The 121,896-nt window shown below is 44.2% G+C and overlaps 4 protein-coding genes and 1 long non-coding RNA gene across 9 annotated transcripts in view; 3 read left to right on the plus strand and 2 right to left on the minus strand.

Annotated features, from left to right (window-relative positions):
- Positions 1-2,790, minus strand: part of BARX1 (BARX homeobox 1) — an 11,294-nt gene extending 8,504 nt beyond the window's left edge. The window contains exon 1 of the mRNA XM_035108070.1: positions 2,583-2,790. Within this exon, the coding sequence (XP_034963961.1) occupies positions 2,583-2,790 (208 nt within the window). The remainder of the gene's footprint in view (positions 1-2,582) is intronic.
- A 43,662-nt stretch (positions 2,791-46,452) lies between these two features.
- Positions 46,453-90,565, plus strand: PTPDC1 (protein tyrosine phosphatase domain containing 1). 4 transcript variants are annotated; one of them, XM_035106297.2, is made up of 10 exons: positions 46,453-46,577; positions 69,823-69,915; positions 74,733-74,904; positions 75,638-75,718; positions 75,907-76,025; positions 76,747-76,884; positions 77,962-79,109; positions 80,901-81,086; positions 82,670-82,780; positions 86,185-90,565. In XM_035106297.2, exons 2-10 carry the CDS (start codon positions 69,831-69,833, stop codon positions 86,290-86,292), a joined length of 2,148 nt encoding a protein of 715 aa, XP_034962188.2. In that variant the 5' UTR covers positions 46,453-46,577; positions 69,823-69,830; the 3' UTR covers positions 86,293-90,565. The 4 variants fall into 4 exon arrangements, with proteins under 4 accessions (XP_034962188.2, XP_060127438.1, XP_060127439.1 ...); XM_060271455.1 differs by lacking the exon at positions 46,453-46,577 and having other exon boundaries at positions 59,866-69,915; XM_035106296.2 differs by lacking the exons at positions 46,453-46,577; positions 69,823-69,915 and adding an exon at positions 72,520-74,331.
- Positions 89,797-98,488, plus strand: LOC132591644 (tripartite motif-containing protein 54-like). Its single transcript, XM_060271029.1, has 4 exons — positions 89,797-89,970; positions 91,312-91,470; positions 93,363-93,494; positions 97,877-98,488. Exons 1-4 carry the CDS (start codon positions 89,797-89,799, stop codon positions 98,486-98,488), a joined length of 1,077 nt encoding a protein of 358 aa, XP_060127012.1.
- A 5,751-nt stretch (positions 98,489-104,239) lies between these two features.
- LOC118080689 (uncharacterized) lies at positions 104,240-115,474 on the plus strand. Its single transcript, XR_004692000.2, has 2 exons — positions 104,240-104,561; positions 106,060-115,474. It is a non-coding gene; the product is annotated as an uncharacterized LOC118080689 (long non-coding RNA).
- FBXW12 (F-box and WD repeat domain containing 12) lies at positions 111,506-121,568 on the minus strand. 2 transcript variants are annotated; one of them, XM_060271457.1, is made up of 10 exons: positions 121,398-121,568; positions 120,225-120,262; positions 119,166-119,285; positions 118,084-118,205; positions 116,583-116,792; positions 115,702-115,863; positions 114,646-114,853; positions 112,993-113,174; positions 112,760-112,887; positions 111,506-111,816 (listed from the first exon to the last, which is right to left on the minus strand). In XM_060271457.1, exons 2-10 carry the CDS (start codon positions 120,253-120,255, stop codon positions 111,723-111,725), a joined length of 1,257 nt encoding a protein of 418 aa, XP_060127440.1. In that variant the 5' UTR covers positions 120,256-120,262; positions 121,398-121,568; the 3' UTR covers positions 111,506-111,722. The 2 variants fall into 2 exon arrangements, with proteins under 2 accessions (XP_060127440.1, XP_034962186.1); XM_035106295.2 differs by having other exon boundaries at positions 119,166-119,326.
- Between the last annotated feature and the right edge of the window lie 328 nt (positions 121,569-121,896).

A 121,896-nucleotide genomic window follows, 5' to 3' on the forward strand; every position in this document is an offset into this window, starting at 1 on the left:
GATACTAAGGTATATTATACATTTTCCCACCGATCGCTCTTGCTATTCCATGTCAATTCAGGATTTCTTAAAAAGCAAAAGAGGCTCGGCCAAACGCAGTTCCATGAAAGGCCTTTGAAATCGATGGGCTTGTTCCCGCGTCAGCTCAGCGCTAGGGGAGGCATGCAAATTTGTTCAGCGCTGGAGTCCGAAAAGGGAACCGTTTTGCACTGAAGAGGGAAGGGAAAGTCTCTCTCGGAATCCTTCCGGCTTGAGAGCCTGGTCTGTGCAGGCCTCAGAGACCCACAAACCCGCCGCTCCTTCCTTCCTTCCTTCCTTCCCTCCTTCCTTCCTTCCTTCCTTCCTTCCTTCCTTCCTTCCTTCCTTCCTTCCTTCCTTCCTTCCTTCCTTCCTTCCTTCCTTCCTTCCTTCCTTCTCTCTCTCTCTCTCTCACACACACACACAGAGAGAGAGAGAGAAAGAGAGAGAGAGAGAGAGAGAGCCCCGCCAATAAACTGTAAGGTTAAAGCGTCTCGCCCCACCTGGTTTCCAAGCAAATTGCAAAAGGAGAGTAAGTTTGGTTCAACTTCTAGGAGGCCCGGGTGGGGAACCAGGGGCAAGAAAACCCGTCATCGGATGAGAAGGGATCCTCTCCTACACAGAAATATCACACACACACGTTTGTCATGTAGGCGCCATTTCAAGTTTGGGGGCACAGCGGAAGGCGAGAGCAAGATTGCAAGGTCCAAAGGCCCGCTCTACAAGACGGAATGGCACGGAAAGGAAACATTTTACGCATTTGGATGCAGTTACTTTAAAAGCAAAGCAAAGCAAAGCAAAACCACTCGTAGAAACATGGGCGATTGATCTAATACTGCTGAGGAGAGCGGGGTGGGTGGGCCTGAAACGGCTCTCCCTCGCAAGAAGGTCCGTTTCACTCCCCCCATGCTTTGTAGGGGGCTCAGGGTCGCTCTCTTCGGGAGCAGTGCGCTGCCACTCGAGGACCCTATTTTTGGAGGAATCCTTCCCAGTCTTTGGTGCTCTGGAGGATGACGACTGAGCCGCCCTTCTCCGAAAGCTTGGAGTTGGTCCGATCGGGCGTGAAGCGGAGCGAAGCAAGAGCTAGGAACCCAAGAGCTGGAAACCCACCCCTTGCCCAAATTGGCTCCCTCCGCCGGTTACCCGGGAGGAAGAGGTCCTAAACCACTAGGGAGTTAGTTCCGAACAACCGGAGACCAATTCCTTTCCCCTTTGCCCCTCGCGTCCAGGCCGCGGCTCTCGAGGTGCAAGCCTGGACTCTTTCGCTCCATGCCATTCCGCAGGATCTTGGGATCTTTTTATTGCAAGACCCACCCATAACACCGGCTCTGCTATCTCCGCCAGCGGTAGATTCATCTGGATACAAGGGCGGGGGGCGGGGGTGTCAAAGAGAGGCACGATCCGTCCCAGTTTACTCAGAAGTAAATGTCACCGAGCTCAACGGGCCTTCATAACCCAAAACGCATGTCCCCCCCCCCTGCACCCCACAGCCCCAAAAGCTCAGGGAACACAAGACTGCAGCCTTAAATGCATTCCCTTTCCATTGATGCCATGCCAGTGGAAACAACTGCTTATCTAAAGGCATCGAATTAAATGGGTTGTGGATCGGGTTGTTTCCTTCTCCTTGCTTGGACCCAGCACAGATGAGCACGCCAAAACTCTGAACTTACTTATTCAAACCGATCTACTGTACTGTACATGGATCGGAATAGGAATCCTCCGAATTGTGTTATGTACGGATATACTGTAGGTGGTGGGACACGCTGACCCTCCCAAAGACAACAAACTTGCTCTCAGTTTCTGGGGCAAAGTTATTTAAGTAAAACGAATCAGCACTACGAAGCTTATGGGAGATTACTCCCTAGTTAGTGTATCGAGGACGGCAGTCGTTATGCCTCTCTGCAGTCTTACTCAGGAGATATCCCCACCAATGAAAGACCTTGCTGTGCCACAGGCCCGTCCATCTCTTGAGCTACAGCTCTGGCGTGCTAGCCCTTTGGGGAGCGGGTCCCCTCGATTTCCACGGAACGAAAGGCGCGCGTGTTTTGGGGATCGCAGCCCAAGGCCCTGATCCGTGGCCCTGATCTGTGAAGCCTTAGCCATGTTCGGCGGAGATCTGCCCCCTTTGAAAGAGGTGGGACTGGCCTCGACTCCTCCATACTCGGGGAGTCGGAGTGCTGAACAGCGCCCTCGAGAACGGAGTTTCACTGTCGCTGGCGCGCCACCTCCCTGCCCTGCGCCCACGACTTTAGCTTGAGGAGGCTGAGCCCGGCCCCCAAGGCACCCGCCCCACCGCCTCGGCCAAAGATGGAAGGAGAAGCAGATCAGTGGAGCTTCCAGGCGGGGAGAGTTGACCTTGAGCAGGGAAATGGGGGAAAGCAGCGTCCAAGCCGCTCTTTGCGCGCGGACAAAAGAAGGTCCACGTCTATTTATTTCCGTTTCAGTCCCCACCTTCCCTCTCCAGGGGGGGCAGCCGAGCTCTCCCGCCCCCCGCCCGACGCCCCACAAACAGCTCGATCCGGGGAGGGACAGGATTCGGTTCACCCACCTGCCCACAGACCTACCTAGGGGGCTGTGGTAGGGCCGCGCCGAGAGCAGTGCTTTCACGCCGAACTTGAGCAGCTCTCCGGCCGGGGCAGAGCCCTTGGCGTCCGGGTGGTCCGTCAGAATCTCCTCGATCATAAAACTCCGGTAGCGGTGCGATCGGTGGTCGACGAAGGGGTCGGCGGGGAAATAGTGCGCGGCGGCACCCAGCTCCAGCGGGTGCTGCATCGCTCTGCGCGGCCCCCGGAAGCCTGGTCCCTCCTCGGCCCGGCTCCGCTGCGCAACCCTCAGCGCGACCTCTCCCCGGACGCCTCTCCTTCCCGGACGCGCGCAGGCCTGGCGGAGGCAGAGACCATCCTCGCGGCCTCGGGGCGCCAAGCCCCTTCTTCGAATCCCACTCGGAAGGAAGCAAGACGGGGCGCGGCCGGTCTTCCCCGAGGGCCGCCCGCGCGTCTGCCCGCAGTTGCCGCCGAGGACCTCCCTGCGGAGTGAGGCCAGGCAGCCGAGCGCGCCGCGTCCGCTTGCTCGAAGGCGCGGCCTCCTCCGAGGAGCCCCTTCTCCTTTCTCCGCCCCAGCGCCGCTGCAGACAACAGCCTATTATAGGGCTGACGCGGGCTGGAGCGCGGAGGGGAGGGGAGAGAGAGATGCCCGGGATGAGGAGGGGCGGGTACCTGGGAATGGGCGCTTGATCCTGAGCCAATGCAAGCAAATTAGTCTCCACGCTGGACGGCTGGAGAAATCCAAGCCGTCCTCCCGCCCCCCCTCCCTGTCCAGCCACGAAAAAAGGTGCATCTGCCCTACTTTGGGGGCCAACTCCGCCTGAAGTGGAAACGACTCTCTCTCTCTCTCTCTCTCTCTCTCTCTCTCTCTCTCTCTCTCTCTCTCTCTCTCTCTCTCTCTCTCTCTCTCTGTGTGTGTGTGTGTGTGTGTGTGTGTGTGTGTGTGTGTGTGTGTGTGTGACAAACACACCCCTATTTTGGGAGCACGCTAGACCCAAGGCTGGCTCGCAGTGGTATCTTCACAGTGACCGGGACTCCGGGAGCAAGATTTCTCGCAGGCATTTGATCCAGGACCGCAGCCAGCGCAGGGCAGCCAAGCCGGACAAGGCGGCGACGGTCCCTGTCCAACGCTCTTGCCTTTATGGAGCTAAGCCGGCATTGGTTCTCAAAGGGGATGGCAGGAGGCGATGGCAAATGTGGAGGGAAGATTTCAAAAAACAACAACAACTGCAGAATATGGATAGAGATATTTTCTAAATCAAGGACTGTTAGAAGGCGTTTCCTTTTGTTTTCCAAGGTATTTCTTCTCAATTAAAAATTCGGTGTGGCGCAAGCAAATTTTTATTCTGAAAGTGTGGCCCAGAGAGAAAAGTTTGAGAACCACTGAGCTAAAGCATTTTCCAGTCGTTCCCACCTGAGGGCCAAAGGGTACAGGAATAAAGGAAATAAAGCATATACAGTAACCCTGAAGCCAGCAAGCAGCCCTTCCTCATTTCCACTCATTATCAGACACAGCAAAAGGCGTTTGCTTTTGGCTCTTATTGCAATGGTTTCTTCTTGCTTCCGTATCTGGGACGATATTTGTAGGCTACTGCCGTCCTTATACCGCATTTGCCTGGGCATAAACGTCATTCAGCTCGGCGGGATTTGCCCTTCTGAAGACACCTGGCTAGGATTACACTGCAGGAGAATCGGCATCCCAATAAAAGAGATTTTAACAACCACAGCCTCAATCACAATAGCAACAAGAGCCCTTTGCCGAGTCTCTGATTCTGAAAGAAACACAATGCACGGCGTATATGTGGCTCTCGAAAATACTGGGCTCACACATAATGATTTAGGCCTTTTATCTTTCTGTAAATAGGAATTATAGGACCTCTATACGTGCTGCTGGAAGAGTGATCAACTTAATGCAGATCTCATGTACCGAATGTACCCGCAATGCAAGCAATCCATTTTCTGTATTCCTCAGTAATAGGCCGCTTGAGAGACTGCCAGTGCAATTTTATGCGTGCCTATCCTAGAAGCAAAAGCAGCATCTGATTAAGTGGACTGCTCGTGCCCTCGGAAATAGGTTAATGCTTAGGATGCTACGTGACTCTTTGCTCTTTCGCTGCTGCTGCAGCAACAAACAGACACAGCTAACCCTCTGGAAATCGTTACTCGGGTGAAGACAGTGTGAAGTAAGTTGCTGTCCTCAGAGCGACTTGCCTCGAAGCAGACGGGCTTTGGAAACTGCTGAACTGCAGTCCTAGGCTCACATGTCCGGGAGTAAGTTCCATTTCCCTCAGTGGGGGCTGACTTCTCAGTAGTAGGCGCTAGACGTTTGCACGGTCGAGTCTTGAAAAGCAAAACTGAGTATGCCCCCCCCCAATAATTAAATGCGTCAGTAGAAAAGCATCTCCAAGCACGGCAGGGAATAGTCGCTGCCTATAACCCTGGAGAGCCGCTGCCAGTCAGTACAGACGATACTGAATTCCATGGACCAATGATCTGACTCAGTAGAAGACATTTTCCTGAGTTTGCCGGGAGAATTCCGCAGATGAGGCCAACCAAGCCCCTCTCCCATTGTAGGCAATGGCGGAGTCATCCGCCCTTGGAATAAATCCCAAAGGAATTCGGCCTTACTTCGGAGTAATCGGAGCAGGGTTAACCAGTGCTTCATTTAGACTAGACGTGCCAAATGAGAATATCACGTTCATGTCTATAAAACACCTGACTGTATATCTTTACTGTTGCTTTATTGGAACAACCATTAGTCAACTGCGCAATTAAGAGAGTTTACCAAGAGTCTGCAGACGTTTTCTGCATACAGACGTGGAAAAACGAAGTGACCCCGTCTGTGGCTTGGGCTTCCAACATGATTTGGAGCCGGCACCGAAAACCGCCGAGAGCCCCTGGACCTTGTGAACGTATGGGGAATTGCAGCTGGCCTGATATACAGCATATCTGAACTCCAATGACTCCGGTTCGATGGCGTCCAGGTTAATAGGCGGCTATGTCCCGCCAAAATAAGCACGACGCCTAATAGCTTTGCAAAAGAAAATGGGATACTTAAGGCATTGCCAGCAACAACTGACTGATTTAAAGTCCTGGCCATTTTAACAGGGGGATTTCAGCAAGTGTTGAAGCCGCCATGCTTACTTGGAGTACCGCCCTGTTGACCTGTCAGTGGGACTTACTTCTAAATGTCACCAGCAACGCTTCAAAAAAGTGTTTAATATTGGTTGGACCATGTCCTTATTTCGCAAGTGGAGTAGAACTTTACTGGGGGGTTTTTTCGCCTTTCCTATTTTGGGGGAGGCGGGTAGTTTTGTTTGTGGCTGTTGTCCGTAGTGAAACTTATAAATTCAATAAATAATAATATTACTAGCGAAAATGGACCATAACGTAATGCCGATACGTCTCTGATTCCTTATCGGTGGTGAATGGCACCAAGCTGTCCAACCAGTGGCCTCTGTTTGATTGGCAAGGGCGCTCGTGGGCGCCTCTCCTTGAACTTGGGAAAGAAAGGATGTCCAGATTTGTATTCCTACCTCATTCAAGTTAGGGGAAACCAACCCTACGAGTGACCTAGGGCCGGTTCATACAGGTGTGCTCCTTACCTGGTGTCAAGGACACAAGGACCTGCCTTCTTACAGAGGTTTTGTTTTGTTTACACAACCAGGAGGTGTATGGATTTAGTCTGTCTAGCTCACTGTTGTCTACACTGTCTGGCCAGGGTCTCTGCTAACACGGAGATGCTGGGGGTCGAACCTATTACCTAAGCCAGGGTCGTTCCCCTCTGAAGGGGTCGTCGCAGATGCAACACCGCAGACAGACCTTCCACAGGGCAGTCAGATGCAGTTTCCTTCCTCGTCGCCATTAGTTCACACCCTGCCTTGGCCAAACCATTAGCCCATCTCACGCAGCACTACATCAAGGGTAACCAACGCGGTGCTCTCCAGATGTGGTCTCTTCTTCCCATCAACCCCTGGGTCAGCATCGCCAATGTTCAGGGATGGTGGGAGCTGGCAGAGGAAGGGCATAACTCTTCGGGGCCTTAAGCATGAAAGACAACGACGGTCAATAATTTGGGTGGGGGGGTGTGTGCTCACCAGAGTTAGGCCTGATGGAGAAGAGGGAATAGTGGTGGATATAGGAACACATTGTGGATAGATATAGATATAGATTACGATTTCCTCTCTCTGGCACTGCAGCTCCGTCCCAGGTTACTATACTCATGTGTAGATCGCATTGGAAGGGACTCCGCTTACCTCTGACTCTCCTCTAGGCTTGCAGACATTACACTGCAATCATATGCAAATTTACTGAGAGGTAAGCCCCACGGAGTTCAATGGGTCTTGACGTCCGGAAAGTGTGCATAAAACTGCAGTTTTGCACTCAAGGGAATGGCTTTTTGGAACCGCCACTCGTGAGCTACAACGCTCGCTCCAAATGCAGCGTTATCTGATCTGGCTTGGTCCAATAACTCGAACGCGACGACTTCGGAGTAAAGGGGTCATGGATGGCAGCCAGGTCTAGAAGTCCATAGCAGTACAATCAACATAGCGAAGATTTGGAGTGGATCCAGACGACCGTTTTACCTGGTGATGATATATGGTCGTCCGGATTCACCCTGAACTTCAGAAGGGTTGGGAGTCAGATGTGGGCTACGAATATGCTTGTTGTAGGAATGGATATAGCTAAATAATAGATCCTCTCCTAGTGTCTAAATTGTGGGAATGTTCAGGGATGCAGGAGAGGATATATTGTTTTATTATATCCTTTCCAAGTTGTGTTAACAAGTTCCACAATTTAGCAGAGTAACATTCCCACAATTTAGGCACTAGGAGAGGATCTATTATTTAGCTATATCAATTCCTATAACAGGCTAAAGCCTATAAAATACGTTTCGTTGGCAATTTCCCATTTAGTCCCTCATAAAAAGATAGGCACAACACCCATAAGGAGAAGAGCCAAGAGAGCATCTTAGGCTGAGCAGATGTTGCTTCTTCAACGAATGTAGTCAGAGAGAGAAAGATGGCTGACCATTTTCTGCTCTTTTGTTACCTGGGCAGGTGAGGTCATGCCCACCTCTAGTCACATGCAGAGGACGTCTGTCCCAGCCTAGGAGAAACAGGAAGTTCCAACTGGCTGGTCCAGACATCCCCTTTTATGTCCACTCTAGGGATGTTGTACTTGACTGCTACAGTATTGTGTTTCTTTCACATCCCACATAAATCCATTCCTACACCTGTAACATCTGCTTCTCGGGATTCCTGCACCTCCAAGGCGGCTGCGATTAGGACCTGCCCGACTCATCGGACGACAAAGGAGGCTCCTTGCTTCCGAACTGTCACGCGCAAACGCAATCGACCCCTCGAATCATACAATTAAGGAATCGACTACGGTACTATTTCTTAAATAGGAGGATGGCAACATTATGCACATCCCTCCACCCCCACGCAGTGAGAGGTGTACAAAGCAAACGCGGCGTGGATAGGAAGCACAGGAGAGAGAAAACCGAATTAAGGAAGGCTCAGAGGCTTCCCAGTGGAGTCGTAAGGTCTGGGGGCCGACGCAACTCCGCCTCAAACTGTTCCACACAAGCACAGGGTAACACACTCTTGACTTGGAAACTCCTTAGGATAGGGAACCCAACCCTTTTCCCAGCTCAAAGAAGCCGCTGTTCCCACAGGGCGGACCATGAGGGGAGGTAGTCCCCATTGGCACCAAGAGTTCACCGGCGAGGAGGACGAAATTCAGTTTCAACAGAGTCGATGCATGCTTAGTTCGACGGAATTTAAGCGAGTGCCATTCCCAAAACATCGGTTCTGTTGGCCTGGATACCTCGGCTCGCCCGGTGTTAACCAAGGTAACACGTATCTAGAAAGACAGAATATTGTTGGGCAGGTATTTGGAGCAAGGTGCACACAGACATGAATTGCGATTAGAATTACACTAGATTCCACTTTTGTGTGAACCAAACTGGGGGGGGAGGCATAACTGACGGTTGCCTATGGCAAGACTGAGACCCACATTCCCTTTGGAGAGAGAGAGAGAGAGAGAGAGAGAGAGAGAGAGAGAGAGAGAGAGAGAGAGAGAGAGAGAGAGAGAGAGAGAGATTCTTCATTTCCATCTATTTATCTGACTTCATGTTTATCTTGGGCATTAGCCACGTCCTCTAGGCGCTTCGCAGATTAAAATCAATAACATGTAAAGACAATGAACCATCAACTCAAACAATCCAGGCAGAAGCAGCATTTGGAACCAGATTTGTTTCATAATCAAAATAGGCCAGTGAGAAACTTCGCTTTGCTTTACGCACATCAAAACAAAAACAAAGAAAATCCACCGCGGGACTGGATATAAAGAATATCAGATTTATTACAAATGGAATTCCCGGGGATATTTCCTCCCTCCTGAGTCACAAACCACAGCCAGATAACTTTGGGGACTAGGTAGAAGCGACTGCAGATTCGCCACAGAGTTCCTCTGAAAGTCGTGGCCATGCCACCTCCCAGTACCTCCATCAACTTCTAGACCAGGATTTGAGCACGAAAAGTGTTTTGTGGGGCGCGCGGGCAGGGAGCGCAGAATTCTGCGTGTAGTGAGTGAAACCCTTAAATGATCCCGCTGTGCCAGTAAGCTGCTGGGTTGCATTTTTTTTTAAGCCTTGTAGTGACCCACTTTGTAAAGAGTCAAAGGAGGCTGGCAGCTCCCGCGCAATAAATTGCGAAACTGTCTTTCGTTTATCAAAAGCCAACTCGTTCCAGGACCAGGTCGCCAAAGAGACCGGGCTTGCTTAGTTAGTAGCGCCCGAGTAGTATGTGGTTAACCTCGAAACCAGTCAAGGGAGAAATCCACCGATTTCAGTTTCCTAACCGAGTCTACTTTCCATTAGCGGCGAGAGATTGCCATGCATATACAGTCTAGCAACCCGATCCTAAGCGCATTTCCCTTGGAAACAGGGTCCACGGAAATCCCTTCTTAGTAAACTGCACACTTTAGGAAATGCAACCGAGCTTCGCCTTGAGATCTGCTGATCTGGGCAGGTTCGTTGAAATTAACGTAACTCACTGGAGGATGTGAGTTGGGGATCGAGATTGTCAGAATGTCAAAGTTTAGTCTCGCCTTCAGTAGGAAGTAAGCCTCGCTAAACCTGAACTTACTCCTAACTCATCGCTCTTCATGGCCTCTGATCAAACATCCGAGAACCCCGACGATCAATGAATGGACTTAGTAGTTAAACGCCATTGGTTGCCATGAAATTTACTTTCGAGCGAGAGTGCTAAATATCACTTCAACAGGGGAATAGCAAACAACGCCGTCAACTCCCAGGAAATTCTAGTCTTCTTCCCTTCCCTTCCTTTTTTATTTTCTTCCTGTTTTTTTTGTTCATCTGAAATGAGAAGCAAACACACACAGATAAATGATATTACTGTAACCACAATCTGATAACACAAAAAGATTGTCCAAAGAACAATCGTGCGCTCATGGAGGACTATTGTTGTCTTGCACTTCGTCGCAGTTATGTATTTATCCTGCATGGCATTCAGCCGATCCCTCAGCTCTGTAGCTCAGCGGCAGAGGACCCGTTTGACATTCGGAAGGTCCCAGGTTCAATCCCAGGCTTCTCCTGCCTCCTTCTCCAGCTGTCAGTCAGTGTAGACAGTACTGAGCTAAATGGACCATTTGACTCGGCTTAAGGCAGCTTCCTATGTTCTCGCTGAAGATCAACCGGGGAAATGGCAGGTTTTCTTTGGGGAGAGGAATGGAGGGCCATAAATCAGGAATAAACCAACAAGTAAGGGCGCCAATGGGGCCGAAGAGCCTTACAAGCTGTCCGTGGCGTTTTGTTATGCGCAGGCTTTTCTGGGAGAGGGTAAAGCGGGGCTTACTTCTAAGCGAGCATCCATAGCCGTCTGTTTTGCGGCTTCGGGGGTCGAGAGTGGCCTCTTGCGTTGCGCAGAAGTCCAAGCCAGTCATCTCATAGAATCATAGAATTGGAATGGACCTTGCAGATCTCATCTAGTCCAACCAACTGTATTGTGGGTCTATGGGCCGCAATAAAGACATTTGATTTGATCTAATCCAACCCCCTGCAATGCAGGAATACAGTATATCCAGCTGTGCCATACAGGGACCTGCGACCTTGGCATTATCAGCACCACGCTCTACCCAACTGAGCTACCTCAAGGAGCTGCCAAGGAAAAGCACTGAAGGAAGCCAGGAAGAACTGTCACTGTCTTCCAGGCCAGGGGCAGCCCAGGTGTCAGCCTTGCCAGATCTACTTCTCTGTGTGTGTGTGTTTTCGAAACTAAAAACCAAAGATTTACCAACCAGAGCCAGGTGAGAAAAAATACATACATTATATAATTAAAGAAGGGGGTGTGTCCCTCTGAGCATATTCTAATCCAGGGGAATCTCAGGCTACAAGGCAAATGCGGCCCTCCAAGGCTCCCTATCCGGCTTTCAGGCCCTCTCCCCTACAACACACCTCCCACCGCAAAGGTAATGCCTCTCATTACCGCACAGGTAATGCCTCTCCTTCGCATCTCCCTTTAATGTTTTTGCGTGTTTGAAAATTGGGTTTGAACTCTGAGAATGCCTCTCCTTTGCCTGGCTGCCGGACAGAGGAGGCGGTGAGAGTGCTGGTGGAAACCAACCTCCACTAGGAAAATAGACATTTTATGTTCTTTGTTCTTCTTCCTGCTTTCGCCTTAGGCCCCGCCCACCACGGGGATGTGGCCCCCGGAAGGTGCACAGAAGGGAATGCGGCCCTGGGACTGAGAAAGGTCCTTCCGCTTTGCTCTCTTTCCAAGAATTCGCCTACAGGACCGGAACTGAACCGAGTTCACAACCCTTTCCCCACAACATTAACTTTATTCACTCCAGCAGCCTCATTTAAGCTGGGAAAGTTGTTTTATGGTGCTGAACTGGGAGTCAGTCAGAAGCCCGCCTCGATCGACTGTAATCACCCAGAGATCTACTAGTAGGCCCCGATCCACCTTCTGCCCACCACCCTCGTAGAGTGATCTTTGGGAGACACACAGACACCCTGGAGGTGAAAGGGAGGGGGAAGCGTGTAAGAAACGAAAGCCTTGAAGAAGGAGTAAGAGGAGTTCGGCGACGCTCCTTGCATTTGGAAAAAGGAGATGGGCGAATTGACCCATCACCGCGTGCTTAAAACGAGCCTAGGGCACCTTTTACTGGAAATCAGAGGGAATATAGAAATCCCTTGAGAGTTCCAATGCGTAGCAATGTTGACTGTGCTCAAGTAATCTGTGTTTTGCATTGTTATTAACTATTATATTATTATTATTATTATTATTTTATTATTTAATCTGCCTCTCTTCCACGTAAGCCGCTTTGATTTTTTTTAAAGGAGAAAGCGTCGTATAGCAAACCTGTACATGCCTACCCAGAAATAAGTCTCGCTGACTGCTGCAGGAATGGGTTAAGATGAGTTTAAAAACAACAACTTAGGTTAAAAATAAAATAAAGAGTGAAGACTAAGTCTCTTGGGACCATAGCTGCCAAGTTTTCCCTTTTCTTGCGAGGAAGCCTATTCAGCATAAGGGAATTTCCCTTAAAAAAAGGGAGAACTTGGCAGCTATGCTTGGGACACATTGAGACTTACTTCGGTATAAACGTGCGTAGGATCCCGCTGCATTTTTGCTTAGGATCTCAACTATTTCCTGCAGCCGGATCCTACCCATGTTTCCAGTCATTCCCCTGACCTACTCTCAAGTCAATTTTAGCAGCCTTTCAGCTGCGGAGCCTTTCAACACAGGGCGATTATTCCATCTCCTTCACAAACATCTAATTGCATTTTCTCCTTATCGTTCTTCTTCTTGCACTTGTATTGCTGTTGCTGCTGTTGCGTTAGAAAAAAAGGAAATAAGAACTATGCCTCTGAAAATAAAATAAAAGACAAATCATTTGGAGGTCTAAACTAACTCATACTCTGTTGAACTCAGAGGATCTTCCATCCCAGTAAACGTGCATAGGATCTGGGTGCGCATTTTTTCAGGCGCGCATAATCCAGTGTGCAGACAGGCATGGCTACTGAGTCAGAGTCAAGACCTACTGCTTTTATTGCTTTACAGTATTGATTTTCGAGGGGGCTTCATTTTGAGCACGCACATTTAGGATTGGGCCGCCTGGGAACTAAAGCAGTCAAGTTTTTCAGGGCATTCCTTTGGATGGAAACTCGTATCCAGCGAATATCTCTAGGAACAGGGAGGTGGAATCTGCTACTGGTTTGAAAGCCGGTGATCAATAATAGAAGGCTAATTGAAATGACACACCCGAAACTTCCCTCCGCCCACGCGTCACTTTCTATCCTGCGTAGCTCCGCTTCCTTCCACTCCAGGGGAGACACTTCTGTGCCCTCCGTGGCTGTAGGAGTTCAGGTCAGAAAAGGCAAAAAAGTTAATCGGGAGACGGTTAATCTTCTTAAGGGTGAAAACCAGACATCTTTAACAGATTTATTCCTTTCGATAAAACACTTCCTTCCCGCTTCTCCGCTGTTCTTCTTTGCTCCTCAAACACAAGGCTAGAATAAAATTCGACATGAGGTTTTGTTGTTTTTAAGAAAAACAGGGAGCCTATTTCCACTTTCCGCACCCATGAAGCGCGAGTTCTTCAGAGTAAATGCGCACGTTAGCGTTGCGCGGTGCCTGCAAAGTCCTCTCTTTTCCTACCGGGGCTGTGCGTATGTAAATGAATTCCTACCGGTAGCAGAAAATAGACACCGCTTCTCTCTATTATATGTCACTTTTCTAACCTTTTTACGAAGAACTCAGAAGTAACTATCTGAGCCTCGCCCCTTTTGCTGCCTCTGCTGAATTTTGGAACCGAAACGTGGACTCGTATTTTTCTCCTTCCCCATTATCTGGATCTGACCATTTCTTGCCAAGGAAGCGTGGATGGTTTTCTCATCAGAAACCGCTCCACATCCTGCGATTTATCTGAAAAAAGCACAAAGCGCACGGCGAGAACTGGAGAGCTGTCAATGGAGCCGACCTGGAGCGCGCAGCTTTTCACTCCAGCAAAGAAAGTCGAATTCCCGAGAGAGAGAGAGCGCTCAGGATCCGACCCTTCAGCCTTTGTAGAGAAGAGCGAGTTCAGCCCACTGGCAGTCCCTTTGACATCTTCGTCGATTTCACCCCAGCTGCTGTTGGAGAGGCGGGATCTGCTAATCCGGGCTCACTTCTGCCGCTCCTTAACAGCCACAAAATTCGCCCGGACAATTGCGTGATTACTTTTCACACACTCCCTCTTTTTCTCCTTCTTCTCCCAGAGGGCTTTTGTGCTGGGGACGCCTCCTCTGGATGACACACCCGTCTTTGGACTGGCCCCCAAACTGCTTCCCAACGGACGCCCCGTGCGCCTGATGAAAATGGCCCATTTGGAACAAAAGGGAAGCAATCTGCAGCCTTCCTGAAAACCCTTTGCAGATGCGAGGCAGGAGGAGCTGGAGAAGTCAGGCGGAGGAGGAGGTGGTGGTGATGATCATGGGGGCAGCCAGCAGCCCCACTTCCTGGCAAGGGAGTCCTGGCTCCCTGGAAACCAGGGGAAATTGCTTCCGAGTAATGCGTGCAGGATTGCGGGGCAGAGGCTCGACGGAGTCCAGACGGGGAGGAATTGCCCGACGAGATCTGGCCTCTAAGGAGAGGAATCTGGCCTCTAAGGAGAGGAGATCTGGCCTCTAAGGAGAGGATTACAGTCGGGGAAAGACGGAGCAAGTGAGAAATGCGGGGCGTGGGAAGATGTCCTCACCTTCCCCGCGAAGACACCTCGTCGCTGCTCCTGGTGCATTTGAGCGCGGCGGAACCGGCCAGAATTAAGCTATTTCTAAGTCCTGCTTACACGTGGTTAACAAGATAGTTGACCATACACAGTACTGTATTTAAATAGCTCAGGTCGAAAACTATGAGGGTTTTTTTTAAGTGCTGGACTTTGGCTGGATCGTTGTCATTTTGTTACAGAAAAAGTCAAGATGTAGCTCCTACATCCTTTCCCCGTTGCTTATTCCGAGCTGCGCTTCCACCATTTACCGACAGAGAACTATCACACCATGCATCTGCATTCTTTATATTTTTATCTCTCCGATTATATCTAGTGTGTCCCCTTTTTTAAAAAAAACCAAGCGGACACCGTGCTTCTTGCTGCTTTACATTTCACAGACCTTTATAGAACTGGTCGCGTGGGAGGTGAGGCAGGTCTAGGAACTTGGTGCAACGAGTTCACAAGATCTTAATGTCGCGACAATTGACATAAACATTACATTAGGCAGAGTTAATGGCCAAGGGGCACTACAGAAGAACGATCTGCCTGTCTTATCCCCAGCTACATCAGTGCTTAAAAAGACCGATGAACCATAGTGTAGAACAATAGCAACGCACAATAATTTATTTTTTATTTTATTTTATTTTAAAACCACATTTGAAGGGTTGAAGGTGCTCCATTCTTAGTTAGACGCATTGAGAAGGAGTCTCTGCAGATTTCAGTGGGGACCTCACCGCAAACTGCAGCGCGTGCTTAAGACCCAAAAAGCAAGATCCGTTTTTCCTTCTCAGACACGCGCGCGCGCTCCTTTACCTTTACTGCCCGCCTGTTCTGGCACTGCTTAAGAGGGCGGATCTGTGATCATATTCTTTCAGGGCAACCTTGTAAATGGATGGGTGGCTCTTCAAACTGCGTACGTCAGCGTGACTAAAACTCAGACGTGTGCCTTACTCCGTATTCACTAAATCCGAATTAAGAGGGTCCGAATTGAGTGATCACGTGAGCCAGCAGGCTAGAAGGCCACCAGGTCGCTAGCTGAACCCTTCCGCCACCTATCTCATACACACATAACCCCGCCCCCCGTCCCTTCCTGCAACCTAGAGATTTTCCAGAGAAGAAAGAAATCAAGTCAGGAATCGTCGACTACTCTGTAAGCTGGACGTCGCTCGATTAAAAGCTCAGCTTTGTCACTTGTACCCCTGACATCAGCTGGTTGCGGGAGAAGGGACCCCGAAGTGGGAAAGAGTTGAAAATCAAAGAATGTTTCCATCAACTTCTCACTTTCCCCTGCACAGAGCAAATGGCCAACTCCTGGGCCTCGGGAAGGAGGCGGCGAAAGTTGCAGCCTGGACCATTTTTGCTTTGTAACTGGCCCTTCCGGGAGGAAACGAAAGAGCTGTCGAGCAGGGGTAAAAGATGGATAAGCGGGCGGAATCTGCAACAGCAGCAGCAACGATAGAATTGTAGTTTTTCACCTCCTTTTTTAATTTAAAGGATAAGGGAGGAGGATTGGCATCCCTGATCTTAACAGAAGTGAGATAAGTGACGCTGAACTCTCATCTATGCAAACTTCTGCGAGTTTGACCGTCAAAGCGCCCATTGGACTTTTATCTATGGGCCTCAATTCACTGTTAGCTGATACAAACCTGAAAGAGCCTTTATTTATTTGCTTATTTGCTTATTTATTATTCTTACATCTCTACCCCACCTTTGTGCCTTGTCCTCCCCACTCTATTTCATCCTTACAACAACAACCTTGTGAGGTAGGACAGGCTGAGAAACTCTGATTGGCCCCAGGTCATCCAGTGAGCTTCATGGCCTAGTGGGGGCTAGAACCCTGAATCCAATGATATGTGGTGGTCTTGTAGTAAGGTTAAAGCTTACTGGGAAATGACATATAATGAATTAAAAAAGTTTAAAATACCATTTGTAAAAACAAACAAACCCACAACACCCCAGAAGCTTTCCTTTTGGGAATTATAGGGGCAGAACTACCCAAACTGTATTGAAATAATTCATGTATGCGACTACAGAGGCAAGAATGTTATTTGCCCCAAAGTTCTGATGAAAGAAGAATGGATACAAAAACTTATGGAATATGCAGAAATGGCAAAACCTACCGAAAAAATAAATCAATGAACTTTTTATAAAAGAATGGAAATGATTTGTTGAATATTTACAAACAAACTGCAAACAGATAAGAACCTTATTGTGATAGCCTGCAGTTTTATAAGGGTATACATTTAAAGTAGATGAGTAAATGATTAAGTTAACTTGGAATATGCAGAAAATATAAAATAAAATAAAAATAAGGAAGCGCAGAAAGAGGGGGAAGGAAGTCGAGTTCCGAAATGTTAAAATGATTGTAAAATTATTGAAATGTATAAAATTGAATATCATAAAAAAATTAAAGAGCCCTGGATCCAATGACGAACCATTGAATCTAGTGAGTCTGTGAGGGGCCCTTCGGGGAAGGGAACCTACCTAGCTCAGTAGGCAAAGTGTCTGCTCTGCATGTGGATGGTACCAGGTTCAATCTCTGGCATCTCCAGCTAGGGAGGGGAGAGATTCCTGCCTGAAATTCTGGAGAGCAGCTGCCTGTCAGATTAGGCAATAGTGAGCTAGGTGCAGCCATGGGCAGCTTCCGATGGTCCTAAACACACTTCCTAGGGAGTGGATCTCTGTGGAATTTGCCAGTCGGGAAGAGCAACATATAAAAATTAGGTCCCATCCCCCCCGCATTGAGACTTTTAAACATAGTATGAACTACAGCGAGGCTGGGATATTGCAGCTAAAAGAAGATCTGTATAATTGGGTGAACAGTGGAAGTAAATTGCAAACACTCGATTACATGCCTATCCTCTTCATCAGTCAAGAATAATCACCAGCCTGCTGGTTTCATACCAGCAACAATTTTAATCTTCCCTTTGCCCTGTCTAATCTCATGCCCACACCATCTCCTATGTTCTGCTGCTAATGGAGGGGGACTGCCAGCCAAGATTTCCAGATATTCCACCCAAACTGGCTCCAACCCCCAACCTCAGTCATTCAAAACTGTGGTTTTAACCACACTTTAGCTACTCTTGTCAGTGCGTGCGTTCATGAGCGCGCGCGCGCACACACACACACACACACACACCACATTCCAGGAAGCCTATGTAAGAGAGGGGGGTTCCCTTTTCCCCTCTCATTGTTGATTGGGCTGGGAGATTCCTCAGGCATATCATCTTAACTGTAGAATTCCAGATGTGTTCATCATTAGTCATCCTCAACCAGGAAGCTTGCCTGTCTTAATATTCTCACGAAACCCAGGGATTTCCCACCAAAATGATTCCACAGCCACATACCCTGTCTTCTTTTAAAGCCATTGGACTATATGAGCATGATACCAACTAGGTCAAGATAGGCCAGTGTGTGCATGCAGAGAGATAATGGCATCTCTCCCTGCTCCCCAGCCCCAAGCATAATTTATTTGATCACCCCGTTCAATAGGAAAGAGATGGGTTGTGAGCTGCAGTGCCACCTTCTCTCTCTCTTATTGGACAACCTGCCCCATATGCTGCCAACCTAGCAGTTTGAAAGCATGCCAGTGCAAGTAGATAAATAGGTACCATTGTGGTGGGAAGGTAAATGGCGTTTCTGTGCGCTCTGACTTCCATCACAGTGTTCTGTTGCGCCAGAAGCAGTTTATTCATGCTACATGACCCGGAAAGCTGTCTGCAGACAAACACTGGCTCCATCAGCCTGAAGGCGAGATGAGTGCTGCACCTCATAGTCACCTTTGACTGGACTTAACCGTCCGGGGTCCTTTACCTATATGCTGACAACAACCTGGGTGAAACTGTTTCTGCCCAAATTCCCTCGTTTTTGCCATGATAGTTCATTAGTCTTGTGGTATCCCCAGAAAGACTCAATAATAATATTTCTGGCAATCAGGACTTCCTCTGAGTTTGGGTTTAAATGTATAACCCAGGGGTTCCTTACGCAGTTCTTGTGGCCACCCTTAGGGTCCCCTTCCCTTGCTGAAATTAGGCTTGAAAGGAGCATTTGAGTGCCCTCGGTAGATCAGGTAGCCAACATAACTTCCCAGGACAGTTTGCAAATGCACCCATGGGCCCCACAGCTTGGTAACCTCTGGTGCCACTTGCTTGCATGGTTCCTGGACTGAGTCAGCTTTGCAGCATGTGAAATGAGTAAGAGGAGACTGAGCATGTGCAGAAAACCTTTTCTTCCCCAGGAGAAACCACAGCCACCCTTCCCATTGTGAGGATAGGGGAAAGGGCAAGACCCTCCAGGATCAGAGAGCCTGACTTCCAGGGGTGGCACCTCTCTTTTTGGAGAAGCAGAGCATAGCCCCGAACTCTCCTGTCATCCAGGAAGCTTCTGCAGAGCTGAATATGCCACATTTAATATTATGACCAGCTGCAGCACTACTAGGCAATGTTAGGAAGCCATCCAAGAAGATTCCTTAAGAGAAGATAGTTTTGCTGCAGCAGCTACAGCAGCTGAAAGGGATTTTTCCATCTCAGCACTGTGTGTGGCTTTTCTTCTTCTGCTTGTCAGGATCAGAAATAGGAAGTGTGAGAAAGAGAGGACCCCTGTCAGCAAAGTGGCAGGGGTGGGTGGAGGAACTTGGAGCCTAAAGCTCCTGGAGATCCAGACAGCCAGAGCTTCTAGCACGGAATGGCTAGAAGGTGCAGGCAGGAAGTAGAGGAGAAACAGAAACAGCAGGGCCAGCCTAGGATATTTTGCTGTCTGAGGGGGAAGGAGAAGATGGTTCCCTCTCCATTCCACATACAGATGCGGATTGGAACATAGGAAGCTGCCTTACACTGAGTTGGCCCATTGGCCCATGGAGCTCAGCCCTGTCCTTATCTTAGATTCATAGAATTGTAGAGTTTGTTGAACGTCTTTATAAATGACTTGGAAGAAGGAATTGAGGGGATGCTCATCAGATTTGCAGATGACACCAAACTGGGAAGGGTAGCTAATGCCACAGAAGACAGAATCAGAATTCAAAATGACCTCAACAGATTGGAGAACCGGGCGCAAGCTAACAGAATGAATTTCTATAGGGACAAATAGGCAGGAAGAATCAGGTGCACAAATATAGGATGGGGGACACCTGGCTTACTAGCAGTACATGTGAAAAGGATTTAGGGGTCTTGGTGGGCCACAAGCTTAACGTGAGTCAACAGTGTGATGCAGCAGTAAAAAAGAAGAAGCAGCAGCTAATGCTATTCTAGGCTGCCTCAACAGAAGTCTAGTGTCCCGATCAAGGGAAGTAATAGTACCACTCTATTCTGCCTTAGACCACACTTGGAATACTGTGTCCAATTCTGGGCACCACAATTTAAGAACGGTGCTGACAAGCTGGAACGTGTGCAGAGCAGGGCAACCAAGATGATCAAGGGTCTGGAAACTAAGCCTTATGAGGAGCGCTTGAAGGAGATGAGTATGTTTAGCCGGAAAAGAGGAAACTGAGAGGAGATATGATAGACATCTTCAAATATCTTAAGGGCTGTCACATGGAGGAGGGAGCATGCTTGCTTTCTCCTGCTCTGGAGGGTAGGACTCGAACCAGTGGCTTCAAGTTACAAGAAAGGAGATTCTGACTAAACATTTGGGAAAAACTTTCTGACAGTAAGAGCTGTTTGGCAGTGGAACAGACTCCCACAAGATGTGGTGGACTCTCCTTCCTTGATGGTTTTTAAGCAGAGGTTGGATGGCCACCTGTCATGGATGCTTTAGCTGAGATTCCTGCATTGCAGGGGGTTGGACTAGATGACCATTGAGGTCCCATCCAATTCTATGATTCTATGAAAAGAACCTGAGGATCATCTAGTCCAATTTCCTGCAATGGAGGAATGTGCAGCTGTCCCATATGAGGATCGAACCTGCAACCTTGGCACTATCAGTACCATGCTCTAACCAGCCAAGCTTTTGTAGCTACTACACTAAATATGAAAATATATGTAACTGGATTGTAGCCAATGTTAGTCTTACCCAGAGCAGACTCATAGAAAATGATGGAGGTGACTAACATAGACCCATTAATTTCAATGGGTCTACTCCAGGCACCCCCAAACTTCGGCCCTCCAGATGTTTTGGACTACAATTCCCATCTTCCCCGACCACCGGTCCTGTTAGCTACGGATCATGGGAGTTGTAGGCCAAAACATCTGGAGGGCCGCAGTTTGGGGTGCCTGGTTTACTCTGAGTATAACTGAGTGGGAGACAACTCACTGTAATTAATTATTAAATCAACCAAAAACACACACCCTGAAATGGTTTGATTGAGGTCTTTTTATCTGGATAACAGCTTCAAAAATATTACATGGGGGTTAACCCTACTACGTGCATTTTGCACCATACTAAAAATTATGCAATCTGATGGCTGAATGAACTTTTAATTCTTTACATGCTTGCTCAGAAGTTCAATGGTACGGACTAGGGCATTGTTGTACCTTAGCTTGTTGGGTACGAGGAATACAAAGGAAGCCTCATTGGGAATTGGCAGCAGAAGCCTATGTGGGATAGTTAGGAAGCGAAAACAAACACGGAAGCTTCAAGGTCAGGTGCAGGAGGGGGGACTGTTGTGATATGTCACTCAAAGCGTACCCTTTGCAGCAATCACATTAGCCCTCCACTTCCTCAGCATTTGTTGTGGTTTCATCATGCCAGTTTCAATATAGGGGAACATGGGGCTTTAGAGGTGATTGCAGGATCTGTGCATAGCGATTTGCTCTCGAAAAAGATTAAGTTACATACACACGTTGCATCCAAGTTGAATAATTAATTGAAACAGGTTATTTTTCTTGGTGCAGAATCTGGCAGACCTTGGGGTTTTGTGTTTTCAGGAGTATACCCAGCATTGTCTAGAACAGGGGTTCTCAAACTTGTTGCAGCGATGCAGCCCTTCACTTTAATATTTTGCAGCAAAATATTTTAAAATGATTTTTTAAAAAATGGTTACTGCTTATGGTACCAAATAACATAAAGCTGATCTTTTAAAAACTTGCCTTTACAGATCAGTTTTGTTCTGAATTTAACAATGTTACAACACACCATTTATTTAATGAGAATTATTAATGAAATGTTACGAGTGACAGGATGGGGGAGGGAGTCAATTACTGAGCAAGGGAGAACCAGTCAGAACAACTTTTAAAAGCAGCAACCTTGAGACATTGAAAAACCTAGCTGTCAAGCTCCTGATCTTCTCCTTTGTTTTGCTTTGTTTGCCATCCTTAAGGGGTTGGCCCTGATGGGAGAGAGTTCTTCTCTCTGTGTTGTTAAAGGAACAGCAGATTTCACCCTTCTGATCAATGGAAGGTGCAAAGAGGGGATGAGGGACCCCCATGACCAGTGCTTGAGCCGCACATTTAACCCAGTGGTGCAGACAGGACAGCATTGCTTTCCTAAATACAAGTCCCATAAGCCAGAACTGCCATGCTGACTGGCACTGATGGGAGCTGCTGTCAAATAACATGTCCTCAAGGTCAGGAAAGGTTCTCTAGACCATCAGACCCATCCGGTGATCTCTCCCCATATGCTCGAGTTGCAGCAACACATAGTACTTTTTGACTTAGGTTAAATTCCTGCCTTGACAGCAACCAGCTGGATCTGCCAGTGGTCTGATCCTGAACACATCATCTGCCATTATTTCTGTGGGATGTGTATTCAGAACTTGTAGTCCTGGGTTGCATGGGTTGAGTTCTGCTTGCCCCCTTTAAGGGTAAGGCCCAGTGTGTTGCTTCTTGTGTTATATAATGGATTCCCTGGGTGGGACAGGACCAGGACCAGCTTCTTCCTGTCAACCTTCAGATGTTTGTATTTGGTGGAGACCTTCATGCCTTGCAAAGGACACAGCCTCTTTGCCTCTCCCTCTTGTTTAGTCGTGTCCAACTCTTCGTGACCCCATGGACCAGAGCACGCCAGGCACTCCTGTCTTCCACTGCCTCCCGCAGTTTGGTCAAACTCATGTTGGTAGCTTCAAGAACACTGTCCAACCATCTCATCCTCTGTCGTCCCCTTCTCCTTGTGCCCTCCATCTTTCCCAACATCAGGGTCTTTCCCAAGGATTCTTCTCTTCTCATGAGGTGGCCAAAGTATTGGAGCCTCAGCTTCACGATCTGTCCTTCCAGGGAGCACTCAGGGCTGATTTCCTTAAGAATAGATAGGTTTGATCTTCTTGCAGTCCATGGGACTCTCAAGAGTCTCCTCCAGCACCATAATTCAAAAGCATCAATTCTTTGGCGATCAGCCTTCTTTATGGTCCAGCTCTCACTTCCATACATCACTACTGGGAAAACCATAGCTTTCACTATACGGACCTTTGTCGGCAAGGTGATGTTTCTGCTCTTTAAGATGCGGTCTAGGTTTGTCATTGCTTTTCTCCCAAGAAGCAGGCGTCTTTTAATTTCGTAACTGCTGTCACCAACTGCAGTGATCATGGAACCCAAGAAAATCTCTCACTGCCTCCATTTCTTCCCCTTCTATTTGCCAGAAGGTGACGGGACCAGTGGCCATGATCTTGGGTTTTTTTATGTTGAGCTTCAGACCATATTTTGTGCTCTCCTCTTTCACCTTCATTAAAAGGTTCTTTAATCCCTCCTCACTTTCTGCCATCAAGGTTGTGTCATCAGCATATCATGCGAAAGGCTGGAATGGATGAATCCCAAGCCGGAATTAAGATTGCCAGAAGAAATATCAACAACCTCAGATATGCCTCTCCCTCTGCAGCAGAGTAACTGCAAAGGGGAGATCAGCTGCTCTGATTTCTACCTTCCTTGCTGGTTACTGCGCTCAAACATCCAGGAGCATGTGAAATCATGCTCTCATTCATACAAAGCACCAGAGCTCTTGAAGGCATAATTTGGGCCTGAGTAATACACAGCATTTCATGGCTGAGTGAAATTTCGTCAGCTCCGAAACATGTGGCCCTCTTCCCCAAATGATTTTTCTGCAAGCACCTGGCCATCTCAGGCAGTTGCAACATGAGGCTATCTTTGAAAACGTGCAGTGAGATCACATAATTGGCATGCCATGTGAGCTACATCCTCCTGCACTCTGATCCTGTGATTTCCTCTCCAATTAAAATGGATCACCTTTTCACCACCATCTTCCTTTCCAGACACTCCAAATAAAGAGGGCTCAGTTCCTTCTACAGATTTCCATAGCTGTAAAAGGCCCAGAACCACCCACGTCTAAAAACTTTTGCAGCATCAACATTTGATTCTACTTTTGCTTTTCTGCCTCGTTCTCAGGGCACTTTAGAATTTCTTTTTAAAAAATTGTGTGTGTGTGTGTGTAGTTTAATTTTTCATTGCAAGGCATTCATGGGTAGTGTATATATCTTTCTTTCATGTAAACTGTTATCTAGCACTCTGCAGCCTCCCCAGCTGCTTGTGCTTTCTGGTCTGAACAAGCCCTATAAGGAGGAGCAACTCTGTGATACCTCCCCCTGGGCTTTGATGGAAGTGAGGTCACCCAGGAAGGCTGCAGCCTGCAGACCACCAGTAAAACAATTTGCAAAATGAAAGAAATCCACACACACCATTTCTGCCAGCTCAAAAATAGAACAAGTGCAACAAAGCTATACTAATGATGTAAACCCATTAACCAGGGCTTGTGGTGAAGGGACAATCATGCAAGGTAATAAGCTCTTGTCCTTGAACACTGCAGTCACTCACCTCATGTGTGTGGATATTTCCTGACATAATAATAATAATAATAATAATAATAATAATAATAATAATAATATTTCCCCAGCCACTCTGGGCGGCTTCCAACAGAAAAATAAAACACAATAATCTATTAAACATTAAAAGCCTCCCTGAACAGGGCTGCCTTCAGATGTCTTCTAAAAATCTGGAAGCTGTTTTTCTCTTTGACATCTGATGGGAGGGCGTTCCACAGGGCGGGCACCACTATCGAGAAGGCCCTCTGTCTAGTTCCCTGCAACTTGGCTTCTCGCAATGAGAGAACCGCCAGAAGGCCCTCGGTGCTGGACCTCAGTGTCTGGGCAGAATGATGGAGATGGAGACGCTCCTTCAGGTATACTGGACCGAGGCCATTTAGGGCTTTAAAGGTAAGCACCAACACTTTGAATTGTTCTCATGGAACCAAAGTCAATGCCCGTTGCTGAATTTATGCACAGGTCAGTGAAGGCACACAAAAGTTCCAAAGAACACACTAAAACACACAATAACCTAAGATTATTTCAGATTCAAGGAAAGCTATTGATCTCAAGGGAGAATATTGTTTGTGTCATAATATTTAGGAAATATAAACAGTAGCTTCACTAATTGTTGATTTTGCCTCATGCAAGAAATTATAACCATTATAAGCTAGCATGGTGGAGGTAGAATGCTCTCTGTCTACATAAATCACAATACAAATTTGATGTTAGTATAATGTGCTGCCTTTGTTCAGATAAAATATTTGGGAAAAACCATGAAATTTTGAATGAATTGTTGTTTGGCTATTACATTCTGAACCTCATTTGCAGGTAATTCAAAAAATTGGCTGGAACAAGTAGTCACAGCAGTGTTGCTATTAAATTGATCAGTACACTCATATTCATATCAGACTCCATGTTGCAGGAGCATTTAGCGATTACGCTCAATCTCTGATCAGAGACCAAGTTCACAATCTGAGGGTGGAGACATTCAGTGGAGACTAACATTAATCCACTCCCCGTGAGCTGCATTTTCTCATCAGCAATTACTTACTGCTTGCTCACATGCAGTTTGTATCCTTTTCCTGCTAAATAAATAAATAAATAAATAAGATTATTATTATTTTTGCACATCTACAGTGCTGGCCAGTGACAGGTTTCTTACAGAGCCACTTGGAGGTGGAAGTAAAATGATGGTGGGCCAATTCCTCATGCCCTGAAACAGCCCGTCAGCAAATTCTGTTGGGAAGAAACCACAACACAGTGGTAGGATATATATTTTACAGCTAAAAGCCCCCCCCTTTACCCCCCATAATCTCCAGTTTAAAAGATTAGGTCACTAGTGATGGGACAGATGTCTTTCAGAGACAGGCTGAGCTAGTCTAGACCAGTGCTATTCAACCTTGGATCCCTAGATGTTCTTGGACTGCAAGCCCCTTCATCTCCAGCCAGCTTAGCTAATGGTCAGGGACAATGGGGTGTGTAGTGTACTAACATCTGGGCACCCAAGGTTGAAGAACACTGGGACAAATAGTCTGATCTGGTATAATGCTTCCTGTATTGTGTTGCTGCAGATTTTTTACTTCTATAAAGACAATTGGGAAAGGGGTGTGTAAGGGAGAGGGATTATAGAGAACCCCCCCTCTCATCAGGAGCAGCCCATCTCCAAGCAGTCATGAAAGCGCGGGGTCTGAAGGGGTGAGTCCGGAGACGGAGAAGGAGTGCCAGGGCTCTGGCAGCATTGGAGAGCCCCTGCTCCACAGGCAGGAAGAGAGAGAGGCAGGAAGGGTGGACAGGGAGAAGGCAGACCGTAGACCCTTCCCCCCAACACCGGTATTGAGGAGGAGGAGAAAGGGGAGGAGATTCACTGTCCCGAGGCTTTTATGTTGGTCAAAGTCGCGAAAAGGGGCAGTGCCGGATTCTGATACAGAATGAGAAGACATGAAACCGACAGCTCACTACACTGTAAATAATGTGCACCAATTAAGGCTTTTGAAAGACAAGTATGTGGAAGGTCGTTACTCAGGAGTAGTCTGAACAACCCTGACAGGGTGGGAGAAAGTTCCTTTTTGGTCAGGAATCGGCCCAGGGGAAAATCAGTTCCTGACCTTTAGTCTCTAACTATCTCCCAGTCTGTCCCTCAAAGCTGCTTTCCAACCCACTGTACAAGGCATTACCTGCCTAAGAGGTTATAAAAACACTACTTAGAGCAGAATTCAAGAATGATCTAACCTAATTATAAAGTGACCGGAGTTGTAGTGGCCCAAGGGGCAGTTACATGGGGGTGAGCCCTGCTGAACACAGTGGAACTTTCTTCCCAGTAAGCATGCATAAGATTGTCTGTCCCAACAGTGAACAAGTCCAACTGCTTTCAGTCGCAACTAACTTCAGCTGAATAGGAATAAATGTCTTGCAATTCAGTGTACCCACTTGCCTGGGATTAAACTCTATTGAACTCAATGAGATGTACTTCTCCTGAATAGCATGCATATGATCCCACTGTCACTGTTAGATATAAATGAATGAAAGAAAGAACATCAAATCCTAGGTTGCTGGGAAGACACATATCTCTTACATGGCTCACCCCCTCTACTCAGATGTAGAGAGCCTTAAAGGTAAAGGACCCCTGACGGTTAAGTCCAGTCGCAGACAACTCTGGGGTTGTGGCGCTCATCTCGCTTTACAGGCCGAGGGAGCTGGTGTTTGTCCGCAGACAGTTTTTCTGGGTCATATGGCCAGCATGACTAAGCCACTTCTGGTGCAACAGAACATCGAAACCAGAGCATCTCACGGAAACGGCGTTTACCCTCCCACCAGAGCGGTACCTATTTATCTACTTGCACTTTTGGGTGTGCTTTTGAACTGCTGGATTGACAGGAGCTGGGACTGAGCAACGGGAGCTCACCCCATCGTGGGGATTTGGACTCCCGACCTTCTGATTGGCAAGCCCAAGAGGCTCAGTGGTTTAGACCACAGTGTCATCCGCATCCCTTAGAGAGCCTTAATGTGGTTAGGAAAGAAAGGAAGAAAGGAAGAATCAGATGCTTAGAAGCACATTTCTCCAGGCTACTTGCAGAAAGATCTTTATTTGGAATAACAGCCACCAAGATACAACTGGGAAGCTTATATGTGTGATGTAATGGAGATAAACTCACACCCCAAAAGTTTCGGACCAGGGTGTGTGGATGACCACTTGCCTCATCTTCTGGGTGCCACACATTCTGAGGTCAAGTGGGTGGTGACAAGAGGCAGGATTTCTTACTGGTAGTGTCCTCATTATAGACTGCTCCCCCAGAACACACCTGCCTGGTGCTGACCTTATTAAGTGCAAGGTAAGGAAGTGAGAGCTGGACCATAAAGAAGGCTGATCGTCGAAGAATTGATGCTTTTGGATTATGGTGCTGGAGGAGACTCTTGAGAGCCCCATGGACTGCAAGAAGATCAAATCTATCCATTCTGAAGGAAATCAGCCCTGAGTGCTCACTGGAAGGACAGATCGTGAAGCTGAGGCTCCAATACTTTGGCCACCTCATGAGAAGAGAAGACTCCCTGGAAAAGACCTTGATGTTGGGAAAGATTGAGGGCATAAGGAGAAGGGGACGACAGAGGATGAGAAGGTTGGACAGTGTTCTTGAAGCTATCAACGTGAGTTTGACCAAGCTGCAGGAGGCAGTGGAAGACAGGAGTGCCTGGCGTGCTCTGGTCTATGGGGTCATGAAGAGTCGGACACAACTAAACGGCTAAACAACAACAACACATAGTATTTTATTTTCTCAAGTTCTTAGAGGATGATCTTGTAATGCTGCTTTATTGTTTTCTTTGTCACTGATGGTTTCAACGTTGGCCTCCTCTTCCTGCCATTTTAGTTTATTGCTGTATTAATTGGGTGCTTGTTCTTTTTATTGTGAGCCACATCGGAAGTAGTTCTACTGAAGCACAGGCAATAAATATTTTAAATAAGCGCCATTGTTATTTGTCTATAAAATCTAGCACAGGCACCAGGCCTAACACACAAGCCCTATGGCCCAGAAGGTGGATTGTGAGCCACCCACCCCCCACATGCCACAAGAAGGGCCCCCCACTTCATGAGCAGCAACACAGCTTGTGGGGAGGGCCACCTATTTCCTTAGAGGTGGAAACCAGCTTTTATTTACTATTGCTGATTCCACCTTCTAACTGCTGTCACCAAGTATCTGAACCTGTTTACTAATTCATTTAGCCGTATCCCAATAGCTCCAGTTGGAGAACAGCCTTTATCAAAGGTGTCATGGGCTTTGAAAAAACTCGATCTCAAGCGATTGCCAAAGAAGAAGGAGCTATGGTAATTTAGGCATGGAGTAATTTAGGCATGGAGCAAAACCAGCCAGACACATTTTAAAAACTAAATATAATAATGAATTTTAAGCTTTAAAGGTTGATAACGTGAACACCAGGTTTCAACTTTTTACTTTTAAGACTTGCATTTGGTATAATTAGGTTACAGCATATCTTTAAATGAGTTACAGAGGTTTACATGAGTCTGGCTGATAAAATTTAGTTCATAGTCCCAATTAACTCTTCCAGAGTCGATCTCACCACTACCAACGATAGACTTCAGCGGGCTTCCTTTGAGACAGGTTTGCAGGCAGTTCTCACTCTGGTCTGCTCCTCAAGTTCCTTGCTGAATTCTGCTCCACTGCTTAATGCGCTTATATGGCCCCACTGCCAATCTTCATCTGAAAATGTATTTGGTAGGGACATATGAGAGTGGTGTGGCAAAATAACAAAACAGCTTTCTGTTTCTGTTATTAGTATGTGCACGCCTAGGACCAATGAGCCAAAGCACTCAGGGTTAGCGGAAATAGCACCAGACTTTTTTCATAGGCAATACTGTCCTCTGCTGGCTTTGATATGCTTTAGCACTCAAAGAATAACAAAGACTTTTGCTTAGTTATGGAAGTGCTTGCAAGTGATACAGATATTGCCTTCCACACATTTCTTTATTATAGTTTTCCAGTCTCTTTATGTCAGAAGTATTTAAAATTTATTGGTATACTTATTTATTTGTTTACATATTTATATACACAGTGGAACCTCGGTTTACGAACACCTCGGTTTACGAATTTTCGGTTTACGAACGCCGCAGACCCATCGGGAACGGATTAATTCACTTTCCATTACTTTCAATGGGAAAGTTCACTTCAGTTTATGAACGCTTCAGTTTATGAACAGACTTCCGGAACCAATTGTGTTCATAAACCGAGGTACCACTTTATAGAATTCTTGGGCTGTGCTCCTGAAATGCCTTAAACTGGGCCCAATTCAGCCAAACTTAACACTTGGATATCAGTAGTTTCCTTATTGTAAGGAATGGATGAAGGCAATGGGATTTTTGTATTTTTTTTACAGTGAGATTTTGGAACAAATAACTATTCTAAATTGTGTGAAACTGTGATTTGCCATGAGACTTTGGGATAGAACAATCCTATTCACATCTACTCAGAAGTACTGTAAGTACCATTGAGTTCAAAGGTCAGGAAAGATCATCTGACCTTTCTGTAGCTGCTCTCTCCAGCATCCAGTTTGAAGCAAGGAAATCTGCCGTGTGAATGTGTGCTAAGTGATTTAGATTGCAGAATCAGATATGAGATATTTATTTGATGGCAAAATAGCTATTACCAAATGCAAGCTCCTCAGTGTTTTACAGAACATCTGAATTATGTGAATAGAGCATGCCTGATTTATCCTCAATATAAATGCTAAGGAGATGGAGCTTTTTTTCAGCAAGTTAGGAGCTTTTGCTCTACACTGAGGTGAACTGATAATTCTTTCACAAAACTTCCAATTCATCTGCTGCTTTAGTTGAGGATACAGTTGTGTTGTTGGCACCTTGTTTGCCATGGGACACAATAGAAGAGTGTGTCTTTGGGGGGTCAAAGTCAAGCCGTTGGAGAGTTACAGTGCCTCCTGTGGCTGTAGAGACCAATACAGTACAGGTAAAACATGTTACACTGCAGCTGGAGCAGAGGAAGGCATTCTGATTTGCTGCTACAGGTTCACCACAGCAATTCTTCTCTCTGTGCTCCTCCTAGCAGCCATTCCTTCTCTAGTCACTGCTGCGGCTACACAGCCTGACTGTCCTGTTTCCAGGCACTGTGACCATAGGAGCCAACTCTAGAGGGCTGTGAGTGCTTGGGCACCAACCAGGGCCATCTTTAGCAAATGCACCACCGGGGTGCAAATATCCACCCAGGACCCCCAAGTTTAGCCGCCCCCAAATTAACTGTTATTAAGCTTTTTGGGGAGGGCGGAAGTCAAGGTTGTTGACCCTTTTTTAGGGGTGGCAAACTCAAAGTTGTCGAGCTTTTTCTGCTTTTGTTTCCTGACTCGTCAGGAATATTTGACGCAACCGAGTAACAGAGCGACAGAGGAGGGGGGTGGGGACTTTTGCTCCATTGCTTTTCACTGCTGCCGATTGAGATGGACTGGTATACAGTAGGTATACATTTGCCGCCCCCCAGAGGAAGAGGAGCCGCTGCACCGGCTGCCAGAATGCGGACATGCAACGTCACACGCACATGTCCGCATGTAGTGCGTGTGACAACACACACACTACATGCAGGCGTGTGCATGGAAAGTCACATGTCCATGTTGCAGCAGCGGGCACCCACAATCCTGAGGGCAAGTTGGCACCCCTGACTGCGATCATCTGCAAGGGATTCCCATACAGTGGGTTTAATGTTGCCTGTCTTTATGTTGCATTTGTAGACATCATTGTAATGCGGAGTTGGTCCACCTGAAGCCAGCTCCCCGTAGACCACATCCCTGGGAATCCTGCCATCTTCCATTCTGTGTACACGACCAAGCCAGCATAAATGTCACTGAGATAGAAGTGTGAACATGCTGGAAATGTGGGCTTGGGAGAGCATATCTTTGTTTGAGACTCTGTCTGGCCACCACTCGACACATCAGCATTGGCAACCATACACTTGAGGGACAATTATGTCTACCTGGGCCCCACCATAACCAGCAACCTCTCTGTCAATGCTGATCTGGACAGGCGTTTTGGCAAGGCAGCTAAGGCAATGGCTTGCCTCTCCAAAATGGGAGACTGTGATGCTTACTTCCAAAACCAACAGGCTTGCATGTTGAGTGTGCTACTACTTTATGGAAGTGGCGGGATTTCCTTTCTCAAAAGAACATACCCCAATTATCTTGCTTCTTCTATTTATTTTGTTCATGCATAGATGTAAGGAAGGCATATATGATATCTAACATTTTGTCTCCCTTAGCCGCCTGGGATAAATCAGGTGCAATCAGACATACGGTAGAAATTCCAAGGCGCATCTGTGAAGCCTTTCAGGTTGCACGAGACCGAGAAATAACAACTGTGGCCAGAAGAGGGCTACAGAACACAGTGGAATGGCAAAGGGAACACAAATAAAGTAGACTGTTCCCACACACCTCCTCCTGTTCCATTAAAAACATCCAGGATTCAACATTACTGTATTCACAAAGTGCCCCAGTATGGGCCAAACCTAACTTATCCACAGACTTAGACAGGCTGCTCATCTTTATTTCTTTATTTAGAACAAAAATATAAATGGATTCATTAAAAATAAAATCTCTACAAGAATAATATATAATAATTATCATGGATTAAATCAGTTAAAATATAAAAGTAAAAATCAATAACTAACTTATGAATAGGCTCGCTAGAAATATATTATTATTATTATTATTATTATTATTATTATTATTATTATTATTATTATTGTTACCCCACCCATGTGGCTGCGTTTCCCCAGCCACTCTGGGCAGCTCCCAACAGAATATTAAAACATGATAAAACATCAAACATTAAAAACTTCCCTAAACAGAGCTGCCTTCAGATGTCTCCTAAAAGTCAGCTAGTTGTTTATTTCCTTGACATTTGATGGGAGGGCGTTCCACAGGGCAGGTGCCACTACTGAGAATTCCCTCTGCCTGGTTCCCTGTAACTTTGCTTCTCTCAGTGAGGGAACTGCCAGAAGGCCTTCGGTGCTGGACTTCAGTGTCCGGACTGAACAATGGGGGCAGAGATGCTCCTTCAGGTATACAGGACAGAGACCGTTTAGGGCTTTAACCCTATTTTTTTTCAATGAATCCGGGAACACTTTTCAACTTCCATGGATTTTGTCAGGGGACTGATTTGTAAATCCGGGGACTGTCCCTGAGAAATGGGAACGTCTGGTAACCTTACTTTAAAGGTCAGCACCAACACTTTGAATTTCAGTAGACATCTAAAACAATATATTGGGGGTGCCTGCCTAAAATATCCAGAATAATGTTTTTTAAACAGCTTTTTGGTTGTTGCAACTGTGATGTATGTGAACGGTTTGTCCACCTTCTCCTCCATGCACTGCATTGCTCCATCAGACGAAAACGGTATTTATATTATTCCATTTCCCCCCTCTCCCAACACACATTCATACTTGAGCAAGAGAGAATGAATGACACTGGCTCCTGGGGAGCTTTGGTGCTGAGCAGGGGATTTGAACCTGGGTTTCCCCAGTCTAGATCAAGTAGTATGATCTAGCACCACAGTGGTATAAGTCCACACCCACACCATACATTGATACCACATTAATGGTTGCTTGTGGTATAATCCTGGGAACTGTCTTTTCTTATGGATGGTGGGAATTGTAGCTCTGTGAGGTCAATACCCTATACCTGATTACCTGAGAGTGAGCCCTATTGAACCCAGTAGGGCTTACTTCTGAGTTGGCATACAGAGGTTTGTGCTGTGAAGATCCCTCTGGATGAGAGCCAGAAATCCCAGTTGGGACAGCCAGGTGAATGAGCCGACCACGGTGCCTGCATATCTGTGGAGAAGAGGATATTTCTGCAGGTGTAACTTTTCACATGTGGCAGATAATGTATGTATTTCCATGTTTTGTGGTGTTTAATGTGCCTGTTTTGGTTTTAATATAGTCCATGAGACTAGTTGCCTTGGGGGGAAAACAGGGGTTAAGTGAAAATGTAACTACTTGGGAGTGAGACAGTTCTGGGCAGTCTTGCCAAGCATTGCCAAGGGAGTCAGAAGTTTGGGTTGTGGGGGAGAGAAAATGGAAAATGGTCTCATGAGGAGGAATAAAGGGCAGCTGCGAGTTTGTGAAGCAGCAAAACATGAAGGACAAGCAGGCCCCGAACTCCAAAACTGAACTCAAGCACTGAGTTGGGTGAGGGGGGAAAATGATACCAAGTATAAATGGTATGGGAGGGGGAAAAAACTTCAATCCATTTGTTGAGTACAAGGAATACAAAGGAAGCCTCATTGGGGACTGGCAGCGGAAGCCTATGTGGGATAAGGTAAAGGTAAAGGGACCCCTGACCATTAGGTCCAGTCATGACTGACTCTGGGGTTGCGCGCTCATCTCACATTATTGGCTGAGGGAGCGGGCGTATAGCTTCCAGGTCATGTGGCCAGCATGACAAAGCCGCTTCTGGCAAACCAGAGCAGCACATGGAAACGCTGTTTACCTTTCTGCTGTAGCGGTTCCTATTTATCTACTTGCATTTTGACGTGCTTTCAAACTGCTACCCGGTAGGTTGGCAGGAGCTGGGACCAAGCAATGGGAGCTCACCCCGTCACAGGGATTCGAACCGCTGACCTTCTGATCAGCAAGCCCTAAGTTCAGTGGTTTAACCACAGCGCCACCTGGTTAGGAGCAAAAACTAACACAAAAGCTTCAAGGCCAGGTGCAGGAGAAATGGTAGTCTTGCAATGGTATTATATGCTGGGGGAAAGTCATTCCTTCCCTCATTTATAGTAAAAGCTGTTTTAACAAAGGTCTTTGTGTAAGCTTTGAAATGCTCTTGCTAGAGTGCAAACGTGGAGTGTGACTCTTCTACCTTTCCCATATCATTTGGCACCATGTGCCGCATATGCAACCACCACTAGCTGACATGCCCACTTTCTACACAACTGTTAAGAGGTGCAGGGGGCTTGTCCTTCCTCTTTTTCACCTTGTCACCCTGCCTTAGGGAAACTGCACACTCCTGCAGAGCTCTATGGCACTCAGGTAAACACAGTTTAGTATTGACTTTGGTTAAAAATAATTTGGGATGACATTTAAGCAAATGTGCAAGTGACCTTTGTAGACACAATGGCTTCATGCAGCTACCCACCACCGGAAAGCATGCTGAGTGATAACATAATTAACTGTTGACAGTGTTGCCTTGCAACACGAAATCAAGTGCAGCAACTGAAGCTTCAAAGTGATAGACTGGTTTGCCATCCCCCTTTGGAAGTACAACATCGGTGGAACAAGCTGTTTTCAAAACACAGTGCCTGGCTCTTTGTCATTCTCTGTATCTGTAGTTCTGCATCTCTTCCAGCTGTTTTTCACAGGAAATGTCCTAGAACCTACCATAACCAGTTGGCAGTCTCATTCTGAATGTTGTCCCTGAGATGAGAACAAACTACACAGGACATTAAATGTGCTCCCCAGCACTTTCTCTACATTTGGGGAACTCAGATGAATTTTGTGTCTCAGTTTAATGGCAGATTCAAGCTCAATGATCACAGGGACTAAGTCCAAGTTCCATAGTGCAGCCATCAGAAATAGGCCATAAATATTTAAGAGAAGATGAATTGTGAGTTAAAATTGTCTGTAACTTTGACTATTGTTTTATTTTTTATAGATTTTGTACTACTCTCATTTACAGTATTCTCATGTGTGCATGTATGTACATCATGTTTCTTTTCTTGGTTGCTGTGGTTGTCTTGTTAGCCCTACACTGTTTTTGATGTTCATGGCCTCTAAACCAAAGAAAGTGAACTTGAATGAAACATGGTGCCACTCAAACATTTGATTCAATTTCCTCTCTGCCTCCAAAACATAGACAGTGGCGGAAGAAGGGGGCGGTGTGTGTGTGTCTGCCCCCGGGTGCTATCTCTGAGGGGTGTGTGACAAGAAGGCACCCCACGGGGGGCTTGCCCTGCTGACCCCGGGCGCGGCGGTGCTAGCCACCGCCATCCTTCCTCCGCTGCTGCAGCGGAGAGGATTCCTCCACCGTCTGTACTTTGCCTCCGGAGAGAGCAGCAGATGGTGCTCTCCCCAGTCCAGCTCAATCAAGGTGCATAGTAGTTTATGGCTAGCCAAGTTATTTTTGCTCCCGAGACAGAAAATTCCATCAGGGTCTCTGTTATGTACTGAGCTGAATCCTAGAACAATAGGATTCAGAATCAGCGGGAGCTACCCAATCCAACTCCAGGTGGAAGTGAATCCGCAACCTGATTGGCCTGCTGGAGCAGCCAATCAGGCGGCTGGCAGAAGTGAATCTGCTACCTGATTGGCCTGTAGGAGCAGCCAATCAGGCTGCAGGCAGAAGTCAATCCACAATATAATTGGCCCACAGGTGTAGCCCTGAAGTAGCCAATCACGCAAGGCCCATTGTGTAAATAATGTATATAAGCAGATGGTTTTGGGAAAAGAGCCATTCGTCTTCTCTTCTTCTCCTTGATGAATATGAGCTGAATAAAGAGCATGAAATTCACTCTCGACTCCGAGTATATTTCACTGGCGACGAAGGTGGGATCCTGCTGAGCTGACCGCCACCACGCACTGCACCGCAGCACCGCCACCTGCTGCACCGCTGCATCGCACCGTGCATCCAGGCTTCAGCTCCAGGACCCAAGGAACCCAGAATGGCAACCGACAGCAGCTTCTTGCCATTCAAACCAGCATCAGGAGACTGGGAAGGGTACGCCGCCCGTTTCAACTTCCTCCTGCAAGCGAAAGAAGTCACCAACGATGCCATGAAGAGGGCGACATTCTTCAGCGTCTGTGGAGAGGAGACGTTTGAAATCGCCCGGGCTCTCCTGGCACCTAGAGATGTCGCTACCGTCTCTTACAAAACAATAATGGAACGGCTGAAGGAGCACTTCTCACCACAGCCCTCGGTGGTAGCTTGCCGAAATGCCTTCTACGCAAAGCGGCAAGTCCCGGGGGAAACCATAACTGGGTTTGTGACCTCCCTCCGCCAAGCCGCCCGGTTATGCAACTTCTCAGAGTTGGAGAACATGCTTCGTGACCGCCTCGTCGGTGGCCTGAGGGACGAGATGTTGCAACGACGCCTCTACGCCAAAAAAGACCTCACGTTCCAGATTGCTCTGGAGGAAGCCCTGGCAACCGAAGCCGCCGAGAGGTCAACGCAAGAGGCACGACCGGCCCCGCCATCCCAACCGAGGGTCTACCACGAAGACCTCACTGACGAATCCGAATCTGACAGGGAGGAAGTACACCGAGTACAGCGGCGCACTCAAGCAGCACACACACCACAGCAGCCTCGACGAGAAGGAGGGAACTGTGCAAGCTGCGGGGAGAACCACGAGAGGAGGACCTGTCGTTTCCGCAACGCAGAGTGCAGGCAGTGCAGAAAATTGGGACACATCGCCCGGGTGTGTCGGGCTCGACTCACCCGTCGACAAGCATCAGATGACCGACCCAGGAGCCCCAGGTCACACGGCACCATGCACCAAGGCAACTCGACGGAGATCACGGACTACCAGGTATTCCAGTTGCCCCATCCCAGCACAGAGAAAATTTATATAGAGGTACAGATAGAGGGAGCCCCATGCCGCATGGAGCTGGACACGGGTTCAACTCTATCCATAATCTCGGCCCGAACATTAAGGGAACTGTGCCCTAATGGGGGTCCCAAACTAAGGCCGGCCCCATTCACCCTCCGGGACTTCCAGAAACGTAAGGTCCCTACAATGGGGGTGGGGACCTTCAGGGTGCAATATCGAGGGCGAAAGCAACAATTGGACTTGCTGGTAGTTAAGGGCCCCTACGTTAGCTTACTGGGACTGGCATGGTTTGGACCTCTGGGGCTAGCCGTTACCGGGGTGAACCGCACTAGCTTACAAGTGGACGTGGACGCCATATGCAAAGAGTTTCCAGGGGTTTTCGATGGGGCATTGGGACGATATACAGGACCCCCCATTGCCCTACAGCTAGACCCCGCTGTACGACCCATCAGGCACAAGGCCCGCCGGGTCCCGTTCGCCCTGAAACCCCGCATAGACGAGGAATTGGACCGGCTCGTGGAGCAAGGAGTGCTGGAGCCGGTGCCCAACGCCCCCTGGGAAACTCCAATTGTCACACCCGTCAAGCCTAACGGTTCGGTCCGCATCTGTGCAGACTACAAATGCACCATAAACAAGGCTCTCACGGCCCATGCATACCCAGTGCCAGTGGTCAGCCATGTCCTCGCCACCCTGGCTGGGTCAAAAATCTTTGGCAAACTGGACTTGGCCCAAGCGTATCAACAGTTGCCTGTGGACGAAGCCACAGCAGAGGCTCAGACGATTGTGACGCACAGAGGGGCATTCAGAGTAAAGCGGCTGCAATTTGGCGTTAGCGTGGCACCAGGCATATTCCAGAATCTAATGGACTCCCTCCTTAAAGGGATTCCTGGCGTCACCCCCTTCTTCGATGATGTACTGATCGCCGGGCCCACACCAGAGGAATTTGAGGACCGCCTCCGCTCCGTCCTGCACCGTTTCCAGACGGCGGGCCTCAAGGTGAAGCGGGAAAAGTGTTTACTGGGAGTGCCGCAGGTGGACTTTCTGGGATTTAAGGTGGACGCAGAAGGGGTCCATCCAACCGGTGACAAGGTACGGGCCATTTGTGAGGCCCCAGCGCCCAAGAGCAAGCCCGAACATCAGTCATTCTTGGGACTATTGAACTTTTACCATGCCTTCCTTCCCCATAAGGCAGCGGTAGCGGAGCCCCTACACAGACTCCTAGATAAAAGGGCCCCTTGGGTGTGGGGCCAGCGACAAAGGGCCGCATTCCAGGCAGTCAAGGACTTGCTCGTCTCGAACTCGGTCTTGGCACACTTCGACGAGAGGCTGCCAGTGGTGCTGGCATGCGACGCCTCTCCCTATGGCATCGGCGCTGTCCTGGGACACCAACTCCCGGATGGTAGAGAGGTGCCGGTGGCATACTTCTCCCAGACGCTTGCTGCAGCCGAACGAAACTACTCACAGATTGACAAGGAGGGTCTGGCAATCGTGAAGGGCGTAAAAAAATTCCATGATTTCTTGTACGGGCGGCCCTTTACCATAGTGACTGACCACAAGCCGTTGCTTGGCCTGTTTGCCCCCGAGAAGCAGACCCCCCAAGTGTTGTCTCCACGTGTCCTCAGGTGGTCAATTTTCCTTGCCGGCTACCAGTATGCACTAATCCACCGCCCTGGGAAGGCGATGGGCCACGCAGACGCACTCAGCAGGCTACCACTACCAGAAACAGGCCCCGACCCAGCGCCTGCGCAAGAGGTTATGACCCTGGAGCTGCTTCCCGACCGACCCATTCAGGCACAAGAAGTTGCGCACCATTCCACAAAAGATAGGGTCATCTCCCGGGTCCTGGACTGGGTGTGGCGAGGATGGCCCAGCAGCAGCCCCGGGCCAGAATTCGCTGGCTACACAAACCGCAAACATGAACTGTCGGCCCACAAGGGGTGCCTGTTATGGGGAAGCAGGGTTGTTGTTCCCCAGCCCCTCCGCAAAAGGGTCCTCACAGCCCTACACGAGACACACCCAGGGGTAGTGAGGATGAAGGCCCTTGCCAGGAGTTATGTGTGGTGGCCGGGGATTGACAGAGAGATAGAGGCCTGGGTCCAACACTGCCAGACCTGCCAAGAATCCCGCCCGGATCCCCCAAGGGCCCCAGTCCAGCCCTGGGAGTCCGCCCGACATCCATGGTCACGCTTGCACGTGGACTTCGCTGGCCCCTTCCAGGGAAAAACATTCTTCATAGTGGTGGATTCCTACACCAAATGGCTGGAGGTCGCACTGGTACCGTCCACTTCTACGGCGGCAGCCATCCGGGTACTACGTAAGCTGTTTGCAACCCACGGGCTCCCTGACACCCTCGTCTCGGACAATGGAACCGCATTCACGTCAGAGGAGTTCCAGACCTTCACAGCGCAGAACGCCATCCGCCACATCCGCTCAGCACCATTCCACCCTGCCACCAATGGCCAAGCGGAGCGCATGGTGCGGACCACCAAGGACAGCCTCCGCCGCATAACACAAGGGGACTGGGAATACCGCCTTGCCGCATTTCTTCTAGCACAGCACAGCACCCCAAGCACAACGACGGGCCGGAGCCCAGCTGAACTACTCATGGGCCGGCGCCTTGCAACTAGACTGGACCGACTTCACCCCGACAGAGCTCAGGATGAGGTAGTGGTGGGGAAAGGCAGGAACCCCCGGACATTTGTGGCCCAGGACCCAGTGTATGCAAAGAATTTTGGGGCAGGCCCAGCATGGGTACCCGCCACAGTCACCAAGGTGACCGGTCCCGTGTCGTACGAGGTACTAACGGAAGGGGGGCAATGTTGGCGCCGCCACTGCGACCAGCTACGGCGACGATTCCCAGGAGGAACCCGGGAGGAGAGCGGGACAGAGGGGTCCCAAGGGGACAGCAGGGCAGTGAGGCCTGTAGAGCGAGAGGGGTGGGCAGGGGAAGCAGAAGCAGTAGGCACAGAGGGGCGCCCCGAGGCTGGAAGGACACCGGAACCAGAGTCACAACCTAGTGGTTCAGTGGCGCCAGACCAGACAGCCCCGGCACAGCCAGCAGCCTCAGAACACGAGCCAGAACCAGAACCCCTGACCAAGGAACACCCCAGGCCACAACGCACACGGAGGCGGCCAGCAGACCTTGGGGACTACGAATGCAACTTCCCGGGCAGGACTGGAACTTAGAGGGGAGGGGTGTTATGTACTGAGCTGAATCCTAGAACAATAGGATTCAGAATCAGCGGGAGCTACCCAATCCAACTCCAGGTGGAAGTGAATCCGCAACCTGATTGGCCTGCTGGAGCAGCCAATCAGGCGGCTGGCAGAAGTGAATCTGCTACCTGATTGGCCTGTAGGAGCAGCCAATCAGGCTGCAGGCAGAAGTCAATCCACAATATAATTGGCCCACAGGTGTAGCCCTGAAGTAGCCAATCACGCAAGGCCCATTGTGTAAATAATGTATATAAGCAGATGGTTTTGGGAAAAGAGCCATTCGTCTTCTCTTCTTCTCCTTGATGAATATGAGCTGAATAAAGAGCATGAAATTCACTCTCGACTCCGAGTATATTTCAGTCTCCATGGGAGTTTAAATGCAACAACATTAAATTCATTCTCCTGCCCTTTTATGAGACTCAAATTCATCTGCTTCAGGTGGCTACCTCATCGTGCCTAATGGTAGGACCAGCCCTGTCAGGGCCGGCCCTACGGCCAGGCTGGGTAGCGCAGGGCACCACGGCACTGGCCCGCCAGGAGGGCGCCGCGAGCTGCGCCCGCCCGCTGGCCGGCCCACTGCGCAGCTGCGGCGGCGCCCACCGCGCTGGGAAACGGGGCAGGAGGGCGCGGGGGAGATCGCGCTGTGCCTGCCCGCCCGCCCGCCGCGCAGCAGTGCCTGTGGCAGCTGTGCTATGCCCACCCGCCCACCGCGCTGGGAAATGGGATGGGAGACCGCCCGAGAGAGCTCCGGTGCACCACGGCGCCAGGGGCGCTTAAGACGGCCCTGAGCCCTGTATGGTGGGAGAGAGGGATTACTGAACACATGCTGGTTTGGGTGGCAACCACACACCTAATATAACACCATTTTGACATGATTTGGGCTCTACATCCAGATTTTGTGCATATGAAGTTATTGCCTAGTCTAAGGAGATCCAAGGGGTTGCATCACAAGGCTGAGCTAGCTTCTGTTCTTTCTTATTTTCTTTTTTAAAAATACAGCTCAGATGTATGGAGAAAGGTGCCATTGCAGCCGTACAAATGGTGGCAGTGCCTATACCTTTGTGCAGCCCAGCTCATGCTGATACTTCTTTATGTGCTGCTGTACCCAAGAGAAAATAAATGCTCAGCTTGCCAATGTGAACCAACCTGATGTCTCCATAGCTGGACAGGAGGTGCAATAGCTGGCCTATATGAGAGGAAGGAAAGTTTCTGTTGTGAGAAGAAAATAGGAAACATCAAGAGTCATGGGACTGGGCAATGCAGGCAGGAGAAAATGCCTGGAATGGATCTACAGCTTTTGCCTGCATCTGTCTCTAGAAGTGGCAGCAGTGGGGTGATTGACAGGACTGGTGCTTCCAGAGACAGGTGCAGGCAGAAGCTCCATCCATTTTCTTCTGCTTGCATCTCTTTCTTCAGTTTTTCTCCTCTTGCCTTTCGCCTTTGTCTCTTCCCCATTGCTGATTCCTTGTGAGTCATGGCAGCTGAGAAAGTCAGGTTCTCTGTACTCTTTCCTGTCTCCACAATCCCTGTTTTTGATTTTTAAACATTAGGGTGTGCCTTGGCCCACACGAAATACCCTGTGTGCACTCTCAGTGATAAAGAAGATAGCATGATATTATTAAAACACTGTGACGCTACAGATGGTTTGGTTCTCATGAAAGCATTTTTTTTACTTGCAACAATGGTTGATTAGGCCTCAGAGGGTTAAAATATTAAGTGCTGTGAGTTTACATAATGTTCACTCATAAGCAGATTCATTGAAAACATGGTAGATTTGCGGATTGCCTCCCAAACCTTTGGATTGCAGTTCATAAATGGTAATATAGTACCAGTTTGTTTCTTTGCATTCAGCTTTAAAAATAAATAAATCAGCAACTGCTGAAAAGGTAAAAATGAATCTGATGTGACCAAACAAAGGAAGGAGGAGTGGTTGGGGATTATTCATTCACAGATAGAGTGTATGATTATTTTAAATAAGAAGAGTATGGTACTTTGTGGTAGAGTCCTACAATATTAGAGAAATATTTATTATACAGTTTCTGTGGGAATGGCAGATCATAATCAACCAGTGTTGCTGCCTATCATAGGCTGTGCCTTGCTGTAACGGCTGACTAGCCTTCTTTTGTTCCGTTCTCAGTTTTGTCACAAACAAGACAGTTATTGTATAATGTGTGATGCGTCTATGTAAACAGGGTAAGTGAGAGGCCTCTAGTGAGAAGCAATGTTGTCTCTGGAAAGGCTTTTATTCACTTAGGTAAAGAGCAGAGATACATAACTGTTGCTAGTGATAAACAGAATTAAAGGAGAAATAGCCAGAAAAGGATGTAAATAATGTTCATAACAGAGTCAGAATGAATTGTGTGTTGACATTTGGAATTAAACTGCTGACAGGAACTGAACTAAATACTGAATCCCTGCTGGAGGAGCACAATTTACCCTGGATATAGTCTCTGGTGCTTGCTTTGGGAAAATAAGAAAGCTACATTTATTGTAGGAAATACATGCTTGATAGGAAAGACCCATCTAGACTTCTGGTCTGCCACCATTGCTGACTGGTGAGGGAATCCCAAGCTCCGGGATTTCCTAGTGTTGTGAGGGAGGGGGGAGCCGTGAGAGCGACGTGGACCCCCAAACAAGCCCCAGAGCGTTCTGGGGGATGTGGGGACTCAGCTGCACTGTTTTCCGTCTCCTCCTCCGCCTGGTAGCCCTAATAAGGGCGCTGAGAATGAGTGGAGTGGAGACGGGGTGCCTTGAGTTAAACTGCTACCCTCGCAATGCGAAGCTCCGTGCCAGCAGCCTGGAGCAGTGGATTCTTCTAAATTAGTTATATTTGAGAACATTGGATACCGTAAGTAAAGAAAAAGACTTTGAAATAATTTTTAATTGGATACGGGAGGAGATTTAAAGAGGAAGTCGATCTCCCCCATTGAGTGAATTAAGACGCAGTTAATTTGCCCAAAGCCGGAAAGACTGACCGGAAGCATTCAATTATCAAAAATTGGAGCTAAAACCTTCCCCCTAAGGCAGGTTAAAGGAGAGGGGGATTGAACCTAGTAAACACCCTGTAAAGATCTTTATTCTGGACTGGGGAAAGTCCCCCTGAAAGCTGGAGTCGGGTCCCTGGAGGGATCAGCGAGCCGCCATTATGACATCATAATAGAAAGTAATTTCCTTGCCTATTTGAGGCGGGAAACTGTCAGCAGTGAAGAGAGCACAAAATATAAGGCTGTGTACATTAAGTTGGACAATGCTCTTTTCATAAATGGACACAAGATTTTTAAGATATGAAGAAGAATTAAAAACGAGAGTTTGCAACCAGATCAGACATAACTTTTGTTTCTGAACTTTGGAAATAAGAACTACGCCATTTCCTGTCTAGTAATCTCTGCTTTCCCAGGAAATTTGAGATGAGCAGGATGTCAGTAGACACATCATCATCTGACTTGGACTTTCAAAAACAACTTCTGGAACTTATTGAAGATTTAAGATGTGACGTGTATAAGAACACAATACAGATTGCAAAAATGAAAAAAATAATTCAGAACTGTGTGGAAAATGAAGAATTATTCCCAACTGAGAATTTAAACAAGAAAGACCTACAACCACCAGTCCTGGACAATGCAGAATTAAAAGAAGAAAAGGAAGGTGAAGGGAACATTGTTCCCCCAGTGAGAGAGAGGGAACAAGATTCATGTTTGATTCCAAGAGCTTTTAAAGAAGAACCAATATGGAATAAGGCCCTCCCAGTGAGTGAGAGAGGGTGGAATCCATACTGGGGCCAGAGTTTAAGGAAAGAAAAATTGTGAAAGGGCTAAAAAGTGGGAAAGCAGTTGGATGGTGTCTTGTAACATTTAAAGAATTGGGGAGGCAGCAGGGGATGACCAAGCAAGAAGGGTGAATAGGAAGGGACAGGGTGGGAGTGGGGTGAGGAGCAATAATAGATGTTACTTTTTGATTGCTTTAGATGGTCCGAAACTGGAATGAGCTATGGAACTCGCTACTGAAGGAGTAGCGTTATATGTCAGGGATGTGTATACCTGTGAAGAGTGCCTGGCATGCTATGGTCCATGGGGTCATGAAGAGTTGGACACGACTAAACAACAAGCCTTATCCTCCATAAATTCGTCTCTCTTTTAGAACCACTCAATTTAGTGCCCATTACTGCATCTGGTGATAGTGAATTCACACAGCCCACCATTAAATGAAGCAAAAGAACACTCTGATCCTGTCCACTGACCACATATGCCACCAACAGCTATTATCAGCAGGGGAAGATCAGGTGGGCCTGAACTGGGTATAAATAAACACACTTCTCTGTGCTTAGATCTGGCCTTCAACTGCTCTCCTTCTTTTACCTTTCCCCTTCCTTTCTGTGTCTTTGTAAGCCTGGTGACAGTGCTTTGTCTCTCTCTCTCTCTCCTTGTTAATTGATATGAGTCGCTTGGGACATGATAATAGTCTGAAAAGTGGCGTTCAGAATAAATAGTTGCAAAAACACAGTTGGAACCCGGCATGAAGTGGCAGCTTAGAGATCAATTTGAAGTGAAGTGTTAGGCAAGGATTGGAATGAATTTAATGGCTAGCTGATTCTCCACTCCTGAAGCGGTAAGGAAAAGAAAATACATTTGGGTTTGTTATACATATTTGCAGATACTGTTTAGGCCATAAATTGACCCAAGAGACAGAGTACCGGCTCGGAAACCCTAATTTTAACTGATGGAATAAAGAAAGCAGTGTTCTTTCTTCATCTCTTGTGTTGACTTGCACTGTAGAGGAACAATGGAGCAATTCAGTATCCCAGCAACATTTTGTATCCCTAGAAGACCTTAAAGCTTGGCATAGTACAATGGGACCCTATTCCCTTCCTTCCCTTTTGACCTGCTTGCTACTGGGCTGAGGACAACAATAAAGTCTCCCACAAGGAGAAAAACTTGTAATTATTTGGCATATTTGTTGGGGCTATTGGGTTTCTTTCTCTTTTCTTGACTCGGGGAATTTCAACATCATATTTATTATTAGAGTTGATAATAAATAAATAATAAATAAAAATTGTATACAACTTATTGTACTAACCTCCAAGGAAATAATTCCAATCACACCACACATTAAATATATCAATAATAGACAGTTAAAACAGATACTTAAAACATTAAAAAACAATTAAACTCAACCATAAGCAAAATAAGAATTTATAAAAATATTTGTATACTGCTATACATAAAAATATATCTAAGCAGTTTACAGCAGTTAAAAACATAAAATGAATAGTCTGCAAACATTGTTTAATGTTCTTCCAAATGGCAAATGAACTAGGATGAAAACTGATTTGCAAACACAAATTTTCAGGGCATCAGTTACTTATTGAGCTTTCTGATTTGCCACATAGATTCTATGACATTGCATCAAGCAAATTTGTACCCCACACTCCCCAGTCCATTTTCTCATGACTTTCATTATTGCAAAAAAGGGTCCGATTTTTGTGTGCGGTGAGGGAAGCATGTTTTCACGCAACAATGATAAATCAACTTTTAATAGCACAACCTGAGTTTATATACACACAAACACATATACTTTTTATTATTTTTTTAAAAGGTTATACAAGATGCTGCAACCTTTTAAAAAAGGTTATACAAGATGCTGCAAAACATGTTATGAAACAGGATCTGGTGACAATTATTTATATGTAGTTTGTATGCAAATACTGATAGAAAAGACAACTAAATGAACCATGGCTATGTTAATATGTGGAAGGTAGCGACTAGAACTGCATTTTGCACAGGAAAGCCCTCTCTAGCTGTGCAGCCTCGATGCTGTGGGATATCTATCCTATAATGATGGTGATGATGTTGATAATGGTAAGAGCTGTTTGACCAGGGGTAGGCAACCTAAGGCCCGGGGGCCGGATCCAGCCCAGCTGCCTTCTAAATCTGGCCTGCGGACGGTCTGGGAATCAGCATGTTTTTACATGAGTAGAATATGTCCTTTTATTTAAAATGCATCACTGGGTTATTTGTGGGGCATAGGAATTCATTCATCCCCCCCCCAATAATATAGTCCGCCCCCCCACATGGTCTGAGGGATGGCGGACTGGCCCACAGCTGAAAAAGGTTGCTGACCCCTGTGTTTGACGGTGGAATGGACTCCATCGGAAAGCGGTGGACTCTCCATCCTTGGAGGTTTATAAGCAGAGGTTGGATGGCCACCTGTCATAATGCTTAAGTTGAGAGTCCTACATTGCAGGAGTTGGACTAGCTGACCCTCGGAGGTCCCTTCCAAATCTACAGTTCTTTGATTCTAAGGGCAATGAGGCCCACTTTAAACTTACAAGCGCTCTTACTTTTTGCCGTGAAGCTACAAAGCCCCGCTGGACGAAGCGGGAGACAGTCAACCAAACCCCAACCCCGCCCCCCCCACGTGCCGTTTCCCCTCCAACAGAGCACGGGCGGCCAGCATCTGGCGCTGAAGGAAAGGCCTCCCTCCACCCCTCCCTCCCCGGTTTCGTTTTTCCCGCCGGGCTGTCACCATGGCAACAAGCCCAAGCAAGGCCTGGCCTGGAGGGCCGCGCAGGCGCACCCGCGACGCTTTTTTTTGTTTTTTTTTTGTTCGGAGGCCGCTCCTCTTGGCTTTGCCTCGCCTTTTCAAGAAGCCGCCGCCTGGAAGGCGGGACGGGCCCTCCCATCCCTCGGGCCTTCCCCAATGCCGGCCGGGCCCGGCGCGGAGAGGAGGTCCGGGAGCGCCGGATGGGGGGTTTCTCCGCCCCGCTGCCGCCTCAGAAGCCGACCGTGACGAGGTGGGTTCGTTTCCGCTGCTTCGCAGGATATGCTCCCGCGGCGTCCGCCCTCCTTCTCTCTCTCCCCCAAACCGGAGGGGGCGGCTCTCCGGGGAGAGGCTCTCCCCGGCCAGCTTCGCAGCTCCCCCGGTGCCGCTTCCTCAGTTTTCGGGGCCCTCAATGCACTCCCTCCTATAAGCTTTTCTCCCACCCCACAGACGGCTTCCTCCGCTGCCCCGGTGTGCTTCTCAGGTGGCCTTCAGGGATACTGCTGTGTGGGTCACTCACACGCTGCCTGGCCACCTGCCATGGATGCTCGAGTTGAGATTCCTGCATTGCCGGGGGTTGGACTAGATGACCCTGTGCTTCCCCTTCAAACTCTACGATGCTGTGATTCCATGACCCACCCACTCATCTTTCAGGCTGCTTCCCCACATTAGGCAGGGTTTGCCCTTAGTTCCTAGGCAGCGTCTCACTCCAAATAGGGGGGCCCTCGCCCCTTCAGTGATATGCTCAAAAAAGCTTGGGGGAAAACCAAACCCAAACTAAATCGGGAAATGTGGAGACAAGAGGATGAGGGTTCCTCTCCTCTCCTTCTAAAGAGGCACGGTGGCTGCTTGGACTCATGCACTTTGGCAATCAGGTGCTTCAGGCTTTTTGTGTTGTTTCAGAGAAGTGGTCACCAGATGACAGTGGAAAGTAAAAACCTTTTCAGACAACTTAACACTCCCAAAATACTGTCTCCTGTCTGATCAGAAGGTACTTCTTGTCAAGATGCAAGGGATGTAACTTGCATTAAACCTGGGCATTTAGTGTGGATAACCTAGGCATTTATGGGAAGTCTTCTACAGACAAAAATGCTGTGTAATCTTTTATGTGATGAAATGATAGGAGGGGGTACCTTTTTGTATTACTGTACTTGCAAAAATATCCAAGCACTGAATATGCAGTGCACTCCAAGGCAGGGATGGGGAACCTTTTTGAGCATGAGGGTTCCCTACCCTCATGGGTGAGGCTTTTGTGCTGGTAATGGGCAGAGTAACTAATATAAATTTACCTTTCTGCAGTAGAGTAGTTTATTCACATAAAAACATATGCAGTTCTAAGAATTTTGTTGGAGTGTTATTGTTTAGTCGTTTAGTCATATCCGACTCTTTGTGACCCCATGGACCAGAGCACGCCAGGCACTCCTGTCTTCCACTGCCTCCCGCAGTTTGGTCAGACTCATGTTGGAGTAGAAAACTTATAACTGCCTTGAAAAAAATAACTCTGATAATTACTGTTTCTTTAAACTTTAATACCTATGCATTTCTAGAGAAGCCAAGATAAATGTTATGGGTGATATCCAACTAAGTCATACTCAGAATGGACCTATTGAAATGAATGGACTTGATTAATTTCAGTGGATCTACTCTGAGGCCGTGTACAATGTAGCCTTTGCAAATTACAGAGTTCAAATGTGATACAACACAGGCAGAACACGAAGGCACAGAAATAACCAAAGTCTAAATGTATTGACAGGAAATAAGGTGAACGCAAAGTACATGCGATACAGGGTGGGTCAGCAACGACGCGACAGACAGGTTGCCGGCGTTTAGGACCTGTTTCGCCCAGTAATAGGCTTCTTCAGTGGTATCTTCTTCTTTAATGAAAGTACAGTTTCTTATTTAGACTTAGGCCACAGTGTTTTCTTGTTAATTTTTCAAATTCAACATCTTGTGTTCTTTATATTCTTAGTTAGAGTAGAATATGGTGGCCTATATATAAAGATGTTTTGGCAGCATTGGCTCATTGTTTTGGCTTTGCAAATTACAGGGCTCATTTTCTCACAGTGTTCCTTTGTTGTTGTTTAGTCGTTTAGTCATGTCCGACTCTTCGTGACCCCATGGACCAGAGCACGCCAGGCACTCCTGTCTTCCACTGCCTCCCACAGCTTGGTCAGACTCATGTCAGTAGCTTCGAGAACACTGTCAAACCATCTCGTCCTCTTCTCCTTGCGCCCTCAATCTTTCCCAACATCAGGGTCTTTTCCAGGGAGTCTTCTCTTCTCATGAGGTGGCCAAAGTACATAGTGGTTTGCAATTGTACACACCTTCCTGTGATAGCATCATCTTAAATGACAGCTCCTATCTGTGTTGTTTGTACATGTTTTCAAACTAGTGTGCAAACTATTCCCTTCCCCTCATTTGGTATTTTAATTTAGATGAAACTGGTATATTGATGTACAGATGATATATATTGGTATACAGAGGCAGCTAATGGGAGGTGTCCTGAGCAGATTAAAAAACCAGATAGTGGCATAGCTGCCAAGTTCTCCCTTTTTTAAAGGGAAATTCCATTATGCTGAATAGGCTTCCTCGCGAGAAAAGGGAAAACTTGGCAGCTATGGATAGTGGCCACTAATGAAAAACAATGAGTTGTATTCAATGAAGTAGCCCTGCTCAGAATAGCCCTACTGAAATTAATGGACCTAATTTAGTCAATGTTCTTTAATTTCAGTGGTTCTCATCTGCACTTACCGGTAAGTTATTTGTCAGCAGGACAGAGAGAAGGGCCTCTCTAGAAGATCTCAATGCCTAGACAGGCTTGCAAGGAACAAGATGGTCCTCCAGGTAGCTGTTGAGAAGCCTTTGGACATACTTGGGAGTTATTTCTTACATGCTAGCAATTTAAAGTCATCTAAAAGCTATAGATAACTCTTGGTGGTTTTTCATCAGTTATGATAATATAACTTTTTTCCAGTTTATGAAGGAAACGGGCTTAGGTAAGGGAATTGATTCAAACAAGATCAGTTTTTACTTCTGCGTATTTGACAGCTCACAGCTTTCCTGGCAGTGTCAAAAGCCTGAGTTTATTTGTATCTCACTAATGGCTATGGGAAGTGTGTTCTACTTAAGTTAAAGCTTTTCCTTTACATGTCCACTGATTACACTTGTGCTTTTAAAAACAACTTGCATCTGCCCAATTCTGCCAGTAATGTTTCCTCTAGCAGAAGCTTTGTAACTTCAGAACCAATCGTGCTGACATTAGACATGTTAAAAGTCCCATGATTTCAGTAGGAGATAAGCATATGTTTTGTTCTCATGTTGAGATAAATTAGATTTAAAGGTAAAGGTAAAGGGGCCCCTGACCATCAGGTCCAGTCGTGTCCAACACTGGGGTTGCAGTGCTCATCTCGCTCTATAGGCCGAGGGAGCCGGCGTTTGTCCGCAGACAGCTTCCAGGTCATGTGGCCAGCATGACAAAGCTGCTTCTGGCGAAACCAGAGCAGCACACGGAAACGCCATTTACCTTCCTGCCAGAGCGGTCCCTATTTACCTACTTGCACTTTGATGTGCTTTTGAACTGCTAGGTGGGCAGGAGCTGGGACCGAGCAACGGGAGCTCATCCCATTGCAGGGATTTGAACCGCCGACCATCTGATCAGCGAGCCCTAGACTCTGTGGTTTAACCCACAGCGCCAATCTGGATTGAATAGTACCGCTGTTTGGCAATTTTAACGATGAGTTACCATGGCCTCCCAATAGGGTTAGTGCCTGCACTGGTGGGATTTAGCAGCGCTGAAGTATTGTGCTTACTCAAATAAGTAGCTGTGACCTAAGACACAGGGAGTACACATCTTGGATAAGCATATGTGGTGTTATTACATAATAGCTTTTCTTCTTGAATCCTTACTTTGTTCTGGAATAAACCATGTTTTTCATTCATTGATATTTGTGTTTGTGGTATTTGAGCTCTTGAGGCTAAATGTTGTGCTTACTTAACCTAGTTTTGTTTGACAGAGCTTCTTAAAAATGTGGTTCAAATTAGAAAATAAATAAAAAGTGAGTGTTTTCACATATACTTTTTTTTTACTAATTAATAACAAAAATTAGTTACAGTATCTGGTTTTGGTTTCTGCCTTGATTTTTTTGCTGTTGTGCACATAATAACAGCAATAAAACTGATTAGCTTCCTAGCTGATTATGTGAAGCTAATTATTTTTTTCCTTGACTCCTGGTGCTTAGAAAGAACTTATTGTTTCTAGCAAGCTTTCATCTGTTAGTAAAAATTGGGCCCCAGGCCTGAGGGATAATTAATCCCAGGGTGATATATACAAGCAGTATATATAAGGTGATATATACAATGGCTTTTGAAGCAATTTTCTTTCCCTTCTCTCTCTTATCAACAATTTCTGTAAAGTCCTTTATGGTAGCAAGGGAATATATAAACAAGTGACGCAATGCTTCAAATTTCAGAATTGGCTGGATGCAACCAAAGTTCTGAAGTGCATTGTTAGCTCTCTTTTTTTAATCCATTTTTTAAAAAGTTGAAGGTTATTTCTGTATGCAGTTGACTGTTTTCATTTTAATATGTTTGAACTGCATAATTATTTCAAAGAGAATTGGCATGTTCAATCTTGAAACTACTGTGTTCTCTATGTGTGCCATATGCTTTGAAACAAACCACTTTGTCAGATTATTCAGCAGTGACAGTGACTTGCCTTGTCTTATTCAGGTAGCATTCTGTAAGGTTCTTTGCTCCACATAAAAAAGCAACCTTTTTTTTTTACACAGTCATCAGCGTGCCTGATTTAGGACCAGCTGTTATTGTATAACATCTTAAGTTGTGTACATATACTACCTAACCACAGTCCCTATGTTATACCTTCACTGTTGGAGGCAGTATGCTTCTAAGTACTAGTAGCTGGGAATACTTTGAGACAAGTTTATATAGTTTTTGATATTGTAGTATAAGCAAGGGCTTCAGCTGGCCTCCATGGCATGATTTTGCTATAGCCCCAGATAGTGGCTTTAGACACTTTCCCCAAGAGCAATGGTCCTGAGACATCTTTTTAAAAAATAAATCATTTGTATATATTACAACAATTATTCAATCATAATTTTAACATTTCAAATTCTGACACCCCCCTATTTCTGTGGTTCTTTACATTTCTTTTCATCTTCCGGCATACTCCAAATCATCTCAACTTATTCTTTTATATATCTATTCCCGTGTTGTTGTTGTTTAGTCGTTTAGTCGTGTCCGACTCTTCGTGACCCCATGGACCATAGCACGCCAGGCACTCCTGTCTTGCACTGCCTCCCGCAGTTTGGTCAAACTCATGTTCGTAGCTTCGAGAACACTATCCAACCATCTTGTCCTCTGTCGTCCCCTTCTCCTAGTGCCCTCAATCTTTCCCAACATCAGGGTCTTTTCCAAGGATTCTTCTCTTCTCATGAGGTGGCCAAAGTATTGGAGCCTCAGCTTCACGATCCGTCCTTCCAGGGAGCACTCAGGGCTGATTTCCTTAAGAATGGATAGGTTTGATCTTCTTGCAGTCCATGGGACTCTCAAGAGTCTCCTCCAGCACCATAATTCAAAAGCATCAATTCTTCGGCGATCAGCCTTCTTTATGGTCCAACTCTCACTTCCATACATCACTACTGGGAAAACCATAGCTTTAACTATACGGACCTTTGTCGGCAAGGTGATGTCTCTGCTTTTTAAGATGCTGTCTAGGTTTGTCATTGCTTTTCTCCCAAGAAGCAGGCGTCTTTTAATTTCGTGACTGCTGTCACCATCTGCAGTGATCAAGGAGCCCAAGAAAGTAAAATCTCTCACTGCCTCCATTTCTTCCCCTTCTATTTGCCAGGAGGTGATGGGACCAGTGGCCATGATCTTGGTTTTTTTGATGTTGAGCTTCAGACCATATTTTGCGCTCTCCTCTTTCACCCTCATTAAAAGGTTCTTTAATTCCTCCTCGCTTTCTGCCATCAAGGTTGTGTCATCTGCATATCTGAGGTTGTTGATATTTCTTCCAGCAATCTTAATTCCGGCTTGGGATTCATCTAGTCCAGCCTTTCGCATGATGAATTCTGCATATAAGTTAAATAAGCAGGGAGACAATATACAACCTTGTCGTACTCCTTTCCCAATTTTGAACCAATCAGTTGTTCCATATCCAGTTCTAACTGTAGCTTCTTGTCCCACATAGAGATTTCTCAGGAGACAGATGAGGTGATCAGGCACTCCCATTTCTTTAAGAACTTGCCATAGTTTGCTGTGGTCGACACAGTCAAAGGCTTTTGCATAGTCAATGAAGCAGAAGTAGACGTTTTTCTGGAACTCTCTAGCTTTCTCCATAATCCAGCGCATGTTTGCTATTTGGTCTCTGGTTCCTCTGCCCTTTCGAAATCCAGCTTGCACTTCTGGGAGTTCTCGGTCCACATACTGCCTAAGCCTGCCTTGTAGAATTTTAAGCATAACCTTGCTAGCGTGTGAAATGAGCGCAATTGTGCGGTAGTTGGAGCATTCTTTGGCACTGCCCTTCTTTGGAATTGGGATGTAGACTGATCTTCTCCAATCCTCTGGCCATTGCTGAGTTTTCCAAACTTGCTGGCATATTGGGTGTAGCACCTTAACAGCATCATCTTTTAAAATTTTAAACAGTTCAGCTGGAATATCATCACTTCCACTGGCCTTGTTATTAGCAATGCTTTCTAAGGCCCATTTGACTTCACTCTCCAAGATGTCTGGCTCAAGGTCAGCAACCACACTACCTGAGGTGTACGAGACCTCCATATCTTTCTGGTATAATTCCTCTGTGTATTCTTGCCACCTCTTCTTGATGTCTTCTGCTTCTGTTAGGTCCTTACCACTTTTGTCCTTGATTATGGTAATCTTTGTACGAAATGTTCCTTTCATATCTCCAATTTTCTTGAACAGATCTCTGGTTTTCCCCATTCTATTGTTTTCCTCTATTTCTTTGCATTGCTCATTTAAGAAGACCCTCTTGTCTCTCCTTGCTGTTTTTTGGAAATCTGCATTCAGTTTCCTGTATCTTTCCCTATCTCCCTTGCATTTTGCTTGCCTCCTCTCCTCCGCTATTTGTAAGGCCTCGTTGGACAGCCATTTTGCTTTCTTGCATTTCCTTTTCCTTGGGATGGTTTTCATTGCTGCCTCCTGTATAATGTTACGAGCCTCCATCCATAGTTCTTCAGGCACTCTGTCCACCAAATCTAAATCCTTAAACCTGTTCCTCACTTCCACTGTGTATTCATAAGGGATTTGATTCAGATTGTATCTTACTGGCCCAGTGGTTTTTCCTACTTTCTTCAGTTTAAGCTGGAATTTTGCTATAAGAAGCTGATGATCTGAGTTACAGTCAGCTCCAGGTCTTGTTTTTGCTGACTGTATGGAGCTTCTCCATCTTTGGCTGCAGAGAATATAATCAATCTGATTTCGATGCTGTCCATTTGGTGATATCCATGTGTAGAGTCGTCTCTTGTGTTGTTGGAATAGAGTGTTTGTGATGACCAGCTTGTTCTCTTGACAGAACTCTATTAGCCTTTGCCCTGCTTCATTTTGAACTCCAAGGCCAAACTTGCCAGTTGTTCCTTTTATCTCTTGATTCCCTACTTTAGCATTCCAGTCCCCAGTAATGAGAAGAACATCCTTCTTTGGTGTCATTTCTAGAAGGTGTTGTAGGTCTTCATAGAATTGGTCAATTTCACTTTCTTCAGCACCGGTAGTTGGTGCATAAACTTGGATTACTGTGATGTTAAAAGGTCTGCCTTGGATTCGTATCGAGATCATTCTGTCATTTTTGAGATTGCATCCCATTACAGCTTTTGCCACTCTTTTGTTGACTATGAGGGCCACTCCATTTCTGCTACAGGATTCTTGCCCACAGTAGTAGATATGATAGTCATCCGAACTGAATTCGCCCATTCCCTTCCATTTTAGTTCACTGATGCCCAGGATGTCGATATTTATTCTTGTCATCTCATTTTTGACCACATGCAGCTTACCTCCACTCATAGTTCTTACATTCCAGGTTCCTATGCAATATTTTTCTTTACAGCATCGGACTTTCCTTTCGCTTCCAGGCATATCCGCAACTGAGCGTCCTTTCGGCTTTGGCCCAGCCGCTTCATCAGCTCTGAATCTACTTGTACTTGTCCTCCGCTCTTCCTCAGTAGCATGTTGGACGCCTTCCGACCTGAGGGGCTCATCTTCCAGCGTCATAACTTTTATATGCCTGTTGTCTTTGTCCATGGAGTTTTCTTGGCAGGGATACTGGAGTGGCTTGCCAGTTCCTTCTCCAGGTGGATCACGTTTAGTCAAAACTCTCCACTATGACCTGTCCATCTTGGGTGGCCCTGCATGGCATAGCTCATAGCTTCTCTGAGTTATTCAAGCCCCTTCGCCACGACAAGGCATTGATCCATGAAGGGGATCTATTCCCGTATATATCCCATATACTGTATATATTGAAACTGCAGGTTTTTTACATTAATTCTGCCAAGGCCCTGAGACTTCATTGCTCATAAGTAGTTAAATGTACTTGGATTGATTTTGTTTATTGATTAAGGAAAATATAAAGCAAGAAAGATCCCTGAATTGTTTTTCTTCTAATATTTCACTTTCCAACATTATGCATTGCAAATGTATCTGAATACAACTACCTGCATAGTCATAGATTAATGGCCCAATACAGTGGTACCTTGGTTTAAGAACAGCTTAGTTTATGAACAACTTGGATTAAGAATGCTGCAAACCCGGAAGTAGGTGTTTTGGTTTGTGAACTTTGCCTTGGAAGCAGAACATGTTGAGTGTGTTCCATTTGTAAATTGAGTCCCCCGCTGCTATGTGAAAGCACACCTTGCTTTAGAAACGCTTTGGTTTGAGAACGGACTTCCAGAACAGATTAAGTTCGTAAACCAAGGTACCACTGTAATTTCTTTTTTAACATTTTATTTATAAAGTACAAAATACAGAACTGAAGAATAAAAGAAAAAAGTGAAAGAAAAAGAAGGGGGGGGAGGACCGATATTTGATCACTATCCTGTTTAGGTATAAGTGCAATATAAGCAATGACCCAATAATTTCAGTTGCTTATAATCCCAGTGTTTTTTCTGGCCGGTCAAATATGTACAGTTAAGCATTTAGCTGACACACTATTTTCCAGGCTTATTTGCTGTTCAGGCTTAGGTCTTGGGCAGGAGTTGCCTCTAGAGCTTTCTTGCTTGCATAAATTGAATAGATATCTCCTCCTAAAATTCTGTGAATATATGTTACTTTATTCCAAAGAGAGTAGGCTATGGTGCATACAGTCGCAACTATGTCCTGTATCAGCTGTAGAAAAGGAGCAGACGGAAGGTCAAATAAAACAGTGCAGTAAAGTTCAGCCAGTGTGTTGTAGGAGTTCAGACTAGGACTGGGGAGACCCCAGTTAAAATCCCCACTGTGCCATTAAGCTCTTTTTGAGTTGCCTTGAGCCAACCACTAGCTTATTTACAACAAAATAAAAACATGCATCATCTTGGACCATCTTGATCTAAAACTTGGCCATTTTGGCTGTGAGTCCTGGCAGACCTGCTCCATGCCTTGCAGACCTTTTCCCATCTGGCCTGGGAGAGCAGGGCCCTGACTGATTCCAGCTACAAAACCTGAGGCTATTGAACAGACTCTTGGGCTGGGGTCTTGTTTAGGGAGTTTTGATGGTTTTTTCAGCTATTGCTGTTAATTATTTGTATCTTTGTTTTAGATCTTATGATTTATGTGGAAATTGTTTGATTTGGTTGTGTATTTTTATATTTTATTTAGGGTTTATGACTACTTTGTTACGTTGTAATTATGTATTTTTTTCACATTGTAAGCCATCTTGAGCATGGGTTGAACTATGGAAAGGCGGCATGCAAATAAAATTATGTATGTATGTATGCAGACAATTCTGTTTTCTGAGGCTAATTTGGCTAATACCTGCTCTGTGTTTTATCTGCTGCCTCATATTGCTGGTGACGTTTTGGTTTTATTGTATATTTTACTGCTTTATTTCTTATACCACCCTGGAATGTAGTGAATGAAGGATGGTATACAAATGTTTTTAAAATAGAACAGAATGAATTAATTAATTTACCAAAGGGATGCCTTACAAACTTGCCTTAACAGATGCTGGCAGCTGCAGTTAAAAAAAACAAAACAAAACAAAACACTAGCCTGTTATTTAAGCAGCTGCTAGTAGCCATGAGGTGAGTGAGTGGGTTAGTGGAAAAGGGAGGACCCTTTTTATGCTCAACAGACTAGTGAGCTAGGCTCAGCTTTCTGCAGTCACTATTTTAAGGGTTAAACTTTTAGCATTGTTATATAATTAATAATTTTCTTTTAAATCTTGTTCAAAGCGACTTTTATACGTTATGCTCCCGGAAACTGTTTTTTCAAAGGGATCCGTTTTATTTTTATTTTTATTTTATTTTACTTCTAAGAGCTGGTCCTCGACCGTAATAATAAATAAATGCTCAACAGACTGCTGGAAGAGGGTCTGAGCTCTCCATTGCTCCTGTGCCAGCCTTCAACAGGCAAGTAACATTACAGTATAGGGATATATACGAAGTTGCTTTTACCATGCTCAACCTAGTTAACTTAGCTTTATCTTCCAAACTCTGTGTTTAAAAAGTCACAGGAGGAAGCAAAACACTCTAGAGAGGTAGTACGAAAACATAATCTGTTTTAATATAAATATTATATTATAAATATTAGAGTGTGAAACTATAATCACTGTTCCAAAGTGGTAAACTTCATTTACTTCTTAAGAATAAAGGGGTGCTTTCTAGATAAGAAAGGCATTCTTATTTCAAAATGGTTAACTTCATTTTCCTTTTCATTATTAACTTTTAATATAAGTGTTCATCAAGAAATGCTTGTCGGATACCTAAAATTGCTGAATTAAGGTGTGTATCTTAACTGGCAGTTTTGAATTAATTAACTTCAAAAATAACAAGGAAGAATACTGCATTGCAATGGCTTACTATGACCTGTTTGTTGAAAACCTATTTATAATATAGGCCAGACCCAAGAAAGCAGTATTTGGGATAATTATCTGCATAGCCCATTTAGTGGTCCGCATGTAGGTTGAAGAGAAAAAAGTAGGCTGCTACTGGCTCCTCCCAGATTACCATTTACAAATCCAATTAACAGCAGCAAAAACTGCAGCACCCAGCAGAACTCTTCTGTATTTCTACACTGCTGTTCTTGTGATTGGTCAAAACTGGTAGTAATGAAAGGATCAACTAGTATTACCAATTCTTTTTACTGGGTTACAGGTAAGGCTAGCAAGCTGCAATTACTGTGAATGATCTGCTTGTAAAATAGGAGGTTAACTTTAATTCTGGGCATTTGAAATGTTCAAATACAAGAGAACTGTAAGCATAGAGGACAGCTCTAAAACAACTGTAATGATAAAGCTATTTAATACATTTAATCATAGAACATAATGATTCTAATTCCCATTTAAAACTGGAAAAGGTGGAAAATGTCAGCTTTTTTTGTTTGTTTTTGAAGCAGTTAATGTATTCAGTTTTCCACACTCCTTTGTTATAGTTTTCTGTGTTAATTACTGGCTGGAAGCCTGTTCAAGATACTGTAAAATATCTGAAAATTGTTACCTTGCGTCCTGCCATAATGATACTGACAGTGGATTACTTACTGCTAATTAATTTCTGTCATTTAGCATTCAAGTTTTTGCCGTTAATGCATGGCAGTTTGAAACACTGAACTACCATAGAACACCATGTATCACCAATTAAATTGCATGTCTTTATTCCTTTTGTTTGCATTTATAAGCAGCCCTGGCTCTACCTAAACATGGTGCTTACTGATTAAGTGAAAATCAGTTGTGACTAAAAGAGATGATGAATGGTTTTTCAGCATATCAAAGACAATTTTCAACTTTTCTTCTGGTCCTTGTCTTACACATAGTGATTATTTTTCTGCCACCATCTCACATGATTAACCTAGATATTTAGTCTTGCACCTTGTCTTTCATCTTCGGACAGGGATTGTATTGTGGCTGGAATGTTCCTTTTTTTTAAAAAAAAAAGTTGGGTACATAAGCTTCAAGAATTGTAGTTTATGTCCTTCCAGTTTTGTAACTGTGAGACTGAGGGGCTATAGCTGTGTATATAGAGCTTGGGTACACTGGTTCTTTTGCTGACCCTCACCTCAATACACCAAGATTTCTGCTCTAGAAATGGATTTCTCTGACAGATGTGGCACAACAACTATTAGCAAGCCAAGAAAAGGACCCAGGCAGTTCACGTTCCATTTACGTGTGTCCTAGTGACCTTTTGGCCAGTATTGAGCCAGCTATGATTCTTAAGCTCACTTTAACAGCTGGCAGGCAGCGTTGCAAGCGTGCACCTTTGGCACTTGCCTTATTTAAACTGCTGTTGCTATAGATGTATCACCATCTGCTCTTTCCATCGGTTGCAGCTGTATTAGCTCATATCTTTTCAGCGAATCTCTCTGGCAGCAGAATACTGTGTCCCCCTAAAACTCTGGAAGGCCTTCCAGAGCAACTTGAGAGACTTCTGCCAGAAGGAAAAAAATAAGTTGCTGGGATGAGAAAAGGCACCCATGGATTCTGGCACTGGCTTCCCATTGCCTGCAGCAATGGTTTGAGGCAGCCCTGGTGGAGATGCCTTATGGTGGCTTCCTCCTTCTGCTGCCATGGCTTTGCTTCTCCTCATTTGCCATTGTTTCAGTGTAACTGCCCTTTCTTGCTCTGCTTGTCTACCCAACTGCTTGCTTGGTGAATGGAGCAGCTGGCCACACTGTTCTCTAGGAAAGTGGTAGTAGCCGTCTGGGTGCTCCACAACCAAATAGAAAATGGCGCTGGCAGGAGTCAGAGAACAGCTCTGTGATGTGATCACAGAATGCATAAGTTCCTTTCCCACTTCCTGTCAGTACCATTTGCGAAACAGATGACAAGTAGTCGGTTGCTCAGTCTGCAATATCAGTAAAACCACTATCTGAAGCTGTGCAGCTGGATTTTAAATTGCATTCCTTGGAACTTCATCACTTCTAAGCCGTGGTTTTCCTGAGATATTTAAGAAAAGAACATAACAAGACCAAAGGCCCATCTGGTCTAGCATCCTGTTGTTACAGTGATGAACCAGATGCCTATAGAAACCTGCAAGCAGGATAAGAGCCCCAAAGCACTCTTCCCATTTGTGTCTTCCTTTATTTTACTCAAATTAATACAGTATACACACAAAAAAACAAACATAGCATTACTCTGTGAACTGTCCTTAGACCTCTGGGTATAGTGAGGTACAGTGGTACCTCTACTTACGAATTTAATGCGTTCCGAACACACATTTGTAAGTCGAAAAAAATTGTAAGTAGAATCCCATAGGAATGCATTGGGAGAAAAAATTCGTAAGTCAAAGCAACCCTATCTAAAAATTCATAAGTAGAAAAAATCCTATCTAAACCGCATCCAAGATGGCAGACGGAGCTCCATTCGTAAGTATAAACATTCGTAAGTAGAGGTACCACTGTATAGTATATAAATAATAAATAATAAATAACATCATTTTACATAACCTTAGAGCATTAATAGTCAGTATAGGCTCTCTACAGACATGTTTGTGAAATTAGTGGAAGAGATTTGCTATCAACTTCCCTTATGTAAGAAAAGAAGGGGACCAGGTTTCATCATTATAACACCTTTTGCTACCCTTCTAAGCCCAGTTAATCGCTCTGAAACAGCCACGTTCCAGATATTTTTGAATCAAACTTCAAGGGGTAGCTCAGCCTGGGATTTTCAAAAATACACTATCACCAAATGTGCAGCCATCAGTAAAAAGAAAATTAGATCTTTATGTTGAATAGTAAGATCAGAATCTAGATTTAATGTGAGCAGGGCTAAAGCTAGATTTGGTGAGAGAGGTTGTGTAGCAATTTTAGAAATGATACTGAAGACCTTTGTCCAAAATGTGTGGACAAATTTACATTCCCATCAAGCATGAAAATATGTTCCCCTATTCCCACATCCCCTCCCACAAAGAGAGTATAAGGATTTGTTGATTTTTGCTAAGCAAACCGGAGTCCAATGCCACCAGAGGACGACCTTCAAAGAAGCTTCTTGAAGGCGAGATGAAATGGTTCTTAAAGGTGGGGTCCTCCATATGCCTTCCCACTCATTATCATTGATTTCTTTGCCTATTTCAGTCTCTCATACTATGTGCAAACCTTTTGCATTCCCGATATAATATTCCATGAGCACACCATAAATCAATGAAACCACATCTTTCATATCATAGTGGGATTCAATACACCTTGTCTCAAATGTCATAAGAGAACGAACAACTGCAAATGAATAACATTGGAGACTCTGGAGCCAATTGTGGTGCAGATCATTTCGATTTTCCTTTAACCTTTCTTTACCTATTGCTTTGCCTTTATAGAGTAAGTATAAACCTCTGTTTTTCCATTCTTTATATGCCAGTATTTATCTTCTTGTTTAAAGGCAGGCAGGTCTAGAAATGGTCTACGCATGGCGGGGGCAAGTTTGATATGGACCCAGGGATCTTATGTTTGGTCCCAATCAGTGGGATTAATGATTTCATTTGAAATGCCACTTTATCTACAACATGCTGTTACATGTGTAGAGTTTGTGTGTTCTTCACACATGACCCTAAAACATTCTTATGGGAGACAGGGACTTCTGCAGGAGTCACAACTGAGTGCTGTTCAAAAGATCTGTTTGAACAGTTCATTCATACCACACAAAAGGTTTTTTTGGATGCTCAAGAGAAGCTTCCATTTATTATATAAACAACAAAAGAAATAACGGTGCAGCATAAATATAAAATCACAGGTGTTTTTGAACCAATGTCTTAACACATTCATACTCTAAAGCAGGCATCCCCAAACTTCGGCCCTCCAGATATTTTGGACTACAATTCCCATCTTCCCCGACCACTGGTCCTGTTAGCTAGGGATCATGGGAGTTGTAGGCCAAAACATCTGGAGGGCCGCAGTTTGGGGATGCCTGCTCTAAAGATATAAGCGGCCCTAATCTACAATAGAAATAAAGCAGTGAACCAATTGCCCAACTCAGTAAAAGGCAGCTCCCTATGTTACTTGTTCTTCTATATGCTTGGGTTATTATCTGTTTGTTCACTATTTTACTAGGAACAGCCTGTCATTTCCTGGATCGTCCCTGGATCCCTTTTTTAAAAAATTGGTTCTATATTGGCCACTTTCCAGTCCTCAGGTATGGAAGCTGATCTTAGGGATGTGTTACTTTAAGAACTCTGAGGATTTGTTCATTTTTAATTTCTCAGAAAGGTGAGAACTGCTTACTACTGTTTGCCTCAGTTCAATTCTGGCCTACGTTTTCTGCAGTGAAAACAGATGCAAAGAATTCAACCAGTTTCTGATTTTAGAAGTAAAAATTTAGAAGTAAAATAAATAGCTATGGTTATGGACTGGCCAGTATAGTTAAGCACACTTAAGCCCATTGAAATCAGTCAGTTTAAGCAGGCTTAACTCTGTGTTGGACTGTAGCCAGTGAGACTTGCACCCAAGTCTTAGCAGCATCCCATGATATGACTTGTATGATAAGGCTGCACTGTTTTATTGCCTAGCTATATTAACAGCAAGGATACTCCTGCATAGTGCTAACAAATTAAAGCTACTTTAAACTTGATATTTGGAGATTTAATTTAAATTATATGGTTATTAATGGTGAGATAACAAGAATGGATTTTGTAAGTTCTTGCAGTAATAAAGAAGAGCCTTGGAGGATACATACCCAGCATTTATTACGCAGTGGTGGGAAGACCTTAATACCCTTGCTACCTATTTGGATGGCTTATATTGAGTTATATGTGTAAATTAAGATGGGTGTATTGAAAGTTATTGTATTGTTTTCCTTTTGTTTCCTTTTAGTAAATTTTCAATAAAAAAGCAAAACAAATTACTTTCTTGTGTTTTAAATAGTATCCCATATGACCTATTTTGATTTCTAAGATTGTGTGCAAGCATTTTTTATACTGTCTATGTGCCAAGTTTAATCACAGAGAGTAAGTGGAGGTATGTAGACTTGACCCAACCATGGAGTAAAAAAAAAAGGTAATTAGATTTATTTATTGTTTTATTTTCTTACATTTATTTCCCACCTTTCTTCCATCATGCAACCCAAGATAAAGTGTGCGTGGTTTTGAGGTAGTTTCCCAATCAGGCACTGATCAACCTCAGTCCTGTGTGGCTTCACCAAGGTGCCTTCAGACCATACCCTGAGAACATCATCATTCTTGTCTGTTATATATAACATCTCCATTATTATTACCCAGAATGTTAGAGATTGATAAATTGTGGATTTATAATTTGTTGAGATAATCAGTAGATAACTGAAAATAAATTCAGTAATTTTTCACCAGTTCCATTTTTGTAGGGTAAATTCTGACTCAGATGCCTTTCGCCTGCTAACTAGCACTCTCCTTGTGCGCCAATCCAGCCAGGTGCTCCATGCTTGTAGAAGCAGACTTCTGTGTTGTGCATCACTTGTAAGAGAGTTGTCAGCAGATGGACTGAGGAGGAATGGTGGGGATTGCATCCCCCGGACCTTCCTGAGAACAGGAGGACAGTATAGATTTACAACAGTGGTTTGCAGAAGGTCATAGTTCAGAGACTGCAGAGGGGAGAAGCTGGGAAATAATGGGAGAGGAACAGCAGGAAGAGTATGCACCAGGGGAGAGACAGCTGACAGACAGTGTCTTTAGAAAGCATTCCTGACCCCCCCCCTCCCAGGACCAGGCAGGCATTGAGAGTAGTAGAACAGAAAGCTCAGAGACAGAAAATTCAGATCAGCTGGCGCAGGGATGATGTAGAATAGAAGAGATTGAGGGGGTGGGACTTTACTCGGAGCAACACCATTATCTGAGAGAAACTTTTTTCTAAGAACTCTTCTTGTTTATCTGCTTCTTGGCTGCTACCGTGGGAGGGATTTGATTCCCTGAAACCTGACAAGAATTGTACTTGTGGCAGAGGAATTCAAACCCCAGCCAGGCAGGGGTGGGAGATGATGCAGTGGCATAACCACCACAGCATCGACAGCTGCACTGCTCATGTTGACTAGGGTGGAAGGCAGGGTAGGCAAAAGCCTGCTCTGGGCAACACCAGTCTGGAGTTGGCATAGTCATTGGGCCTGGTGCTGTTGGGTGAGGGCAGTGGGGCTGGCTGGGGATCAAGGAAAGCCCATACCAGTTCAGCCCCATCCCCGGGGCTTTCCCATAGGCTACTGCCAGTGGGAAGCCTGCCAGACAGTAGAGCAGCAGCTGGAATGGGGAGCAGGGAGCAGTGCAGTAATCCTGGGCTAGGTGGAGGGAGACCTCCACTCCACCCACATGCATTCTAACCCAGATGATCATGGTTTTGGATTGTAGCCTAACTAGATATTGCATCTGCAATCCGCCCAGTCTAACAGCAGAGCAATGTATACAGCCCTTTCAAAAAACCACAATTCTACTGATCAGGTCAATGGGTTGTTGAAAGTTCCCCCTTTCTGTGCCTAACAGCAGATCAGTGGAACTTCGCCTATAAAGGCACAATTCGGCTGCTCCTTGCAGATTCTGTTGCATCAGAGAACTGGGACACATGTGGACCTGCTCTGATTGAAATAAATAAAGCAAGGCAAAATAAATAGAGCCTTGGTAAAATCTGTCAATTTACAAAGACTGAACCGGAGTTTCCATTAAGCAATTGAGTCTTGAATCTTGTTTTTTGACTCATTGCTCTTTCAAAAAAATACTCTCAAAATTGTTCGCTAAATGGATGAGGGATAAAGAAGGAAGTGCTATCAGTAAAGAATTAGGATTAGAACAGTTGACCACTTGTGCCCCTGCTCAGAGACTCTTGCCTTAATATATAGGAACCTCTCAGCATCATTTGCCACAGAAGCAGGGGTAATCTAGGATTTAACATATAACCTCTTTAACTATTGGAGTGAATCATTAGTTTAGCCCAGCAGCCTATGCAAAACCAGGAAATTATCTGGCTAGGCAATGACGTTTAAGACCAATTGTTAAGAACAAAACAAACAAGGAGTAGTGAGTTCATTATGTTGTGATGAAGTAATAAGAGCAATGCCAGTGCTGTAATCTTTATATTGTTTGGATATTCATCATCAAGAATGATGAAAATAATCTGAAGATTGTAGATTGTCCAAGAGGGAGAACAGCCACCTGATACAAACTCTGTCCATTAATATGTCCCATTAAGTAGTTCCTAGGAAGAGAGCAACATGTTAGTGAAATGTTTGCTGAATGGTAGCCAGACACAAGCAGTGCAATAATGTTCTATTACAGGTGACACTTGGAAAATTAGAATATCGTTGAAAAGTGCATTTATTTCAGTAATGCAACTTATTACTATTTATTTTTCTTTAAATTTTTACAAATGCTTTCTTTTGGAAATTCCACAGTAATAAAAGAAATAGTTACCATAATACAAAAATAAACACAAATAAACATTGCTATTACATTTCATTAATTACATTCCATTTATAATTGACCCGCCTAACGACAAATAATTACAATTACAACAAATAAAGGCTTGACATATCTTGCTTTGCATGTCATGCATCTATCTTATATATTGGTTTCACCTTTTAAGATGCATTACTGAAATAAATGCACTTTTCAACGATACTATAATTTTCCAAGTTTCACCTGTACAAACCATTTGATAGTATGCTGTTTCTTCCTTAAGAATAGCACAATAGGTGCCTTGACCATATATGATGTGTTTGTTCATGAGGTAAATACGTAAATGCATATACGTATTTGTATGCTTTATTTCCATTACATGTGTTAAATCAACAATGCGGGGAGGGTGTGGTTCAAAGTGAGGTGACACGTTTCTATTTAACCATGCTCCCGAGATTAATGTTTCTTAACTGTCATGGCAATGGAGGTGCATGTTGCATGGATAAATGTAGTTGATCTGATTAGTCCAATAACCTGCCTATCTAGAGCCATGTGGCTTTATTAGCTCTGCAGGAGAATTAGGAACATGGCCTGAAATAACATGGAACATTGTTGTCTAATTATTCAATACCTTCCAAAATTATTTACATAAATATGTAATGAAACATTTGTTGATGCAAGCCTTTTGTTGGTAAATATAAATAATAGCTGTTTATACTCTTTCTGTTCAAGAAAAGACTCTTTGTAATGTTAAAAAAAGATACTTCATTTTATAATAATAAATAAATGCAACTTGCATTGATATCTTCCTGGCCGCCCCAAGAAACCCATCATCCCTCCATTTCTGAGATTGGGCTGGCACAGTCCATTTTCCAGCCACTGTATGATGTTCATAGAATTGTAGTGTTGGAAGGGACCCCAAGGGCCACCTAGTCCAACCCCATCTAATTCCCAAATCTCAACTAAAGCATCTATGACAGATGGCCATCCAACCTCTGCTTAAAAACCTCCACTGAAGGAGAGTCCACCACCTCTTGTGGGAATCTGTTCTACTGTCAAACAGCTCTTACTGTCAGAAAGTTCTTCCTGATGTTTAGTCAGAATCTCCTTTCTTGTAACTTAAATCCATTTGTTCAAGTGGGAGAAATCAAGCCTGCTCCATCTTCCATGTGAGCAGCCCCTTACACATCTCCTCTCAGTCTCCTCTTTTCCAGGCTAAATATACCCAGCTCCTTCAATGGTTCCTCATAAGTCTTGGTTTACGTTGTCTTATGCAGAGTCAGACTATTGGTTTTTCTAGCTGTATTCTGACAAGCAGTGGCTTCCCAGGGTCTACTGCACAAGCCTTTCCCATCATCGTGTACCTGGCCATTTACGTATTCAAAACGAGAGCTACCTGGACACCAAGCTGTATGTCCCCTACTTCAGTCTTCCCTTGTCTTGCCCTGTAGTAGAGGTTGTTAAGTTAGTGTTATTGTGTTAGCCCAGGATATTTTGCTGCATGAAGCTGAGTCCAAATGATGCCTCTCCTCTTAGGGCTAACACTTCACAAAGTCTTGCTGCAATATTCAGGCACTGGTTCTTGCCTGGATCTTTGTCTTGCCACCACTGCCACAGTGCTATCTGAGATAGGTTACTTCACCTTTCTGCATAACACGGCCCCCCCTGAGCCTTCATGTTCTCCATCTGAAGAAATAAAAAATACCCCTCCCAGACTTTACTACCCATCAGGATTTTTCGATAATACTTGTATCATATTTCAGCTATGCGTGTTTGAAGAAATGTAGCAATTTTGACAACTGTTAGTGAGGATGAAACACCTTTATATATAGATAATAACTGAGCAATGCTACAAGAGGGGGGAATTGTGTTTCCTGACAATTTTTGATGTGGATATGTAAGTGAAGTTCTAAAGAGCTCTTGTTTTCCATTGTGATTAGTCATCGCACTTTCCTTTCTCATATAAATGCAGAGGCTGAGCATTACTCATAGTACAGAAATTGGAACTGACTTGACAGTAAATTCATCTCTCTCTCTCTCTCTCTCTATATATATATATATATATATATGTATGTATTTTAACCAAAACTTCGTAGGTTTGTGGAAGCCATTAAATAGCATTGTCTGCATAAAAGAAAATGTATGTTCAGGAGTGAGAATAGAAGAAAATAAATCCAAATTTATGTAAATCTTATTTATTTATCCCCTGCATTTCCAAAAGTGGCAAACGATACATAGGCCTAGTTTGCATGACCCAGTATGTCTCCTTTTACATAATGGGACGACACAGAAATGCAGGCTTCTGGAAGGGAGTTCATAGAAACTTTGCTCCCCCCCCACCCTTTTTCCACCTAGCCATGCTGCGTCTGTAACGAGTTGTCCGAACCAGGGTTTTTGGTTAATCTCTCTCCTGACTAATCATGACCTGCCCTCAAGAAGAAACCATAGTTTGGCTTACTGTGTTGTGCAAATCAGGCCAAAGTAACATGTGTAATTTTCATTCCAGTGTGGTGTAGTGGTTAAGAGTGGTAGACTCGTAATCTGGGGAGCCGGGTTCGTGTCTCCGCTCCTCCACATGCAGCTGTTAGGTGACCTTGGGCTAGTCACACTTCTCTGAAGTCTCTCAGCCCCACTCACCTCACAGACTCCTCCTCCTCCTCCTCCTCTTCTTCTTCTTCTTCTTCTTCTTCTTCTTCTTCTTCTTCTTCTTCTTCTTCTTCTTCTTCTTCTTCTTCCAACCCATTAGAGAACAAACATGCAAAACGCTTTAATCAAATGTGTATTTTTCCATGGAACTAGTTGTCAGCACTGAGAAATGCACATTAAATATGATTTTGGGTATGTAAACTATTCTGGGTACTTCTACTGATTTTATGGTTTATTCACACCCATGCTTTTTTAATCACATGTGCACCCTTCCTTTCCTCCAGAGGAGCTTTCAAGTGCCTCTTCTTTGTTCTCACATGTATGTAAACGTGACAGAGCGGCTCTTAAAGAGAGCCTGCAAACTTGTTGCAATATAACGTGACTCTCTCAGTAGAGAGCAATTGACTGTGTTCTCCGCTGTGGGAAAAGCTTCCATGTGCAAGTCCTCTGGAGATGTGATGTTTCAGTTGACAGGACCTTTTTTTAGATGCATCTAGATCAGATCTAAAATTGGCATTAAATTTGCCTTCTTAAGAGACTTTATTATGCCTTACCATATTTAATTTGGAATCGCAGCTCAAACCTCACACTTTCTGAACTAGCGCAGAAGTGCTTCTTAACAGTTTAAGAACAGAGTGGTCATCTACTGCATTAAATTCATTGGCAGTAGATTCATGACTGAGAAAGTACTTCTTCCTTTAACACAAGTCATTTACAGTGGTACCTTGCAAGACGAATGCCCTGCAAGACGAATTTTTCGCAAGACGAATGCGTCTTGCGATCTGATGGTGACTCGCAAGACGAATTTGTTTTGCGAAAAATCCGTCTTGCAAATCACAGTTCCCCATAGGAATGCATTGAAATTTAATTAATGCATTCCTATGGGCAAAAAAAAAGAAATTTCAATGCATTCCTATGGGAAACCGCGATTCGCAAGACGAATATTTCGCAAACTGAATTGACTTGCGGAACGAATTAAATTTGTCTTGCGAGGCACCACTGTACGTGGTTTCACTCAGCAGTTTCTACACATTGCACCATCTGGTGCTTATAGTATTGATATGAGTTTGTAGGTGCCATACACCCATAATCATAAAAAGGTAAAGGGACCCCTGACCATTAGGTCCAGTCGCAGACGACTCTGGGGTTGCGGTGCTCATCTCGCTTTATTGGCCGAGGGAGCTGGCGTACAGCTTCTGAGTCATGTGGCCAGCATGACTAAGCCGCTTCTGGCGAAATCAGAGCAGCACACGGAAACGGCGTTTATCTTCCTGCCGGAGCGGTACCTATTTATCTACTTATACCTTGACATGCTTTTGAACTGCTAGGTTGGCAGGAGCTGAGACTGAGCAACGGGAGCTCACCCTGTCACGGGGATTTGAACCGCCAACCTTCTGATCAGCAAGCCCTAGGCTCTGTGGTTTAACCCACAGCGCCACCATAATCATAGCAAGTGTTAACAGCTAATCAAGCCAGGCTAGCTTCCTGACGAGGTAACCGCCTGGGTGATGGGTCATTAAGAGAACAAAGAAAAGAGTCCTCTGTGAAAGAGAACAAAGTAAAGAGTCCTCTGTGCCAGATGACGAATGGGTGGGGCCCCTCACCCAGTGCTTAGACCAGGGGTCAGGAACCTTTTTCAGCTGTGGGCTGGTCCACCGTCCCTGAGACCGTGTGGGGGGGCAGACTATATTGGGGTGGTGAACACTTTCCTATGCCCCACAAATAACCCAGAGATGCATTTTAAATAAAAGCACACATTCTACTCATGTAGAATCACCAGGCAGGCCCTACAAATAACCCAGAGGTGCATTCTAAATAAAAGGACACATTCTACTCATGTAAAAAAACACTGATTCCCGGACTGTCTACAGGCCAGATTGAGAAGGTGATTGGGCCGCATGCGACCCCCGGGCCTTAGGTTGCCTACCCCTGGCTTAGACAGTTGGAAAAACAAAGCCTGAGTCTTTGAAAGAAGAGTTGGCTGCGATGTGACCTAGAGGAAAATGAAGCAGGCTGGAAAGTCAAAAGAGAAAGTCATGGCTGATTTCTGCTGGAATCCAAGGCTGTGGGACCAAGACCCTTTTGGGGTGTTGATGCTGTGAATCTCTCCTTCGTAGGTTCAGGTTATATATGTGTGTTTAAATACCTTGTATCATAAAACCACCAGTCTCTGCTGTGCCTCATTCCAAAGGAGACACAGATCCTGGGTAAGCGCCTGGACCCCCTGGATCTTGCACTGCTCAGAGATTTGGGGGGGGGGTTGCAACAGTATGTTCCACCTTGGCTTTCCTCCTCTGGCTATTTTTGAAGATATGCAACAATCCAGAACTAAGGCTACTGTGGCAAATGTTGTTTCAACAGGTACTGCGATGGCTGCAGGAGTTATGTTGCAAAATGAATTACCCTACTGTTCTCTGGTATCAAGCAGTGCATATCTTGCAACCATGAGTTCAGGTAAGTGGGCTTGGGGGGAGCTATTCTTAGTAAATTAAAATGTGGGATAAAACAATGGGAAAACCCCAAGCTATTCTTGCAAAACCTAGATTTGAAGAAACTAAGGGCATGTCCAAATTTGAGCATTATTTAGCTTTCAGTTCATTTTCTCCTCTTCTTTATATTAAATTGGAGCAGGGGCTAAATTGCCATATCATTGAGTACCGGTATTGAAATAACATTATGATAAGTGTTTCAACAAGGTAATATACCGGTGAACAAAAGGTGGAGACTTAACAGCTTCGGGTGGGGGGGGGGTAGCTCCTAGCCATAAGAAATGGCAATAAGCCGTCACATAAACCAGAAAACTCTTTCAGCTTCACCCATATCTTTCCACTTAGAGCTCAGCTACCTACTTATGCAGAGCCTGCTAATAATACAGGAGGACCCCCCCCCCCATGGCTAGACAATCACAGATTCTGTGGCAAAGTAAACAAAAAACTGGAAAGCACTTATTTCTTCCTTTACACTCACCCCCACCAGTGAAAAAAAGAAGAGGAAGAGTTTTTATTTTCTTTTGCTGGTTGTGATGTTGTTTGTTCCCCCTAAATAGCTTTCCTCTATATTAAAAAGGAATGTTTGTTGTTTGTTTATTGGGTACTATATTTTTGCTTGCTTGTCCTCCCTCCTTCCCTTTGATAAAAAGGGAGAGATCGGTGGGATGAGGGCTTTGGGGGGGGGGCTTCTGTGGGGCGGGAATGTTGGGGAGAAGATTTAGCTGACTGCCTTCTGCTAAAATGGGAGGTTGTATACTATGTGAGAATGATGGGGAGGGTGCTTTTCAATAAGCAGTGCAGGCGAATGCGTATCTACTCACAAGCAAGCCCAATTCAATGAGCCTTACTCCCAAGGAAAGTAGAAATAAGTTTAGTTGAATTCAGTGGGGCTTATGCAGACATAGATTCCACTGAGACCTCTTGAGTGGGAAAGCAGATGCAGCTTGACTAGTGAATCACTTAAACTACTCATAAATTAGTTGAAAATATATTAAATCTATTATATGGAAGTTTATTTAATTTTTTTATTAAATCTACTACTTCCTTACATTTTAAGGCCTTCCACCGCTGCAGGGAGCCTTGTCAAGGCCCTCTGCTGATGCAGGGAAGTGTGGCCCACCCTCTGTCACCATGAGGAGGTACGGTGGAACCTTCTGTCCCCGCGGAAAGGCCCAGCAAGGCACTCCACTGCCCCAGATCTATATTGTGATATATCAAGATTTTGTGATGTTTAACTGGTGATATATCGTGATGTTGAAAACCAGATATCGCCCAGCCCTAGTCCCACACCCACACATAACTTGGATTTGTATATGAGAAGCAACATTGGTCTTTCCCATAGATGTTCCTATTTGTGTTTCCCTTGCTTTTAAATTTGTTGATTCTAATCTGCTGAACCTGGTTTAAAATAAAATAAAAACAAATCCCCGCCCCAGAGGTGTGCAAAAGTACACAAGTCAAGCAATTGTAAATTTGCTTCTGCAGTTTTCTGGTTTTGTACAAGTTTAGAGATATAGCTATAGATATTACCCAGTGGAGGAGGTTCCCCCTGTTTCTCCTCCGATACACTTCATAGGAGGGACTAGGGTGGAAAATTGGCAGTTGCACCAGAAGCAGTGCTAGAACAGAATGTAACAGTGGGATGATATTGACAATGCAGGATAACAAATGACCATTGTCATGACTTGTAATTCTGATTCATCATTTTGGCAGAGTGCTTTTAAGGTCAGTGAATTAAGAAAACAAAAGTTGCTGAATGTGATTAGGCCTTTTTTCTCATGTCCAAATCTCATGTTCCTAATTGTCAATAAATAAATAAAAAATGATCGGAGACCTGGGATGAGAACTCTCTCCACCTCGTTACCACAAGGAGCTACTTTGGATAGCACTGTGATCACTATTTGCTGTTTCAGCAACATCATGCCAGGTTCTGGGCACCTCTAAATATTACAAATAAATGTTTCTTTTAATGTGAAAGAGAGAGATGGTTTTGATTCTGTGGAGGAGTCTGTACCTTTTGGATTTCTTTATCTATTCTTTCACCTGATTTCTGTTCCTTCAAAAAGGTTGGGCAGGGGGAGAAATTACATAAGTAGGAGCTGAGGATTGGGAACCAGTATGGCTGCTCCAGGTTATGCATGACTTCCTACACATGGCTGTGCTGAGAGGGCCATTTGGGTTGGGAAATGTATAAACTGGGGTGTAGACAAAAAGGAAGTTGAAAGCTATGTGAACCAGTTGGCACAGCTACAAGATTTCCAGTAACTCCATTTGTGATCAAAATAATAATAAAAAATCCTTCCAGTAGCACCTTAAAGGTAAAGGGTAAAGGGGCCCCTGACCATCAGGTCCAGTCGTGTCCGACTCTGGGGTTGCGGCGCTCATCTCGCTCTATAGGTCGAGGGAGCCGGCGTTTGTCCGCAGACAGCTTCCTGGTCATGTGGCCGGCATGACTAAGCTGCTTCTGGCGAACCAGAGCAGCACACGGAAATGCTGTTTACCTTCCTGCCGGAGTGGTCCCTATTTATCTACTTGCACTTTGATGTGCTTTCGAACTGCTAGGTGGGCAGGAGCTGGGACCGAGCAACGGGAGCTCACCCCGTTGCAGGGATTCGAACCGCCGACCTTCTGATCAGCAAGCCCTAGACTCTGTGGTTTAACCCACAGCGCCACCTGGGTCCCAACTAAGTTTGTCATAGGTATAGAGTATAGGTAAGTTTGTCATAGGTATAGAGTATAGGTATAGGTATAGAGTATAGGTAAGTTTGTCATAGGTATGAGCTTTCGTGTGCATGCACACTTCTTCAGATACACTGAAACAGAAGTCACCAGACCCTTATGTATAGTCAGAGGGTGGGGGGCGGTGATGGGAATGGGAATGGGGCTGATAGGAATGGTAAACCTGTGGTTGACTGTTAACGACTGTTAATGACTGCAATTGGTCTTGCAGGAAAAAGCAAGGGCTGAGGTGCTAAAGAAAGCTTGATCATGTATAATGAGATAAGAATCCTATGTCTCTGTTCATTTGTGATGTAGTCCAACACCTTTTAAAACGACTTGTCCTGTTTTGCCGTTAAATTATAGTTAAGAACCTCAGTTGGACTAAAAGAATATGAGTGACTTCTAGTGGTTTCTGGTGGAAATATAAGGTATATTCACAGAAATACTCTGGTGGTGCAATGTGCTGTGACAGGCATGTACTTAAGAGTGCAGTCTGTTGTGTATCTCTTATGCATTGGGAACTCACAGTGTAGAAATTCCTGCTGGAGACTAAGTAAGTAAATGAATAAATCCATTTTTGGATTGCTGACATATTCTTTGATGATAAGTGCTCCCAGATACTGGCAGGACCTCTTTGGATTGCTTTGTTGTTGTTCATACAACGAGGAATAATTTTATCCCTCATCTGTTTCTTTCACCCTTCAAGTAGTATCTATACATTCTTTTACAGATCTCATAAATTAGCAGGATAACTTTTTTTGATAGAGTAGTGTTGCTTTTTATTCCTGCTGATAAAATACTTTACAGATCTTAGTGTTTCTTTAGAAAGCTTTATTTCTACACTAGCATTAAAATTAAAATGCATGATAGTTATTTTGCTGGGGAAATGAGTGTGTTATATAATTTCTCTCCAAGAAAAGGTTGATTCCCCTTTTCATCCTTTTACATAAGGCTCTCCACGCACTTCTGATTTTCATCTTCCAATCCGGCATGGTATGTTCGTTGACACCTTAGTCATGATTTCTTGAATTGTGTTAATTTCTGAGGTTTTTTTGTTTTTGTTTTATTAAAAAGAAGCCTCTTCTTGTCCTGGCTGTTGAGGTCTTTACTTCAAATTCCAGAAACCTGTCCTGTTCATGGTAAACTATTTGGGAGTCCTGCTCCAGTTTGGAATTATCTGCTTCAAGTGATTCTAATCCTCATCGGCAGTGGAACAGTTTGTCCCACACAGAATCAATGTATATGGAATTCAGTTGCCAAAAGGGTAGCTGCCACTAGTGAGTTCATTGTTGGTTTCTATGGAGACAGAGCAGCCTATCCTGAACAGCTATTAGATCATACAGAAAGATGCATGTCTCTGTGCAAGTTCAGTACTGAGCAAGTCAGACTTCTCATTCAGTTTGACTTCCTACAGCATTTCTAAACTGCTTCAAGTAGTGGGTGACCATGCAAGGCTCACCCAAAAGACGCTTGACAGTGAATATTTTTAGCAACTTTTTTCAGGGCCGGAGACATTCCTCCTCTGATCCTCTTCTCCGCATACTCCAAAGGCGACGGAGCTCTGTTGTAGAGGTCCTCTCGACTTCTACGCATAGAGTTATGGTGGCCATTTCCTCTGTAAGCCCCGAGGAGCTAAGTGCTGCTTTCCATGAGAAAAAAAGTAAAGTATTGGCAATTTCCTTTATATAAACCGGACGGGTTTTATAGCAATGTGTTGAATCTTGTTCTCATAACTAATCATAGATGAAGTTCTTGACTCTTAACTTACCAGTTTATATCCTCATAAAAGCTTAATGTTATTTTTCAGGCATTTTAGTTGAGAAAAAAGCATTTGCTGCTTCTAGATAATGACTGACAATTACTTTATTCAGGGGCTGCTACCGTACATACAAAGACCCTTGAGAGGGAAACGTTATGACAGAAGCCAGTTTCCAGCAAATGTTTTCATGATCCTGATTGCTTTGCCTGTTTTGAAATATATACTGCATACATTCATTTTTATATGATTAACAAAAGTTGTATAATGAAATATTTTACTTGGTCTTGCCTTTTGTGTTGCAGGAAGGTCTAGGCGTCCGACTGCGAAATACACAAAAGTTGGAGAACGCCTTCGCCATGTCATTCCTGGTCATATGCAGTGTTCTATGGCATGCGGTGGTCGTGCTTGCAAATATGAAAATCCAACTCGGTGGAGTGACCAAGAACAGGCTGTGAAAGGGCTTTACTCTTCCTGGTAATGTGAAGCAATTAGCTTCTACTAGAGTTCTAAAACTGTTGCTTTTAAATGTCAGAGGTTACCCAGAGTTACTTGTGAGCAAGTCCCATTGAATTCCACTGAACCTCTGAGTTAACAAGTTTAGAATCAGGCTCAACAGTCAGCGAAAGAGAACTAGTTTTATATAGATTTAGATACTTTATGTTTTAGATGTGCAGACCAGCTTAAATACAGTGCCAGTAATCATATTTTACATGAACTACATATGTGGAACAGGTAAGGTTCCTTTTGAATTCTGTGTCTTTGACTTATATTCAAAATGTGCATGTTAAAATGCTATTGGTAGCATTGACTTTTGCTTTTTGTAACAAACCATATTTTAATTTAATTGAAATTTTATAATTGAATAGTAAGATTTACATGTAATGATAGCATTCCCAAGCACTAGAGTGCTATTTTATAAAGCTGTTAAAAGAACATTTTAAAGAAATGTGTAGTTATTTTGTGCATGGATATAGAAATAGAAATCTGCATATTCTGTGCTACCTACATTATTATCACAGTATCTTGCATCATAATGTAATTTTGTTACATAACGTTTTTCAACTAGAGATAATAGACATTAAATGGTTTAAAAGCACATAGTTATGTAAGGTGGCATGGTTTGTTATTAGAAAATTACAGCTGAACACCAGCTAGGAAGTATTTTAACCCATAACTGCTCACTTCTTCTCTCCCTGCTCCTTTGCAGGATAACAGATAACATTTTAGCCATGTCTCGACCATCAACAGAACTTATTGAAAAATATAATATTATCGAGCAGTTTCAAAGGTAAAAGAAATAGACTGGTAATGAATTATTGCAGTTCTTACAGCTGTAAAGCTGACCTATTATTTCTTTTCTGCGTTGGTTTGGAACTGTTCATAACAACTCTGAAGTAAGAAGGAACGTTGGTGGGGATATTGATTGTGAAAAAGCATGCAGAGCTCAATAATGTGCCTTCTTTTTCTTTGCCTAAGATGTGGCATAAAAACAGTAATTAACCTTCAGCGTCCTGGAGAACATGCTAGCTGCGGGAATCCACTGGAACAAGAGAGTGGTTTCACCTACCTTCCTGAAGCTTTCATGGAGGCGGGAAGTAAGTTTGCTCCTGCTGTTGTTCCTTGTTAATTATAAAGTGTTGTGCTTACAGGCTGTTTCTGCCACCTACTTCTTGGTGGCAGCTAGCTGAGAAATGTTTGCCAAAGAAAATAACTTGCACCTAATGAGAAAGTTGAAGAAATACACCGCTCCACTATAGAGCATTATTGATACTAAATCTCATAAACAGCCATAAAATAAGCAGCTGAGAATGGATAGCTGTCTTTAGTATCCGCAGCTGTGCATTTCGCACATTGGCAAAGCAATTAATTTTGCATGTGGATTTTATTGCCTCCGCTGCAATCAAAAGACTTTCCCTTCCAACGAAAAGACACTGTTGCTCATTTCGGTAAGATTGACAACTGCTATGAAAGATGTCATTGAAAGTGGGATGCTGTTACTTCCCAAAACATTACGTTACATTGTTCGTGTGTGCGTGCGCGCGTGTATGTGTGTGTGTGCGCACGCACACACACACACACACACCAAAATCCTTACTTGTTACAGGTTTGATATGCCATGTTTGTGTGAAATATCTTGACTAATTTGCAATGTGGCATTTGCAGTTCTCATAATACGACATACTAAAATGGAGGAAGACAAATACAGGCTAAAAATTCTGAAGAGCTTTCTTAAAACAGATCCTAATATTTTTGTTGCAATATGAATACTGTGTATGGTCTTTTGATAATAATGATGTTCTAAACTGTTTTTTCTAGTTTATTTTTATAACTTTGGATGGAAGGATTATGGTGTGGCTTCTCTCACTACTATCCTCGATATGGTAAAAGTGATGACTTTTGCCTTACAGGAAGGGAGAGTAGCTATTCATTGTCATGCAGGACTTGGCAGAACAGGTAAAAATGCTCAACTACAAATTCACTGAGAATGTATTGTTATAAAATGCAAAATAATGATAATTTAGATTCCTTGATAGATTCCTTGATACATTCATATAATGAAGTCTATTCTGATAGAAATGCTAGCACAACAGCCTCATTGTTTCAAAGGCTGCATGCATGCATTTTCCACAATTTTCTTCTCAGATGGGCCACACAACTCCCAAACTGGTCTTTGTGTTCAAAGGATTTGGCATGAGAGCTTTTGTGAAGGTGGGGATAGCATTTCTAGAGGCACTTGCTATTTAAGAAGCTTTTGTGCCAAATCCACGAAGTGCCTTTCCAACACCATCCCACTTTCCATGCTCATACTTTAAAAAACCCTACTTAATTATTTCCCAAAGTATCCCTCAGGCCTAAGTGTATTCATCTAGCCCTTTTTGTAAAAAACCCAAAATGTGGTAACAAGAACAAGGCCACTCCCTCCTTCCCCTCATAGGCATCAATGCCTTGCAATTTTTGCAGATCTTTTGCTTTGTTGTTGTTGTTGTTGTTGTTGTTGTTGTTGTTGTTGTTGTTGTTGTTGTTAAGAACTGCTTTCTCCTTCCTCTAAAGCAGGGAAAGCACAACTAGAAAAGCTCAGTATGTGCCTTCCCTGAATTCCATTCATCCGCTAGTAAAGACCTATTTGTTTCCAGAACAATTTCCCAATTTTTTTCATCTCCCGTTTTGGGTGATGATGTAATCCTTAAGTCAATTTGTTGCCACCTGTTTAAGTGTAGATGTTTCAAGGTTGTTGGTTTCTAATAATTTTTTGTTTCGGAAACTGTTCTATGTTTCTATAGCAAATAAATGTGCAGTTCTTTAAATAAATAAACAAGTATGGTGCAGTTGGGGGGGGGGGGAAATAATCTGGAAGAGCTCCTACAAGGCTGAATTGATTTTCATAACTTGTGTCAGCTTCGGCTAGCCTGCTTTATTGGAAGGAACATGAATCTGCATCTGTACGCTCTGTGCTATTTTGATAGTTACATTTTTATTTTCACCTCACAAATTTAACATTTCCTTCTTTTTTGTCCTTTACTTACCTTCCAGGTGTTTTAATAGCTTGTTACTTGGTTTTTGCCACACGAATGACAGCAGACCAAGCAATCCTTTTTGTAAGGGCGAAAAGGCCTAACTCTATCCAAACCAGAGGACAGCTGTTGTGTGTACGGGAGTTTTCGCAGTTCTTGATTCCTCTCAGGAATGTGTTTGCATCTTGTGAACCCAAAGCGCACGCCGTGACTCTTTCCCAGTACCTGATCCGGCAGCGGCATTTGCTCCACGGTTATGAAAGCAGGAACCTCAAGTATGTGCCAAAGCTTATTCATCTGGTTTGCAAATTGCTGTTGGACTTGGCTGAAAACCGGCATGTGATAGAGGAGAAACTTTTGGACCTTCCAGACCTGTCCGCTGAGATTGAAGAGACCGTTTCTCAGCTAGCTTCCACGCAGCTTGATAAAGAGCTGACAAGGCAAGACAGTAGTGCTTCAGAGCCGTTTTCTCTCTCGGGAGCCAACCCTCTTCATCCCAATGAACATGAGTGTGATCCTCTTTGGAAGAGGAGGAACATTGATTGCCTTCAGCCTCTGGGTCGTGCAAAAAGGCGCCTGAGCTACAGCGACTCAGATTTGAGAAGAGCGGTGTTTGTCTGTGACCAAGGAGAGACCCCCTGGTCGGTGCCTGTGCAAATGCCACTCTGCAACAAAACAAACCCACCGAACAATTGCCAGACTCTCAAGGTTGATTTAACCCAAGAACTCTTAGTCCGTAGTACATTTACTTTCTTGTGTCAGGACAAGACGCCTTTAGATGGAAAAGAAGCTAATTCTCCATTTTTCCATAAAAGCAGGTATCCCGGAGAAGTACAGCGTAGCCAAACTTTTTCTTCGGGCCTTTCGTGTGATCGGAAGGAAGAGGAGGCGGAGGAAGACGAAGAAGAGCTAAAAGCACTAAACTATAATTGTGGCAGGAAAGCTAATAGCTATGGCAAAAAAATGTGGTGCTCTGAGGACTCGGACTCTTCGAAAGCAGAGCCTGAGATCCGCAATATTCGGGATCTCTGTGAATCGATCCCCCATATTGTTGTGCAGTCAGAACTAAGCCTGGAGGCACGAAGAACGTTGGCAGCCAAGGCCCTGGCAAATGTGAATGAGTTTATAGGAGCAGAAGAAATAGAGCAAAAAGTGGAGATGTGGCAGGTATTTTTGTTTTGTAACTATTGCCCACGTGTCTAGTTCAGGAAAGCACCTCCATTAAGGGGGGGAGGGGGAAATCCTATAACATCTTTGCTTTCAGAGAGCATAAAGTCATACCAGTAAAGGCCATTCTTCCTACTGAAGCTTATGCTATCAAAAATATAAAGCTATAAAGAGAACATACTCGGGGATGCTTACTATGCCCTACTTCATGCCCTTCAACGATAAGACGCTATAGCCACTAGCTTTGTTATATTTGCTTAATCTAGGGTCAAGCAGGTGTTCTTGTTGTACACATGCAATTAATGTGCAAAGCTGGGCTAGAGAACCCGACTTATGGCATCTGTAAAAAGATTGCTGCTCTTTCAGTTGCGGCAAAGTGAGTACTTCATCAAACTGGTGCACACTCCCCTTCAGTGGTCCTTCATAATACTTGAGCAGATATTTTGAGGAACATGGGAGTCAGCTCTTTACCAAAACACAGCCTGAAACCAAAATGGGCATGCAAGTGCAAAAGGTTTTAAGCAGTGACAAACCCTTCGATTTTTGTATGAATGTAATGCAGTCTAAGGGCAAACCTCCTGCTTATGAGTCAACACAGGGTCCTAAACTCTCTGCTTACATTAAGTCCTAAAACAAGAGCAAGGCATTTGTAAGAAAGACTCCGTTTGAAGCAGCAGGTACTTTAACACATACCTCCTGGCCATTCCCCCCTTGCAATTGTTCTGGGCAGTGAGGTAGGGACTTGAAGGCCAGTCGTGGGCCTGTTGCCCACCAGCATTACCACTTTGCATGGGGTACCCAAGAAGGTAGGGACGCAGGTGGCTCTGTGGTTTAGACTAGGGCTTGCCAATTGGAAGGCCGGTGGTTCGAATCCCCACAACAGGGTGAGCTCCCATTGCCCAGTCCCAGCTCCTGCCAACCTAGCATTTCGAAAGCACGTCAAAACGCAAGTAGATAAATAGGTACTGCTCCAGTGGGAAGGTAAACGGCATTTCCGTGTGCTGCTCTGATTTCGCCAGAAGCAGCTTAGTCATGCTGGCCACATGACCCGGAAAAACTGTCTGCGGACAAACTTGGCTCCCTCGGCCAGTAAAGCGAGATGAGCGCCGCAATCCCAGAGTCATTCGCGACTGGACTTAACTGTCAGGGGTCCGTTTCCTTTACCTTTTACCCAAGAAGGTCAAGGGCACTGTGCCCTTGGTCTTACATGACTTGTCTCATCCAGGTCAAGGAAGCCTACTAAGAATGCATTGGCTGAAGGGAGCCCAGATCCTGGAACTGACACCACAAATGCATCCAGGGGTGTTGAATCTGTTTGCTTCTAAAGTGGACCCAGAAAGTGGAAGGCTTTGGGGAAACTAGTTTGACAATCCCCAACAAACGCTCTCTGCCCCATATCCCCATTACCCCCCCCCCCTCTCTCTCACACACACACACAGAGAGAGAGAGAATTTGGGACTACTGTACATAAGCTGCCTGAACACATTATTTTCCATACAATTGTAATCGCGTGGAGAAAGAGAGCAGGTCTGCTTCTGCTGCTCCTGTCACATTCCCAACAACCCCCCTCCCTGAAGACCACGGTTACATAGAGTTCTAAATCACAAATGGAACACAAATGCTCTTCAGACATTTCCTCCCCCATGCATGCGGGGCAGGCAGGCATTTGGGAATGGGACAAAATTGGGGGGTGGCACAGCCTTGCTGTTCGCAGAATTCTACCCTAACGTTACTAAAGCAAAGGCAATTTATAGAAAGCTGACAAGGATTTCTTTCTTTTTTTATCTTTAGAAAGAACTGAATTCTCAGAATGGAGCCTGGGATAGGATATGCGGCGAGACAGATCCTTTTATCCTCAGTAGTTTGATGTGGTCCTGGATAGAGCAACTTAAAGAACCTCTTCTAACCAAAAATGATGTAGATGTGTTAGCAAAAAACAACGTAGACCCTCAAGAAGCACTTAAATTATTAGACAAGGTAAGCATTTAATGTATGAAGGCAGTTATATACCACTTTTCAAGAAGACCTCACAAAGCATTTTGCATAAGATGACACAAATGCGGCATACACATCTCCTTGCCTTTGGTTGCTTCCAGACGTCATGATTTATTTGCACGTAGTTTGCAGGGAGTTTGTGATGTCAGCTATTTATTGAGCATTCATTCTAATTTGTTTGTTCAGAGGTTATACAATGTTGCATAAATAGCTACGCCAGTGCATTTTCCTGTCACTTTCCTTATCACAAAAAGTACAGCTTAACAAATGTACATTCACTAAGGCCTCTTCTTTCATGGTACTTGTATCTGTCCATACATTTCTGCTATCCTCTTTCATATTATCCCAATGTGGGTTCCTTTTTTATCTTTTGCATGACCCTTAAGAGTAATGTTTGCATTTCTCCTTCTCCTGTGTATGTCTACACCACTATGAAAATATGTCCACCCTTCATTTTGCCTCCTATACTATGTCACTCTCTGCCTTTAAACATGTTCATGTTCTCCTTTTACTAAGAGCTTTTACTTTCTTTTCTTGGTAACTTATAATGGCTAGGTAGGAGAGCCCTATAAGTACATGCTGTATTTCATATTCCTTACCTTACCCATTTCATATCCCTTACCCTACCCATTTTTTGCTACCGATCTAGAGGTCTTATAAAAACTATTTTTTGTCCAGTCTACTGGGTGGCAAATGTTAGTGGGGCAGTATTTAAGAGAAATGTTCTTTTCCATGTATGCTAGTCCCCTGTGCTCAGGATTTGTAAATTTTTGATGGGAAACCTTTTTGTTTGTTGCGTTTGAATACATAATTCAAGTGGACATAATTTACTGAAGTAGCCTATATTCAGGGCTGGATTAAGACCCTTAGAGGCCCTAAGCATTTAAGAGATTTTGGTGCCCCCATATATATCAAATTCAAAATATAAACCGCAGCAAACCATAAAATAAAATTTTATTTTTCAAAATGAAATGGAACCTACAGTAAGATGGAAAATAATGTTTATAGTTTTTTATATTTGTATAAATAATGTTTATCTTTGTTCAGATGGTAAATCTGGCAATGGGAATTCTCTGTGGTGCCCCCCTTCCCTTGATGCCCTAAGCATGTGCTTATTTTGCTTTATGGTTAATCCAGCCCTGCCTACATTTGCTATGTGTGAATGCTGTTGATAAATGGCACTGACATTAACAGGTTTAAAGAGGAGGAGCACCTGCGGCTCTGCAGATGTTCCTGGACTACAGTTCCCATCATCTCTGACCATTGGCCATGCTGGTTAGGGCTAATAGGAACTGGAATCCAGCATCCTCCAAAGGGCCACAGATTATCCACCCTTTTATAGAGGACATTTTGTGCTTATGCAGAAGAGGGCATTTCAGCAGGTGTAGTTTGCTCTTGCACTAGTGTCAATCACAAAGATGATTGTGAAGGAAAGAGTTTGCACTCTTTATAGAATTGTATAGCTTAAAGCGTGCCAAATGTTGTTGGATTATGGTTGATATATCTTCCATGTTGGTGTCTCAAAAATATTTCCTACCTAACAATGTTTTTCTGCTCCCCATCAGGGAAAATATCACACTATACTGTGCATTTTAAACTGTGTGGTGCAATTGGAGACCATACCAACGTACGTGGAGGACCTTCTCCTTGATCGTGCCATTAAAGCATTTACAAAGGCAAGTGGAATGTGAAATTGTGATCTTTTGTAACTCACAGACCAGCCTAGAACGCTGACAATAATTAACCTGATGATAAACTATTTCAAACATGGCATTTCATGCAAAGAATCTGAACCAAATGTACTGTACGCTGGAACCAATTAATGTGTGGGTGCACACCTACAGAGGGCTATAGAATTCTGGTGTCAATCAGTGTCCACCCGGAGCTTGCTTGCTTGCTAGGGTTGGACACCACAAAATGAGATTTATTTTGGACCTTGATCTGGTGATTTGGAAAGCAAAGAGATTCATCTCCGACTGCTTCAGAAGCCACCCACTTGGCCTCTGCTCCAAATTACAACCTTGCTTTTGGGGGAAATGAAGCTCTGTGTCTCCCTATTCACTATTATGGGAACAATTGGGGAAAACAACCACAGCTGCAACAATTTACTTTTTGACAAAATTGAAGGAAGTTGCACCCATAGCAGCCCATTCTGAGTGGATAAAGTCTGCCAAATCTCAGACAATTAGGTCCAGGGTCTGTTGTTTTTTGAGGGAGGAATTCAATGTTGCACTCTCCTGACCATTCCGGTAGGGCACACATTTCTGCTTGCCAGATGGAATGATCCCGCCTCTCCTCCCAACCCTCTAGAGCAGACTTGTGGGAAGAGTGAGGGAAGTTTCGTTGCACTAGTGGAAGGCCTTGCACTGGCTTCTGCTAGTAAGCCAGGTTTAGCTGAACCCAGCCCTTAGCTGCTGTAGTTGTTTTAAAAGGAACCTTCTATAAGGGATTTTTAGTATTAGTTTGGGCAGAATTGGATGGAATGTATATGAAAACAGCAAATACAACCCCCCACAAAATTTCACGCAGAAGTGTAGGTAGTTTTGTGCTACCTTTAAGGCCGAGTAGAGCAGAGTGAACTAAAAGGAATCCTCCCCTGCCAAGATGTTGTGGGCAATTGGTATGAAAATAGTGACCCCAGGTGAGTAAAATTTCAGAAGGATAAGTGCAGGAACTAAGGAGTTAGGATGAATAAAAAACACATTGAGCCTTGTTTGTTTTCTGCACAGAAAATGCTTGAATAGATGACAAAATACATGCAAGTTTACATTATGTAAGGCTTGTATACACTATATAATATAATGTAAAGGGAACCTGTTTTTAAAAAGATTTCCTTCTTTCCGCTGGTTTGTGTGTGCAGTGCATGACTATTTATATACAGAGAGAGTGAGAGAGTTAGAGAAATGCAAACTATGCTTGTAAAACATAGTTTGTAAAACACCCCAGATTCTCAGACTGCAGTGGTATGTGCACTTACCTGACTTTAAACCACACTGAATGCAGTGGGGCTTTCTTCTGAGTAAGCCTTCAGTGATCATGCTGCTAGATTCTCAGATAAAACCTCATTCCCCACCCCCACCCCCACCCACTCAAGCCAACTAGGGTACCATGCAGGCACAAGATTGCCCTCATCACTTTCCCCCCTCTGTGCTGACAATCACTAATGAGGATTAGAAGACCGCAACTTCCTCAATAAACAGCATAGGGAAAAACAAAAGAGGCAAATCCACTTTTTACCGACCCCCCCCCCATGGAACACAGATTAGCTAGCTGTTCAATTGAGAAAGTAATCCACATTAATTAGTCAAGCGGCCCACATTATGTCCCCCCCCCCACTCAACAACTAATTTCCATCCAGGGTTAGCCAGAGAACAGAAATTCTCTTTTCAGCCAAGCAAGAAATCAGCTACCCCTCTCCATGTCCTTTGGCTGAGATCTTCACAGCACAATCCTAAGCATTTGTGTTTGGAAGGAAAGACCACTGAGTTAATGAGACTGACTTCTAGGTGAATGTGCATAGGAAGACTGCAGCCTTAGGAAAGGGCCATAGCTTCTGCTTTGCATGCAAAAGGTCCCAGGCTTAATCCCTAGCATCTGGGAGAGCAGCGGCCTGTCAGTGTAGACAATACTGAGCTAGATGGACCATTGGTCAGACTTGGTAGAAGGCAGTTACCTCTCTTCCAGTTACCAATGAAGGGTCGGCAGGTCCAACAAGGCAAAGGATGCAAGAGTCCATTCAGAGATGCTCCAAATGGTGCAGGTGGATATCTGCAAAAACTTATTGTACCCAGCTGTGTATTTGAGATTGAGAGGCTTGTGCTCCTTTCCAAACTTACGTTCGCCTGCTGCAAAACCATCCTATATCCCCAACAACACAGCTAATACCAGCGGCAGAGGCTTTCTTCATACACACACACCTGGCCCCCAGTAGCCCCCCACAGGCTTGGAAAAAAATAATAGGGTGACGCCCTATCGGGGATGGCTTAGTAGTGGCAGGGATTGGAATAAATTACTTCCGAGGTACCTTCTTCTCTACATGATCTTTGCTTGCTCACTTCCTTCCATCTTCCATGTTTCCTGCACTGCTGGTTTGAGGCAAATCAGGAGTGGTGCTTATAGCATCAGAGGCTGAGCTGGGCTTCACCTGACTGCTGTCTTCTTTCTCCTTCCTCGGTCCCTCCTGTGGGAGTGGAGAACTCAACTTGGGCCGCTGCTGCCAGGCATTCCTCTGAACAGTTTACAATAGATTTGAGCAGCTAATTTTGCAAGCGCTGTTCTCTATTTAGCTCCTGCTGCTCCATTTTATAAAAGGGACGCGGGTGGCGCTGTTGTCTAAACCACAGAGCCTAGGGCTTGCAGATCAGAAGGTCGGTGGTTCAAATCCCCGCGACGGGGTGAGCTCCCGTTGCTCGGTCCTTGATCTTGCCTACCTAGCAGTTTGAAAGCACGTCAAAGTGCAAGTAGATAAATAGGTACTGCTCCGGTGGGAAGGTAAATGGCATTTTCATGTGCTGCTCTGGTTTGCCAGAAGCGGCTTAGTCATGCTGGCCACATGACCCGGAAGCTGTATATCAGCTCCCTCGGCCAAAAAAGCGAGATGAGCGCTGCACCCCAGAGTCGTCCTCGTCTGGACCTAATGGTCAGGGGTCCCTTTACCTTTTTACTCCATTTTATACCTGGAGAAGGAACTGGCAAACCACTCCAGTATTTTGCCAAGAAAACTCCATGGACATAAAAAAGGAGACACTTTGAGAAGAAAGTGAGTTTCCAAGGCATGCTCTGGTTCATGGGGTCATGGAGAGTCGAACACGACTAAGATGACTAAACAACAAACTCCATTTTATAAACTACATCTAATAGCCATTGTAATTCAAGTGGTAAACTTTAGATATTATTCTAGTACTAGGTAAAATGAGACAATCTGAATTTCTATATGCAGGATTCTATATGTAGGATTTCTATTTCATTTTCTGTAGACACCATTGTGTTTTGAATTAGACAATATGTACAGTACTGTATTTTGATAAAGCCTGATATGTATGTGTTATAATTTTATTAACTTTAAGTTTGCTTCCGGCAGGCGAGTTCTGATTCGGAAGGTGGGTTGGACATTCTGAAGAATATTTTTAAACAGATATTGGAACACCAAAGACAATACTCCAAAGACCAAACAGAAACCCTCTTTTGATGTTTACGTGCTAAGCTAGTTTTCTGCAGCTTTCCAAGACTATCTTTCCTTTACCATCCATTGTTATATTTTGTATTCCTTGGTTCATGTTAACTAACAACGTTGGTTATTAAATAACCACAACTAATTCTATCTAGCTGTGTACATAAGTTGCCATTTTGTGTCTGTACTGTGGCATTTTGTATTTAATTTATTGATTTTAGAAACTTTATCATTAATAAGCTGTTTTTTTCACACTGAGCTATTGCCATAAATTCAGTGCCATGATACGCAATGGTTTATTCCGTTAAATGTTTGCATATTAACACTAAGTATACAAGATGAAGTTTACGACAATGGTATTACATTTTATTTTGTGGTGAGTAAACATTGGCTTCTATTAATGACTGTTGTACAACTGTACAGCTTTCCCTCTGTAATGCCAAAATAAACATGTAGGGGGAAATAGAAACTTGACATGCAGCACCAAGATAGGCAATCAATTGCTCATAGATCCTTTTTAGAAAATTGGGAATTTTGACTTTATAACACCATATAAATTTATAATTCTCACATTTGTTGGGAAAACTGAAATGTGAGACCTGTATTATAGTGTCATGGAGCCCAGAAGATAAATAAAAAAGAAACAGTTTTTGTTTTAAAGTCTCTTCATTTCCTACATAGATTATTGACTGGGGAGGTGGTAAGTGTTGCTGGTGACTCTTAAGAAAAAATTGTATGTTGTGAACATACAAATCAAATCAATCAATTAATCAATCAATAATAAATCCAGACCCTTAAAACTGGAGTATTCCAGGATATCTCATTCAGACTTTATTGAGGCAGAATAAGATACAGACAATTTTTAGCTATCCTCCTGTGGTTAGATTGCTGCTTGAGATTTTGAGAGGTTCTGACGCCTTGACTTAAAAGAAATATTGTTTAACAGAAGATGGATATTAACATGGACTGAAAGTTTTAAATATTTTTTTTTTAATGAAACCAGCAGGTGGAAAATCAGAAGTTTTCTTTTTGCATCTTTATCTAATGTCTGTCTGTCTCTCTCCCCCCCCTTTTTTTATTGTCCCTTTCCGTTTTCTGTTTTCCTTCTTTGTTTCTCTTCTTTTTCTTTCTTTGGAGTCCAATGTTTGGGGGTGGTAGATTGTTGATGGAGGACCCTGGGGAAAAGACAGGAAAATGTTGGTCTCCCAGTATGAGAAGCTGGGATGAGAAAGGAAAGATCCCAGGTAAGAGCTGGGAGAAGCTACTGTCCTCTGAGGGTAAAAGGTAAAGGTCAAGGGACCCCTGACCATTAGGTCCAGTTGTGACCGACTCTGGGGTTGCGCGCTCATCTCGCATTATTGGCCGAGGGAGCCGGCGTATAGCTTCCAGGTCATGTGGCCAGCATGACAAAGCCACTTCTGGCGAACCAGAGCGGCACACGGAAACGCCGTTTACCTTCCCGCTGTAGCGGTTCCTATTTATCTACTTGCATTTTGACGTGCTTTCGAACCTCTGAGGGTAGTAAGGACTAATAATTACTTTTAAGAGAAGACTCTATTCTACTTATTCAATTCCCACTGCCCCCACCCCTGGTTTTTTTGTAGTTCTAATTTGACTATATTGTGGGGAGAAATGAATAGTTTTTTGTGTTTTTTAAGGAGATCATTTTGAGAAGCTTTTAAAACTGCCACTTGTGTTTCCATGCTATTTTACTTGGCAGTGGGGGTAGGGGTGTTGCTGCTGCAGTGGAATCTGCTTATCATGAAAAATCATTGTGAGAAGGGTCAGCAGGCAGAGATTAAAATGGAGAGAAGATTATCGGGCATGGTGTGTTCTTATGTTTCTAAATCCACCAATCAGGGACTCAAGAACTTGAGCAGAATTGCCTTACCTGGCTGATGAAATAGCAAACAGACCCTGTGGCTATGATATCCATTGCTATGCTATCCATCCAGAGCAATCATTAGTGGTGAGGTGGGATTCAGTAGTCTCTGATTGCTGTGGGTCAGGGAATAAGTCAATTAAACTGAAGCAGTCAATTACCTCATAAGCAAATTGTATTTTTTTCAACTCTTGGCTATGGTGTGTGATTCTATGCCTTGCTAGATGGGTGGTGAGGGCAGGAGAGAGAGTGAGTTATATCTTCCCTTTGCTGGGAGGAAATGCAGATCTTCAATTCACCACCCCCACATCATCATCATCAGGACTTCAAAGCAAACATCAATTGTAAGTTTCTCTGCTGGAAATAAATCTAGAACAGGAACTCTTGTCAGAGGCAATGTGGTAGCTCTTTTACCAGACAAAAACAGCACCGAAACTAGCCCTTCATCTGTCCGCAGGCCCACTGCTACTTTGGAAAGAGAATGTACCACTAAGATGTTAACATGAAATTCATCTGACTTTACTGAGATACCGAGGTGAATTTAAAACTGCAAATTGATCAGTGCATCCTTCCCTTGTAAAAACTTTGGCCAAATAAAAACAAACCATTGGATTGTTTGATTGGATCTGTAGTCCTTTCTTTCTTACTGAAATCATGCTAAACGTCCCAGGAATATATTAAACTGGTAATATCACTACTGTACCAGAAAAATATGAATATTGAGACAGATTTAAATGGGAGGCATTTGCAAGTAATGTGAAATAATTGTTTTCAGCACTTTTGTTGAAGCATATGAATCTGCTGAACATGAAGCACCATCAGAATGACTTTGTTAATTCCCACAGAGGTTTTCTGACAGTATTGTTAACAGTGATGCTATTAATTTTGAAGGAGTGAAAATGAACCTTCGTGAGAAGGCCTTATAACGGTATTGTTGGCCGTTGCACTCACAAATTTGAAAACAGATTCAGGGAGAAACAATTCTGTTATAATAGCATCTTGCAAGCATTTGCTCCAGTATGGGAAATATTGAAATGTTAGGCAGACAACTGCAAAAAGCTAGGAAACTTAAATCCCGAGCTTGAGTTGGCCAAACTCCTTATTAAAGGAACATTTGCTGTGGATGAGCTGTGGATGAGCTCGCAAAACTTGTCTTTTGGTCAAGACTCTGTTGGCACTTTCAAACAATACTGCAACCATCAAAAGCTGCTTTTCAAAGTCAGTTTCAGGCCCACAGTGATGGTCAATGCTACATGATGAATATAAACCAATCTTGTTCTTTTAAGTTAATAAATTAAATTTGAAAACTAAGGGTTATGGTCAGTGAAGTCCTACTCAGAATAGACCCATTGAAACGAATGAACCTAAGTCCTGTCCATTAATTTCAATAGCTTTACTTTGGGAACAGCATTGGATGCGACCATAAATACTGATAGTTTTGTGTTTCCATGGTTTGGCAATGACGGACCACAATTCTCAAAGATGATCTGCAAAAGTGTGAAACTCTTGAGTTTATGTTGCTATGGAGCTGCTGTGACATGCCTCTGGAAAGGCATTCAGTGCCATTCTAGAACTTAAATGAGAATGTTGCTAGAAGAGAAGGCAAGTTGAGGCTCTGTTCTTTTGAGTGCAGCCATGTCATGGAGGCATTAGCACAGGTGCTTTCATGTTCGGTGTGCTTAGAGTTGTTCACTCCCCCTGTGCTGGTCCTATCCTGCGCTCACAATTTCTGCAAGAAGTGCCTGGAGAAGATCCTCATCAGCCAGAACTGTAGCCATGTCAATGGACAGTTCTCCTGCCCAATGTGCAGAAAAGTAAGTTAGAGAGAGAGCTTTGTTTTGCCCTCTGCAATCTGCTTACAGATTGCCCTGTCCGATGGTACGTGTGGGTTTCCCACTGCCCAAATTCACGCTACAAGATGAACGGCGAAATATTAAAGCAAAAGCCGGAAGTTAGAGGTATAGCAACTGGGCAGACATATATAGCAATAACACTCTTGCAGGAAACATACTGCCTCTGCAGATGGCGACATTCCTCATGTAGCAGTTCTAGAGCTTGGTGCAAGATCACAGGGATCTGTATGACTTTTTCATTCCTGATGGGTTGTGTCCCCTGCAGTGCTCAGGCAAGGGGGATTCCATGCGCCTCTCCACCTCACTTCAGACCCCTGGCATGCCCTGTGGGAGCAGGGATCAGAGAGTATTGGGCATGAGAGAAGTTTTTGGGGATAACAGCAAGAGCCATGGTAGGGAGCAGGGGACAGGGGACACCCCCTTGGGCATATGCTGCAGTGGATACAACCCAATATTTACAAATTGCATGTACAAAATATATAACCAAAGGCAAAAAAGGACCAAAAATAGAATCACATTGATCTCCCCACTTTGCATGCCCAACAAGCTTGTTTTAACTACAGTGGTACCTCTGGTTAAGAACTTAATTCGTTCCGGAGCTCCGTTCTTAACCTGAATCCATTCTTAACCTGAGATACCACTTTAGCTAATGAGGCCTCCCGCTGCCACTGCGCGATTTCTGTTCTCATCCTGAGGTAAAGTTCTTAACCTGAGGTACAACTTCCGGGTTAGCGGAGTCTGTAACCCGAAGTGTTTGTAGCCCGAGGTACCAGTGTAATACATATGCCAATGGCTACATTTTAACATATTATACAAATCTATCGTTCAAATAAGTCTATTTGAAAAAGACCACATTTCATGTCAAACTGGGATTGCCTTTAATTGGGCTAGTTGAGAGAGTGTCATTACTCCCTACCTTGTTCCCGATCATGGCATAAAATATTTTGTGTAGCCACTCCTGTAAAGATGGAACTTTACTTGGTTTTCCTGTGTTTTGCAATTTATATTATTGCTCCTGCTATCATGTAGATCAGGAGTTTATCTCTATTACCTTTAAACTGACCTCTCCAATCATTTATAAGCAACATTTAAGCTCACAAGAATTGGCAACCCAGAAGGATACACATACAGTAGTACTAAAAAGAAACTGATGTGCACACCGCATAGTTGCAGCATTTAATTTACTTTCACATTATGCCGATCGATAGAAAATCGGAACAGAACAATTATGTCATTTCCCCACATTAAACCTTCGAAGCAAAATGCTACAGGATGTATTTGATGATTTCATCTCACTTTCAGATCATACCCTTGAGAGGGAGAGGAATCGTTGGCTTGCCAAGAAATATTCTGGTGGAGAGTATCTTGGAAAAATATAAGTATGAGCTTGAAAATGTGCATGCCAAAGAACAAGACCAATTGTCCCAAATATGTGAAGAACATGGAGAGCGTATGAATTTGGTACTGTATAACTCCACCACTCCTTCCCCCCCTATTCCTTATTCCTTAACTGCAGTGCTTTGCTTTACTGTATTTTCAGTTGTTAATTTGGAATATGTATAAACTGCTAAACATTGCAAAATACCGCATCAGTGTATAACAATAAAACACATCAGATAATAAAAAGAAATGCAATTCTCTAAAGAGAAATCTGATGCTGGCTGATTAAAAGGCACATTTACTTCAAGGCAAACTCAAGATATTCTGCTGCCTGAGGCAAAAGACATTATGGCGCTTTACAATTTTACAGAAGAGAAGCTGACTGTTGGGGCACAGCTGGGCCTGTCAGCATTGTCCCCCAGTTTCTGCTGCCTGAGATAGTCACCACACTCTAAAAGTGGGGCCCAGCCCTGGTTAACTCTAAAAGTGAGGGCTTTCCCCCTGCTCCTTCCAATATGATGGAAATTTACATGATCATAGAATCATAGAGTTGGAAGAGACCACAAGGGCCATCCAGTCCAATCCCCTGCCAAGCAGGAAACACCATCAAAGCATTCCTGACATATGGCCATCAAGCCTCTGCTTAAAGACCTCCAAAGAAGGAGACTCCACCACACTCCTTGGTAGCAAATTCCACTGCCAAACAGCTCTTACTGTCAGGAAGTTCTTCCTAATGTTTAGGTGGAATCTTCTTTCTTGTAGTTTTAATCCATTGCTCCGTGTCCGCTTCTCTGGAGCATAGCTGCCAAGTTATCCCTTTTTAAAAGGGATTTTCCCTTATGCTGAATAGGCTTCCTCGCGAGAAAAGGGAAAACTTGGCAGCTATGCTCTGGAGCAGCAGAAAACGTTTCTCCCTCCTCTATATGACATCCTTTTATATATTTGAACATGGCTATCATATCACCCCTTAACCTTCTCTTCTCCAGGCTAAACATACCCAGCTCCCTAAGCGGTTCCTCATAAGGCATCGTTTCCAGGCCTTTGACCATTTTGGTTGCCCTCCTGTGGACACATTCCAGCTTTTTTTGATCCTCTAGGTTGGGTGAGAAACTACGCAAAACGCATCAAGCTGGGGAAAGTGTTCTCTGCCAAACATCATCCAGGCACCAAGGAATTGCTTCGGTTGTGGTCTATTGCATTTCTGCAGCTAACATAGCCACTGCTTTTTCAAGTGATGTCTCGACGATATGCAGGCATTGTGCCATACTGCACCTATTGGGTACTCCTTGTGACATCACAGCTCCTGACTGTGCCCATACAATTTGGTGACCTTTTAAAAAGGTGTCCTTGTTCCTTTAGAAGTCAAATGCCCCTGTAGCAGCCAACTACAAGGCATTTAATGGAAAAAGGGGGGGAGCATTAAACACCAGCATTAGCTGCATCCCCTCCCCTCGCAGCGAGTCACGTCATTTAGCGATCAATTTGCTTAGAAAAAGAAGAGAAGACTGTATTGAGCTAAGCCATAATCAGAGGAGACCCACTGAAATCAATGGACCTGGCTAACTTAAATCCCTTTATTTCAATGGGTCTTTTCTCAATATGACTTGGTTGGAGTCAACTCTTTATTTGAACTATATGTGCTTCCATGTTCAAACATGGAGGGTCATTTGTGCTTTAAAAATGATAATAAGTATCTTTCTGCAGCAATATTACAGGATATAATTCAGTGAGTAGTAGACTGATGCAAGAGTAAATGAAAATTAAATATGAGCCTTTTTAATTTTAACAACAGAAACAGAAGAAAGCTCCATTAAGTTCAGTAGGACTTATTCCCAGGTTAGTATGTAAGGATTGCAGCCTAAGATACAGTTAGTTAGCTCTGAGGCAATGTTCTATTTAGATGCTTTAAAAGTAGTGTCACTTTTTTGCTGTGCTGGACGCTGACATGACATTTGTTGCCCATTCTCATCCAGGTATGCCTGACTGATGATAAGCCGATATGCGCCATCTGCAAACTCTTTGGAGAGCATGAGTCCCACAATGTAGCAAAACTATCTGAAGTTTACTCAGAGAGGAAAAAGAGATTGATCAAAGATTTAGATTGGGTAAACCAACAATCTGAACATGCTGAACAAGCCAAGAAGGTGCAGTAAAATAAGTTTGATTTTTTTTAAAAAAAAAACACACACTCACCTGCATTAACAAAAACAAATTTTCATTTTCATGCTGAGTGATTTTTCCCCTTTACATTTCCAACAAGGCAATAATAATTTGATAGTCTTTTTTGGTTTGGCCCTGAGTTGTAGGACTTTCAGTGTTAGCTAGAGCTAGTATGCTATTTGTTCTTTTCCAAAAGGTCACACTTTTAATGCCTCTGAATGGATACTCGTCACAGATACCAGGTTAACAAGTTAATTTTAGTGTGCTGGGTAAAATTGTCCTGACTATTTATAAGAACAGATTTTAATATGTTCATAAGAGAGAAGTTACCTTCAAAGAGTATAGGTAAATGTGGCCAAGATTTCTCTAAGGCCACAAGTAGGTTATTGGCCTAAGTTGATGGAAAGCCATGGCTGCCACCTGGCCATTTAGAGCAATAACCAGAACTAACACCACACATGTGAATTTTATCCTAATTGGGGTTGGGTGTGTTATCATATCCACATAGTGCTCCTTTTGTGTCTGGACTGAGATTCACTTGCAGCCCTCACCCAGTCCAGTGCTGACCTATTTTCAGAACTCCCAGTGCTTCATCCATGTCCAATAAAAAGTAAAAAAAATAGAAATGGGTGACGTCAACGTATTTATGACACTTTGCCTAATTCCTCATACAGTCATACCTCGGTTTAAGTACACTTCAGTTTGAGTATTTTCAGTTTAAGTACTCCGCGGACCCGTCTGGAACGGATTAATCCACTTTCCATTGCTTTCAATGGGAAAGTTTGCTTCAGGTTAAGTATGCTTCAGGTTAAGTACGGACTTCCAGAACCAATTACACTCATACTTCGGGTTGAGTACGCTTCAGGTTGAGTACTCCGTGGACCCGTCTGGAACGGATTAATCCACTTTCCATTACTTTCAATGGGAAAGTTCACTTCAGGTTAAGTAGGCTTCAGGTTAAGTACAAACTTCCAGAACCAATTGTGTACTTAAACCGAAGTACCACTGTATCTGTATATTGCTTGTATGTCAGTTTAATTACCCTCACACACCAAGCTCCCTGCAAACCTGGAAACTGTAGTTTGGTGAGCCTGCAGAGAATTCGCTTTGAGAGATCTCTTCACAATTCCTGACAATCAATGGAGAAATGGAATGGTTATTTCTGGCCACTCCCAGACTTGCTATTTTGTGGGTGGAATTCAATCGCATACTGGCAAATTCGTGTTTCCACAATTAAAGTGGATTTGGCACTTCCCCCTAAACGTGAACTTCTCATGTGGAGGAAAGGGTTGGGAAATTGTACTGTAATGTGTGGGATAACAGTTGCTTGACATGATGCAAGCAAATCAAAAAGAACGCTCGATAAACAAACCATCTGGAAGCAACTGAAGTCTGTAGTGCAGGTGCAGCCCAGTAGCTCAACTCCCTCTAAGCCTCTTTGGGTATTACGCTCCTTGTATGATGAGAGGGAGAGAAGAACTACACATGCTAGTTTTGCCCGCTCTGTTGTGTCACTGTGTCCATCCCTATCAGGATGATGGTACCCCCCTGGCAACTGAAATCTGTGCAAATCCAGGTTTCTGTTGTTTTTGAAGAGTAATGTCCAAAATTCAGCTGTGCTCCAAAACAACTGCAGTAGAGTTCTGGTGCACTGAGAGCATACCTGCCAAGTTCTGGACGGAAAGATCCGGGATCGGCAGCCCGCAACACCGGAAGTTACGTAGACGCAACTTCCGGTGGCGCTTTGCCCTTCTATGGGCACCAGAAAATGGCGGCGCCAGCACCGGAAGTCGCTTCCACGCATGACCGGAAACACGTAAAAGCGACTTCCGGCGCCGCCATTTTCTGATGCCCATAGAAGGGCAAAGCTCCACCGGAAGTCGCTTTTACGCGTTTCCGGTCATGCGTGGAAGCGACTTCCGGCGCCGGCGCCGCCATTTTCTGGTGCCCATAGAAGGGCAAAGCGGCACCAGAAAAATGGCCGCCGGCAGAAGCAGTTTTAAGGGACAATATCGGGATAAAAAGCCTAACGGGACACCGCCGGGAAACGGTAGGAAAAAAGGGGTTTTCCCAGCGGAAACGGGATACTTGGCAGCTATGACTGAGAGATGTATCCAGGCTGGTGCCCTTAATCTGTCACTCCACTGCTTTCATGGCTCTAGCACCCACTTTGGGAATCTTCGCTTTAAGGTGATGCGCTAAGCTGGCTACAGGGATATGTAGACCCTGGAGAGGAGAGTGGCCATGCGATAGACCTCAAGGTAGCTGGCGTTGCTGAAGCCACACTGATTGACCCTAGAATCGTACAGGACTGAACTGACTCCATTCGCAGCTTCAGAACATTAAAGCTGAAAACTGGCCATTGAAAGAACTTGTCAACACCGCTTGGTGCCCGAGCTTGCTAGTTTTTGTCTCCCCTCTCCAACCCTTGTTCTCTCTGTGTCATGTCTTTTTAGTCTGTAGGCCTGGGGGGGCAGAGACTGTGCTATTCTGTTTTTCAAAATTGATTTGCAATCTGCTCTGGAAACTTTTCCAGCTGAAGTGTGGGGGGAAACATCTTTTGAATGAAAGAATGAATGAAATTGACTACAACTCTTAAGGTTAGTTAGGAGAGGAGGAACTGGTGAAACTGGATGTGGAAGAAACTGGGTGTCTGTGTGTGAAACTACAAACAATATGATTACATGATCATATTGTTCTAGTGATAGGGGGAGTGTACATTACCACATTTGTGGTTTGCGTTGGGCCAGAAAAGTGATGTTTCCCCCCTTTTCATATATAGTGTCATAGCGCCTTCATTAAAAGCCATTTGGAGTTTTGTTATGGCAAAATATCAACCCATGAGAAAGGTAATTGCTTTGCTGCTGCCCCCTTACCTCAGACCACCCCATGTGAGAGAGAAGCAAAACAGCAGTATCTGCAAAGCTAGGAGGAGGCTCAAAGCAAAAACGAAACCAAACTGGCAATAATAATAATAATAATAATAATAATAATAATAATAATAATATTCCCCAGCCACTCTGGGCGGCTTCCAACAGAAAAATAAAATACATTAATCTATTAAACATTAAAAGCCTCCCTAAACAGGGTTGCCTTCAGATGTCTTCTAAAAGTAGCTGCTTTCCTCTTTGACATCTGATGGGAGGACGTTCCACAGGGCGGGCGCCACTACCGAGAAGGCCCTCTGCCTGGTTTCCTGCGACTTGGCTTCTCACGAGGGAACCGCCAGAAGGCCCTCTGTGCTGGACCTCAGTGTCCAGGCAGAATGATGGGGGTGGAGACACTCCTTCAGGTATACTGGGCCAAGGCAATTTAGGGCTTTAAAAGTCAGCACCAACACTTTGAACTGTGCTCGGAAATGTACCGGGAGCCAATGTAGATCTTTCAAAACCGGTGTTATGTGGTCTTGGTGGCCGCTCCCAGTCACCAGTCTAGCTGCCGCATTCTGGATTAGTTGTAGTTTCCGGGTCACCTTCAAAGGTAGCCCCACGTAGAGAGCATTGCAGTAGTCCAAGTGAGCGATAACTAGAGCATGCACCAGTCTGGCGAGACAGTCTGCAGGCAGGCAGGGTCTCAGCCTGCGTACCAGATGGAGCTGATAGACAGCAATGCCATTGTTAGGCAACACCTTGGGAACATAGAAGTCAGCTTATTAAGGGAAGGGGATAAATAAAAGCTCTTGGACACTTGGACAGCTGTCAGGAAACATAATCCAAGTCCCTTTCTGGATTTTCTTGGGACTGGATATGAATAGGGATTGGTGGGTGAGGCATACCCACCTGCATCCATCTCACTGACCCAGTCCCGTGAGTCCAGGGATTCTTCCTAGAAGGCAGCAAAACACACTTCTTCTCTGACTATTCTGGTCTTTGAGTTAGAGGACAATAACAGCGGCATAAAGTTAAGATTTCTCAAATATTGGCAACTTTTCCTTCTCCTTTTGTGAAGATTTCATACATTTTCTGCCACCGTAAGCCATTCCCATATATGGGCAACCACATAGGGAGACTGCACAAAGTCACAGTTGACTGTAGGTGGCTATAGAGTACAACTTCTAAGCTTACTCATGATTGTTTTGTTAAAGAACAGCATGCTGCCTTTTCAGTAGCAGAATTTGAGTGTGCAGTCTTTTAGAGACTCATAGATGCCTCCAGAAAAGATTATGTTATTATATCCTCGATAGAAGCCAAAGGGCTTTCTTTGCAATGTATCTGGGGATTACCATTTACCAATAATTGCTTTGAATAATGAAGCCGCAGTAGTTTTAAAAATGTTTAAATTGTACTTTCTGAGCATTACTAAGAAATTTTATATCATACTTCAACAGGAAATTGAAATGCTGATCAATGAACTTACAGATACTGCTGCAGAAGTCAAGGTTGTTATAGATTCCACTGGAGCAGGCTTACTGAAAGGGATCCGACGGAGAATGACTGAACTCAAAGCAATATTAGGCAAAGAATATTCTATGAAAGTAGAAAATCTTCAGCAGCTGGCAAATGAGCTTGAAGTCCCAAGAAACCTTTATCACCAAATGAAAACTCTCCTGGAACAGCATTCAAATTCAGTGCATTTTCTCCAAGAGGATAAAATACTCAGAAGCAAGATAGAGAAACTTGCAAAAGGAAATTCCTTATACCCTAACAAAAAAGATTATCAGATTTCCGTTGGGCAATATTTTAAAGATTTGATCAAAGCCACCCATATCAACAACTATGTCTCCTCTAATTCCAGTGAAACACCTGCAAGGTCAGATGAGCTCCCTGACGTGTTCAGGCCAGAATGTCCCACATTTTCTTTTTCTGATGAAATGTCTAACGAGTCCTTCTATGAAAAATTGATGGATTTTTTCCAAAAAGCAAACGAAACGAAGCAAGATCCTAATCAAAATGTCTCCCATAGGGATAACAATAGTACACCAAATAAGAAGGACATCTAATTGGAAACAGAATCAATATCAAGGCAAGTCATGGAAGAGGTAAAGCTTTAGAAACAAGACCTCCAAGAGCAAAGTAATTTATTAAAAAAGAAACAGAAACAAATGTTCTTCTAATCGATTTTCACTACTCATTAGTAAATAAAATATTTATAGATGCAACCACATGGCATGGCATTTGACACATATTGTGTTGGGCCCTGCTAATTAATCATCATCACCCTTACATAATTATTTGAAAGTTTGAAAGAAAAGGTCACTGGTAAAATTCAAAAGGAGAATGCAACAATGCTTAAATAATGGGGACAAGATTGTACTTTTAATATTACTGTCGTCTGGCCTCACTAGTTAATTTGTAGACTAATTGTTAGAAACCCAAACACTCTACAACTCCAGTTTACTTTGCCTAGAAGAACCTTCCATAGCCAGGACTATGACCTTGAAGCTTCTACGTAGAAAACTTATTTTGACAGATAAATTTGAGTAAAGAGAATTCATTTCACATATGCTTTAGGACATTTCCACACAAGACTCAGTGTGATCTTAACGTGGAATGCAAAGTGGAAGAGATGTTCAAAATTAAAAGATAGGCTTGGGTCAGGATACACTTTTTATTCTCACCACACAGTGATTAAAGACTCATCATTAGCGGCAACCGTAGAATGCCAGATAAAATCAACTCTAAAGGAAATAGACAAGTCAGTCATATGCTGCAACATCATAGCCACACAACATTTTCAGCATTTCAACATTTGCTGCCAATCTCCCTTTGGGTGATCTGAGGCAACAAAATGGTTTTCTGTTAGTCTGTTTAGGTCTTCAGTGAGACAGATGTAGTGATTTACTGGTGAAGGGAACATTGAAATTGTAGTGAGCCAACTCATTATTGTCTCAAACATGTGGTGCCAAGGTTTTCAGGTGCAAATGACATTTTGAGGCATAGCTGCAGTCACAAAAATGCCACTGATGGTTATTCATACAGATGTCCTGTATTTCACAAAATGAAACCACAATTTAAAAAACAACTATTTCTGAGCATTGTATGAAAAACACTTGGTCTCAGTCCTTTCTTAACCACAGCGTAATAATTTTCAGGGGAAGAGGGGGCTGTTTTTGTGTGTGCACGATTGTACAAATCAGATACAGCATACATATTTCGTAAACCAAGCTTTGTTTTATTTGTACCTTCCAGAGCTGGGTCTCCTGTTCAAATACATGAATGCTGCAGACATGCATAAATTAATTTTCCATTTAAAATGCAATTTATATTTTCTTGATTACTACTTGCATGCATCTCAAAACTAGAAGTTGTGGTTTATACGCAAATGTGTCATTCATGACAAATATGCTGGTCATGATAAGACACAACTCTTATTCCCAAAATGTGGCAGAATTTATGGAAGTTACCGTTGACAGTAAACCTGATCTTTTGGCTAGCATTTTATACATAAAGCTGAAAAGCCTAGTTATAAATCCTACCTTGTCCATGGCAATGGACACACCATTGGCTTGGTTCTTAATATACCTTCTATGAATGTAACACAGTTCATGTTGGCAGAACAGGACTTTCCCCTTCTGCCCCTTACTGTTGTAGCCCCCTGCCCTGCCCTGCCCCAATTCCTCCCCAACCAGATCCTGGGGATCCAAGCCATTCTTCCACTTCAATTCTCCGCCCTCTACAACAGAGTACTGATCTAGTTCACTTGACTGCTGTAAGGCTGAAAGATTTATGGACTGCAAGAGCAGCAATGGAAAAATATCAAAATTACAAACATGGTAATGTTTGTAGCAGTAGTGTGGCCTGGGGCATAAAAATACTGAATTGAGTGGTCAGGATTAAAATAATACTATGGGGTTTCTTCCTTTTTGAAAAAGAATCCTTGGTCCTCTATTTGTAAAGTGACCACCTGAGAGATTATTACAAACATTGCTGCAACAGCTGCAAAACAACTGTAAAATGCTAGTTAAGCAATTAGGCATAACAGTGGCTGGTACAGTATCCATATTGAGAGAGAGAGTACCTAGGTTTTAGACAATCCACTCTGCCAGAACAGCAGATTCCATGTCAATCTGTGTTAGTACAGTACTTAGTCTGCTGTTTCATAAAAGCGAACCAAGCAGTTTTTAAAACAACTGATTTCAAATATTTATTTTAAAATTACTGAAACTTTAGTAAAACCCCTCAAATTATATGAGCAACTATATTTTAGAACGAAAGCATTACTACTGCAGATTACTTTATGACTGGGCAAGGTACAGAACAATGGTGTATATACAACAGAAATAGAGGTTCTATTAATTCAATAGTGACTAATTGTCACTCCTTGTTGAGTCAGCTTCCATTCATCTAATTGATAGGCTCAAAATAATATATTCAGTGAACAAAAATATTCCACTTCAAAAATATACTGTTACCTGTTACTCTATTAATACTGTAATTCTTTTTCTCTAGTTACAGGTAGGTAGCCGTGTTGGTCTGAGTCGAAGCAAAATAAAAAAATTCCTTCAGTAGCATCTTAAAGACCAACTAAGTTTTTATTTTGGTATGAGCTTTCGTGTGCATGTATCTGAAGAAGTGTGCATGCACACGAAAGCTCATACCAAAATAAAAACTTAGTTGGTCTTTAAGGTGCTACTGAAGAATTTTTTTATTCTTTTTCTCTAGTTCAGCATGTGATATGGTAACAGGAAACCATTTTCCTATTGTACCAATTTGTCACTGGTGCTATAATTTCATAGCCAAAAGATAATTTGGCTTATACTATCAGCAAAATTTACTAACATGCAGTAAAATGATATTGCTTAGTATATAAAGCATTATCTCTTCTCATTCTGGCACTTTAGTAAAACCCCAAAATTAGGTACAAATGAGAATATTTCTGCTTGTAGGTGTTTATAGTTCTTCTTAGCGTAAGGTTCAAGGTTCAAGTCTGAATCAGAATCATTCAGCTGAAATGATCAGAAGCTCATCACATCTAACCCAATCGATCCAAGGCATGATCCTTAATGAACAAGCTCTTCTCTACATGCAGCTACACACCTCTTCAGCAATATGGGACTCATGCTCCCTCTTGTGATAGAAAACAGAACTGAAGTTGCAGGGTACTGGTAGTTTGACCCACTCCTGCACTGACACAGCAGTTCATATAATGAAATGGTCCCAGCAGGGACACAAGAGTGCGGCTTACGCAATAGAACCAGACCAGAGTCTCACTCAAGACACAAGAATGAAGGCAACAATTTGTATTAAATTATATCAGGAGTGGGTATGGTTAGGTAGCCATACTCCTTAGAATCGTAGAATCATAGAGTTGGAAGAGACCACAAGGGCCATCCAGTCCAACCCCCTGCCAAGCAGGAAACACCACCAAAGCATTCCTGACAGATGGCTGTCAAGCCTCCGCTTAAAGACCTCCAAAGAAGACTCCACCACACTCCTTGGCAGCAAATTCCACTGTCAAACAGCTCTTACTGTCAGGAAGTTGTTCTTAATGTTTAGGTGGAATCCTTGCTCTTTGGTTAACTGATTTAGATGATTACCCAGCTATTTGATCTGATTAATAAAGACTTTTGGAGGAGGCAGACTTCACACCTACTGTGGATCACAGAACCCTCATACTATACTAGTTTTGTTCTCCCTTGCCTTGTATGCTGCCCCTAGGAGCTATTTCAGAGAAGTTTGTTTTGCCTGCTGATTCTTGCATCTATCCTCAAGGGTTGAGGCTATTTCCTTAAGTATCTGTTAAAAGATGCTCAGAATAGTAAATCATCCTGAAGTCCTCCTACAGTGTTTACATAAGTGGCTTTTTAAATGTCTTTTTCTTATCTGGTCCATGTCTTGGCCTGAGCTCAAATCCAGTCCTAGTCCTAAACTAAATCCTGCTGTCAATCCAATGTTTTCTGTTCCCAATTCTATATTCTTGTTTTCTGCAATTCTCAGCAACTCTGTTCTCTCAGCAATTCTGCAGTAGTGAGCCAACACCTCATAATCAATAAAGAAAATGCCACAGAACTGCTGGTAAGATCGATGGGGCACATTGAGCCTCACATGGAAATGACAGATGCAGTTCAGCTCTCCATAACCAGATAAAAAAGACGGACTACAAGGTTTCACTTTAATGACTCATTAACTTAAAGGCAGAGGGGAAACGGAAATTAATATATGGGGTGGAGGAGTGCACTTTACAAAAAAAGGGGAAGGAGGTAAATCAAGGAAGCCCAACCACATGTGTTCCCTCATGTGAACTTCTGCTTCCCTGCCCACAACATGTGCTAAAGCAATCTTGGTATTTCATAAGGTTGCAGACAAAATCCCATATTCTGGGAAGTGAGCTTGGAACTAAGAAATAATGTTGGTTTCTTTTGCCCTTAACTGTTGCATGAAGTAGAGCAGCGTTTCTCAACCGCTGTTCTGCGGCACACTAGTGTGCCGCGAGACGCTGGCTGGTGTGCCGCGACGTGCGGCGACGAGAAGGGCGATTTGCATTGTCACGTGCCTGGCGGCCGCCAATGAACAGTACTGACCCGCCGGAAAGGAACCCGGCCGGGTCACGACGCGGAGCGAGCGCAGCTCTCAACAGCCACCACCACGGGAGGGTGGTTTTAGACAAACTTAAAGAAGCTGGCTGGATGAGCTCAACCTGAAACTTGCTGAGCAAAGGATTGTGCTGGCAGAGAAATCAGTGGCTTGTGAAGCCTTATTACAGGAGATTGCAACCAACACAGCAATTGGCAAGTGTTTCTTACAGTCATAATTATATAGTCAATATAGGGCGGCACAGAGTTAAATTTTTTAACTTTTTTAATGGTGGTGTGCCTCGTGATTTTTTTCATGGAACAAGTGTGCCTTGGCCCAAAAAAGGTTGAGAAACACTGAAGTAGAGCACTGGCAGGAAGCATGAAATATAAAGCACAAAAGTCATGCGGTTCGAGGATGGGAAGAGCACCAACCTTTAGACTAACAGGGAGAATTGAGCTCATAAATATGATACATAAGCAGAGTGTCTTTACAATCTCCGAATTTGCCATGTATTAGGTAAGCTGTAGGTGGTGCTGTGTATCTTTTAAATACCAGGTGCAAAGAATGGACACAACAGACATCCTCCTCAAAATGTATCACGTATGAATGCTCAAAGTATTCTCTGCTGATTAATTATTCTCCTGCAATACACTGGCAGAGCTGGCACCCCCCCCCCCGCCGTTGCCTTACAGATTAGGCAAGTGGAAGAGTTTATCCTTAGGCAAGTTACAACAGAAGAGATGGCCTGCAACCCCTCACCACCTCTGACCATTTAGATTCCTCATAAGATAAGATATCTTTATTGTCATTCTCCCCTTGCGGGAACAACGAATTACTATTGCATTGACTGCAGCCTAAGTGTCTTGCACTACTCGAAAGGCTAACAAATTTAAAGCTGCATCTCTTCACTTCTGATGAAACATGCATAGGGTCAAGGCTCCACGACTGCTTCAATCGAACTCCTCCTTAGCACAGCCGGCTGCCCAAAGCCTTTGTCAGTGAGAGCAAAGCTGCGGCGGCTATCAGTTCTGGCGCCTGCAGACTTGAGAGGAAGGTGGGCGGGTTTTAGCTCCGAGGAAGGACGCAGAGAGGACGGCGAGGAGGCAGTACGGTACGTGACTCCCCGGCCCGTCCTCGTCCCCTCCGAGTGAGCAAAGCCGAGAGCGCTCTCCCATTAGGAGAGGGCGGAGCGGGGGCTAAGGAATTTGAGCACCAACCAGGTAGGGTAGGGAGCGCGCTGGCTGACACAGGAGTCCCGACTCCTCCAATCAGAATACAAGAACTTGCACTAGGGTGGGGACACGGGCTGCGTACTCCAATAACAGTGGACAAGCGTGGGTGACGGACGGGTCACGCTCCTTCCCTTAACTCGGCACACGCCGCGGAGGCGGAGCTTTTCCCATTCTTCTGAGGTGGGGGGTGCGGCGTCATCAGTTTTTTTCCCGTGATCCACTGCGGGGAAAGGCGGTAGCGCTGCTGCAGGAGCAGCAGCATTGACGGCGGCTCTTCCATCCGGGTCTTCGGTGGCGCTGTCCCGGCTGGGTCATCCTTCTGCAGGTACCAGTGTGCGTGTGTGTGATAGAGGGAACTATGAGGGAAGAAGCAGCGGTCCTTCCATTGAGGGAGCCGGCGCTGTTCTCGTGCGCGCGGGAGAGGGAACAGCCCCTCAGTTTACCCCCGAGCTCCCCGCTACGGAGGAGCGGGACAGAACCTCCGCATTCCCTCCTCGCGTTCCAGTCACAAATCCTCTCCACCCCCTTCTTGTCAGCTTCTCTAGCCCGCTTCCCCGCTCTCTTCCATTCTCTCTCTCTCCCCCTCCACCCCTCCCATTGCCGCCGCGCCTTCCCTGACAAACCTGAGGGTCCGGGAAACCCCGCCCACTAAGCGACCGCCGATTGGCTGCTAGGCGGTCACCCTCCGTTGCTGTTGGCCGAGGGTGCTTGGCTTGTACGTGTCGCGTCACTTCCCGTAGCAAGTTCGCAGTGGGCAAGAGAGAGAGAGAGACCTTGGCTTGTGAGGGCGGGATGGAAAGGGAAGAGAGAAAGTGGGTGGGGCGCGAGGTGATGCTGCGGCTGGGACTCCCGAGTAAGATGGGGGAAAGCCCCGCCCCGTCTCTCTGCCTCTCGGCACCCCTTTTTCCCGCCTACTGCCGGCCGAAAACCGTCGCTGCTTCCTTCTCGCGCTCATCCTCCTGCGCCCCCCCCGCCGCTTCAACGTTCCCTCCCTCCCTCCCATTGGCTGGAACGTTGGGCCCCGAGAGCCCCTGGGCGAAGAAAGGCCTGCAAGGCGAGCGCCCTCCCCCCCCCCGGCATTCTACGGTGGACGAGAGGAAGGGAGGGAAGCGGGGGAGGAGGAGCAGGAGGTGGGCTGTTTCTTGGCAAGCGGCTCCCTTACCACGAGGCGCGCCGCCTCTCCTTCCCGCGCGTTCTCCTTCCTCCCTTGTGCCTGGCATTGCAGGCTGAGGGCAACGATCGTGCGCCCGCCGGCTTACCTCCGAGTAAACCGCCGGCCTAGGGCCTCACTAGGTCTTCCTTCGGCATCAAATGCCCGTTCTGAGACTGGCAGCAGAGCAGGGCGGGACTGCGGGCTGGTCTTCTGCATGTCCTTGGGGGCTGGAAGACTGCATTAACTTTGTATGTGTGTATGTATATTAACTTTGGAAATCGGGGAAGGTGAGTGGCTTTCCCATGCTGTGGCCGCTCTTTTGGTTTTACCACCCAGTTGCTGATGCTTAGGAGGGAGAAAGGGTAGGACGGATTTGGAAGGTGGCACCTCTGGCTCAGCTCAATCCTCAAATTCCCAATTTTAGATATTGGCTTATGGCAGTTGTTAGAGCTACATGTTCCAAAGCTTCAGACCTCTACGATATAGGGTGGATGTGTTTTGTCCCTTGCAATTCTGCTTCTGGGTTGCGTTCCTTGTTGTATCCCGTTTGTGGGTAGGTAAAAAGGTTGCAAAGCGACTCATTTGCTTTCTCTGGCAAAACATCAATTACATGGTAGGAAAATATGACTATATAGATTGACCGTCTGTAATAATATCTGCTTCTTTACAGTTGAAGGAGAAACATTGGCCTCAGATGTGGTGGCTGGACTTGGCATTGAAGATGATAAAGGAAAGTACTTGGAAACAGTTTTATAGGGTTTGTAAATCCTTGGGGGTAGTTGGTTTGTTAAGCAGTTTGCTGAACTTCTCCAGCTGTCTTGTGTGTGGGAAAGTGGGAAGACAGAAAGCACAAAGTTTCAGGAGAACGGAAGGAAGCTCAGAGATGGTAGACTGCCTTCTGGGGTACCTATTAATTGAATAAACATACTGTAGATTGATAGAAGCAATTTATTTTTTTAGAATTTGATTTATATTTAGTTGTTAAAATTGATATTACCAAACTACGTTTCATTAATGGGCATTAATCAGTTGAAAGTGTAATCTGTGGTTAACATTAGGTCAGATAAATTTGAGTTTATGAATGGCATTGATAAACAGTATAGAGGAGCTAGTGATATATCTTTTATATACTTGATGCATTTTGTAGTAGTCCTCCACCAACCTGATGTCCTCCATATGTACCAACTGTTTCAGCTATAACTCATTGTCCCTGACTAATGATTGTGCTGTTTGGGGCTAATGTGCATTGAGAGTCCAAAAAATCTTGAAGGACACTGGGATGGGGAAGGCTGCTGTAGTGCTACACTGCAGTAAAATTTGTATTTTGCTAAGATGCAAGTGCTGATCTATGTAAACATAATAAAATTGGCTTTGATGCTGGAGATGTTCATTCAGTTTAAGAACTTGCAAAACTGAATTTAGGGTGCTTGAGACAATTCCATCTCTGACTAAACAGGGTTGGAACTGACAAGAAGCTAAACAGAAGACTAGAGAATAAAGTTTGTATAGTTGGGTCATTAAATTATGTGTGTTTCAAGAAATAATAAACTAGTGCAAAGTACGATAAAACTATGTAAGGCAAAGTAGGGCCAAATTGTTACTTTTGATTTTAATGTGAATGACACCAGTGCTGCATCCACTGTTTCTTCTTGTCTGGTTCTTACTGCTGTTAAATTTCTTGGAGTAACACATTAGGGCGTTGTGGGAAATCCAAATGGTGAGTGTTTCACAGCCACTTTAGATTATTCCACTGCTACTGCCAATAAACCTGTTTTGGGTGTGTCTCCATTGGTATACTTCACCCATCTTCTTCCCAGGGCATGTGTGGCTGGCAGGAGGCATTTTTAGGTCTTAGCAGATCAGCGCCTCTTCTCATCTGCCCTGTGAACACTCCCCCATTTTCCTCTCTGCCATTAGAGTACCGACAGTGGAGGCCTAATACTGATAGTCCTCTTCGTAAGAGCTAGGAGGGGACTTTTATTCTGGGAATGGGCCTCCCTCTCCACCTCCACCTGAAACTTTTTATGGCTATCCACACAAAAATACATAATTGCTTTAAAATATTTTAGGTGCTATTATTTGAGTCAACATCAAGGCCCAGTGCTTCGATTTCTGTGCATGCCTAATGAAAACAATTTAAGAAAATGCACAAGAAATTGTAGATGTTTTAATTAAAAAAGCAGTTGTTTAGTAAGGAGATGTGACTGAATCATACTGTAAAATGATATTTTTAAAAGTCATTTTAACTGCATATGATAAATGCTTCCAGTTATTTTTGTTCCAAGTACTACTTATATGGAGTAGGCTTTTTGAGGTTTAGATACTGCTGTGATATAATGCTCTAGAAATTTTATTTTAAAATTATATTTCCTTGCTTTGAGGGTAGTGGGTTGCTTGTTTCTTCTGTGAATGGGAGAACTCCTTACATTAGTGCAAGGGATGAATATGCAGAGAAGGCTCCCAAAGAAGAAAGAGGAGGTAATTTTTTGCTGAGTCTTTGTAACCTCGCACCACCTCTTCCACTGTTCCAGAAGCTCTCTGAAAACCAGAATTTTGTAGAGGGGAATAGTAAAAAATCATCTTGCCCCCTCATCTTTCAGTGGGTGTATCCTGTGGATAGAGTTCCACTCATGGGAACTCTGGATCCAAGCCATTATAACTAATAACCCCCCCCCCCCAAATGAGATAGCAACATCATTCTATTCTCAGCAGTAAAGAGAAATTGAACCAAATTATACCTTCTTTTTTGTGCTGATGATTCAGCCATTCAGCCATGTGGGATGATATTTCCTAATAGCTTATCCCTGAGTACATTGAACATAAGCCAGTCCCCCCCCCCCCCGAAGCCCTCCTTGGTATGTCATGAAGAGCTTCATATAGCAATCAAAAAATTTTTAATATTCAAAAGCTAATTACATCATGGAGATTTTTGGCTTCTTCCAGTAAAGGAGTAAGAATGTTCTTGAGTTCCAAAAATGTAGGGAACTAAAAAAAACAACTTGTTGCATTTAATTACATTCCAAAACTCACTTGTCAAATTCCGTATTGATTTCTGAACTGCATCTTCCTTTAGAATAAGCTGGAGGATTGATTTCCTGCATTACTTGTGTAATATTATGACACTTACCATATAGATGAAATTTATATATTTGGAGGGTTTTTCATTAACATTTCTTCCTCCTTTCAGGTTTGAGTGGGGAACAGGAAGAAGAATATTGTATTGTATTTCCTTTGCTTGAACATTTACAGTCTACTGAATCTTGCTATCCAGAGAAGTGTCTACGGTTTAACCATTCTTTTATCTATCAGCTATTTGTTTTGTGTGTGTGTGTGTGTGTGTGTGTTAAAAAGTATTTAAATGACTTTACCTGTTAGAAGCATTCAGGTAAACCTGTTCTTTTAAAGAACATAATCAACATATCTTAAGTGAAGATACCTGCGCTGTGGGATGAGGTAGTAGGTTGTATAGTTTTTAGGGTCATACCCACCACTGGGAGATAACTATACAGTCTACTGTCTTTCCTAAAGAGGCAGACAATCATCAGTGACATCTGTATGGCTTTGTTACTGGCTATATGATTACAACTGGGAGGCCATAATGATGGCTCATCAGACACACTTGTCAAGGAAATGTGGACTCAAAGAGTTGGATCCTGAGGAACATGAATGGAAAGAAACTTTTGGAAAGGGACTTCTATCATCTCCTCCCCATCTGTTCCTTCTTAGTCAGGGGGCCTCCTGAAAGGTGTGAACTATAATGTGGAGAGCAGACCTGAATTGGCCAGGGGCACCTTGTGCAAAGTGTGCCTTTACCCAATGTTGTTGTTTTGTCTTCTCTGAGCCCACTTGTGCTCTATTCTGCACTGTTCCGGATATCCTTCCAGAAAGGCTTTTTGTGAAGCACAGGTGAGAGGAGATGGAGATGTCCCCATCTGCAAGTATGTTTCAGGATCCAGTCCATGGGCAGGTAGACTCTGAACAAATTAACTGGAAATAGAACCCTTCTAAATACATTTCTCTTATCAGGTTGAGGTAGTAGATTGTATAGTTGTAGGGCAGTTATTTTGCCCTCTTCAGGAGATAACTATACAATCTATTGCCTTCCTTGAGGAGTAAAATTCTGCAGTGTTTTTGCTGAGTTTACCAGCAACCTTAGTGGGACCTCTCTTAATGGAAAATAAATGCAATGATTTGCACAGAAGATCTGTAACTAAATGAAACTCTATTTTTCAGCATTAATTTGATCGTTTCAGGTATCTGCATCTTGAAAATATGTGCTACTTGGTTTGAGCTGAGTTGGATAAAAAAACAAGTGTTTTGTTTAAGTTTAATTGGAAGGATATTAAGTGTGTATACTATTAATGATATAACAAAGGACTAACAGTGAATGGCTTTGTACTTACGTAGCAAGTGGTTTACTTCTATAGTAACTGAACATTTGTGATACAACATCTTGCCTTATGTTGTATAAAGTTTGTCTTTCACTACAGCTAATCTTTTTCTTTTCTTTTTTGAAGGATTGCTGAAGACGTGGTGGGTTCCTAGGAAGAGGTAGTAGGTTGCATAGTTTTAGGGCAGTGGTTTTGCCCGCAAGGAGTTAACTATACAACCTGCTGCCTTTCTTAGGGCTTTAATATTACAACAGGATGATATTGGCTCTTCCTCTACTAGGTTGTGGTTTAAGGTTTGGAAGACTTGCTAGAAAAGTTTTGTTCACTGAGTAAGCCAGAAAATGTGTGGAAACCTTGAGCTACCTTTTAGCCTACAGAATGTATCCTTGGCTTTTTTGCTAAGAGAATTCTATTGTACAAAGTATTCTATCCAAACTGAGTAGAAAAGAGAATGGTGTAATGGTTTAAACTCTTAAGGCTCCAAAGTGTCATATGTTTAAGAATTACTTAAGAAAGTAAACTAGGCTGCTCAATAAATTGCTTTGTAGTAGTACATGCTGTTTCCTGTCTTATGTTGCCTTTCTCCAACACCCCAGTAGATAAAACTGGAAAATGAGATTTTAATGAACAGTGTTGATTATCTAACTGTAGTGTTCACATGTGTCCAATTTTTGAACATGGCATTTTGGTAAGAGTGTGTAATTCTCCTTGAAGCAGCTATTCCACATAAGCTGTGCTGACCTTGCCAGGGCCTTAGAAATTGATTGTGTGGTCCTACCCCCACATTTAGGAGTTCTCACATGTCTGTATTGTTTAGCTGTGAAACCAACTTTGAATGAGGGTTTTGTCCAATGCTGCACCTATGAAGTTTTGCTCAGGCAATTGGAATTCCCTTGCTCTCCTGCTGCACTCTCAAAATCTCATCTGGAGCAGATTGAGAGTGTACAAGCACTTCGGTATTTCAAATTTCAGCAGTGCCCTGTGCAAGGTCAAAATTTGGCACCCCACCTCTAGCCTTCTCTTCTGCTCAATTCACTACTTCATAGTTGTGGTGCCCCCCTGGGCGCCCTTAATCTGCCTCTAATGCAAGGAGGCTGGGGGAAAACTTTCAGTTCTAGCAGAGCAGCAATGTTGGATACGACCTTGAGTGCTTTATCTTAGAAACTGAACTGAGGTGTACACTATGGTAGACTGGACCCATGTTATTTCCCCTCCCCCCCAAACTTCAGAAAATATTTACTAATCTGGTCCATTGTACACTCACATTAAAGGTAAAGATAAAGGGGCCCATGACCATCAGGTCCAGTCATGTCCGGCTCTGGGGTTGCGGCGCTCATCTCGTTCTATAGGCCGAGGGAGCCGGCGTTTGTCCACAGACAGCTTCCGGGTCATGTGGCCAGCATGACAAAGCTGCTTATGGGGAACCTGAGCAGCGCATGGAAACGCTGTTTACCTTTCCAACTTGCACTTTGATGTGCTTTCGAACTGCTAGGTGGGCAGGAGCTGGGACCGAGCAACAGGAGCTCACCCCGTTGCAGGGATTCGAACCGCCGACCTTCTGATCAGCAAGCCCTAGACTCTGTGGTTTAACCCACAGCACCACCTGGGTCCCTACACTCACATTATATCTCAGCATTTAGTAAAATTACTGCCATTTTCCAGACTGAGATGGGATTTCATGAAAGTCATGTGTATTTTTAAAGAGGAAGGAAAAAGATAACTGACCACCACTTAAATAGTTTATTGTTGATATAAAAACATCTAAGCTTGGATTTCACTGCATGCTTTTGTTTTCAAGTGGCATAAAATGTTATAAATCATACTGACATTTTGTCTCTAGATTACACATGGGCTGCATCATGTGATGATGAATTCACTTTAGAGTTAATTGACAGGCAAACAAAACTAACATGAGACTGTAAAAGGAGAGAAACAACATGTCTTACAAGTTAAAGCAGTATGCTCTTAAGATGTCTCCATTTCCAGCCACCACACCAACAATGCTCACATCATCACAAGCCACACTTCTAAAGCCACTAGGAGAGGAAAAAATATATAGCTCACAGTACTTGGCACAATTCAGTACTTAATTTAACTACTTTGACATATTGAAACAAACTCATTCTGTTTTAGTACGAGAAGTTAAATTGCAGGTTTTTGAAATATTGCAGTGATTTTTTTTATGTTGCCCTGCTAAGCATAGCCCCAGTTTTGCCCTGTTTTCAAAGCTGTTACTACAGTCTTTTTTAAACCTGAGTAGTAGGTTGGTTCTGTGTTCATTACAATGGAATTGGTTTATCCCTTGGCTGTAAGCTTCACTGCTTATAAAGATAAAATTGGGGGATGAGGAAAGCCATGGATGACACAGGCAAAAAACAGTGCACATAAGAAGAAGAGGAAGAGTTTGGATTTGATATCCCGCTTTTATCACTACCCTAAGGAGTCTCAAAGCGGCTAACATTCTCCTTTCCCTTCCTCTCCCACAACACACACTCAGTGAGGTGAGTGGGGCTGAGAGACTTCAGAGAAGTGTGGCTAGCCCAAGGTCACCCAGCAGCTGCATGTGGAGGAGCGGAGACACGAACCCGGTTCCCTAGATTACGAGTCTGCCGCTCTTAACCACTATACCACACTGGCTTTTATCTACCCCTCATGGTCAAACCGGGGAAATGATATGTTGAACTTTGTGTCAAGGGATCCAGTCATAAGGGAAAGCAAAGCAATCCCCAGAGCCTCTATATAATTCACATATCGCTGTCTTTAAACCCTGGCCCATAGCTCCTATGATGTAGTATCACTCTAGACTGATTTTCAGAAAGCAATTGAACTGAAGTCTTCCATATAAATACAGTTCAAACTAGCATTTGGGGTCACAGATGTACTTTTAGTCTCAAATCTGCCTTCTGATATAGATGCATTTAGCAAGAAAGTGATAGGTGCTCTGATCTTACTGCAATTTGAAAAATGTTTTAAACTTACTTTGACCATCTGTGGGATCCTCCTAGTAAGTGGTAGCGACCGTTCAGCAAAGAAGATTTGTTGTCATTTTTCCAGGAGTACACACGAAGTGAGAGGTCCATGGATGATGTGACAACATGAAAAGGATCCTGGTTGGGAGTGGGTGGATGCATATTAAAGCCTTTTAGTTAAAGAATATTTAGTGTAGAGAACAGAAATAAATAATAGTAGTAAGTAATAGTAACTGTATATACCACCCATATTGATGTAATAGAATTGTGGTGATCTTTGAAAGCCATTAATTCAGTTCCTGACAGAGTATATAATTTCAGCTCTGGTCCAGTTGCTAAAAGAATAGTTTGTTTGCCAAATCCTTTCATAATCGTCTCTCCAATCCGTAGTTGTGTTGGTAACGTGAAGTCTGCAACCTGTTGAGCTTTTCATAAAAAACATTTTAGCACTGAAATTTCTGCTCTGTTTACTGTGAAGAGTACTGCAACAGTGCTCACCAGTATATTAGTTAGGTCACGGTTCTCTGAATTTTGAGCTACATATTGTGTATCGAGAACATCATGCTGATTCAGACCAGTTCTGTCTACTGTGCTACTCTGGACAGGAATGAAAACAAGATAGGGAACACTGATTAAGAAAACAAGTTGCCTAAAGAAATAAATTTGTCAATTGGGTATTATCTGTTGAGCTTGACAAAACATGGGTATATAAAATTAGGGACATAGGAAGGCCATTGGTCTGTCTAGTTCAGTGTTGTCAACACTGGCTGGCAGCATTTCTGCAGATTTTCAGGCAGTTGTCTCTGCCAAACCTAAGTGGAGAAGTTGGAGACTGAACCTGGACCACCTACTTCCACAGCATATGCTCTAGCACTGAACTGTCCAATGCATTTTGTTATTCAGCTTTGACACAGTGCGGCCAAGTCCCTGCTTTCATGGTTTACTGTGCACAGAAAGACAAAGGCTGAAATCCCTTCCATGTCTATTCAGAAATAAGCCCCATTGAATTTAGTGAGCTTATTTGCACATAAGTGGGTAGTAGTAATAATAATAATAATAATAATAATAATAATAATAATAATAATAATAATAATTTATTTATACCCCGCCCATCTGACTGGGTTTCTCCAGTCACTCTGGGTGGCTCCCAATCGAATATTTAAATCACAATACAGCATTAAACATTAAAAACTTCCTATACATGGCTGCCTTCAGATGTCTTTTAAAAGTAGGATAGTTGCTTATTTCCTTGACATCTGATGGGAGGGCGTTCCACATGGCAGGCACCACCACCGAGAAGGCTCTGCCTGGCTCCCTGCAACCTTACCTCTCACAGTGAGGGAACCGCCAGATGGCCCTTGGAGTTGGACCTCAGTGTCTGGGCATAAAGATGGGGGTGGAGACGCTCCTTAAGGTATACTGGGCCAAGGCCATTTAGAGTGTTAAAGGTCAGCACCAACACTTTGAATTGTGCTCGGAAACGTACTGGGAGCCAATGCAGATCTCTCAGGTGTTATAAGTCTCGGCCACTCCCAGTCACCAGTCTAGCTGCTGCGTTCTGGATTAATTGCAGTTTCCAAGTCACCTTCAAAGGTAGCCCTACGTAGAGCGCATTGCAGTAGTGCAAGCGGGAGATAACTAGAGCATGCACCACTTTGACGAGACAGTCTGTGAGCAGGTAGGGTCTCTGCCTGCATACCAGATGGAGCTGGTAGACAGCTGCTGTTGGAATTGCAACCAACATTTAAAAACATGCTGTTCCTCTTCACCTATACAAGAAAGGTCCACCTGACTTATTTCCTTTTCAATAGCAATTGAGTTCAGGATGTTTTCTGGATTGCTACTAAATAAAAGGATAAATTACCTTCTGCTACACAACAGTTTGAAGAAACTTACCTGTAATACTCATTTTATATTTAGACTTATTCTCAATGTGTATATCTAAGCTCACAATGTGACAATTCGTCTCTTCATCATGCAGTGCTGCTACTCTTGCTGGTTCTGCTGGTAACCAGCAGGTGTCAAGGCACTGCCCTCTGATCGGAAGAGGACTAGATAACTGTTCATCATCTACAGAATTAGTTGCAGAATGTGTATAAACCACCTGTTACATATACAAAAACAAGCATTAACACACACAAACTGGGATCCAAAGAGCTGCTTATGATATACTTGTATAGCCCAAGTGAGGATTTTCACTTTGGAATTTATGCAAAAAATTATTTTGAGCTTTGAATTACAGAGCTTCATGGCACATCACAAATGGTGGTTGATACTTCTTTCAGGATGGTAGTATCCCTACAGGCCCTCCAAGTGTCTTGCCACAGGGATGGAAGGGGAAAATGACTTTGCCATTGTGGGTCAAACCATACAAGGTTCAGCCTCTCCCATTCCCCATCTCTCTGGAGAGGCAGGAAGGGGAAGCTCTGTTAATGGGACATTTTTCTTTTGCCCAAGCAAAGATTGCTCGTTATGTGGCATGGAGATTTGAGTGGAGTTTCGTTGACAATAATAGCAGGTTTATGAGAAAAAAGAAGCCACAATATAGTGGTAACTTTGCTAGGACCAACTAAATGTCACAACACAGCGAGCAAGTTTTCAAGCTCTCCAGAACTCTTTAGGCTAGATGGGAAGCCTAAAGGTGTAACCTCATGGAAAGGGGGAGGGAAGGACACAAATACTAGGCAAAATGTTGACACACCAAAGTACAGTAGTCAGTTTGTAACGGTCTTAGTCCAAAAATGATGGGTTAAATCTAAAATTGCATTCAGCATTAAAGATTGTTTCCCTTTTAAATAGCCATGTGGAATGGTAGGAAATCAACACTGCAGCATGCAGGAAAGGAGGAATTTAACCCTTTCTCCTGCGCCACAATCCCAACTGAATCCCCACCACCACCCTGAAGTTGATGTCAGTCTCGACAAATGGTCAAATGCTGCAGCATAACAGTACCTTTGGTGGTAAAGCATTATCTGTAGGACGAGCAACTATCCATAGACCATTGGGTGAACAAAGTAATGAATCTATGCCACAGTTTTGGAACAGTTGTGTGGATGAAATTTGGCTTAAATCGGCAGCTGCTAATGTATAGAGTTTACCTCCTTCGGTGCCTACCTAAACCAAGGAAGGAAGCACAGAAAGTATAGTTAACTAGTGTCATTCAGCCCGTTAAATAAATGGGCGCTAGAACATACCGGTATGTGAGAGGAGCGGTGGGGCCGCGGCCTTCCCTCACTTTAGCAGTGGGCACTCCGCTGAGCCCAGCTGGGCAGCGGGAGCCCAGGAGAAGGCCGTGATTCTCCTGAGGACTGTGAGGGAAACGGTAGGCAGGGGGTGGGGGGGGAGAGCGTGCGCGACGCCCGCTTGCTGCTGGTCGCCGGGGTGGGAGCGTAGGGGGTGGGAAAGGAAAAGGAAGCAGCCTCCTCGCGCAGTGAGGCGCTTGTCCAGCCGGGAGCGGCGGTTGGTGGCCGCAGGTAAACGGTAGGCAGAGGGGTGGGGAGTGTGTGTGTGTGTGTGCGTCCAGTCTCTGCATCCAATCCCTGTGTCCGTGGGGCACATGCGCAGTAGCGCGGACACAGGGACTGGACGCAGAGGCACTTGCACTTTATTATATAGGATGATGATTATTTCGCAGCAACATGCAAAATATTCAACTGTGGATTACCAATGTCTGTTGAGTCTCTGATTGCTGGATTTCTTGCAAAAACAATGGAATAGTTCTGACCCAGCCCTGAGTTGCAACAACTTTAAAAACTACTATTCCATATTTTTAAGCAGGCTTTCGGTAAGCTAACAGGAAATTTGTTTCAAACTGTCAGTCATGCTGCACTTACCGTTAAGAATGGCTTGCTGTTTATTGTGTAGACAACCACAGAGCATGATGAGGATGATACTGAAAAGGTTGCAAGCTCTTCCCCTGTCTCTCCATGCCAGAGTTTGATTATCCCACGACAGTCTATTGTAGTCACCAATTTATATGAAGGAAATGTGGCAATGTTTTGCAGTCCATTTTCCTGCTGGGGACTTGACCAAATCTCTGTACCCTGTTGAAAAAATACAACGTTGTGCCATTCGTGCCTAACTTATTTCCAATTTATTTCCAGTTCTCTATTGTCTTCAGACCATTTGATTTAACACATCTGTTTTATGCATGGCTTAAACTGCAGTCTAACCCCATTCACCCAAGACCAAGGCTACATATGCTTCAAACCTTTAAAGCACACACCCCCACCTGAGAATTCTGGGAATTGTAGTTGACTTCTACAGACCTATACTTCTGAGCACCCTTAAACTCAACTCTCAGGATTCTGTGTGTGTGCAGCAGGGGGTACTTTAACAGTCTGGTGTGTATGTTGCCTGAGACCCAATGAAGTAGACATGGTCATAACTGCACAATAAGTATAGTGCCAACTTTACAGATTTTCAAGTATGTCCTATACGCCAACTTTTTTCAGTGTGGAGTTGGTAAGAAAAAAGAAAAAAAGGAAAATAAAACATGCTATAGAAAAGTTTGTGTATTTGTTGCTTTCTTTCACCTTTACCTTGTTGAAACATGTTCACTTGATTTATTTGCACATCAGAACATAATGAGTCAGTCTCCTTCATTGTACAGTATTTCAAAGTCCTGATCTGCAGCCAAAAATATCCTAACAGAATTCATTTCAAATCAATGGATGCTTCCTTTGTATCAGACTTTGGTCCTCCATATTGCCATCAATGTCATGCCAACAGCCTTTAAAAATGTGCCATGTCAATTTCCGGAATTTTAGTTTTCTTCCTTTCTGCTTTCATTGGGCTGCACCCAGCTTTGTCTTCCTGTGAACAGAAGCGCTTCTTCCAGGAAAGGGGCTGAGATTCAGCAGAGGCTCCCACTGAAGGACAGGAAGATGCAATTTTCAACCATACCCTCCCTTGCACTCCTAGAAGTCATGGGCATAGCCAGGGGGTACAGGTAATCAAGTAAATAAATAAAAATACTTACTGTAACTAAATGACCAGTTGTGTCGCAGATAACCAGTTGTGTCTGCCCCCTTAAAATAAATCCTGGCTGCGTCCATGCTAGAAATGCTTTTCCTGACTGCAGGTTCCCTTAAACCCTTTCTCCAGCAGGATAATTCCTTTCCCACCCATCTCTTTTTAAATATCTCAAAGCCACTACTGTTGTAACTTAAGTAAATAAATAAATATCAATTTGAGCTACCTGGGCTTTCCTTCCTTTTCCTCTTTGATGTAATTCTGAATATAAGTGTAATCTCACCCCTTGGCACCAGTCAGAAATATTTTCCTTTCTTCTTAAAATCCACCATTTATTTTTTACACATTCTTTTGTCCTACCTCTTGGACGTTCCATGCCCTGACTGTGCCATCGGAAGAAGTGGTACACACAACAGACTTGACATTTCCTGTTGCAAATGTGTGTTCGTTCTCTGATAGGTAAGCCATACCAGTTATTGTTCCTATAACAACATGAGCAGAATTTTATTTGGAATTTTAAAAAATTGAGCATAATTTCATCATGAAAACAACCATCAATCTAGTGGGTTTTCTGATACTGCAGACATGTGGCATATTATAAATCTGCAATAAACACTCAACATAATTTTATTTATTTAAAATCTTATTTTAAAAAAACCACACACATGCATTTATATCTCTATGCCCCTCATATTTTTAAGAAAAACCCTCAAAGCATGCATTAAATATATACTCAAAAACAGTGTAAAAAAATAAAAATGCAATAGATAATAAAAGCAACATAAAACAAGACCATTAAAATTCAGTATAGTTTCTACAATTTACACCAAACAATATCAATTGACAAATATCAATAATCTAGAAGTGATTGTACAGTATGAACAAAAAGGACTTCAGTATATGCCAAAAATGTAAACACCGTTGCCTAATCTTCAATTACAAAAGAGTTCAGGCACATGCAATATACCAAACAGAAACAACGGTTTATCACGTAACTCTAAAATAGCATCTTGAGAATAAAATTATGTACTATTCAAATGCACTATTCAATTTATTTCTCCCCAAATAAAAATAAAAGACAAGCTGCATATAATAATTATTTTAGTATACCATCATTATTCCATCCAGTCATATATTTCATAACTGTTTCATTAAACTCAAGTATTCACGATTTCAGCAGTGAGAAGGGATTTATTTTAAATACTTGCTTCATATGCAGATAACAAAGAGGGACCATGTTTTTCCTCCTAATCTTCCCCCCACCCATTTCACCTCCCCTGTCAAATTCGTAAGTTTAGGCATCATTACTGCATATAAAATCTTTTTTACCCACACCATTATGGTAGTTATTTTCAATGATTATCAAAGTAAGTGGAGAGGGAGTGATATGTGTTTCCTATTCTAGGAAATTAAATTACGAGTTTTTATCATGCTTATCCTACCTGTATGTCCTCTCATCGCTTTACATGTGTAGTCAACTGAAGGTCGTCCAGATAGCTTTTTATGCTCAAGATTAGAGCGGTGGAGATAGTACTTTTTCCATGTCTGCATTCCTGGGATCACTGAGATATTACAGAAGGCCCATCGTCTTAGACACATATTTCTATAAATTTAAAGAGTGGCAGATTTATCTTGAAATTTTAAAATCCTTCCTCCAGAGCAGTTTCACAGAAACGATTGACAACCATAATCTGTCGTCATTAGATAAAAAGCAATAGGCTACAAAGTCTTCAGCTGGATTTCATTCATTTACATATTTTTACAATATACGGCATGGCAAAAATCTGCTCCTTCCTCCCCGTCGCCTCTCAGCTAAAATTCTGATTCCAGCTCACGGCAGGTTCTGATTCCTGCCTTCCTCATCTTGAGCTTTCCTACATCCTCTTCAGTCCTTTCTCCTCAATGCAGAATTCTGCTGCCAAATAATTTATCCCTTTCATATCTAGCACAAACTCTTGTCTGCAAGTTTAATGCAGTGGCAGAGAACCTCAGGTCTGGGGTCAAATACAGCCCTCCCCCCACCTCTCCCCCCAAGCCTGATCCCTCACTGACCCTGCTGCTATGTATCTTGCCCTTCCAACCCATGTTTTCTGTAGCTATGTACACACTATACATTTTAAGCACATTTTAAGCATGTCCCCATCCCAAGAATCATGGCTGTAGCTTTGGGAAGGACAAGCTATAGTTTCCAAGATTGAGGAGTGTGTGTGTGTGCTTTGAATGTACATTAAATGCATGGTGTGTACCTATTTATCAACATTATCAGCTGTAACAAAGTTCCTCACGTCCATTGCCTACCACCCTTGTTTTGACTTTCCCCCAGATCTCTTTCTGTCTTCTAGCCATGTCCGTTGGGATCACCAGAGGGGACTTGGCTATGTTCTCCTTATCGATCTCTGCTGAGTTCCATGTATGCGAATGATGCTGTGTTCTCAGTACATGTAATAAGTAAACTGAATGCACCAAACCCAAATATTAAAATAGATAAGAAGTGTACTAACCTCCAAAGAGAAGAGGTCTCTGCAGCTTCATTCCATGTCTAAAAGGGGAAAGCAGGACAGGTTATAGAGGCAGTTCTTCAAGATTCAGGGGACTGAGTCACACTGAGTCACACTGTGCTTGAGCACAGGGCTTGGAGTTTCATTCAATCAATCAGTCTATTATTTGTCTTACCTCAAAGTCCCAGGTGACTTACAATAAAAGTAATAAAATACCCAACACACCACAGTAACAAGCAATAAATATAAAACAGAGCAATGAGGCTTACTGGGCATCAGATTGCAGCCTTAGGCACGTCTTACTTCAAAGTACTGTACTTAGTTGGACATTTAAGCGTTTGTAAACCCCCCCACCCCCCCAAAAAAGAGTTCTGCTTTAAGCAATAATAAAAGTGATATTCATTCAGTAGGTGAAGTTTTTCGTGTCATGCAAATACAATGAAGGGGAAAGCTTTTGTCAGCTTAACGCCTGCTTGTCACACAGGTGGCAAGAGGCCCCGAAGAGGCTAGGGAAGGCGGGGACACACGGTTGCAATCCTAGAAGCTTCCTATTAACATCTGCAGAAACAGAAGCGCCGGAAGGACCATCGCTTGGATCAGCGCGGCTTGCGCTCTTACTGGCTGCATTGCCAGCACTGCAGAAACGTCGAGGGTGGGGCCGGCTTGAAAACAGAAAGCAAAGAGCTCCCAGGAAGCGCGCAGGCGCACGCGCCTGTCTTGTTCGTGGGATTTCCACATCGACCAGGGATACTGTTGCGCGCTTTGTTGAATCCAGTGTGTTGCTGCAGGATCTTCTCCCCGCTTTAATGACTATTGTGTCACGACGCTGGACGGGGACGCGCTGTCAGAATGGGACGTCCGGAATTCGGATCTCGTCCTCTACAGTTCGCTCGTTAATAAAAGCAAAGGGGGAGGGGGGGTGTACAACGGGGAAGAGGAAGAAGAGGAGGAAGCTGGGGGGAGAAGGGTTGCAGTGATTTGGGACGTTGTACATCCATTAAAACCGGAAGATCGCGCTCCAAGTATTTGAAGAGGTCGAGAGAAACTTGGAGCAAGCGCGCCTGCTACTGGCGCACCTGGCTCGGAGAGGTCGTTAAGGGAAGCCCTCTTTCCCCACTTCCCGTGATCGAAGTGGAGAAAGAAAGATGTTCTCTCCACCCGGGCGCTGCAACGCACCTTATTCACTTGGGCTGCTCTGAGTAGATCCGGTGGCTCCAGGTATGAGAACAGGTGGATGATGCAGTCCAGGGTCAGCGTCTCAGCGCTCATCTTCCCTCCGAGATCCCCCGCCACGCACAAGCGGAGTCCGGACGCTCCTCTTCCCTCCCCGCCCCTGTCCGGGCAGCCTGGTAACGAAGGCGGGGCGAGAGCGTCACTCACGTTCCGTCGCTGCTGGCCTGCCGGCTGCTTGTCAGCACTTAAAAGCAGGCGGGTCTGAACGCTGCTCCGCTGTTTTTGTCCCGGATCAAGAGGCATTAGTTGATTCTGGGCAACAGAACTCCTGGCACCCGCGCGCATGTCAAGGAAGCAAATATAAGGGTTTTTTTATTTAAAAAATCAATGGAATTTATTGTATAGTGAACGTGGAATGTTAATACTCAAGGAGGTTTCAGTCCTATATACACGAGGCCAGCAAGCCGTACGGGCAGGGATAATGGGAGTTGTAGCCCAACAA

This window comes from Zootoca vivipara, chromosome 2 (genome assembly GCF_963506605.1).
Source record: "Zootoca vivipara chromosome 2, rZooViv1.1, whole genome shotgun sequence".
Lineage (NCBI taxonomy): Eukaryota > Metazoa > Chordata > Lepidosauria > Squamata > Lacertidae > Zootoca > Zootoca vivipara.

Bases quoted from the DNA above. Each gene is read 5' to 3' on its own strand.
- LOC132591644 (XM_060271029.1), top strand. From the start codon at position 89,797: ATGGAGGCATTAGCACAGGTGCTTTCATGTTCGGTGTGCTTAGAGTTG. The intron at 89,971-91,311 runs GTAAGTTAGAGA...TCTCACTTTCAG, and splicing joins CCTGCCCAATGTGCAGAAAA to ATCATACCCTTGAGAGGGAG. The intron at 91,471-93,362 runs GTACTGTATAAC...ATTCTCATCCAG, and splicing joins ATGGAGAGCGTATGAATTTG to GTATGCCTGACTGATGATAA.
- FBXW12 (XM_035106295.2), bottom strand. From the start codon at position 121,490: ATGAGCGCTGAGACGCTGACCCTGGACTGCATCATCCACCTGTTCTCA. The intron at 118,206-119,165 runs GTAGGATAAGCA...ATGTTGTTATAG, and splicing joins AGCGATGAGAGGACATACAG to GAACAATAACTGGTATGGCT. The intron at 115,864-116,582 runs GTAAGTGCAGCA...TCCTTGGTTTAG, and splicing joins ACAGCAAGCCATTCTTAACG to GTAGGCACCGAAGGAGGTAA.
- PTPDC1 (XM_035106296.2), top strand. From the start codon at position 74,118: ATGCAAGGCTCACCCAAAAGACGCTTGACAGTGAATATTTTTAGCAAC. The intron at 74,905-75,637 runs GTAATGTGAAGC...GCTCCTTTGCAG, and splicing joins AAAGGGCTTTACTCTTCCTG to GATAACAGATAACATTTTAG. The intron at 76,026-76,746 runs GTAAGTTTGCTC...TGTTTTTTCTAG, and splicing joins AGCTTTCATGGAGGCGGGAA to TTTATTTTTATAACTTTGGA.